Source organism: Pongo abelii, chromosome 8, assembly GCF_028885655.2.
Source record: "Pongo abelii isolate AG06213 chromosome 8, NHGRI_mPonAbe1-v2.0_pri, whole genome shotgun sequence".
Taxonomy (NCBI): Eukaryota; Metazoa; Chordata; class Mammalia; order Primates; family Hominidae; genus Pongo; species Pongo abelii.
The window spans coordinates 25787858-25932036 of NC_071993.2; the positions used below are offsets into that span (position 1 = coordinate 25787858).

General features: G+C 40.5%; 1 long non-coding RNA gene and 1 pseudogene across 1 annotated transcript; one reads left to right on the forward strand and one right to left on the reverse strand.

The window, feature by feature from the left end:
- Nucleotides 1-24157: 24157 nt before the first annotated feature.
- Nucleotides 24158-25865, reverse strand: LOC129048479 (GPN-loop GTPase 3-like; annotated as a pseudogene).
- A 2271-nt stretch (nt 25866-28136) lies between these two features.
- Nucleotides 28137-115472, forward strand: LOC129048194 (uncharacterized). Its single transcript, XR_008510347.1, has 3 exons — nt 28137-28280; nt 99372-99607; nt 114177-115472. It is a non-coding gene; the product is annotated as an uncharacterized LOC129048194 (long non-coding RNA).
- Nucleotides 115473-144179: the final 28707 nt, after the last annotated feature.

A 144179-nucleotide genomic window follows, 5' to 3' on the forward strand; every position in this document is an offset into this window, starting at 1 on the left:
CCATAAAAAGGATGAGTTCATGTCATTTGCAGGGACATGGATGAAGCTGGAAACCATCATTCTCAGCAAACACAAGAACAGAAAACCAAACACTGCATGTTCTCACTCATAAGTGGGAGTTGAACAATGAGAACACATGGACACAGGGAGGGGAACATCACACACCCGGGCCTATCAGGGGCCTGGGGGGCTAGGGGAAGGATAGCATTAGGAGAAGTAACTAATGTAGATGATGGGTTGATGGGTGCAGCAAAGCACCATGGCACGTGTATACCTATGTAACAAACCTGCACATTCTGCACATGTACCCCAGAACTTAAAGTATAAGAAAAAAGCTTATCTCAAAAAGAATTGCATGTAAGCTTATTGGCACATGGTGATGATAGACATAAAATGAATAAAGAGTTAATTTTTTTTCAAAAAATTGCAGGATAAAAGCAGAATAATTATAATTCATCAACCAAACTGGAGCATTTTTAGAGATAAAGGGGCATTATTCATTATACTGAGACTGTAGCCATAAACTAGAGCTTCTGGACAAATTAGAATATATGATTATTCTAACAAAAAGGATAAGTTGCCTTGAGATGTAAAATTGCCTTTTGGCACCTAGCTTTTGATAGGCAGTAGGAAGCCTGCCCCACCTCCAAGGAGTCATATGTTCTCCAAGGTCATATTCAGATGTGGCCAAGAAAATTATGGAAATGGAAGTACTGCCCAGACAATGGAGACAAAGACAACAAAATACATTTTACTGGGGAGCTAAATGTGAGAAATGAACAACTAGTTTCTATTCAAGAGACATCTCCTCCCAGGATAGGAAGGTGCTCTTAATATCTGCCCAATGGTAATGTTTATACTCTTAGTAGGAATGTGAATTAGTACAACCTCTCTGGAAAACAGTTCTTTGAGATTTCTCAAAGAACTAGAAATAAAACTTCCCTTTGATCTAGCAATCCCCCAACTGTGCATCTACCCAAAGGAAATAAATCATTTTATCAAAAAGGCATCTGCACTCATATGTTTGTTGCAGCACTATTCATAATAGCAAAGTCATAGAATCAACCTAAGTGTCCATCAAGGAATGATTGGAGTAAAAATGTGGTTCATATATGTACACCACAGACTACTACTCAGTCATAAAAAATAAAAGAATGGAGTCTTTATCAGCAACATGGATAGAACTGGAGGTCATTATCCTAACTGAAATGAATCAGGAACAAAAAGTAAAAAACATGTTCTCACTTATAAGTGAGAGCTAAGCAGTGGGTACACCTGGACATGAAGAGGGACTCATAGACACGGGAGACTCTAAAATGTGGGTAGGTGAGGTGGGGTGGGTGAGGAATGAGATATGACCTATTGGGTACAATGTATACTATTTGGGTGATGGGGCACCCTGAAAGTCCAGAACACTACTACTATGTAATATATCCATGTAACATGCTTATACCCCTAAATCCATAAAAAAAAAAGTTGCTCAATGAGATTTTATGACTCCCCCAACCCACCTGACATTCTTTCCACTTCAGGATAGACATACTTACCGTGGCCATCCTTTCTCCACCCCACCCTTGTTTCTGGGGTACATAGGGAGCAGGGTACATAATTTGCCTTTTAGTTCAGAGAACCCTAGATCAAGAAAAGCTTTATCTGGACCTGATAAGATGATGTCATGAGATGATGGGCTTTGAGGTTAGTTTAATACCTGAGTAAAACTCTTACAACATCTTCTTTGGAGGAGAGGTGAGTATATTTTTCTTAGTGAAGGCAGAAAGCAAGAGGCTGGACCGTTGTGGACTGCATTCTTGTTCCTGCTCATATGCAGCTTTCCCTGTGAGAGGGAGATGCAGCCGTTCTTACCCAGGGGCACATGACTTGTGGGCCCTCCTGGAGAGAATACTCCCGTCCCCATGGGTTTCAGGCTTGGACACATTCAAGCAGAGCATTCAGAATCTTCATGTGGTTCTGGCTTAGCTGTTCTCTCTCTGCCACAAGAACAGCATGTTCTAAATTGAGACTTCTCCTTTGGCCTAGATTTCAGAATAAAAAAGGCACATGGAGCACAGCCAAGCAGAGCCCAGCAAAAGCACAGCAGTTCCACAGCCAACATGTAACAGGAGCAAAATATAAGACTTGACTTTGTAAGCCAGTAAGAATATAGAGTTGTTTGTTACCACAGCGCAACCCAAGAAAAGCTGACTGATACTGAAAGTCTAGTCAATAGATTGGCGAAACTATAGCCTAAACTCCATCACTTTAGCCCTTACTTTGGGCCTGTTGGTGTGTGAGGGGGAGACATAATTATTGAGGAAATCAGTGGCTTTTGATAGAATTGGAAACCATCCTTTTCATGAAGAATCTTTCTTTCAGGGTCTATATTATAATTTCATTCTAGCTGCTGCTTGAGGGTGATAAACTGAGCAGTTTATTTTTTCATAGGTATGTATATATTTATTTTGAGACAGGGTCTTTCTCTGTCACCAAGCCTGGAATACAGTGGTGTGATCACAGCTCACTGCAGCCACAACCTCCTGGACTCAAGAGATACTCCCACCTCAGCTTCCCAAGTAGCTGGGACGACAGGCACCCTCCACCATGCCTGGCTAATAGTTGTATATTTTGTAGAGATTAGGTTTTGCCATGTTGCTCAGGCTGGTCTCAAATTCCTGGGCTCAAAACGATCCATCTGTCTCAGCCTCCTAAAGTGCTAGGATTAAAGGCATGAGCCACCACGTCTGGCCCATTTTATTTTGTTATATAGGTAAATTGAGTGCCATGGAGATTTGGTGTATGGATTACCTTGCCACCCAGGTAATAAGCAGAGTACTCAATAGCAGTATTTTGATCCTTACCCCCCTCTCCCTCCACCCTCAAGTAGCCTGGTGTCTGTTGTTCCCTTCTTTGTGTCCATGTGTTCCCAATATTTAGCTCCCACTTACAGGTAAGAACATGCAGTATTTGGTTTTCTGTTCCTGTGGTTAGTTCACTGAGGATGATGGCCTCTACCTCCATCCGTGTTGCTGCAAAGGACATGATCTTGTTTTGTTTTATGGCTGCATAATACGGTCCATCTTAAATTTAAATTTTGCACCTACTCTTGGAATGTACCAGCTGTTTCAGGCTCTATGAGGATCAGTGATACCATAGATCTTTCTGCATAAACCTAATTATGGGTTACGGATACAGAAACAATTCTAATCTTATAAGGGCACTTCAGAAACAGCAGAATTACAAACTGAAGAAACCTGCTGCTCATGGTGAAGTTTATGTTACGACGAAACCCTAATTGTTGCACTTTGAGGGACAGAATTAAATTTTCTGACTCCCTTTAACCAATGTACCCTAGTGGCCACCCTCTCTTGAAACTGAGAGTGCAGTTTGAAGTCAGGTAGTGTGATGCCTCCACCTTTGTTCTTTTGGCTTAGGATTGACTTGGCGATGCGGGCTCTTTTTTGGTTCCATATGAACTTTAAAGTAATTTTTTCCAATTCTGTGAAGAAAGTCATTGGTAACTTGATGGGGATGGCATTGAATCTGTAAATTACCTTGGGAAGGATGGCCATTTTCATGATATTGATTCTTCCTACCCATGAGCATGGAATGTTCTTCCATTTGTTTGTATCCTCTTTTATTTCCTTGAGCAGTGGTTTGTAGTTCTCCTTGAAGAGGTCCTTCACATCCCTTGTAAGTTGGATTCCTAGGTATTTTATTCTCTTTGAAGCAATTGTGAATGGGAGTTCACTCATGATTTGGCTCTCTGTTTGTCTGTTATTGATGTATAAGAATGCTTGTGATTTTTGTACATTGATTTTGTATCCTGAGACTTTGCTGAAGTTGCTTATCAGCTTAAGGAGATTTTGGGCTGAGACAATGGGGTTTTCTAGATATACTATCATGTCATCTGCAAACAGGGACAATTTGACTTCCTCTTTTCCTAATTGAATACCCTTGATTTCCTTCTCTTGCCTAATTGCCCTGGCCAGAACTTCCAACACTATGTTGAATAGAAGTGGTGAGAGAGGGCATCCCTATCTTGTGCCAGTTTTCAAAGGGAATGCTTCCAGTTTTTGCCCATTCAGTATGATATTGGCTGTGGGTTTGTCATAAATAGCTCTTATTATTTTGAGATACGTCCCATCAATACCTAATTTATTGAGAGTTTTCAGCATGAAGAGTTGTTGAATTTTGTCAAAGGCCTTTTCTGCATCTATTGAGATAATCATGTGGTTTTTGTCTTTGGTTCTGTTTATATGCTGGATTACATTTATTGATTTGTATATATTGAACCAGCCTTGCATCCCAGGGATGAAGCCCACTTGATCATGGTGGATAAGCTTTTTGATGTGCTGCTGGATTCTGTTTGCCATACTACAAGGCTACAGTAACCAAAACAGCATGGTACTGGTACCAAAACAGAGATATAGATCAATGGAACAGAACAGAGCCCTCAGAAATAATGCCACATATCTACAACTATCTGATCTTTGACAAACCTGAGAAAAACAAGAAATGGGGAAATGATTCCCTATTTAATAAATGGTGCTGGGAAAACTGGCTAACCATATGTAGAAAGCTGAAACTGGATCCCTTCCTTACATCTTATACGAAAATCAATTCAAGATGGATTAAAGACTTAAATGTTAGACCTAAAACCATAAAAACCCTAGAAGAAAACCTAGGCATTACCATTCAGGACATAGGCATGGGCAAGGACTTCATGTCTAAAACACCAAAAGCAATGGCAACAAAAGCCAAAATTGACAAATGGGATCTAATTAAACTAAAGAGCTTCTGCACAGCAAAGAAAACTACCATCAGAGTGAACAGGCAACCTACAAAATGGGAGAAAATTTTTGCAACCTACTCATCTGACAAAGGGCTAATATCCAGAATCTACAATGAACTCCAACAAATTTACAAGAAAAAAACAAACAACCCCATCAAAAAGTGGGCGAAGGACATGAACAGACACTTCTCAAAAGAAGACATTTATGCAGCCAAAAAACACATGAAAAAATGCTCACCATCACTGGCCATCAGAGAAATGCAAACCAAAACCACAATGAGATACCATCTCACACCAGTTAGAATGGCAATCATTCAAAAGTCAGGAAACAACAGGTGCTGGAGAGGATGTGGAGAAATAGGAACACTTTTACACTGTTGGTGGGACTGTAAACTAGTTCAACCCTTGTGGAAGTCAGTGTGGCAATTCCTCAGGGATCTAGAACTAGAAATACCATTTGACCCAGCCATCCCATTACTGGGTATATACCCAAAGGACTATAAATCATGCTGCTATAAAGACACATGCACACGTATGTTTATTGCGGCATTATTCACAATAGCAAAGACTTGGAACCAACCCAAATGTCCAACAATGATAGACTGGATTAAGAAAATGTGGCACATATACACCATGGAATACTATGCAGCCATAAAAAATGATGAGTTCATGTCCTTTGTAGGGACATGGATGAAATTGGAAATCATCATTCTCAGTAAACTATCGCAAGAACAAAAAACCAAACACCACATATTCTCACTCATAGGTGGGAATTGAACAGTGAGAACACATGGACACAGGAAGGGGAACATCACACTTCGGGGACTGTTGTGGGGTGGGGGGAGGGGGGAGGAATAGCATTGGGAGATATACCTAATGCTAGATGACGAGTTGGTGGGTGCAGCGCACCAGCATGGCACATGTATACATATGTAACTTACCTGCACATTGCGCACATGTACCATAGAGCCTAAAGTATAATAATAATAATAATAATAATAATAAAAAGAAAAAAAAAAGAAACAGAGTGCAGAAGATGGTGCACTGGAAAGTAACAGCACGTAAGTAATTCTGAAGCCTAGGTTTCTGTGCTTCTATATGTTTTATCCCCTAGGTCAAAGATGGTTACTGCATTTTAAAAGTGTTTTTAGGATATTAAATAGAAGGACATTATTCAGTGTCTAGTACCATTTATTCAGTGTCTAGTACCATTTAGCAACTCACACTTTCTTGATTTTTTTAAGTTCTCCTTTAAGCTTCATCTGACAGATGTTTTTATTTCATTTTCTTGATTCTTTTTAGCATTATAATATCTGCATTTTTCACATGTGGGAGCGCTAACAGTCTGAGTTCAGAAACAGCCCCAGATCTGGAAATGGATTAGGACTTGACAATGACCAGCAGTCAAAACAGCTGGGAAACACTAAAAACACTGAAAGCACAGAAGGCCTAGTGAAAAAGAAAAGGCCTGAGGTGACCAGATGATGTTGATAAGTCTAGTTCCAGTAGCAACAAACTGAGAAGGATCATTAAAGAAGCAATGAAAGGAAAAATAAGAGGCAGTGAGGAAGAAAAAAACAGTTACTAGGAACAACTGAAACTATGGCTTGCACAAATCATAGCTGAGATTAGAAGAAATAGGGTCAGCAAAGTGCATTCCGCCGACTGCAGCACCAAGTGGCCTCAATACACAAGGTACTCTGGGGTCCTAAAGTATAGAGACAAAAAGGAAATCAGAAACCTCAACAAACTCGTGAAAGTCATGATGCAATGGCACGATAACTGTACATATAATCAGATACCCAGCACGGTTTGCTGTGCCTTAAGACATACACCCGTTGTCTCCCTGGTGAAGAAAATGGGACTGTAATCACCAAATTTACATTATGATCACTGTAAAAAGTGTCGTGCTCACTGAAAGAAAATGTATTCACTTCCCTTGAGGAGTTTACAATCCAGCAAGCATGAAACCAATCCAGCAGAGACGTAGTTCATAAAAAGATGGATGCAAGGTGCTTTAGTATTTTCCCAAGTCAACTCCCACAGCCAGTGGTTCTGAGGCAGGACAATAGGGTCTGAAGGCAGGGGACCCAAGGCTAATTCACACTTCAGCTATGACAGGAAATATCCTTTCCATGACTTTGTAACTTTACTTCATCCTCCTCATTTACATAGGGTATACCCCAAGTAACCAATGGGATCCTCTAGAGGGTATTTAAACTCCCCAAAATTTTGGAGTGGGGCCTTTCAGCCCCTATGCTCAGCCTGCTCCCACACTGTGGGGAGTGTACTTCCATTTTCAATAAATCCCTTCATTCCTTCCTTGCTTGCTTTGTGCATTTTGTCCAATTCTTTGTTCAAGACGCCAGGAACCTGGACACCCTCCACTGTTAATAGTTCTAAAGGAATAATTTAAGGCAGTTGTCTAGAAAATGTCCTTTATAAGATTAAAAAAACCCAGTTCCAATCCCTAATAACTTTACATTTTTCATTTTTCATTCAGAATGTTTGGTTTGTTTGATGGGCTTGAAGGCCAAGTTTTAACAACTTTACAAACCAAAGCAGAGTTACTCTATACTTAGACACACAGAAAAAAATCTAGTTTCCAATTCTCTGACATTGTCCTAATCTTCTTTCCAGACTTCTACCCCTCTGGGAGAGAGAGAAAACTTTGATATGCCAGTTATTTGTTTTTTGGTTTTGAGGCAGGGTCTCCCTCTGTCACCCAGGCAGGAGTGCCATGGTGCAATCACAGCTCATTGCAGCCTCAACCTCCTGGGCTCAAGCAATCTTCCTGCCTCATTTTAAAATTTTTTAAATAGAGATGAGCCCAGGAGTTTGAGACCATTCTGGGAAACATGGTGAGGCCCCAAGCAATCCTCCTGCCTTGGCCAACAAAAGTGTGAGGATTACAGGGGTGAGCCACTGCATTTGGCCTACTTTTGTTTCTTCTAATTTAAGCAGTTTCCTTTCTGTTTATAAACATTCACTCCTTTCACTCTCTTTGGGATCACCTTTGGTATGATGAAATTTATGTAAATAATGTCATATTCTACCCTTTTCTTTCCCTCCTACACTTCTGGCTTGGGGTATAGGAGGAGTTTTGGGCTCTCATAGTGGTGGAAAGAAACAGAGTCCTTGGGTCTATCTGGTATATCCTGGGGCTTTAGATTCACTGCTCCAAATGATGGGATTGGTTTGCTCACTGGTCTGGTGACTGCTGCTGAGATTCTCTCTTGGGATCTGTGTTGCTGCCATCCCTAGAGCTCATACTCCCAGGAACTTGCCTCCTGTTTAGAAATTCCTAGCTCTGTAGCCTTTTGGTCCTGACCCCAGAGCTCTGCAGTCCAGGGGTGCTCTTAGCACCTCCATATCTCATAGCCAGGGCATGCAGAGTCATCTGGTTCTCTTGCATACCAAACATAGGCCATAGGGATCAACCATTTGTGGTCTGCTCCCACCTTCATGCCATCACCCCGGGCCTGTTGGAACTGTCTCTAGAGTTTCTCCCAATGGCTGGCAGCCTCCTCTGCTCCCGGTGCCAGGAGAATTACGCCATGAACCTAAATATGCTTGGTCTCTCTCATGCCTCTCTGAGTTTTCTAAAGCCACTCCTCCACACCAGATGGTCAAGCACAGAAGCTGGAATGGATAGAGGGATGAAAGCCCCTGTATCTGACCTCCTTGTTCTCCATCTCTTTCCCACAATTCTAATAGGCTAGAAAGGGCAGTTTCCCCCTCTTCTACATGAAAAGATTATCTTCTCCACCTCCAAAAAAATACACTCTCATCCAAGTCTGCAAGGCCTAAAGCCATTTAGAAACCCCTCTTCCTTTATATAAAGCCATGCATGCAACTTTTATCTTTTATATAAAAGATATAGGTTTTTTTAAGATAGAATCTCATTCTATCACTCAGGCTGGAGTACAGTGGTACAATCTTGGCTCACTGCAATATCTGCCTCCTGGGTTCAAGCAAGTCTCATGCCTCAGCCTCCCAAGGAGCTGGTATTACAGGCGCATACCACCACACCTGGCTAATTTTTGTATTTTTAGTAGAGATGAGGTTTTGCCATATTGGCCAGGCTAGTCTCAAACTTCTGGCCTCAAGTAATCTGCCCACCTCGGCCTCTCAAAGTGCTGGGATTACAGGTGTGAGCTGCTGCTCCCAGCCGCAACTTATTTTTGTTGTTGTTGCATAATCTTATTTGGTATGACAGAAATTCAGCATTAGCTTTTTCTCTTTAGATCCCAGCTGCAGTCCTTATCCAGACCCCCCATTTCATGCAGATAGCTGTATCAGACTTGCTGGGAGGATGGTAATTTTCAAAGTACAAAAAAGAAATAATATTCATTTGGGGAAAAAAAAAACTCCATGACCTAAATATTGAAAGTATGTTACAGAAATAAAAATTATAAAGAACTCTGAGTTTTGCATTCACTATTTAGAGCTAGGAATTAGCAATGCTTGTTTGGGTGTCACTGAAAAGGAAATAATTCTTGCATCAAAGTGCTTGAGAATCCTCTGGAGACCCTGTATGCTCCCTTGATTTCCAACTCTTCCCACTGCTGTGTTGTCCCAGGGCCTCTGCCCTCTTTCCCTTTCCCTGACACAATCCCTGTAACCTTTATCAGGAGGATGACTCTGACACATTCAAGACTCTGCTAATTTTTCCCTACATATTATTTTCTGGAGAAGACATTGCCGTCTCCTCACTGCTCCTCCATTACCTGGCTTTTCCTCTTCTAAATGTTAGTAATTTCTCCTTGTATCTTGGCATAAGTGAATTATGTCCACAGAAGCGAATTCTTGTATGGCTTGACATATTTCAGTATCTTAGCACGTGCACGCACGCACTTGCAAACACAGACACACACACACCCCCCTCAATTCCCAAGAATGTTTCATTTTAATTCCTTGTAGTTCAACCATGATTTGTGCATAAAATACTTCTTAAAAGAATTTCTTTTCTCTTATGAGTTAGGTTGGGTATTTAGCCATTTTGTCCTAGTTCCCCTGAGATTGTAGCCATTTTTATTAATAAAGTACAAAAAAATGCATCATAAACCTTTGGGCCAAGAGCTTTGTTCACAGAGATGTCAGTGGTTTAGTCAAGGTCAGATTTAACACCCCTAGGGATCCTTTTTCCTCCCCACCTTCTTTTTGAGACAGGATGTCTCTCTGTCGCCCAGGCTGGAGTGCAGTTGTGCAATTATGGCTCACTGTAGCCTTGATCTCCCCAGCTTAAGGGATTCTCCCTCCTCAGCCTCCCAAGTAGTTGCGACTACAGGCATGCACCAGCACACCCGGTTAATTTTTCTATTATGTGTAGAGATGGGGTTTTGCCATGTTGCCCAGACTGGTCTCAAACTCCTTGGCTCAAGCAATCCACCCCTCTTGGCCTCCCTAAGTGCTGGAGTTACAGGCATAAGCCACTGTGCCTGACCTCCTCCCCACCTTCTTAATAGCTTCTAGAAATCTGCTGAGTACAATGGAGGGCATACAAGCTTTGATATGAGAGTCTAGACCCAAGAGAAAAAACTCACAGAACTATAAAATTGACATGTTGCATCTCACATTACCTCTTCATTAACCTCATAATAAAACTGACATTTATAGTTACTGACTAGTGTGTCAGGTGCTGTACTAAGCACCTTACGTGCATTAAACACACTTAAATTCTCAATAACCCTTGAGATAGGTAAATGTGTATCTTCCTTTCCCAGAGGAGGAACCAGAAGCCCAGAGAGGTTAAGTCAATTATCCTCAGCCTTTAGCTAAGTTCCATCTCTGTTCCTCCTCTCACTCTTCTGGAGAGTAGCAATAACATATCCAATCCCAACCTTCAAACCCCCAAACACAGAACTGAATGGTATAAAGACAGTGTCCTGACCTCTCTAAGCATCGGTGCTCCCCTCTGAGATTTGCAGAAATCTCAGTCTGCAAATCCCCCACCCCATCACAATTTTCTTAGCTCTCTCAGCTTTCGTTTATTTATCTGAAAATGTGAATGCTTAAACTCCTATGTTCCTTACCCCTTCAGAAAGCAGCTGGGTGGAGTAGACAGAGTAATGAACCCCTTCCCCAAAGATGTCCACGTACTCATCCTCCAAGTCTGTGAATAAGTGAGATTCCATGGCAAAGGAGAATTAAAGTTTCTAATCAGCTGACTGTAATATAGTGAGAGAGTATCCTAGATTATCCAGGTGGAGCCAACATAATCCCAAATACACTTAAAAGTGTAAGAGGAAGGCTAAAAAGGAGATTGGAGTGACTCAAAGTAAGAAGGACTCCACCTGCCATTGCTGTCTCCGAAGATGACCAGGAGCTAAGGAATGCAGGGTTCCTCTAGAAGCTGGAGAAGGCAAGAAAACAATTCCATGCCAGAGCCCCAGACAGGAGCACAGCCCTGCCAACACTTTGGTTCCAGGCTAGTGAGACCAATGTTGGACTCTGACCTAGGGAACTGCAGGGTAATACGTTTGTATTGTTTGAAGCTATTCAGTGCGTGATAATCTGTTACAGCAGGCATAGAAGACAAATACACTGGGTGACATGGGAAACATCCCTTAATCTCTCTGCAATTCTATTTTCTCATTAGAAAATAGAGTTTGTATACATATGTAACAAACCTGCATGTTGTGTACATGTACCCTAAACCTTAAAGTATAATAAAAAAGACAAAGATTAAATCGTTATTGATATTTAAAAAAAAAGAAAATAGAGTTCGTTCTGATCCTGAGTCCCTGGCCTTAAACTGAATCTAACCGTAACTTTAACTCTATTTAAACTCTACAGCTAAGTGAGTGACAAACCAGTTAGTACAAGAAAAAATGCACTCACAGATTTCTTTGCTCATAAACTTTCTTTATATTATGGAGCCAATGTGAGATCCAATGGACTAATGAAGATAAGGAGTGTAGCACATGACTCACCCTCAAAAAACTTCAGCTCCCTTCTTCCGCTGGACGCTGCCATGCTGATTTCAAATCCCACCTTATTCACCTGCTGCAAGAACAAAAGGAGTAACAATGTTCACACCTGATGTATATCAATTATTGAAGTAGAAATGCAAGTCAACTTGAAGTCATGAACAGTTAAAAGAAATGAGTCTCATTTATCTGGAGTTTATTTGCCTATTACAAGCTTCACTTTGTGCAGGTCAGTACATGGACTTGCCCAAAGGGCCTTTCACTGTTTATTCCAGAAACAAACAAAAATAAAGAGAGGCAAAGAAAAAAATAAAAGTTACTGGGATAATTTGAAGTCACCGAGAGAGTGGTGACAGGTAAAATTAAATTTGAAAGTTGTTAAGAATGTTGTCCAGAGGGGTCATGCTGTTAAAAATAATAAGTGGGTCATAATTAAATGCTTATTCTGTGATTTCTTGGTATATTTCATTTCTCTCCTTTGCTTTCAACCCCAACTCTTAGTTTCTGGTCACTGCAGGAATTAACCTGTATATGAAAGACAGCTTGGAAAAAAAAAATGCAACTTTCTCACATCTGAACTAGCAGTTTGACATTTTATATGAATGCTAGCCAAATCATAAATCAAAAGGGAGAGAATTCTAGATCATCCATATTATCAAGAAGTCATAGGGGTTGCTGATAGAGAGGTTGGAGGGAGGAGTTTGGCCTTAGGATCCAGATAGGACAAATATAATGCTATAGGGGACCACGCTTTAAGCAAACTTGATACATGAAAGTCTAGATTTCCTTAACATAATTCAGGTATTATTCACTTTTTAGAAGAATTCAGGCAGTGATTCTTGAAAATGGGCCACTCTCCTAATGCATATTTTTTAAAAAATATATTCTTGAAAAATGTGATTAATAACATGATTCTCTAAGCTCAGAAATAAAGCTGCACGCCTATAATCATCTGATAACAAAATCATCAAAAACAAGCAATGTGGAAAACACACTTCGTTCAATTAATGGGATAACTGGCTAAACATATACAGAAACTTAAAACCGGACCCCTTCCTCATACCATATACAAAAATCAACTCAAGATGGATTAAAAACTTAAATGTAGGCTGGGCATAGTGGCTCAAGCCTGTAATCCCAGCACTTTGGGAGGCTGAGGAGGGGAGATCACAAGGTCAGGAGATCAAGACCATCCTGGCTAACATGATGAAACCCTGACTCTACTAAAAATACAAAAAATTAGCCAGGCGTGGTGGCAGGCACCCATAGTCCCAGCTACTCGGGAGGCTGAGGCAGGAGAATGGCATGAACCCAGGAGGCAGAGCTTGCAGTGAGCCCAGATCGCACCACTGCACTCCAGCCTGGGCAACAGAGCAAGACTCCGTCTCAAAAAAAAAAAAAAAAAAAAAAAAAAAAAGACTTAAATGTAAAACCTAAAACTATAGAAGCATATCTGTTGCATAAGACAGTTTGCACTTATTCCTCCCTGAAGAGACCCTTATTTGAATTATTTATTCCTAACACCCATAGTCTTTATATATTTTCTATTACCTTGATCCTTTCCTATGTTGTCTTCATGTGTAACTCGTGAAAGCTAAGAATAAAACTAAATTTTGTTATATGGCTCTAAAGATGCTCAGCACCTGAAATCCAATGACCTTCAATAAATCCATCAAAGCAAATACTCAAAGGAGCAAGGGAAATGTTCAGACCAAAGGTTTTTGGCCAGATTCTGGCCATGGCTTTGAAACAGCTCTTAACCAGATTCAATGGCTAGTTGATAATGATGAGATGCTTGTTTTGGTTTTATAGCTTGTGGTCTAAAGTTTATTATGCTATGGATTCTCACTCGTTTGAAAAGAACAGGTGGGACTCAACTCAGTTCTAATGGTGACTCCTAAAGCAAACCTCTCCTACAGCTAAGGTCTGTTCCTAGGGGAGTAGCAGTATTGTCTGTCAGGCAGGGAAGAGATTCAAGTGAAGGTCTTAAAATCTAGGGCTGTATGCCAGGCATGGTGGGCATGCCTGTAATCCCAACACTTTGGGAGGCTGTGGTACACTCCAGTCTGGGTAACAGAAGACCTGTCTTAAAAAAACAAAAAGTGGGGGTGCTCTGGAAACGACAAACCTAAGAAAAAATGGTGTCTCCACCTGTTACTGATTGGATGCATTTGAGCACATTGCTCGATCTCTGAGTTTCACTTGGCTCACAGCCTTCAATAAATGCTGATAACAATGGTAATTACCATTCTGTAATCTCACACACATGTTCTAAGGGTCTTTCAGCTGCACAGCCTCTATGCACCAAAGCAGCATCAGGATGCTTCCAAGAACCATTTCAATTGCATCCCTTCAAACAGCAGTGATGAGTCAACAAGTACTTTATACTTCTGCAGTTCATACAGCTTTGTAGACAGATCATCTTATTTGCACTTTTTGAACTTGACTCATCACTCTTCCTGGACAAGTAGGGGTGAGGGATAGAGATGGGGAAGGTAGATGCTGCTACCAAGACAATGGTCTGGCATGTAGCTATGAAACCTGCTTAAACCAATTCATGGCACCTGGGGGAATTTTAAGGCATAGTGTAATTCTTTATCAATGCCAAGGAGCAAAGTCCAAAGACAAATTAAAACAAGGTCCAAACAGAATAGTTGAAGCCAGCCTGGACCAAAGGGCAAGGATGAGCTACTCATGAAGCAGCAGCTACAAAAGCTGGGGTCCTGCCATAAAACAAACATCACAGGACTAATTTTTACTGGGACAATTTAACATCAAAGTTATTAACTACTAATGAGGGATTACCTTCTAGGAGAGATAAAGATAACTCTTAACATACAGAAATAGGCAGGGCACGGTGGCTCACTCCTCTAATCCCAGCACTTTGGGAGGCCGAGGTGGGTGGATCATCTGAGGTCAGGGGTTCGAGACCAGCCTGGCCAACATGGTGAAACCCCATCTCTACTAAAAATACAAACATTAGCTGGGCATGGTAGTGCATGCCTGTAATCCCAGCTACTCAGGAGGCTGAAGCAGGAGAATCGTTTGAACTGGGGAGGTGGACGTTGCAGTGAGCTGAAATCACACCACTGCACTCCATCCAGCCTTAGAGATAGAGTGAATGAGACTCCATCTAAAGACAAAAAAAATGAAAAACAAAAACAGAAATAGCAGCTCTAGAGTACAACCACTCCACGAAGGGGCTGAAAGAGTGCTCAAGGAAGGAACAAACTTGGAAAAAGCTCCACTCCATGGCTGAGACTTACTTTGTTGGAGACAATGGATCGATGGCCCACTGGATGGAGAAGTTTTCTGAGATGCCACAGGCCAGGACGGGCTGGCAGGAAACTGCCCATGGTGGGTGCTATTGGGGCTTACCCCCTTGGGTTGCGGTATCCCTAGCCCCATTGGCAGGAAAGCTGCCCGCTTTGTTCCCTAAATAGGGACTTGTATGAATGGCCCCACGAGGGTTCAGCTGTCTCTTACTTCTAATCAGTGAAATTCCTAAACAAGGAAGCCACCTGCTGGCAGCCGTGGCTATGCCAAAAGAGCAAGAAAAATAAAGTACCAGAAAGGGAAAGACAAGCCCTGTCCTCTTTTAATATCTCTCCCACTCTCTCACCTCTGTCAAGGACCAGTGGCACTGGCCGAGGAGACATATTTCAGGGTCCATCTCCAGTAGCACAAAGCAGGACAAAGAAGAGTGGATTTGGAGATGAGGCACTGATAACTGGCATAGATTCAAAGTAGGTAAAATGAAGGTGCAGGTTTGGAGAAATGGCCGGCGTCCACCAAGACGATTTTCAATGTCATGCTCAGAACCTCCGACAAGGGAATATTAGCACTAGCCAGTGGCATATTGTGGGCGTAATGGCTCTCACAATTAATCTGCTTCTATGAACAGAACTGCAGGTTCTCTATGCTCCCCATACCCAGCCTATTCCTTTTTTTTTTTTTTTTTTTTGAGACGGAGTCTCGCTCTTTCACCCAGGCTGGAGTGCTCGATCTCGGCTCACTGCAAGCTCCACCTCCTGGGTTCACGCCATTCTCCTGCCTCAGCCTCCCGAGTAGCTGGGACTACAGGCACCCAACACCATGCCCAGCTAATTTGTGTATTTTTAGTAGAGAAAGGGTTTCACCATATTGGTCAGGCTGGTCTCCAACTCCTAATCTCAAGTGATCCACCTGCTTCAGCCTCCCAAAGTGTTGGGATTACAAGTGTGAGCAACCACACCTGGCCCTAGTTCTTAAAAGAAGTGTAATAACCTGGGTTCCTATTTGGCTCAGCAGGTCCGTCTAAGACCTAATGAGACGTCTGCAGCATGCTCTGTTACAGCTCTGTGCCTATTACTAGAAACTTCCCAGAGCGGAATTTGGAACTGAACAAAGGGAGACTTAAAGTAAACATTGGCCATAGGAGCATATAAACCCAATTTGAGTATTTTAAAATTTAATTAACCATTATTATGGATTGCATAACTGAATTTGCCAACTGATTCAGTCAAAATAATCAAACTGGTTGCTATTGCAATTTTACTTCCTGATCATGCAATCATGTAATGAATTATTTGAGAGATGCTGGGAAATATTTTCCAGTATAATATTTAAGAATTTTATCAACCAGGGTCTCAAAGGTCTTAATTTAGGTATAATAACTTTTTTTCTCTTTCTACTGCTGAAATATGGTGAGTCTATATGTGACTAATTAAAGTTGCACACAGTGATCTATCCACATAACCAGAAGAGGCCTCTGAAGTAGGCTAAGTGCTAGAGGTGTCCCATTTAACTCCAGGAATGGGGCTATTCCTCCTCTCTATCCTGAAAGCTTATTTTCCTGAACTAAACTAGTGAATCTACTATGGACCCAGCTCTATACACAGTGAGACAGATTTTTTTTCTTCTTTTTTTGAGACAGAGTCTCACTCTGTCGCCAGGCTAGAGTGCAGTGGCACAATCCCAGCTCACTACAACTTCCACCTCCCGGGTTCAAGTTGTTCTCCTGCCTCAGACACCCGAGTAGCTTGGACTGCAGGTGCCCGCCACCACACCCAGCTAATTTTTATGTTTTTAGTAGAGACAGGGTTTCACCATGTTGGCCAGGATAGTCTCGATCTCTTGACCTCGTGATCCACCCGCCTCAGCCTCCCAAAGTGCTGGGATTATAGGTGCGAGTCACCGCAGCCAGCAGAGAAAGGTTTTTATAAAATAAATAGACATTCTGGCCAGGACATATGATTATGAGAACACTACAAAGAGCTAAGGAAGGGGCCTCAATTATGTGGCACAAACATTAGCTACAAGAGATACTCAGAGACAGGGACCATCCATGGGTCTATGTGCACTTGAACACCTGGGCAGGGCTCATGGAGAAGGTAGCACTGACTTTGCCTAATATTTTGTGGGGTTTGTCTGTGTTTGTGTTGAGGGGAATGGTGCATTGTGTACTTGTGGCAGGCCAGGTCTCACTAACCCAGGCCTCCATAACAGCTGTTTCAGCACTGACTGACTGGTTAAGTTAAATATTAAAAGCAGATAGAGCCAGTGCCCTTATACAAAGGCTAGAATGTAATAAAAACCCACCAAGTGTTTTTGCCTAGGCCTTTCCAGGGCCTTGAAGTATGAAATGATAATAAGGGAATTCTTAACAGGACTCGTTTAGAATTAAACAAGTTTTATTGGGGGTCTAAAGAAACTCCTCAGACCTCCACAAACAAGTTTATTGGGGGTCTGAAGGAACTCCCCAGACCTCCGTGATTTAGCAGGGGACAAGATAAAGGTAATCACCCCAGAACCTGGACCCATTTAGATTAAGTAATTGTACTGAGGCTCCAGAGGAAGGTCTTCAGAACTCGGATATTAGTTATAGATTAGAAGAAGTTAATCACTTACGTCTTTAGATGAATGCAAACTTACACGTAGACATATAGCTTAGAAGGTATATAAGCTCTAGAAAACTTCGTAATTTTGAGTTGGTCTGGTGATATTTTCCAGGCCTTCTCCTTGTACCCAGGTATGGAAATAAACTCCCTTCTTTCCCAGATCATCTGCATCTCATTATTGGGCCATGAGAATAAGCAGCCCCACCCTCAATTTGGTCCAGGAACATACTGGCAGTGGAAAGACATGAAGTGTAATATAAATCCTGGATAATATAAATCCTGGATTCCAGTTCTAGCTCATCTACTCCATAGTCCTGAGACTTTAAGCAAAGCACTCACTAAATCCCAATTGGGTTATTCCTAAAGTGAGAATGGTAACAGATGGTTATCGTCCACACAAAATAAGACTATGCAAAGCATAAAGTTCCATCAGCCTTTATTATTATTTGGAAGGTAGACTTAACAAGACTATGTCATTAGACAGAATATCTCTTTTCCTGGCCAAACCTGATTATGGTCACCTTGAAACGAATTGTACTCAAATGAATTTGAAAGGCAAACTGCCTTCAGCTGCATAATTCCCCCAGCATAAAGGCAACAGCAAATGAAACAACATAAACAACATTCCAGGTTCATACCTTATATGTGTTGTTCTTTGTTTTAAACTAGAGAACATGGTGATCCTTTTAAAGCTACAAGCAATCATGCCAAGTGTCCAGGTTTATTTGGCATATGACAGCTGAGAGTGCAGGATGAGTTGAAGGCTCTATTTTTAGATTTTAGTCAAGGGATAAAAATCAGACCTTTCTGTGGGAATCATCTATTCTGAGTCATGCAACACCATCAGGCCAGAATAAAATAGCTCCACAACCCAAAGCATTCATCACCTGTGAAATAAGAAACAGAGCAATTTGCAAGATTCCTCTTTCTGCAACCTTGGAGCTTTGGTGGCATTCTGTGAGATGAGCATAGTGCCCTTCCTCAATGTAAACGGGCCAACCAGCAGACTTAGCTGTTAAAGAGGCAGGAGACTTTACAAATTCAGCGTGAATCAGAAATAAAGGTTATTTAGTTCGGGTGCAGTGGCTCATGCCTATAATCCCAGGACTGTGGGAGGCTGAGTCTTGAGGATCGTTTGAGGCTGGGAATTAGAGACCAGCCTGGACAACATAGTGAGAACTCATCTCTACAAAAAAAATAAAGAAAAAATATAAGAAGATAATTTAAATTTAAGTCAAGAAGGAAAGTAACTGGCCATTCTAAATATTATTCAATAAATTGTTTGACTGATAATGGCTAAGCTTTCTGCCCAACTTAGACTGATAAGTCTATGTTTCTATGCCCAAGAATCAAACACACAACACTTAGTTATTCCAAAAATGTATAGAATGTAATCGCAGAAACAATATCCAATATAGCTAGACATTAGACTCATATTCAGAAATTTAGATATCATCTGATTTAAACTCCTTCATTTTTAAAGTGAAGTGAAGTAACTGAGACCCATGGAATTTAAACAACCTGCTCCAGAGTTAATTAACAAATTAGTGGGAGAGCAGGATCTAGAAGACACAGAGCAGAAACATTCAAAGACTATAAATGGTCAAGGTCCTGATTTTCTAATCAGGGGAAAGAGTAGGCTCCAAAAACTATAGATGAATGAAATGAAGGAATCGTAGATCCACATCTGGAAGGAGCGATGAAGATCATCTATTCTGACCCACTCATTTTTGAGGTGAAACAGGATGAGCTAGACTAAGGTGTTTGCCTAGCAGCTGGTTAATGACAGAGCACAGCTAGAACCTGGGTCTCCTGGTCTTTGCCTGGAGATCTTTTCACTTCACTAGTGTTGAGATTCTTCTCAGGAAAAATTCTAGAATAGATTATTGAACAGATGGCTTGGGAGCATTTAAAAAGAAAGCAATCATTAGCAGCAAGCATGGGTTCAGTTAGAACAAGTAAGTCATGCCAGACTAATCTCATTTTCTTTTTGATGCAGTTACAAACAAATGTACACATCATTTATAGTATGCTAAAATGAGGGATAGTCCAACAGAATTGAGGTGAGCTACATTTATGCATCTTAAGGTCATCGCCAATCTTTCTTGGTCCATATTTTTCTTCTCTTTGTTTCCCTGGCCTGTGTTCTTTTCAGAACTCTATAATCCTCTACTTCCCTACCTAGGTCTGGGGCCATCCAGTGAGAATCCACATTCCTTCTTCTATAACCTGTGTACAGCTGGGATCCTTTAGCTTTTTCCAAACTGAAGATATAGAATTTACATAATTGTAGAATTTGTTTTGATTGTGAATACTAGATTTTGAGAAGACACATAGACATAGTATCCTTAGTGGGAAGAAAATGAGAGTTTTAGATTCACCTGGTGATTTTTCTAGTGCTATTGGAGAGGTACTGTGCATCCACAAATACCAAGATTCCAAGGGAAAAAGGAATATACCATTATCAGGCGGTGTGTGCAGAGATGAACAGCTCTCAACTGGCAATAAAATCAAATTATCAGGTTCTTCCAATGGTTATCATGGTATGTATTATCATGGAAGTGAGAGGTGGATGAGCTTTAAGGAGATTTTGAAAATTATGCAATGGGAGAAGGAGTTTTAATCTATTAATATATAAATCTTTGTCAAATCTTTACCTGGAGTTGAGCTTACTTAATAACATTACCTATTATCAGGATGCCAGAGGGCAACATGAGGTTACCAAAGCTTCTTAGACAAAGGAATGTTCATGGAATACATAGCATATCTTGACCTTTGTAAGACATTGCCAAAGGCTTCCATGGTCTCTTCAATGAGCATTGTGGCCAGATTTTTAGGATACAGCATGTCTTGATTAATGGCTCTGGAGTTCTCTAGAAGTTGACCACAGTGCACTGTTCTTGGCTTTTTAGTGTTCAACTGATGACCTAAATGAAAACATATGCTATTCCCCGATCAAACTAACACCCCCAAATTTAGGCTTGACTTAAATTTGTAACAGTTAGTTCTCTGCAAAGATGGTGCAGTCCCAGGAGAGAGTCAGTTCCCATTGCTGAACATCTTAAAAGAGAGGCTGAATGAGGCTTGGCGGAGACACAGCCAAGGAGACTTGATGTATCTATGAGATTATGGGGCAAAACAATCTTTTAATTTTTTTTCTATTGTGTGATTCAATTATTCTAAAATCTAAGACCATGAAAATCTGAAATGCAAATGCATATCACTTATGAATGGTTAAGAAAAGTAATGTTTGTTTCTTTGTTTATTATCCTTCCTTGGTTTTGCCGGTCCAAGGTGACACATGCCATATGTGTTCAATATGCTCAAAACCTGGATGAATAACTCAGAGGAGACAAGCTGACATTGGGGCGAGTCTCTAGGTTAAAAAGGTGAGAATGAGTCACAAATAGATGCCAAAATCGTATTTGCATGACAATGCTTGGATTAATAGTCCAGAGGAAAAATGACCTGTTTATTCTGATAGTTTAGATAAAATATGACTTATAAGGGCAGAAACTGGGCCTAAAATATACTTCCATTTTATTTTAAAGAACTCATAATGAGATGTTTTCTGGTATTTTTTTAAATGGAAATATCCATGTCCTTTCAGACAAATAGAGAGCAAGGAGAGCTGTCTCTCTACAGACTTTAAAAAGGGACTCATGTGCGCATGTCTCTGTGGAAGCTGGTAAGCACACATCTGTGTGGGTTCTCAGATGGTCAAAATCCTTCCTGCCAGAATCAGTCTCAACCACTCAGAAATTATTTAACATCTGCAATACTCTCCCCATTTTCCCTGCAAAATAATGCAAGCAAACAAACATAAACGACGTTGTCCGTATAATTTATCATCTCCCTAGTTCATGACAGAAGAAATGCATCTAAATCACAGGTTGGCATACATCATGGCAGGTATCATGGATGAGGAGTTGGAAGAACTAGGTTCTGTCCAGGCTGCATGCTTTCATAGTTGTGCATCCTTATCTGAGTCCCACATTCTTCCTGAAGTCCCATTTGTAGAGGAAGGATTCTTGAAGGCTGAGATACTTGAGCTAAAGCCTGAAGGATGAGAAGGATTTAGCCATACGAAGAGGTTTTCAGGCAGACACATCAGCAGGTGCAAGGATCTTCAAGGAAGACAGTTTTGGGTTACACTCAAGGAACTTAGAAAAGGCCGATGTGGCCATGGGTGAGACAAAGAGAAGGATGGGCTGGATAAGTCAGAAGGAGCCAGATCAGGCAGGGCCTTCGTGCCACATTAAGGAGGTTGGATTTTTCCCAAGCCATTTAGAAAGCAACAAAGGATTTAAGCAAGCAGAAATATGTCATGAGGTACAATTTTTAAAGCTTTCTCAAGCTGTTATATGGAGAAGAGGTTGTCATAGCATCAGGCAGTATAATAAGTAGGACAAACAGTTCAGTGGCAATTGAAGCTGTACAAGCAAGTATACAGATTTCAGCTAGAAGGATAGAAGGGAGAAGATGAAGATTGAGGTACATAGAGGTGGAGCTGAGAAGACTTGCAGCTAATGGCTGAGATGTTATTGTATGGATAATCCTAGGAAATATAAATGGGTTTGAGAAACTCAGAAAATCTATATAAATGTGAGGCATTGCTATTAATATAGCAAAATGCGTGGTTCAGGATATAAAACGCTACTCTTTGTAGACACATGTGCTAAACTTACTCCTGAACATAAGGTAGGAAGCGTCACATATATACATGTACCTTCAGGCAGCTGAGGGGCTCTGATGGGTCCTGTCTGAGGGCAAGCAAGGAAATCATCAGCAATACTGACAACTCCAATTACTTCTCACTGTAGCTCGTCCACCATGGCCAGGCTAGAGTTTCTCCTTTTGAGACAGAGCTGTCCTTGTATTCCTGGGCAGCATCTTGAACTCACTAGTGCCATGCTGATTCCATGACTAGTTGCCAGGAAAAGCATTCCCATCCCCTACCCAGTAGGCTACCTAGGACACTCTTTTTGTTTTTTGTTTTTTGAGATAAGAACTTGCTCTGTCACCGAGGCTGGATAGCTCACTGCAGCCTTGAAGTCCTTGGCTCAAGTGATCCTCCCACCTCAGTCTCCTGAGTAGTTGGGACTACAGGTGTGCACCACCACACACGGTTAATTTTTTTTGTTTTTATTTTTAGAGGTGAAGTCTCACTATGTTGCCCGGGCTGGTCTCAAACTCCTGGACTCCAGTGATCCTCCCACCCTTGCCTCTCAAAGTGCTGAGATTACAAGCATGAGCCACCACACCCGGCCTACTTAAAGATATTTCTGACAGCCTTCCCACTTTTACAGGGCATTGAGACTTGCAAAAGATGCATCCATAAAGCCAAAATAGCCATGCAGTTTTGGAAGCCCCAAATCAAACTGTTTATGTGACATTATACAGAAAAAATTAAATGGTTCATTATCTGGATTTTTTTTTATCTTTCAGCTGTAAGGATGGGTCTTATTTAGACACAGCCAACATTACTGCTCTATAAAGAGCTTAGGGCTACCCTGACTCGGAAAGATCTATATAAAACTCAGTTCTATTTCCAAGGCTGCTATAGATCCAAAATAAATCATCAGCAATCTGTACATTCATTTATATATACATACTGTACCTTCTCTAACTGAAAATATTTCACACAACAGATTGAATTCAATATGCTTTCCCTGAAGATGCTATTATGAAGAGCAAAAGTGCTATTACCTAAAATTTAAAAAGATAAGATATTAATTGCAGTGTTTTTATAGCCTCCACATTGTCTCCCCTGATGATTCTCTTAACCTTTCCAATTACACAAATGATCCAAATAAGTATCCTAGTTTAATCAGAAAATATGCGGTCAAATCCTTATATTTTTGGCAGATTGCATTCACAACTCAGAAATTAATGTCCAGGGAAAGTGTCTTTCCAATATTTCAGGTGTACTCTGGATCAGTAAAGATATTGATATTTTCTAGATATTGTAAAGCAGAAAATAGATACTAGCATAAAATGAGCAATGTAGAATGCCTTTCAAATTGAATAGGTACTTTTTTCTGTTAAATCAGGAAAGACCTTAAAATTATATTCCCTTTTAAATTTTTTAATTATATAAATAATACATTTTCAATGTAGGGAAATGGTAAGATACAGATGGGCAGTGATCTTACCTATATCCTTCCAGATATTTCCCTCTGAATAGACATGTATATTTTGTTACAATAATTCCTGCACCTCAAAAACAATACAAACAGTAAAAATGAGATTGTATTAGCCTTATTAACTGTTGCAGAGGTGCTAATTTATATACAAATCTATGTGCATTCATTTCAATTTTGACTTTTAAATTTAAATTGATACTATCAAAATAATACTACAAGTTTCCACGTTAAGCAGCAGCAGTTTCAGAATAATTCAAAACTTGATTCAGGCATGCTGCTGATAAAAAAAATGTACTTTTTTTTTCATTAGAATATGCAGCTTTCTACTACTGCATCCTTCGAAGAGAAGAATATTCTGCCAGTTTGGCCACAAGCTCTTCACATATAGACAGTTACTCCTTAGTAAACTCTTCATTCATCCTGGTGTTCTTGAAAATATTCATCAAACATAGAAGAAGACTCATTTTCGTATTCCTTTGGTTATTTAAATTTTGAATCTTCTCCACATTGAATGGCAAAATCAATATGCTATAATACAATGTTCATACTTTCTTCATCTGACTGATCATAAGGTAAGAAGAGAACTATGCTGCAGTCATCAGTCCACATAAAACTTTAGTTACTTTTTTGAATTTTTTGCTTCCTAAGCCACTTGTAGAATCATCAAATAAGGAATCCACGTCTAGATCTAGAAACTTTCAGTTTGCTTTTTAGCTTTTTTACTCTGCAGCTACATTTTGATCACGATGTTAACTTGTGGAATTTCTAGAGAGAGCATGGCACTCAGGACTGCCAAGATGCCAGAAATACACTTGAATGACTCCACCATGAACTGAGAATCAACAAGAAAAACTCTATAGACTCGGAAACTCCACTGCTCGAGTTGCAGGACCAGCTGCTTCATCACAGTCAGGTGAATGTACAACTCAGTCCAAGCTGGACAATCAAAGCTAGCAAGGATATTACCAATTACTAACAGGATTGTAATTGTCCTAGTCCTTTTGAAAGCAATTAAACAATATGAATCAAAAGCAATACAAATGCTAATACCTTTTACATACCTTTATCCTCAACTTATGAAATTATAGACTAACCAAATATTCCAAAAATATGGAAAAATTATATGCATGAAGCAGCACCTCAGATCATTATTCATAACAGTAAAGTATTGGGAAAAACCTACAGCGCCAACAATAGAAAAGTGAAAAATGAAATTACAGAGCATCCACTCAAATATTGTCAAGCCTTTTTAAAATTATGGTTATAAAGACTGTGCAAGGGCATGAATAATGCTCATGACATATTAAATAGTGACTCAAGCTTTATAATTATTTGTCTAATGACTTCAATAAAATATAAAAAGAGAATGCTCACTATTACTAAGACCGACTGTCTAAACTAGATTGCAATTTTTAATCAAGAGAGTGGCAGACAGAGTATATGTGTGATATGGTCTGTGTCTGTGTCCCCACCAAATCTCATGTCCCTATAATCCCCAATGTTGGAGGTGGGGCCTGGTGGAAGGTTATTGGATCATGGGGGTGGATCCTTCATGAATGGTTTAGCACCATCCCTTGGGTGCTATTCTCATGATAGAGTTCTCACGAGATCTAGTTGTTTAAAAGTCTGTATCACCTGCCTAGGCTGCCCCTCCACCTCTTCTTGCTCCTGCTCTGGCCATGTAAGACGTGCCCGCTTCCCCTTCACCTTCTGACATAATTGTAAGTTTCCTAAGGCCTCCCAAGAAGCAGATGCTGCCATACTTCCTGTATAACCTACAGAACTGTGAGCCAATTAAACATATTTTCTTTATAAATTACTCAGTCTCAGGTATTTCTTTATGGCAGTGCAAGAACAGATGAATGCAATGTGCATAGACTTTTCCAAGACCTTGGAATGTATTATGTAAAGGCATATTATTAGTCAAAGAAGTAGAACCACTAGAAGTAATATAGATTAAAGGATTTGTTATGGGGGTTAGATTTTTATGAAACTACATTGCTGGTGGAGAAGTCTGTGCAAGGCTGTTGTCTCTGTGTCTGATGTCGAACCTGAAGTCACTATAGAACAGCCAGCCAGCAATTGGTAGGAAAGCCTGAGTAGATGAGGGCAAGGACATACTAGAAGCTGAAAGGACAAGCGAGTTCTTGAGGACAAACTTGACCCAAGTCCCTTGGCTTGGGCTTTCTGTCACTTGCAATATAAGGAGTTCTAACTGATAAAAGTAGATCAGTCTTGGCCTTGGAATAATAAGTCTGATTACATTATAGAAACTTCACTATGACTCCACCTAGCATTAAAACCCATGGAGCTGAGTGACTGACAACCCCTTCCAGAGACCAAATGGGCAGAATCTGGGAAAAACTGGGAAGACCAAAGGAATTAAAGACTGCGGCATGGAGGAGAAAGCAAGAATAGGAACCTTGAAAAGTGGCAGTTTAGTAACCTTGAGGCTCTAGAGCGAAGACTCTTCATGGCCATTGAGAAACTTGGAATCTGCTGAATGGAGTGTAGAAGTCACTCTCTAATCTCCACCTTCTATGCATTCTCTGTGGGTTAGCAAGTAGAATGGAAACTGAACCCTTGGTGAAAAGCTGCTTTGTGCATTCTTCTAGACTCTATCTGTGTTTTTGGCCCACGAGGATAGGCATGGTACTGGGGTAAAACACTGTGATGACAACTAAGGCTAAGTGTTGACTGATACAGCCATTACCTACTGCAGTGTACATGCCTCAACTTTACATTTGTTTGAAAATTCCTATATAAAGAAACTAAGTAAACAAAGCACAAATTCACAGTTGTGTGTCTATACTGCCTTCATATCCAGTTGAAAAATGGTCAACATACCATAAATGATTTCATGCTGGACACAGTAGCTCATGTCCATAATCCCAGCACTTAGGGAGGCTGAGGTGGGAGGATTGCTTGAAGCCAGGTGTTTAAGATCAGCCTGGGCAATAGAGGCTGATCCCTGTCTGTACAAAAAATAAAAAATTAGCTGGGCGTGGTGGTACACACCTACAGTCCCAGCTCTTGGGAGGCTGAAGCAGGAGGATCTCTAGAGCCCAGGAGTCAAAGGCTGCAGTGAGCTATGATTGTGCTACTACACTGCAGCCTGGGCAACAGAGCTAGACTCTGTCTCTAAAAATAAAAAAATGAAATAAAATAAATTTAAAAAGAAAGGAAGAAGAAGAAAAAGAAAAAATGATGTAGGAGAATTTTCCCTGCCAAATCCACCAGTTAATAACCTATTGTTATATCTTGAAAGTTATGTTAGGATTATTTCTTTCCGAAATGGACTTCCTTCCATTCCACCTTCTATCCCTGTGTATTTTTGTTCACCAAGACTCTTATGAGAAAATTCTACTACAAATATGCCATTGTTGGGGAGAGAAAAGCTTTCACCTCAGACTGTCTCTGAAACATTGGCTTATGTCTGCCCACCCCTCTGAGAAGCAAACATGATTTGTAAATAAAAGCCACCCTGGGGCTCACATGAGATCAAAATGTATCTCCACAGTTTTCATGTTATGTCATTATCCTAATGTTGCCTTAAGACTCTCAAAAATAACACTTAAAAAGATCCACATTTCTCATATCTAAAGGAAGTTTGTTATTCCTTTGTTTGCACCCTACCTTGTTAGAAAAAGGATTGGAGGAAGCTTTCTGTGATACAAAAGAGAAGAGAGAAAGAAAGAAAGAAAGAAAGAAAGAAAGAAAGAAAGAAAGAAAGAAAGAAAGAAAGAAAGAAAGAGAAAAAGAAAGAGAAAGAGAGAGAGGGAGAGAGAGAAAGAGAAAAAGAAAGGAAGAAATGAAGGAAGAGAGAGAGAAAGAAAGAAAAAGAAGGAAGGAAAAAGAAAGAAAGAAAGAAAGAGAGAAAGAAAGAAAGGAAGGAAGGAAGGATCAGGTCAGAGAAAAAACAATGGTTAAAAAAAATAAGTTGTCACTGGGGTAAGAATAACATGCATAATGCATTTTTTAATGTCCTCAGAAACTGAGCTGCATATTTGTTTCATAGTTCCCCAGCTTCCACAGCAAAAATGGAGAACTGATAATTATCACTATTTTTATTCTTTATGGTTGCTCAGGGGGAAAATTTTTAAAGGGGACATTAGTGGAATAAGGTTACTCTTCTGTCACTCACATTTGATTACTGATAGACTTTTCTATTTGAAGATGCATTAAGGAAAATTTTCCTCGCAAACAAATGTGGTCAAATGAATTGACCAACATGCATACCTGCCAGGTGCCCAGCATCCTCAAGTGCCTATAGGACATTAACTCCAGTAGCCTGTGTGACCAAGTAGAATAAAAATAAAGTTACTGGGAGTTCAGGATTGATAATATCTCTGATTTGTGTATTTCTGCAGCAGTCAGTTTCTTTCAAAATATGGGAACGGCAAGTTAAAATAAACTGTCTTATTGGCATAGCAGAGTGTGATCATGAGATACCATTCAGCTTTTATGCTGATTCATCAGCTCACAGTGAAACGAGCTTGCATGAGATCATCCCAGGACCACTGAACATTCAGAGGTATGTCCTCGCATCCTAATTTTTTTTAAGATAAAATGAGATTTTCATAGAATAAGGATACAGCTGATAAATAGCAAGGCTAAAATTACATATACACTAGCCTACATTTAAGAATAGCTTGGCTAATTACTCCTAAGTCATTGGTGTTTTTGTTTGTCTTTGTTTCTTACTATTTCTTTGCTTTGCTTTACAGCTTTATTGAGGCATAATTGATGTAAATAAACCATCCATATTTAAAGTGTATTATTGATGAGTTTTGACATAATATACTTCCATGAAACCATCTTCAGTCAATGTAATGAAACTTTATATCACTCTCAGAACTTTCTTTTACCTCTTTCACACTCTAATTATTGTTTTTAACCTGCCTGTTTCTATTATATAGCAAATAATTTGCTTTTTAGAATCAAGTTCATTGTGATGCAATGAATATTTATCATTTGCTCTTTTGAACTGTGGTTGATGATTCTGTGACTTTTGTAGGTATCACAAAAGGGATTTACTTTCATGCAGAAAACTTAGGCTCAGCAAATGAATCCATATTTACGAATTTATGATGGGCTGAAATGGTAGGAAGAAGTGGCCAGTCTCTCTCGGACAAGAGTAGAACATTTAAAATGAAGTGGAGGTGATGGTGATGGGGGCGGGGTGGTACAACTTCAGTATAAGGAAACTGCAAAGAAAAAAAAAACCCACCTGATTACTACGGCAGAGGTCGGTTCCTGATTACATCATGAAAGGGGCAAATATGCTAGGGGCTGGTGAAGAATTAAAGAAAAAAAGAGGGAAGAATGAAACGGGATAAGGGAAGAAGGGGAAAAGGGAAGGAACAAATAAAGAAGATATTAAGAGTAAAGGGAAAAAGACAAACAGAGAATACTGCAGTAGGGCTTTGAGCTAAAAGACACAGAGTGACTTTTGTGATAAAGAAACCAAAGAAAGTCGTGAAATGGGTATCCAAAAAAAAAAAAAAAAAAAAAAAAAAAAAAAAAAAAAACGGGTAGCCTGTGGATAAAGAGCATCAGGGACAGGGAGGCTGTAATAAGATTCCACCACCTCTGCCCATCACTAGGGCCGGAGGCAGAGGAAAAACTTCCCCTACTCAAGAAAAAGAAGCTATTTTTGTCAAGTTAAATGAGCCTGAACCTGCAGAGCTGAATTGGCAGATGAATATTGCTAATTGGTGCAGTTTCTTCAGTGCAGGAAAGGGTTTCCAATCAGACCGGCGATTCATTGGCCACATTAAGGCAATTTATTAATAAAAAATGAACTGAAGTTTCAGAATCCTTGATAATGATGAGCTCATGGTCCTTCGCCTCCCTTCCCTTCCCTAGAAAGGACCCCCTACAACAATGATGCCTCAGTGATATCTTCTCCAGCCCATTCCATATGTGGCAACATTTCAAGTGGTTTTTTTTTTTCATTAGGAATTTCTACATTTAGTTGTCATATCAAGCTGCTCTAAATGCCTAACTGTGATTCTCCCTTCATCAACAGACTTTTTGAGGAGTTCCTGATTCAAAGTAACCAGGAAAGTCTGCTAAGTGCAGCTTAATTCTGAAAAGTGAAGGGGAAAACAAAACAGGAAAAACAGTCTCCCTTTAAAAAAAACTAACTTTATTTTACAGTTTAATAAATTTGACAAATGTATCCTCCTATGTAACCATAACCACATTAAGACATGGAGAATTGACATCACCCCAAAGAATTCTGGTTTCCTTTGCAGTAACCACTCTCCCCAGCCCTGGTCATAGACAGCCACTGGTCTCCTTTCTGTCATTGTAGATTAGTATTGCCTTTTCTAGAATTCCATATAAATGAAGTTATCTGATGGCTTTTTAAAAAGTCAGTTGAACGTTTTTTGAGATTCAATCTGTGTTGCTGTATGTACATCATTAGTCCATGCTTTTCATGGCTGAGTAGTATTCTATTATATAAACGTACTCCAATATGTGTATCCATGGGCATTTGGGTTGTTTCTGTTTTAGCCCATTAAAAATCAGACGGCTATGGGTATTAGTGTCCATGTATTTGTGTGGACATATGTTCTCATTTCTCTTGGGTAAATGCCTGGGGGTGGGATTGCTGTATCATATAGTAAGTGTATTTTTAACTTTATAAGAAACCATCAGCCGTTTTCCAAACTGACTGTACCACTTTACATTTCCATCAGTAATGCCCGAGATTTCTAGTTGCTCCAAACCAGAGCCACTGAAATGCGTATAAAGTGGTATCTCATTGTTTTAATCACATTTTCCTAATGACTAGTAATGTTAAGTGTTTTTTCATGTGTTTATTGGACATTTGTGAAGTTCTTTTTGTGAAATGTTTGCAAAATCTTATGCCCATTTTTAAAAATAGGGCCACTTTGTAACTGTCCAATGGCTTCTCCTTGCCTGCTGCCCAAGTAAAGGTGATTTATCAAGGAGTTTGTCCTTTGCATGCCCAGGTAAAGGAATTGCAGTAGAGAGGGCTGAATTCACTCAGAGCCACCTGAATGGGAGACTGGAGTTTTATTGCTCAAATCAATCTCCCTGAAAATTTTGAGACCGGGGTTTTTAAAGGATAATTTGGCAGACAGGAGGCCAGGGACTGGAGAGTGCTGATTGGTTAGGTCAGAGATGAAATCACAAGGGATGGAAGTGGGTTTTTCTTGTTGTCTTCTGTTCCTGGGTGGGATTGCAGAACTGGTAGAGCCAGATTACTGGTCTGGGTGCTAGCTGGTGGATCAGAATGCAGGGTCTAGAAAGTATCTCGAGCACCAGTCTTAGGTTTTATAATAGTGATGTTATCCCTAGGAGCAACTGGGGAGGTTCAGCATCTTGTGGCCTCTGGCTGTATGACTCCAGAACATAATTTCTAATCTTGTGGCTAATATATTACTCCTATAAGGGCAGTCTGGTCCCCAGGCAAGATGGGAGTTGATTTTGGGAAAGGGCTGTTATCTTTGTTTCAAAGTTAAACTATAAACTAAGTTCCTTCCAAAGTTAGTTCAGCCTATGATCAGGAATGAACAAGGGCAGCTTGGAGTTTAGAAGCTAGATGGAATCAGGTTAGATTTCTCTCAGCATCATAATTTTCTCACTGTTATAATTTTTGCAAAGGTAGTTTCAATTGGTCTTATTATTGAGTTGTGAGAGTTCTTTATATATATTATTTCTTTTTTTTTTTTTTTTGAGTCAGGGTCTTGCTCTCTCACCCAGGCTAGAGTACAGTGGTGCAATCATGGCTCACTGCAGCCTCAAACTCCGGAGATCAAGGGTTCCTCCCACCTCAGCCTCCTGAAATCTTAGAGTTACAGGCATGAACCATGGTGCTTGGACAATATATTCTTTGGTCTCTTTCATGTAACTGAATTTAAAATTTTGATGAAGTTGTGTCTTTGTTCTCGCTGGTTTCAAAGAACATCTTTATTTCTGCCTTCATTTCGTTACGTACCCAGTAGTCATTCAGGAGCAGGCTGTTCAGTTTCCATGTAGTTGAGCGGTTTTGAGTGAGATTCTTAATCCTGAGTTCTAGTTTGATTGCACTGTGGTCTGAGAGGCAGTTTGTTATAATTTCTGTCCTTTTACATTTGCTGAGGAGAGCTCTACTTCCAACTTTGTGGTCAATTTTGGAATAGGTGTGGTGTGCTACTGAAAAAAATGTATATTCTGTTGATTTGGGGTGGAGAGTTCTGTAGATGTCTATTAGGTCCACTTGGTGCAGAGCTGAGTTCAATTCCTGGGTATCCTTGTTGACTTTCTGTCTCATTGATCTGTCTAATGTTGACAGTGGGGTGTTAAAGTCTCCCATTATTATTGTGTGGGAGTCTAAGTCTCTTTGTAGGTCACTCAGGACTTGCTTTATGAATCTGGGTGCTCCTGTTTTGGGTGCATATATATTTAGGATAGTTAGCTCTTCTTGTTGAATTGATCCCTTTACCATTATGTAATGGCCTTCTTTGTCTCTTTTGATCTTTGTTGGTTTAAAGTCTGTTTTATCAGAGACTAGGATTGCAACCCCTGCCTTTTTTTGTTTTCCATTTGCTTGGTAGATCTTCCTCCATCCTTTTATTTTGAGCCTATGTGTGTCTCTGCACGTGAGATGAGTTTCCTGAATACAGCACACTGATGGGTCTTGACTCTATCCAATTTGCCAGTCTGTGTCTTTTAATTGGAGCATTTAGCCCATTTACATTTAAGGTTAATATTGTTATGTGTGAATTTGATCCTGTCATTATGATGTTAGCTGGTTATTTTGCTCGTTAGTTGATGCAGTTTCTTCCTAGTCTCGATGGTCTTTACATTTTAGCATGATTTTGCAGCAGCTGGTACCAGTTGTGTCTTTCCATGTTTAGTGCTTCCTTCAGGAGCTCTTTTAGGGCAGGCCTGGTGGTGACAAAATCTCTCAGCATTTGCTTGTCTGTAAAGTATTTTATTTCTCCCTCACTTATGAAGCTTAGTTTGGCTGGATATGAAATTCTGGTTTGAAAATTCTTTTCTTTAAGAATGTTGAATATCGGCCCCCACTCTCTTCTGGCTTGTAGAGTTTCTGCCGAGAGATCCGCTGTCAGTCTTATGGGCTTCCCTTTGTGGGTAACCCGACCTTTCTCTCTGGCTGCCCTTAACATTTTTTCCTTCATTTCAACTTTGGTGAAACTAACAATTATGTGTCTTGGAGTTGCTCTTCTCGAGGAGTATCTTTGTGGTGTTCTCTGTATTTCCTGAATCTGAATGTTGGCCTGCCTTGCTAGATTGGGGAAGTTCTCCTGGATAATATCCTGCAGAGTGTTTTCCAACTTGGTTCCATTCTCCCCGTCATTTTCAGGTACACCAATCAGACGTAGATTTGGTCTTTTCACATAGTCCCATATTTCTTGGAGGCTTTGTTTGTTTCTTTTTATTCCTTTTTCTCTAAATTTCCCTTCTCACTTCATTTCATTCATTTCATCTTCCATCACTGATACCCTTTCTTCCAGTTGGTTGCATCGGCTCCTGAGGCTTCTGCATTCTTCACGTAGTTCTCGAGCCTTGGCTTTCAGCTCCATCAGCTCCTTTAAGCACTTCTCTGTATTGGTTATTCTAGTTATACATTCGTCTAAGGTTTTTTCAAAGTTTTCAACTTCTTTGCCTTTGGTTTGAATTTCCTCCTGTAGCTCAGAGTGGTTTGATCCTCTGAAGCCTTCTTCTCTCAACCCGTCAAAGTCATCCTCCGTCCAGCTTTGTTCCGTTGCTGGTGAGGAACTGCGTTCCTTTGGAGGAGGAGAGGCGCTCTGCTTTTTAGAGTTTCCAGTTTTTCTGTTCTGTTTTTTCCCCATCTTTGTGATTTTAACTACTTTTGGTCTTTGATGATGGTGTTGTACAGATGGGTTTTTGGTGTGGATGTCCTTTCTGCTTGTTAGTTTTCCTTCTAACAGACAGAACCTCAGCTGCAGGTCTGTAGGAGTTTGCTAGAGGTCCACTCCAGACCCTGTTTGCCTGGGTATCAGCAGCGGTGTCTGCAGAACCGCGGGTTTTCTTGATCTGCGAATGCTGCTATCTGATCGTTCCTCTGGAAGTTTTGTCTCAGAGGAGTACCCGGCCGTGTGAGGTGTCAGTCTGCCCCTACTGGGGGGTGCCTCCCAGTTAGGCTGCTCGGGGGTCAGGGGTCAGGGACCCATTTGAGGAGGCAGTCTGCCCGTTCTCAGATCTCCAGCTGCGTGCTGGGAGAACCACTGCTCTCCTCAAAGCTGTCAGACAGGGACATCTAAGTCTGAAGAGGTTACTGCTGTCTTTTTGTTTGTCTGTGCCCTGCCCCCAGAGGTGGAGCCTACAGAGGCAGGCAGGCCTCCTTGAGCTGTGGTGGGCTCCACCCAGTTCGAGCTTCCCGGCTGCTTTGTTTACCTAAGGGAGCCTGGGCAATGGCGGGCGCCCCTCCCCCAGCCTCGCTGCCACCTTGCAGTTTGATCTCAGACTTCTATGCTAGCAATCAGCAAGGCTCCCTGGGCATAGGACCCTCTGAGCCAGGTGCGGGCTATAATCTCCTGGTGCGCCGTTTCCTAAGCCCATCGGAAAAGCGCAGTATTGGGGTGGGAGTGGCCCGATTTTCCAGATGCCATCTGTCACCCCTTTCCTTGACCAGGAAAGGGAACTCCCTGACACCTTGCGCTTCCCAACTGAACAAAGACACAACATACCAGAATCTCTGGGACATATTCAAAGCAGTGTGTAGAGGGAAATTTATAGCACTAAATGCTCACAAGAGAAAGCAGGAAAGATCCAAAATTGACACCCTAACATCACAACTATAAGAACTAGAAAAGCAAGAGCAAACACATTCAAAAGCTAGCAGAAGGCAAGAAATAACTAAAATCAGAGCAGAACTGAAGGAAATAGAGACACAAAAAAACCCTTCAAAAAATTAACGAATCCAGGAGCTGGTTTTTTTTTGAAAGGATCAACAAAATTGATAGACCACTAGCAAGACTAATAAAGAAAAAAAGAGAGAAGAATAAAATAGATGCAATAAAAAATGATAAAGGGGATATCACCACCGATCCCACAGAAATACAAACTACCAACAGAGAATACTACAAACACCTCTACTCAAATAAACTAGAAAATCTAGAAGAAATTGATAAATTCCTCGACACATACACTCTCCCAAGAAAAAACCAGGAAGAAGTTGAATCTCTGAAAAGACCAATAACAGGATCTGAAATTGTGGCAATAATCAATAGCTTACCAACCACAAAGAGTCCAGGACCAGATGGGTTCACAGCCGAATTCTACCAGAGGTACAAGGAGGAACTGGTACCATTCCTTCTGAAACTATTCCAATCAATAGAAAAAGAGGGAATCCTCCCTAACTCATTTTATGAGGCCAGCATCATCCTGATACCAAAGCCAGGCAGAGACACAACCAAAAAAGAGAATTTTAGACCAATACCCTTGATGAACATTGATGCAAAAATCCTCAATAAAGTACTGGCAAACCGAATCCAGCAGCACATCAAAAAGCTTATCCACCATGATCAAGTGGGCTTCATCCCTGGGATGCAAGGCTGGTTCAATATACACAAATCAATAAATGTAATCCAGCATATAAACAGAACCAAAGACAAAAACCACATGATTATCTCAATAGATGCAGAAAAGGCCTTTGACAAAATTGAACAACACTTCATGCTAAAAATTCTCAAGAAATTAGGTGTTGATGGGACATATCTCAAAATAATAAGAGCTATCGATGACAAACCCACAGCCAATATCATATTGAATGGGCAAAAACTGGAAGCATTCCCTTTGAAAACTGGCACAAGGCAGGGATGCCCTCTCTCACCACTCCTATTCAACATAGTGTTGGAAGTTCTGGCCAGGGCAATTAGGCAGGAGAAGGAAATAAAGGGTATTCAATTAGGAAAAGAGGAAATCAAATTGTCCCTGTTTGCAGACGACATGATTGTATATCTAGAAAACCCCATTGTCTCAGCCCAAAATCTCCTTAAGCTGATAAGCAACTTCAGCAAAGTCTCAAGATACAAAATCAATGTACAAAAATCACAAGCATTCTTATATACCAATAAGAGACAAACAGAGAGCCAAATCATGAGTGAACTCCCATTCACAATTGCTTCAAAGAGAATAAAATACTTAGGAATCCAACTTACAAGGGAAGTGAAGGACCTCTTCAAGGAGAACTATAAATCACTGCTCAGTGAAATAAAAGAGGATACAAACAAATGGAAGAACATTCCATGCTCATGGGTAGAAAGAATCAATATCATGAAAATGGCCATACTGCCCAAGGTAATTTATAGATTCAATGCCATCCCCATCAAGCTACCAATGACTTTCTTCACAGAATTGGAAAAAACTACTTTAAAGTTCATATGGAACCAAAAAAGAGCCCGCATCGCCAAGTCAATCCTAAGCCAAAAGAACAAAGCTGGAGGCATCACGCTACCTGACTTCAAACTATACTACAAGGCTGCAGTAACCAAAACAGCATGGTACTGGTACCAAAACAGAGATATAGATCAATGGAACAGAACAGAGCCCTCAGAAATAATGCCACATATCTACAACTATCTGATCTTTGACAAACCTGAGAAAAACAAGCAATGGGGAAAGGATTCCCTATTTAATAAATGGTGCTGGGAAAACTGGCCAGCCATATGTAGAAAGCTGAAACTGGATCCCTTCCTTACACCTTATACAAAAATTAATTCAAGATGGATTAGAGACTTAAATGTTAGACCTAAAACCATAAAAACCCTAGAAGAAAACCTAGGCATTACCATTCAGGACATAGGCATGGGCAAGGACTTCATGTCTAAAACACCAAAAGCAATGGCAACAAAAGCCAAAATTGACAAATGGGATCTAATTAAACTGAAGAGCTTTTGCACAGCAAAAGAAACTACCATCAGAGTGAACAGGCAACCTACACAATGGGAGAAAATTTTCGCAAGCTACTCATCTGACAAAGGGCTAATATCCAGAATCTACAATGAACTCAAACAAATTTACAAGAAAAAACCAACAGCCCCATCAAAAAGTGGGCAAAGGATATGAACAGACACTTCTCAAAAGAAGACATTTATGCAGCCAAAAGACACATGAAAAAATGCTCATCATCACTGGCCATCAGAGAAATGCAAATCAAAACCACCATGAGATACCATCTCACACCAATTAGAATGGCAATCATTCAAAAATCAGGAAACAACAGGTGCTGGAGAGGATGTGGAGAAATAGGAACACTTTTACACTGTTGGTGGGACAGTAAACTAGTTCAACCATTGTGGAAGTCGGTATGGCAATTCCTCAGGGATCTAGAACTAGAAATACCATTTGACCCAGCCATCCCATTACTGGGTATATACCCAAAGGACTATAAATCATGCTGCTGTAAAGACACATGCACACGTATGTTTATTGCGGCACTATTCACAATAGCAAAGACTTGGAACCAACCCAAATGTCCAACAATGATAGACTGGATTAAGAAAATGTGGCACATATACACCATGGAATACTATGCAGCCATAAAAAATGATGAGTTCATGTCCTTTGTAGGGACATGGATGAAATTGGAAATCATCATTCTCAGTAAACTATCGCAAGGACAAAAAACCAAACATCGCATGTTCTCACTCATAGATGGGAATTGAACAATGAGAACACATGGACACAGGAAGGGGAACAGTACACTCTGGGAACTGTTGTGGGGTGGGGGGAGGGGGGAGGGATAGCATTAGGAGATATACCTAATGCTAAATGACAAGTTAATGGGTGTAGCACACCAGCATGGCACGTGTATACATATGTAACTAACCTGCACATTGTGCACATGTACCCTAAAACTTAAAGTATAGTAATAAAAAAATAAAATAAAATAAAATTTTGATGAAGTTCAGTTTCTCCAATTTTTGTAGTTTGTCCTTTGTGTGGCCTGAAAAGCTTTGCCTACCCCATAATTGTGAAGATCATTGTCTATAATTTCTTTTAGAAGTTTTATGGTTTCAGCTTTTAAACTTAGACCTATACTCCATTCTGAGTAAATTTTTGCATGTGACATGAGGAACTCATTGAGGTTCTTTTTTATTTAATCAATGTCTCTTCAGTGATTTGGGCACTGTTTATTGGAAAGACCATCCTAACTGAATTACCTTGCTGCCTTTATAAACAATGAGTTGACCTGTGGTCTACAGGTCTATCTGAATGCAAATACTGCATTATCTTGATTACTGTTTGCATTAGTCAGTTCTAATTAGTCAGTTGGCTGCCAAAAGAAATACTTGAGACTGGCTATTTATAAAGAAAAGAGCTTTAATTGGCTCATGACTCTTCAGGCTGTACAAGAAGCATAGCAGCTTCTGCTACTGGAGAGGCCTCAAGAAACTGAAAATCATCATGGAAGGCCAAAGGGAAGCAGGCTCATCTTACATGGCCAGAGCAGGAGCAAGAAGGGAGGAGGGGAGGTGCTACCCACTTTTAAACAACCAGATCTTGTGAGAACTCACTCACTATACAGTACCAAGTGGGGATGGTGCTAAACCATTCATGGGACCTTCTCCCCAAGATCCAGTCACCTCACACTAGGCCCCATCTCCAACACTGGGGATTACAATTCAACGTGAGATTTGGTGGGGACACATGTCCAAACCATATCACTGTTACCATACAGGAAGTCTTGAAATCAGATGGTTGTATCTTGAATTTTTATTCTTTTTTTACCTCAAAATTATTTTGACTATTCTATGTTCTATGTTCTTAGCATTTCTGTATAAATTTTAGGGTCAATTTGCCAATTTCTACATCAGAAGACTTGGGATTTTGATTAGCATATCATTCAATCTACAGACCAATTTGAGTAGAATTGACATCTTAACATATTGAGTTTCTTGTTCCATGAACATAGTATATATCTACACTTGTTTATGTTATCTTTAATTTCTTTCAACATGTTTTGAAGTTTTTAAAGTACAGATCTTGCAAATATTTTATTCTTAAATAGCTCATATTTTCAGATAATATGCTAAATAGTGTAGTTGATCAAATTTTATTTTCCAATTATTATTACCAGTATATAGAAGCACAACGTAGTTCTTATATTAAATTGAACCCTATGACTTTGCCAAGGTCATTCGTTCTAGTAGATTTTTGAAGTTTTCTTATGATTTTCTATATACATGATCATGATGTATACAAAGATACACATTTTTATTTCTTTCTACAACTGTATGCATTTTATTAATTTTTAAATTTTAAACATTTAATTTTTGTGGATACACAGTAGGCGTACATATTTCTGGACTATATGGGATATGTTGATACAGGCAAACAGTGTGTAATAATCACATCAAGGCAAACGGCGTAACCATCACCTCAAGCATTTATCCTTTGTGTTACAAACAATCCAATTATACTCTTTTAGATATTTTAAATGTACAATTAAACTATTTTGACTATAGTCACCCTTTTGTGCTGCAAATACAAGATCTTATTCATTGTTTCTAACTATTTCTTTGTATCCATTATTCATTCCCACATCCCCCTCCCAATCCCCCAACTACTCTTCCCAGCCTCAGGCAACCATCCTTTTACTCTATCTCCATGAGTTTGATTGTTTTAATTTTTAACACCTACAAAGAAGTGAGAACACGCAAAGTTTGTCTTTCTGTGCCTGGCTTATTTTACTTAACATAATGACCTCCAGTTTTATCTATGTTGTTGCAAATGACTGGCTCTCATTCTTTTCTATGGCTGAATAGTACTCTATTGTATGTGTGTACCACATTTTCTTTATCCATTCTTCTGTTGATGAACATTTAGGTTGCTTCCAAATCTTGGCTATTGTGCATAGTGCTGCAATAACCGTGGGAGTGCAGATATCTCTTGGATATACTGATTTTCTTTCTTTTGGATATATATCTAGCAGTGAGATTGCTGGATCATATGCTGGTAGCTCTATTTATAGTTTTGTGAGGAACCACCAAACAGTTCTCCATAGTGGTTGTTCTAATTTACATTACCACAAACACTGTACTGGGGTTTCCTTTTCTCCACAATTTTGTCAGCATTTGTTATTGTCCATCATTTGGATAAAAGTCATTTTAACTGGAGTGAGATAATATCTTATTGTAGTTTTGATTTGCATTTCTCTGATTCTTAATGATATTGAGCACCAATTCATATACTTGTTTGCTATTTGTATATCTTCTTTTGAGAAATGTCAATTCAAATCTTTCACCCATTTTTTAATTGGATTATTAGATTTTTTTTTTCCTATAGAATCGTTTGAGCTCCTTATATGTTCTGCTTATTAATCCCTTGTCAGGTGGGTAGTTTGCAAATATTTTCTCCCATTCTGTGTGTTATCTCTTCATTTTGTCTATTGTTTCCCTGCTGTGCAGAAGCTTTTTAAATTGATGTGATCCCATTTGTCCATTTTTGCTTTAGTTGCCTGTGCTTGTGGGGTATTACTCAAGAAATCTTTGCCCACTCCAATGTCACGTAGAATTTTCCCAATGTTGTCTTGTAGTCGTTTCATAGTTTTAGGCCTTAGATTTAAGTCTTAAATCCATTTTGATTTCATTTTTGTATATGGTGAGAGATAGGGATCTAGTTTCATTCTTCTGCATATGGATATTCAATTTTTCCAGCTCCATTGATTGAAGAGACTGTTTTTCCCCCATGTATATTTTTGGCACCTTTATTGTCAATAAGTTCACTGTAGAAGTCTGGATTTGTTTCTGAGTCCTCCATTCTGTTCCACTGGCCTCTATATCTGTTTTTTTGCGAGTGCCATGCTGTTTTGGATACTATAGCTCCACAGTATCATTCGAATCAGGTAATGTAATTCCTCAGTTTTGTTCTTTTTGCTCAGGACAGCTTTGGCTATTCTGGGTCTTTTGTGGTTTTATATAGATTTTAAGATTGATTTTTCCATTTCTGTGAGAATGTCATTGATATTTTGATACAGATTGCAATGAATCTGCAGATTGCTTTGGGTAGTATGGATATTTTAACAATTTTGATTCTTCCAATCCATGAACATGAAATATCTTTCCATTTTTTGTGTGTGTGTCCTCTTCAATTTTTTGCATCAATGTTTTGCAGTTTTCATTGCAGAGATCTTTCACTTCTTTTGTTAGTTAATTCCAGGGTATTTTATTTGTAGCTATTGTAAATGGGACTACTTTCTTGATTTTTTTTCAGATTATTTGCTGTTGGTATATAGAAATGCTACTGTTTGTTGTATGTTGACTTTATATCTTATGATCTTACATTTGGAAAAACCTAGAGACACCACCAAAAAGTATTAGAACTGATAAACAAATTCAGTATTATAAGATATAAAGTATGATCTTACATTTGGAAAAACCTAGAGACTCCACCAAAAAGTATTAGAACTGATAAACAAATTCAGTATTATATCTTCTGCAAACAAGGAAAGAAAGATCCTTTGAATTTCTGTGGTATTGGTTTAGTGTCTCTGGTCGTAATGTCTTCTTTTTCATTTTTGATTTTATTTATTTGGGTCTTCATTCTTTTTTTCTTAGTTTGGCTAAAGCTTTTTCAATTTTGTTTATCTTTTCAAAAAAACAAACTTTTTGTTTTATTGATCTTTGTATTGTATTTTTCATATCAATTTCATTTGTTTCTGTTCTAATCTTTATTATTTCTGCTCTTCTACCAATTTTGACTTTGGTTTGCTCTTGCTTTTCTAGTTCTTTAAGATGCATCATTAGGTTGTTTATTTGAAGTTTTTCTTATTTTTTCACATAAGCACTAATAGCTACAAACTTCCCTCTTAGTACTGCTTTCACTGCATATCATAGGTTTTAGTGTGTTGTGTTTCCATTATCCTTTGTTTCAAGAAATTTTTCAGTTTATTTCTTAATCTCTTCATTGACCCAGTGATCATTCAGGAACATATTGTTTAATTCCCATGTGCTTGTATAGATTCCAAAATTCCTCTTATTAATTTATAGTTTTATTCCATTGTGATCAGAGAAGATGCTTGATATTATTTCAATTTTTTTTTATGTGTTAAGACTTGTTTTGTGACCTAACATATGGTCTATCCTTGAAAATGATCCATGTGCTGAAAAGTGTGATTCTGCAGTTGTTGGATTAAGTGTTCTGTAAATAATCTTCTAGGTCCATTTTGTTTATAGTGCAGATTAAGTCTGATATTTCATTTTTCATTTTCTGTCTGGATGATCTGTCTAATGCAAAAGTGGGGTGCTGACTTTACTAGCTATTATTGTACTGGGGTCTATCTCTTTCTTTAACTCTAATAATAATTGCTTTATATATCTGAGTGCTACAGTGTTGGGTGAATATATATATTTAAAATTGTTATATTCCCTACTGAACGGACATTTTTATCATTATATAATGACCTTCTTTGTCTCTTCTTATCATATTAGTCTTTAAACCTATTTTCTCTATTTTATCTGATACATGTATAGCTACTCCTGCTCTTTTTTGGTTTCCAATGGCATGAAATATATTTTTCCTGTAAGCAACACACCATTGTCTTATATTTTAAATCCATTCAGCCACTTTATGTCTTTTGATTGGAGAGATTTGTCTGTTTACATTCCGTTTTATTGTTGACAAGTAAGGATTTACTCCTGCCATTTTATTATTTGTTTTCTGTTGTTTTGTGGCCTTTTTTTCCTTCTTTTCTTTCTTCCTGTATTCCTTTAAATATAGCTGTTTTTCTCTGCTGATATGTATTAATTTCCTCTTTAAGGCCAATAATTCTTAGTTTTGCCCCTTTTAGGCTATTTTCTAGATCTTGTAGGCATGCTTCATTCTTTCATATTTTTTGTCTCCTCTGTGTACTTTTAAATAGCCTGTCTTCAAGTTTACTAATTATTTCTTCTGCCTGATCAGTTCTGCTGTTAAGACTGATGCATTCTTCAGTATGTGAATTGCATTTTCAACTCCAGAATTTCTGCTTCATTTTTTAAAATTATTTCAATGTCTATGTTAACTTTAATAGAATTCTGAATTCCTTCTCTGTTATCTTGAATTTCCTTGAGTTTCTTCAAAACTGCTATTTTGAATTCTCTGTCTGAAAGGTCACATATCTCTGTCTCTCTGGCATTGGTCCCTGGTGCCTTATTTAGTTCATTTGGTGAGGTCATGTTTCCCTGGATAGTCTTAAAGTTTGTGGATGTTTCTCTATGTGTGGGCATTGAAAAGTTAAGTATTTATTGTAGTCTTCACAGTCTGGGCTTGTTTGTGCCTGTACTTCTTGGGAAGGCTTTCCAGGTATTTGAAGGGACTTGGGTGTTGTGATCCAAGTTTTTAGTCACTGCAGCTGTATGTGCATTAGGGAGCACTCCAAGCTCAGTAATGCTGTGATTCTTACAGACTCCTAGAGGTACGGACTTGGTAATTTTGGATAAGATCCAGAAAAATTATCTGGATTGCCAGGCAAAGTCTCTTGTATTCTTCTCTTACTTTCTCCCAAACAAACTCTGTCTCTCTCTCTCTCTCTGGTGAGCTGCTCTCTGGTGAGCTGGGGGCGGGGTAACACAAGCACCCTTGTGGCTACCACCACTGAGACTGTGAGACTGTGCTGGGTCAGACCTGAAACTAGCAGAGCACTGGGTCTTTCCCAAAGCCTGCTGTAACCACTACTTGGTGGTGAAGCCAGGCAGTTTTGTGTCCTTCCCTTCAGGGTGCCAAGCTCCCCCCAGGCCTCAGGCAGGTCCAGAGATGCCATCCAGGAGCCACTGAAACTTCAGAAATCTACTTGGTGCTCTATTTTACTGTGACTAGGCTGGCACCAAAATCACAGGATAAAGTCCTTCCCACTCTTCCCTCCCCTTTCCCCAGACAGAGGCATCTCTCCCCATGTCTACCACCACAGGTTCATGGGGATTTCTGCCAGGGTACCACTAATGTTCACTTAAGGTCCAAGGGCTCTTCAGTCAGCTTGTGGCGAATGCTGCCAGGCCTGAGACTCACCTTTCAGGGAAGTGGGCTCTCTTCTGGCCCAGAGTAGGTCCGGAAATGCCATCCAAGAGTCAAGGCCTGGAATTGGGAACCCCAAGAGTCTACTTGGTGTTCTTTTTCACTGTGTCCAAGCTGGTACCTAAGCTGCAAGGCAAAGTCCCCTTTATTCTTCTCTCTGCTTTTTCTCAAGCAGAAGGAGTTTCTCTTCATAGCCACCACAACTGTGAATATGCTGAGTCACACCTGAAACCAGCACATCTCAGAGTCTCACTCAAGGCCCATGGCATGTACTACCTGGTTACCACTGCTGATTTTTCAGGGCCCAAGGGCTCTTTAGCCAGCAGAGGATGAATCCTTCCAGAACTGGATCCTTCCCTTCAAGGCAGCAGTTTACCTTCTGGCTGAGTGTGTGTCTAGAAATATTGTCCAGGAGGTAGGACCTGGGTGGGAGGCTTTACAACTCTGTCCAGTGACGTATCCTACTGTGGCTGAGCTGTTATCTAAGATGCAAGACAAAGTCTTCTTTACTCTTCCTTGTCCTCTCTTCAAGTGGAAGAAAGGGAACTCTTTTGGAGCTGTCAGCTGTGCTGGCTGGGGTTGGGGGATGGGCAGTGTAAGCACTCCCTGGCTGCCCTGGCTGGTGTCTTGCTAAATCACGTGCCCCCAACGTCCACTGGCTACAAGCCCAGCTCAGCACTAAGACTTGCCTAGGAGTTGCAGTCCTTGTGGCCTAGCCTGCCTTTCAAGTTTATTTAGAACCCCAGAGCGCTTAAACCCAGGGTGACAAGGCTTGTGGTATCTCAAGTTACAACTGCTGGAATGGGCAATTCCCCTCTGGCTAGGGCTGGTCTAAATGTTCCTTCCATGTTAATTGGCTGAGTTCTGCCTGGTGTTGGCAGCACTAAGTTCTAGTGCCAGCTCCCACAGTCGCACTCTCCTTCCCAAAGCACAGAGTTTTGCCTCTATGCCATGTGGCTGCTGCCAGGAGATGAGGGAGGGTTGGTGTTGGCAATACAAGACTGTCTTTCCTACCCTGTTTAGTGCCTCTTTCAGTAATATGAAGTTAAAATCAGGTACTGTGATTGCTTGCCTGATTTTTGGTTCTTATGAGGGTGTTTTTTTGTGTAGATTGTTGTTAAATTTGGTATTTCTCCAGGGAGGACAATCAGTGAAAGTTTCTATTTAGCCATCTTGCTCTACTTCCTCTCACATTTTATTTAGTTTGATCCTATTGCATTGACTATGATTTTTGTAAAGTGTTGAAATGGTGACAATGGTATCTTTGTTTTTCTTCCTCATCTTGGTTTTTCACCATTAAGTATGATAATGACTATGAGATTTTATTATTATCCTTTATCATATTGTGAAAGTCACCTTCTCTTCTTAGTTTTCTGAAAGTTCTTAGAGAATTAGTGTTAAATTTTGTCAGATAATTTTCTGCATATATTAAGATAATCGTGTGTAATTTTTTCTCCTTTGTTTTGTTACTATGGTAATTACATTGGTTTCTAAGCACTAAATTGACCTCTCATTCCTGGAATAAAACCCACTTGGTTATAACATGTTATTTTTCTATATACTACTGGATTCAATTTGCTAAATATTTTGTTAAGAAATCTTACATGTATGTTAATGAGGGATATTGTCTGTAATTTCGTTTTCTTGCACAATGTTTGCCTATTTTTGGAAATGTTGACCTTGTGAATCAAGCTGGGATAATTCTTTTCCTCTATTTTACAAAACGTCTTGTAAAATATTGGTATTATTATTTTCTTAAATATTTGATAGAATCTACCAATGATCCCACCCGGGTCTGACATTTTCTTTGTGGGAACATTTTCAATTCAAATTTACTTTCTTTAATATGTAAGGGCTATTAAGTTTTTCTATTTCTTTTTATGTAAATTTTGATAATTTTTTAAGGCATTTTTTATTTAATCGAAGATGTCAACCTTCAATTGACATCTTCATTTAATTGAAGATGTCAAAAATGAAATATCAGGCATAAAATCATTAATAATTAATGTAACATAAAGAAGATCTGTAGTGATGTCTTCTCTGTCATTTATTATATTGCTAATTCATATAATTTCACTTTTTAATTTTCTGGCTAGAAATGTATTTATTAATATTTTACAGATTTTTCTTTTTCTTTCATTTATTTTCTCTGTTCATGTTTTGTTTCATTGATTTTTCTGTTCTTATTTTTATTTTTTCTTTCCTTGTATATACTTTGGGTTTACTTTGCTCTTTTATTCTATATTCCTGAGATACGAGGTTAAATCATGAGACTGCTCTTTATTTCTAACTTAGCATTTAAAAGTTACAAACTTCCTTCTATATACTGCTTTATCTGCATCCTACAAATTTTGATGCATTAAGTTTTCTATTATTTTTCAATTTAAAATTTATTTTCTGATTTTCCCTTGTTATTTCTTCTTTGACCCATGGACTATTTAAATGTGTGTTGTTTAATTTCAAAATTTAAGAGATCTGAAAGATATGTTTCTGCTTCCAATTTATAGTTAATTGATTGCATTGTGATCAAAGAATATTTTCTATAAGACTTCAATCCTTTTATATATGCTAAGATTTATTTTACAGCTCAACAGATAGTTTATCCTAGCCAATATTCTATATTAACTTTGAGAAATATACATTCTACTTTTGTTAGGTTGATTGACAATTTTGCTCTAGACTTTTAAGCATTTATTGATTTTCTTTGTCTGCCTGCTCAATGAATAACATAAAGAGATTTGTTGCAATTTACAATTACCTATGTGTATTTATTTCTCCTTTTAGTTCTGTTTAGTTATTTCCATGTATTTTGAAGCTCTATTTTTAGGCAAGGTGCATACACATTTAGAAATATGATATTTTATTCAAGCATGAACTCCTTTATCAGTATAAAATGTCTCTTTTATGTCGGGCAGTATTTATTGACCCAAAGTCTACTTTAACTGATATTAATACAGCCACCCCACTTTCTTATCACTCATATTAGCATGGTAAATATTTTCCATCCTTTTACTTTTAGCCTGTCTATGTCTTCTTAATTTAAAGTATGTTTTTTGTAGATAGTTTATAGTTGGGTCTTGCCTTTTTATCCAGACCGACAATCTGTGCTTTTAACAGAAATATTTACACTATGTATATTTAGTGAGGATCTCAATATGGTGAATGTATCATCTTACCATTTGTTTTCTATTTGTAGCATCTGTATTTCCTTCCTTCTTTTCTCATGTGCTGCCTTCTTTTGGATTAATTATATTTCTTTAGTATTCCATTTTATCCATGTATTAGTTTATTAGGTTTACTCTTTTGATATTTTTTAAATGGCTGCCTTAGGGTTTCTCATATGCATCTTTAACTTATTAGAGTCTACTTTTAATGATAATTCAATTCTCCCTGGCCATTATGTTGTTATACATGTTATTTCTACATATGTTATAAACCTAATAATAAATACAGTGTTAATATTTTTGCCTTAAATATTTGATATTTTTGCCTTAAATATTTGATATTTTTAAAAATATAAAAAGAAATAAAAATGTACTACATATTTATTATTTCTTACACTCTTCACTTTTCAATATTTTCATCTGGTATCATTTTCCTCTGCCTGAAGAAACTCTTAGAGGGCGGATATTCTGCTAATGAATTATCTGAGCATCTTATTTATCTGAAAAATCCTTTATTTTGTCTTCAGTTTTGAAGGATATTTTTGCTGCATATGAAATTCTTGGTTGATGGTTTTTGTTTGTTTTAACATTTAAAGATATGTTCCACTGTCTTCTAGCTTGCTTGGAAATATCCACAGTCTTTTTATCTTTGTCCCCCTGTACACAATGCCTGTACCCCAGCAACTGGCTGCTCTTCAGGTTTCTCTTATTCAGTGTTTTTAAACAATTTGTGGCATGCCATGGTTTAGTTTTCTATGGGTGTTTATTCTGCTGGGAATTTGTTGAGCTTCTTAGATCTGTGGCTTTGTAGTTTTAATCAAATTTATACTTTTTTGGCTGTAACTTAAAAAGATGTTTTCTGTACACCTCAATTTTATGGGGCTGAAGTTGCACGTGTTTCACTGCTTGATGCTATCCCACGAGTAACTGAGATAGTTGTTATGTTTCTTTTTATCCTTTCTTATTTCCATTTGAATAGTTTCTAAAGCTATGTATTCAACTTCACTGCTTTTTTATTATTTATATTATTATTATTATTTATTATTATTTTGAGATGGAGTCTCACTCTGTTGCCAGGCTGGAGTGCAATGGCACAATCTCAGCTCACTACAACCTCCGCCTCCTGGGTTCAAGCAATTCCCCTGCCTCAGTCTCCCTAGTAGCTGGGACTACAGGTGCATGCCACCACACCCAGCTAATTTTTTTTTTTTTTGTATTTTAGTAGAGACGGAGTTTCACCATATTGACTGGGATGGTCTCAATCTCCTGACCTGATGATCTGCCCGCCTTGGCCTCCCAAAGTGCTGGGATTACAGGCATGAGCCACCATGCCCAGCCTGCTTTTTTTTAGTGCTCAATCTGCTGTTTATCACATCCAGTAAAAATTTCATTCGAAATATTGTGTTTTTCAGCTCTATTATTAGTTTCTTTAAAAATATATTTCCCATACATTACCTCATGATGTTTATATTTTCCTTTAAGTCTTTTAACGTATTTACAATAAATATTTTAAAGTCCTCATCTGTTAATATCATCATTGTCTTTTCTGGATCATTGACATATTTTCTGCAAATTATGAATACATTTTATTGCTCCTTCATGTGCCTAGTAAACTTTTATTGGAAGCTAAGCTTAGTGATTAGTATGACGTTGAGTGCTAGATTTTGTTGTCTTTAAAGAGTGTTGGACTTTTTCTCAAATGCACTAAAATTACGTGGGGATATGCTGAATTATTTTGAGGCTTGTTTTAAAACTATATTGGGGCAGATATAATGTTGCCTTTACCCTAGGCATCATTTCACTCTGCTACTAAACCATGACCTCTCAGGGGACTCTACGGAATGTTCCAGTTGTTCACTTCATTCTGACTGGTTGAAAGCTGAACATCTCCTCCCACCCTATGTGAACTGTGGGAATTATTTAGCACACATGTCCCACCCCATTCTTTTCTCAGTCTCATGGAATGTTACCCTTTGTATGTGTCATTTAGTACTCCACAATACTAAGGTGACCTCCATACATATATATGGAACTCTTTCTCTGCATACCCTTTTCCTGTCTGGTTCTTCACACTGCAAATTCCAGTCACCTCAACCCCTGCAGACTCTGATCCCTATTTTCTCAACTCAAAAAGACCATGTTCTCCTTAAGTTTCTCCTGCCTGGATGGCTGCCCAGACAAAGCCTCCAGACAGAAAGCAGGGTGATGGTCAGGTTCATTTTCTTGTTTCTCTTCTTTCAAGGATATCCATCTTATACTGCTTTTGGTCCAATGTCTGAAAACAGCTTTCTAGTTGTTTATGGTAGGATATTAAATCTGGTACCAGTTACTCCATCATGACTTGAGTGAAACATTTGTTTTCAAAAAGATAAAATGTAGAGAGTAACATAATTAAGGATATGGCAAGTATAGTCAAATAGTAATTGCTTGTGCTTTTTTCAACTGTACAATAGAACTAAAGTAGGTTTTATCCTACAATTTTATATAATCCCCAATAGAACTCCATTACTTTCACTAAAAATTCCCCATAATGTACAGGGAACCAGGTCTAGACACCTTTTAGTAAGAGTTAAAGATGTGTACTTCTATTGTATATTTGCATTTAGAGTATCTTTTTTTACTTTGTTAAGCAATTTTATTTTGTCATAAAGTGAGACTCCTGCCAAGGACAGATTTTATTGTTCTACTTTATAATGGACAAGGGAATGTCTAATTCCTACTCGACATATAAAGAAGAGTTTTTCTTCTCTGTCTTTCCCTTTTTGCTTTCCATTGGATTAATCTTCAATGAATATTTCAAGGTCCAACTCAAGTCTCTTTCTCTAGGGAGTCTTACCCAACTATTTTATCCCTGTTTTAGTTATGATAAAGCTAAACAGTTGCCAAAAAAAAAAGAGAGAGAGAGAGAGACCATAAAACACAGCACCTTGAAGTATATGGAAATTTCTCTCTCAGCTATCAGTTTAAAGGTTAGCAGTGCATGGTAAGCAGAGCAGCTCTTTCCAAGGCTCCTCTCAAGCCATCATGTCATAACCCTTTAAATACAACCCCTACATGGTCAAAGTTGGATTGCTGCCACCTTTTTTTAGTAGTAATTGTGTAGTTTCTTTTTCTCTTTTTTTATTATTTTAAGTTCCATGGTACAAATGTAGGATGTGCAGGTTTGTTACATAGGTAAACATGTGCCATGGTGGTTTGCTGCACCTATCAACCTATCACCTAGGTATTAAGCCCAGCATGCATTTGCTATTTTTCCTAACGCTCTCGTCCCCCTCATCCCTGACAGGCCCCACCGTGTGTTATTCCCCTCCCTGCGTCCATGTGTCCTCATGGTTCACTTCCCACATAGAAATGAGAACATGCGGTATTTGGTTTTCTGTTCTTGTGTTAGTTTGTTGAGGATAATGGCTTCCAGCTCCATCCATGTCCCTGCAAAGGACATGATTTCATTCCTTTTTTATGACTGCATAGAATTCCATGGTATATATGTACCACATTTTCTTTATCCAGACTATCATTGATGGGCATTTGGGTTGATTCCACATCTTTGCTATTGTGAATAGTGCTGCAATGAACACACCTGTGCATGTATCTTTATAATAGAATGATTTATATTCCTTTGTGTATATACCCAGTAATGGGGTTGCCAGGTCAAATGGTATTTCTGGTCCTAAATCTTTGGGGAATGGCCACACTGTCTTCCACAATGATTGAACTAATTTATACTCCCACCAGCAGTATAAAAGCATTCCTATTTCTCTGCAACCTCGTCAGCATCTGTTGTTTCTTGACTTTTTAATAATTGCCATTCTGACTTGTGTGAGATGGTATCTCATTGTGATTTTGATTTGCATTTCTCTAATCCATGAAGTTGAGCCTTTTTTCATGTGTTTGTTGTTCTGCCACTTTTTCTTTCTCTTCCAGAACAGCCAGTTGTAAGGGGTAAAATAAATTGGAGAAGAGAACATCCACATGGATTAAGTCTCAAGCTCACCCTTTGTTAGTGAGAATGTAGTCACATGGCCATACCTACTACAAGGTAGGCTAGAACACATAATCTCATTGGATAGCCATGATATTGCTACATTAACATATAAGAAGGTGAGATGAATTTTGATGGACAACTAGCATTCTCCTCATTTAATTCTCCCTTCTCAGAACTCAACTTTGTGTTCAGATCTAGCACAGCAGTCAGCTCTGCTAATCAGACAAGTAAGAGGGGATGCTCAAAGGGGGAGGATCCATTAATAAACTTTTTGTCCAAATAGACACATTATTTAAATAAAAATAAATAAGTTATTGTTATTTGTCTTTGTTTAAATAAGTTATTATGTGTACAAATAGTCAGTAAATCTGATTCTTGCTTGGTGGTTTTCATTATTCCTTTATGTAAAGTTGCATGTTCAACAGGCCTATTAATGAGACTTTCCCCAGTCCAATTTCCATTTAGTACTCATTTCAGATAGGCAATAGAGGAATGCAATGTAATTCATTCATTATTACTATAAGTTTGGGGCACAAACAGACCAGATTTAAGTCTTGGTTTTGTCATTTTCAAGCTTTGTGGCTTTGGTGAATTACTTAACTTCTCTGAGCCTCAGGTTTTTGTAACCATACAGTATCTATCTTTCAGAGTATGGTAAAGATTAAATGAGATAACATTTGTAAATACTTAGTAGAGTGTCTAAGCACAGAGTTGGAGCCCAAGAAATTGGGGAAATACAATCTCACACATACTCACCCACACTCATCTTGCTCTCTCGTTCTCTCACTGTTCTCCTTTCTTTGGAATATTGAGTAGTTCACAATGTACACCTATAAGGTACTAGTACACCTTTTATTCTGTTCTTTTATTCTGTTCTGCCACAAAAGTGTAGCTTTTCTTCTGAAGTAGATTTTCTCAAAGCACATGTCCAAGAATAATAATCATCAATTGAGCTTAGAAAAAAATTTCAGATAGCATGAAAGTCAGAAGAGAGATTACTTTTTCCTTTTTTTTTTTTTTTTTTGAGAAATGAAAGAATCTTTTTGGGGATCCAAAAACTAATATTATGTAGTGGTAATAGCTCCTGTCTGAGAATCTTCATATGATTCTGAATTCCACAACTAGCTGTGTGGCTTGAAAAAAATCACTTAATTTGCCTGGGCCCTAAAAAGAATAGTAATAATGTCCATTTATGAGAATGACTGTACCTAGTAATGTAATTTTATTTTTTTTATTTAGTTGTACAGTCAAGGCTAAAAGAACTTAATTAACTTGTCTAAGATTTCTGAGCAATGAACCAGTGGTTCTCATCCAAATCTACTTTATCCAAAAGTTTTGCTCTTAACCAAATGGGGATATCAGACTTCAGGTTGAATAAAGCTCTAAAATTCAATGACTATAAATTTGGGTCAAGGAAAGATCAAAACAGAACACAGTTGCCCAGAAAACACCACAGTGAAAGCTATATTTTTTGACTAAGGCAAATACATTTGGAGCTCAGCTGTGCCCGTTAACATGTTAAGATATACAAGGTGTAAAACAACATACTCAGAAGGCTATTCTCTTTTTCTTATACTCATGCGTCAACACAGTTGAAAGGAAGAAAGAATTCCATGAAAGGTCCATGATTTTGAAATTCCCCTAATCAAACTTACCCATTAATTACCTCCCCACCTTCTAGTGTGGAACCTCTTACATTTATTCTTTATTGCATCCAAGTTTTTGTTTGCCCATCATCTGTCTTCTCTTATTAGACTACTTCCTCCTTGGAGAAAGGTCTATGCTTTAAAAAATTTTCTCCAAGCCCAGAGCTGCTGATTTTCCTTGCAGGCTTGTGTTTTTAAGCATTCTTCTACACTATGGTCCACTTCAGACATCCTTGCTGTCCATTGACTATCTGGCATTGTCAGTGATTTCCAAGTTGCAGCCTTTAGCTTTAATGTGCAATTAATTTAGTAAATATTTCACCATAGAAATTTCCAGTAGAACTCAACAGTGGTACCTACGCTCGAAATCCACTTGTTTCACAAATAACAAACTGAATATCAGTTTTTGCTCAGCTAAGACAGCCTACTATGCTATCATTTATTTCACCTTCATATTGTTATGTACCAGAAAGTGTTCTATGTACTTTGTACTATTTATTTTATTTAATCCTCATAAAAACTATACATAGTGAACATTATCTGATCTTTGGGGTATTTTGCCTCCTTCATCTCCATTATGGATCTACTTGCTGTTTTTAAATACCTATTTCTAAGCTACCAAGGTTTAAAACTTCATTTGGCTTGTAAACTTGATTTATTAGAGTGTTGTAAACTGTATTGGTATAAACCTCAATTAGTTTAAATCTCATAGTAGCAGCCTAAGGGAAAACAACATAAAAAAGGCAACATACTGAAGTTGTCATCCAGTCAAAATCCAAAAAAGAATAAAATAAAATAAAGAGGGTTTAACATGGGGCTCCGGCTCTAAAGCAATTCATTTGTTTATTTAATCATGCAATATATCTAATCCAGCCCTAGAGACATGACAACAGACGGGGCGTGTGTTGGGATGAGTACCCAAGTGAATATGTTCTGTTTGAGAGCTGTCATGCAGGAGTTAGTGGAGAGGATTTTAAAAATCTTGAAATTAATATGTCTCTCTTTACACCCCCCCAAACTTAGTATGTATCCTTTGTGACATTACCAATAGATAAACTCTAAGGAAAAGGGGCAGTGAGTGCACTCTGAAAGCCGTTATTTTGAGGGCATCCTCCCCAGAGAAACTTCAGTTCAAAGTTGAGTCTCAGGAAGATGTATGCCAAGGTCATGAAACATTATGCACAGACAGGGAACAGCTCTGCTATTGCTCGTAACACCAGGCTTGAAATTTGAGTTCAACCACGGTTGAGCAGTGCTGCAAATTCCCCTGGCGAAAAAAATGTGCACAATGCCTTCTCATTTGTGAAATATTTTCACCTCTTTTACCTAAGAATGGGAGCTCTTGCTCATGGTCATCACTAAACCCAAGATTAAAACAATGGAGCAGTCATTTAATGCGAACAGTAAAAAAAATACACATGTAAATAAAGTTAACAGGCAGAGAAATACTGCAATGAAGAACAGTGTAGCATTATAGGTGTCTAAATATGCACAGCTTGCAGGAAAAAAATAAACAGAACAAATGCTAAGGGGAAGTAATCCATCTTCCTTAATTAAAAAAAATTACTGTCTCCATCTATCTACCTATCTACCTAATTTCACAAAAGATTTGAGGCAATATTACACAATATTCATAGTTATATACATAAAAAAACAAATTAGAGTTAGAGAAACTATCAACAAAGAGAAAGATAGGGTCAGGTTAATGATTGGGACAAGGACAGCCTCATGCCAATAATTCCAACACCTTGGGAGGCTGAAGTGGGAGGATAGCTTTAGCCCAGAGGTTCAAGACATCCTGGGTAACAAAGCAAGACTCTGTCTCTACAAAAAAAAAATTAAAAATTAGCCAAGTGTGGTGGCACATGCCTGTAGTCCCAGCTACTAGGGAGGCTGAGGTAGGAGGATAGCTTGAGCCCAGGAGTTCAAGGCTGCAGTCAGCTGTGTTCACAACATTGTACTCCAGCCTGGGTGACAGAGCAAGACCCTGTCTCTAAAAATAAACAAATAAATAATCAATAATCAATAAATAAATATAAAGAAAGATTGGAACAGATCTCCAGATGTCTTAGCGCATCTGTAGAAAAGTTATGCCAGTTTATCAACAAAAGGAACATCTTTTCCTTACACTTAAGCTTGAAATAAATTTCTTACATGAAGTTTAAAATAGAGAGAGCACTGAGTGACACAGTAGATGCCATTCTTAACCATTTATTTCCACAAGCATAGCAACAAAGTGTGTAGAGCTTTTTCCTTCTAGTATCCCTGAAAGTCAGCTGAGACCTGTTGCCAAACTACAAGTGTGTAGGATGGTAAAACAATGTTGTTTCACTCTGCAGGTCTCTTAGCTCCAGTTTTATCCAGGGGTAAATTCTAGTATTTCTGGCTGAATTATATTTTTCAATTTTACATGAATGTCAGATCTTTCTTTGGAGACTTTTGATGAAAATCTGAGCTGCTGACAGGCCAAGATTACTTTCCTTGGGAATGTAGCTGTGGGTGAGAAATGTGTGAAAGTATAGCCTTTAAAGTTGATGACATCTGATAATAGGACATTTTGTAAAAATGGAGGCACCTAACCAGGACTTTGAACAGAAAGGACCAGCATCCTATCTCTCTCCCAAGCCTTGCTCGTAGAACATGAACAAATAGGCAGCTGGCCTCTGGTGAAAGGCCTGAAACAAATTTGATGTGTTCCCCTGACATCTGAAAGTGAAAAGGCCTCTAATGGCCTAACTGCAAGTTCCTCTCTCTACTCTGCCCCGCTAAATAAGGTCCTCCATCCAAACAACACTCCTTACAGAGAGGACCAGGACCAGGGATAAGTTCTTGCTTATCCCTGAGTAGCAGGTTTCCCTTCTCTGCCAGTTAATGGAATTATTTGCAGGCTGATCACATCCTCATGAAAGAACCAAGGGCACCCCACCCTCTTACTACTACAAAGTCAGCCTCCCAAGACCCCTGGTTGTTCCCACTGTTTCCAAGTGCAACCTCCATGTGGCCCTGCATGGTGATCAAGACATGGCCCTAAAGTGACACCCTCAAGGATACTGAAATAGCCTGGCCACTTTCTTTAGCCATCAAAAGGCATCCACACTACCAGGGGTAATATCAAATGTCTGTCCTCATTCACTTCTGTGATTCCAACTGAAGAAAAGAGGCAGAAAATAAGAACCTTATTCCTCTCCCTGCAGTTACTGTTTTCCTCAGTCTTTGTTTTCTTCTCTTTCCCTCTTTTTTTTTTTTTCAGAGACAGAATCTTGCTCTGTTGCCCAGGCTGGAGTGCAGTGGTGCAGTCATAGCTTGCTGTTGCGGGAAGTCAGGGACCCCAAACGGAGGGATCAGCTGAAGCTATGGCAGAAGAATGTGGATTGTGAAGAATTTATGGACATTTATTAGTTCCCCAAATTAATTCTTTTATAATTTCTTATGCCTGTCTTCACTGCACTCTCTAAACATAAATTATGAAGATTTCGTGGACACTTATCACTTCCCCAATCAATACCCTTGTGATTTCCTATGCCTGTCTTTACTTTAATCTCTTAATCCTGTCAGCTGAGGAAGATGTATGTCGCCTTAGGACCATGTGATAATTGAGTTAACTGCACAAATTGTAGAGCATGTGTGTTTGAACAAATATGAAATCTGGGCACCCTGAAAAAAGAACAGAATAACAGCAATTGTTCAGGGAATAAGAGAGATAACCTTAAACTCTGACCGCCAGTGAGCCGGGTGGAACAGAGCCATATTTCTCTTCTTTCAAAAGCAAATGGGAGAAATATCACTGAATTCTTTTTCTCAGCAAGGAACATCCCTAGGAAAGAGAATACGTGCCTGGGGGTATAGTTCTATAAATGCCCCCCCTGAGTGTGGTCGTTTTTTATGGTCTGTAGACTGTAGGGGTGAAATAGACCCCAGTCTCCCATAGCGCTCCCAGGCTTATTAGGAAGGGGAAATTCCCACCTAATAAATTTTGGTCAGACTGGTTGCTCTCAAAACCCTGTCTCCTGATAAGATGTTATCAATGACAATGGTGCCTGAAACTTCATTAGCAATTTTAATTTCGCCCCGGTCCTGTGGTCCTGTGATCTCACCCTGCCTCCATTTGCCTTGTGATATTCTATTACCTTGTGAAACACTTGATGTCTGTGACCTACACCTTATTCATATACTCCCTCCCCTTTTGAAACTCCCTAATAAAAACTTGCTGGTTTTACAGCTTGTGGGGCATCACGGAACCTACCAACATGTGATGTCTCCCCCAGACGCTCAGCTTTAAAATTTCTCTCTTTTGTACTCTGTCCCTCTATTTCTCAAACCGGCCGACGCTTAGGGAAAATAGAAAATAACCTACGTGACTATCGGGGCAGGCTCCCCAATAGCTCACTGCAGCCTCAAATTCCTGATCTCAAGGGATCCTCCCACCTCAGCCTCCCAAATACCTAGGACGACTATACTGTCACCATGCCCAGTTATTTATTTCCTCCAATTTTTGTACTCCATCTCTGTGCTGTTCTAGGTAACTGATATTGTCCATGATTAAAAATTATATCTGGCCAGGTGCAGTGGTTCACGTCTGTAACCCCAGCACTTTGGGAGGCTGAGATGGGTGGATCACTTGAGGTCAGTAGTTCAAGACCAGCCTGGCCAACATGGTGAAATCACATCTCTACGAAAAATACAAAAATTAGCCGAGTGTAGTGGTGTGCACCTGTAATCCCAGCACATTGGAAGGCCGAAGCAGGAGGATCACTTGAGGTCAGGAGTTTGAGACTAGCCTGGCCAACATGTGAAACCCCAACTCTACTAAAAATACGAAAATTAGCTGGGCGTGGTGGTGTGTACCTGTAATCCCAGCTACTTGGAAGGCTGAGACACGAGAATCGCTTGAACCCAGAAGGCAGAGGTTGCAGTGAGCTGAGATCATGCCACTGCACTCCAGCCTGGGTGACAGAGTGAGACTGTTTCAAAAATAAAAGTAAAAAAATAAAATAAAAATTATATCTTCTGTTCAAATTGTATCCATTCTAGTGATAAACAACCCTTTTCTCTACCGGTGTTTCTCAACAAGTAGTTATCATTCCACCTGCACTGGGATCACCTGGAATCCTTGCTAAAATGCTGATTCCATTGAACAGAATTTCTGAAAGTGGGTCCTAAGGGTTTGTATTCTTAACATGCTTCTCTGCTAATGCTGTGGCACTTTAGAGCTACTGACCGAGATGTTTGGTGACATGGGAGCAGCTACATCAGTGACTGTATCTCACCCATGCACCCAGCCCTGACATACCTTCAGGTGAGACCCAAACAGAGAGCCTGGCTGAGTTGGGAGCCTTGGGACAACAGCTTTGTTCTTTAATTGCTGCCCCGGTTTTAATGGGGCACTTTGCCTTTATGCACTACTAAGCGATTCTACTGCATTATACACTCCCACCTGACACATATAGCTGGAGAGACTAAAAATAGACCCCACCTGCACGGAACATCCCAAAACGGGGTTGCTTCCTTCCTTCTGTTTCTGCGATACAGGGGCGTTGCTCAGGAAGCATTTGTTCTCAATTAGTCTTGCTAATAAATGACACGTGGGTTCAGACAGCAGCGTGACCTCTTTTATGTTAAAGAACTTATATGGGAAAAAAACCCAAAACTGCAATTATGATCATACCTATTGACATTATGTGTATATTAACTAAATGAATATATCAAACACTGAATGTACTTTTGGCATATTTGTTTTTCTTTTTCATGGAACATAGGGGCTAATCTGTATTCAGTTTAATAATTATATATTATTGTGGTCTTACAAATAATTTGACCCAGAAACAAGAAATCAAGAATGTTCTTTATATATATTCAATTTTATTTTATTTTATTTTCAATTTTTATTTATTTTTATTTTATTTATTTATTTTTGAGAGACAATCTCGCTCTGTCACCCAGGCTGGAGTGCAGTGGTGCAACCTCGTCTCACTGCAACCTCCACTTTCTGGGTTCAAGCTATTCTCCCGCCTTAGCCTCCTGAGTAGCTGGGATTACAGATGCATACCACCATGCCAGGCTAATTTTTATATTTTTGTAGTAACGGGGTCTCTCCATGTTGCCCAGGCTGGTCTCAAACTCTTGAACTCAAGCAATCCACCCGCCTTGGCCTCCCAAAGTTCTAGGATTATAGGTGTGAGCCACTGCACCTGGCCTATATATCAGTTTTAAGGCATTCAGAACACAGTGTAAATCAGTGGTTTTAAACCTAATGTGCATATAAGAATCATCTAAAGAACTCATTTATCTAAGAGTGTTTTGAACCCGTTCTGCTAGTGTATTAGTCGGAGTTTTCTAAAAGAACAGAACCAACAGGCCTTACCCACACATCTATTTATCTATGTGTGCATGCATGTGTGTATATTAGGTTGGTACAAAAGTAATTGCGATTTTTGCCTTTACTTTTAAGGACAAAAACTGTAATTCAGTTTAATAGAGAGAGAGATTTATGAGGAGAAATCCTGCATGATTATGGAGCCCTAGAATCCCATGATCTGCTGTCTGCAAGCTGGAGATCCAGGAGAGTCAGTGGTGTAATTAAGTCCCAGTTCAAAGCGCCAGGGGAGCCACTGGTGCTAAGCCCAGTCTAAGGGCAGGAAAGGTGGAATGAGATGTCTCAGCTCAAATAGTGAGGCAGAAATAAAAGGGAGCAAGTTATTCCTCCCTCTGCCTTTTGTGCTCTTTGGGTCCTCAGTGGACTGGATGGTGCCCACCTGCCTTGGGCAGAGCCATCTGCTTTACTGAGTCCACTGATGCTGCTGCTAATCTCATCTGGAGCACCCCCACAGACACACCCAGAAATAAGGCTTAATCTGGGCACTGCATGACCTGATTAAGTTAATACTAAAATTAACTTCACAGCCAGTTCATAGCATGTAGGCTTGGACAAGTTACTTAACCTCTCTGTGCCTCAATTTCTCCATTTGTGAAACTGGCATAATAACAGTATGTATCTCATAATGTTGATCTAAACATTAAATTAGTTAATACAAGGCTGGGCATGGTGGCTTACACCTGTAATTCCAACACTTTGGGAGGCCAAGGGGAGCAAATCACTTGAGCCCAGGACTTCAAGATCAGCCTAGGCAACATGGTGAAACCCCATCTCCACAACAACAACAAAAATACAAAAATTAGCCGGGTATGGTGGCATGCGCCTTTAGTTCCAGCTACTCAGAAGGCTGGGGCTGGAGAATTACCTGAGCCCTGCAGGTTGAGGCTACAGTAAGCCCTGATGGCACCACTACATTCCAGCCTGGGCAACCGTGTCCCCAAAAAAGAAAAAAAATTAGTTAATACACATAAAGCTTTAGAAAAGTGTCTGTCAAACAATATATGATCGGTATGTATTATTATTAAATGACGATTACTCGTTGGATTGCTCATTAAAAGACTTGAAAAAAAATGCATCCAGAGTAGATCCTGGAAATCTACATTTAAAATAATTATTGTTAATAATTCTGATGACAGTGGCTCATGGTATCATCGTTTGAGAACTGGTCATCTAATAGGACCGTTCATTTGAGTTTAGGAAGAAATGTTGGTATTCTACTTCCATTAGCTTTCTTTATCAGAAAATAGAAAATTTATTTTAATAATATTTAAAATAGTAGCTGATGCTGAGGTCTTCATTAGTCTATGATTTAGATATCTTCTAGGGGTTTCCAGGAATTTCCTATAAAGTAGGAAAGGGAATCTCACAAGATAGGAGCTGATGGTGGTCCCTGCCCCAGTGATCTTTCAGTGCATGGTGATGCATTGCAATTTGCATTCATGCTGAATGAAATGAATTTATAGATTATATTTATCTAATTATAGATCATTACAAAAGAAACAATTGACTTGAAAAGAGTTTTGCCAAAAATGTATACATCCATCACAATGCTAACAATTTCAGCAAAAGTGAAGAAGAAAATGACATTACCATTTGTCTTGGTTTTTGCACGATCCCTCTGCCAACCACATCTTCAATAAAAGCAATCTTCATATAATCAATCTGACCAAAAAAAGAGGCCCCCAAAAGTGCATTTATCAAGAATACTGTTTGAAATGTTAATGGTCTCACTGATAATTATTTCATCCCAAGTATACATTATGCTGTGATCTGTTAATTTATCCAGTGCATTAAGAAAGTTTGGTGAGTGGCTGGCACAGTGGTTCACACCTATAATCCAGCACTTTGGGAGGCTGAGACAGGAGAACTGCTTGAGCCCAGGAGTTCAAGACCAGCCTGGGCAACATAGAGAGACCCCATCTCTATTAAAAATAAAAATAAAAATAAAAACCTAGCCAGGCATGGTGGTGCATGACTTTGGTCTTAGCTACTTGGGAGGCTTATGTGGGAGGATACCTTGAGCCCAGGAGTTCAAGGCTACAGAGAGCTATGATCATGTCACTGCACAAAAGCCTGTCTCAAATACATAAATAAATAAGTGTTTGGAAAGCATTAGAGTAAATTTTGAGACTCAAAATTCTCTTTGTTAACCAGTCAATTCACATGTACAGAGGTCAATAACAAAAGTAAAAAGTTGTCTTTTTAATTTGGGAAAAAATGATCATCTCACTAGAAATAAATTAAAGTATACTACACAATCTAAAAGATCTCATGTTTTTTAAATGAAGCTGTTTCCTTGGAGCATAAAATAAAATTAAAACCAATTACTCAATCTGAGCCCAGTTGCAATTGACTTCTCCTTTCTGTTTGTCCTTAAGATGCTTGTATAACAAAGCAAATTCATGAGATATCTGAGTATATTTTCTCTGGGTGGTAGTTGATTTCCACTCAGCCTTGGGAGATGACTCAACAAAAGACAATCTGTGGGGTGAAGAAGACTTAAATAAACAACAGATAAAAATTGATGGAATTGATGTCTCACTGTAAGCCGAACAGAATTTCTGCAGACCAAATGGTTTTGAAAGGCATTTACCGTGTTGTGTGTAACTCTCTGTAATTATATCTGAGAGTCATCATTTCACTTTCACTCTCATTGTCAAATGAACATCAGCCTCCAGTTTTAACACTGTGTGGAGGAGGGGTCAGAGAGAATAACTCTTGGGTTTTTTATTGTAGGGAAATTATCATGTATCCACATTGCTCAGACCTTTACAGAACATGTAGGTTACTTTGGACCTGAGCTTTGGTATTTGTACTTTATGACATTTACTAATGACTCAAAAACATGCTGTGTACTCCTGAACTTTTAAATCACAGATATGTCTTCTGTTCTGTAGTACTACACTGACTACAGTAACCTGCCTACAAAAATTAAATATTGGTTCGTGGTTATAATTACAGGCACAAGCCTAAGGCAGCGAAGCTTAAAATTAAGTTGAATCATATGAAATGCCATTTTTTGGAAGCCGGAAATGGTAAAAATCATCAACTTTGGAGACAAGCAGTCCTGAACTCTGGTTGGTCTTGCCAATGCTGGTGAATGGCTCCACTCCAATCTAGTGGTGCCCAGCTCCAAAGATAGCTCCTAAACTCTGAATGTTGTACATGCATTTAACAGCCTCATAAAAGTATTATCTCTAACACTCTAGTTTTAGCTACTGTAGTTAGTGTAGAGGGCTAAAACCCTCATGTGCTGCATTTAATTACATGAGAAACTTTCCTGCAAAGAGAAGTTGAACTCTAACTTATAAAGTCTTTCAAATGCAATATGTAGTATTCATTTCCCCAAAGATATCTATGCTCATCAAGGTCCAGAAATTTGTAAATTTAGAGAAAAAAAATTCACATATGAGTATACAGACCACAACTTAACCAAACAAATGAATTTTTCCTTCAAGATAGACTCTGTGGGAGCCTGTACATTTATTCTCAAGATGAGGTTATTATTCAAAATATAGTTGGTGTCCCTGTTGGCATCACTCTAAGAGAGAGTTTATTAAAAGCGTCCTCATTATCTTATAGTCACAGCTCATAAATCTGTTCACCTTGGGGTGATCAAATGAGAGGCTGGCAGGATATCAATCTATGTTTTCAATACTGTACATTTGAATAGCGATGAAAACACCAAGGGGAATGACCACTTTGTCAGAATTGAAAGGAAGGCTTCCTAGAGCTAAAAACCCTGGGCTGAATCCCAGGAAGGCTTATGGATTGGTTTAGTAGGATAATTATGTGGCTATTCACTGGTAAGTGAAAAGAGGAGAGAAATAAGCACGAAAAAGTCATAATAAATGTGATCAGATTTTGGAGTTTGGTGTCTATCCCATCTATTTTCTAAGAAATTCTTAAATTCTGCTATATGATTTTATAAAAATTCTCTAATGTTTGAACATGAAACAGCATAAGTGTCTTTGACTCTGTCGGATTAGTCCCCTCCAAGCTTTCTGTGTTTGAGGGACTTTTCCTGCCTGCGATCCCCAGGAGGTACCCTTCCACAGGGACTCACACAGCAGCATATCTGTGTACTCTATTCAGCTGTTCCTGTTAATAAGAGATAAAATTGAGACATAGAAGGTGAACCCTTTTTATTTCCTTTCCCTTCTGGAAATTGCAGCACCCAGTGTGCCCTGAGTGTCAGTGTTCTATGCTTAGCGAGTCACTAAAAGCACAATTCACAGCTTCCCATCAACAGCAGCTCTCGTCCCGGCTTCTCGGATGATTCCCATGAACTTGGCATTCAACCTAAGGGCACAGAGTCATAAACCGGAGTTGGCTCTTTTTTTGGAGTGTTTCTTTTGTTTGATTTTTGTTTGAGAGAGAGAGTCTCACCCTGTCACCCAGGCTGGAGTGCAGTGGTGCGATCAGGGCTCACTGCAGCCTCAATCTCTTGGGCTCAAGTTCCCATGTAGCTGGGATTCCCAAGTAGCTGGGACCACAGGCACACGCTACCATGCCCAGGTAATTTTTTTTTTTTTTTAATTTTTAGTAGAGATGAGGTCTCCTTATGTTGTCCAAGCTGGTCTTGAACTCCTGGGCCGAAACCACCTGCCGGCCTTGGCCTTCCAAAGTGCTGGGATTATAGGCACGAACCACTGCGCCAGGCCTGGGGGTGTTTCTTTTGTACCATCATCTATTTGAGCGAATCTCCATGCAAATGAGAAGACCCATGATTCTGTCTCACAGAGACCTTCAGATTAAGCCCAACCCAATTAGATTTTAATGACAGTTTTTATTGATCTGTAGTAGAGAGGCTGATAAATTTTCCCAATAAAACCTTGTTCCTAAAGCCTCTTTCATATTCCTGATCTTCTACACCAGATGTTCTTAAATGTTTCTCTCTCCACACCACAGGGTAACCTGACAAGAAAGATGGAATTAGAGCAGCTCAGGAAATGTGCCTAGACTCTCACCTCTTTTAGTTGTGTAACTGCCAACACTGTGGCCACATTACTGATGAAGGTGCCTTGCATGGAAGTGTCATCTGTTAGGTGTGTTAAAGAGAAAACAGGCTAGTAATAATTGACACCAAAACCCACTGAGTTTAAAGGATGTGAGATGACACTCAGATGCCTGAGAGGGGTGATAAACACAGGCACTATATTCTAAGAGTTCCAGAGCTGGCAGTCCTGGATTGCAGGAGGGCCACTCACCACTACTGGCAGGTCCAACTTATCTTCAGGATTGCTTGACTCCAGAGCTGGTTTTTGACCAATTCTGGCCAACCAAACCGGGAATTTCACAAGGTACAGCTTAATGTAGCTCTGTTGCCTGAAGTTTGTCTTTTGTGCCCCTTGGTGCTCCAGGTATTTTCTGGTCTTACACTAAACTTCTCCAAATATTGCCAGTTGTTGAGTGGCCTCTTGCTGGATCCTCTAGTTCACATTGTCCTTGAACTCTCTTCCTTTTACTGCGTTAAAATCCACAGCTCTCCAGTTAGGGATCATGCTTAGGTGTTGCTGCAGCTTCATGCATTATTCAGCTTCCCCTCTTAGAGCACAATGGAACCCAAAGGAATCCAGTAAGAGAACTTTTTTAGAGTAAGGAAAGCAGAGAGGATAGCTTTGCATAGATCTGGAGTGATAGGACACCTTTCTTGGCCCTCAGTTCTAATCTAGCCAAGTGGCTGCCTACCTTAACTAGACATACGACTATCTTTTCATAAGGCCTTCTTGTGGTGATTAGGAAACTGGAGAAGATATTACGTTGTTCTCCAGGCCACACTAAAGATGTGTCATTTTTGTTACTCGTGTTGCAACGGCTTTAAATAGCATACCTTGGGAGGCATTTTGAGATCAAGGAGTTTACCTTTGAGATAATGTCTCTTCTTTATCAGCAGTGGGGCCACTTTCTGGCACAAGATATGTGCTGTTATGATATTGCAATCCACTGGGATAAAAATAATTCATGATGTCAGACCCTCATCCCAGGAGTGCTGCCCTCTTGAGGTCATCTTCCAGGAGGGGAGGTAGGGTGGGCCAGGACCGGAGCCTCCTCAGAGACAGAAATAGAGCGCTAATGGCCTTCAGCGACACGGACAAGAGTGGGAAGTGCACAGATATATTTATCAAGAGAAACGGCTCCAAGCATCTGCTAAGTCCCCATTCTCCTCTTTTTTCCAGGTCTATTTCTGGCATCTCTTTCCACAGCACAGGCAGCTCCGCAGAATGGAAAGCATTTCTCCCACCTGCCCTGGCCCCTGCCCTGGCTCTGAAAGAGGCAAGCTGTGAATGATGGTTGTCAGCGTCTGGAGTTTTCACTGAAAAACAGTCCCCTGAAACGGAAAGACACACAGAGGGGAGTGATCTCATCGCCATTGATTTTTCCCAACTTTCAGTTTTGTATCTCCATGGTGGAATTCAATACAGCAGCATCCCTCAGTGGTTCCAGCCCAGAAGTGCAAGGGGAAGCCGGCTGCCTGTTCATGAATTCTGTACCTCAAAAAGCAGAGGCCGAGAAAGCAAAATTTCAACCTTTGTCAGAAAGGGTGAGACCTTGCTCAGCACAATAGCTGACAACAGCTTCCTCCTTTAGTGCTGGTCTCTCTATACTGATAGTTGACAGCTGATGATCCCACATTCTCAGTCATGCGAATGACCTCACCTGAGCACCAGTTTGTAACGGATGTTTAAGAGGAAAGCAAAGGAATTAAATGCTGCACAGGAATTTGGCACTTCTGTACAGAAATAGAAAAACTAAATGAAACTTATAGTACCTTCCACTCAACTAAGATTCTTGTGAAGCAAAGTATATCTGGGAAAAATATAGTAATATGGTTATTTTGTGTTCATAGTGTGTGACTCTACTTATAAACACTTTTTAATCATTATAATCAATCACTTTAAAGATCTTAGAGGGAACTTATTAATCAAAATTTAAGCCTTCTTTAAAAACAAAAACTTCCCATATACTAATTTTGCACAGAAGCAAAAGATTAGATTGGGATTCTGCCTGTTGTGGAGAGACAAAGACAAGAGTTCTCCAGATTTCTGTATTTGTGTTTTTACTTCGTACTTTCAATGCATCCGCAAGAATAGACTTGTGTTTCTCTTCCTAATACACAACGGTTAGAGCTCACAGAATGTAAGTAAGAGATTCTATGAATTGCACAATAAGCCAAGGAACCTGCCCAGCTACTGGGAGGCTGAGGTGGAAGGATTGCTTGACCCCAGTGCGTGGAGATTGCAATGAGCAGAGAACACATCACTGTCACTCTAGCCTTAGTGACAGAGCAGGACCTTGTCTCAAAAAGCAAACAAAGAGCCAGGTGCAGCAGCTCATGCCTGTAATCCCAGCGCTTTGGGAGGCTGATGCGGGAGGATCACTTGAGACCAGAAGTTCAAGGCCAGCCTGGCCAACATGGTGAAACCCTGTCTCTACCGAAAATACAAAAAATTAGCCAGGTGTAGAGTGGCACATGTCTGTGATCCCAGCTACTCAGGAGGCTGAGGCACCAGGATCACTTGAACTGAGAAGGCAAAGGGTGCAAAGAAACAAACAAACAAAACACACAAGCCAAGAAACTTGACCCCAGTGTTTGGTCTATCTCTAAAAATTCTGACTGAATAAGTTGCCCACTTTTCAGAATAGGTGCCCAAGCTCATTTTGTGCTGCTCTAACAGAATGCTGAGACTGGGTAATTTATTACGAAGAGAAATGTATTGGCTCACAGTTCTGGAGGCTGGGAAGTTCAAGACCAAAGTGCCAGCATCTGGTACAAGTGCAAGCGTCTGTGCTGCATCCTCCCATGGCAGATGGCAAGAAGGCAAAATGGGGTGGAACTTGCCCTTTTATAAGGCACCAGTTCCACCCGTGAAGGTAGAGCCCTATGGCCTAACCACCTGTTAAGGGCCTTACCTCTTTATACTCCTACAATAAGAATTAAATTTCAACATGAGTTGTGAAAGGGACAAACATTAAAATGATAGCAATAAGGGAGAGGACCCCTCTCAAGGAGATGAGGGAAACTTACTATTCACGTTTTCAACTCTACCTGGCCAGGAGATTCAAACACTGCAGCTTCTGGTGACTAAAGAGCAATCTAATAGAGAAACTACCAAGGAAAGCTAAGTGGTTTCCAAACAAGTTCTCTCAAGGTGACACCTGATGTGGTTCTAAAACATCTCAGCTTTTGCAGGTTTTAAAATATGACTTGTCAATTTCCCAGGCATGGTCTGACTCTTGGGGCAAGTGTTGCATTGATGGCACTTTAGAGACTAATATATAATCCAGAGCTCCAAATGTACACTGTGAAATAAAACTGCCAAAGTGAGCTAGAAATGTTCTTTCTGCCTTCTCTCTTTGTAGAAAAGCTACATGAAAAGAGGGTTTATAGTTGGAAGCTGTTTGGTGATCATGGAATGAAAGCATGGGTGTGGAGGAGAAAGAATGAACTGCAAGGCTAATATCACTGAGCTATAGTAATCTGGCTCACCTGTCTTGACTGGGACATGCCTGCCAAGCATTCTGGTTGGGTTCCCTAGAAGCACATGGACTCTGAGACAAGGATTCATATGAAAGTGATTTTTCAGAATGTATTACCAGGAAAAACTGGTTAAGTGAGTGGGGAAGTGGAACAGGAATGGGAAGTGAGGTAAGCAAGGCTGAATTACCAGGTGAAGTCCCCAGGAAGGTGAGTTTGGCTCAACCTCACAGGAGAGCTTTGGAGGTAGAGCAGTTCCCACATCAAACTGTCCCATTAGGGGTAAGAGAACTGGAGTACTTATACTCCAGCACACAGAGCCACTGGATAAGAGTCACCCATGTGTGCAGAAAGCAGACTCTGGCAACCTTCACAGAAGTCGGCACTGGCCTAGGCACAGGACTCAAAGAGGTGCAGGTGCTGGCTGTAGGAAGTGAAAGCATACTGGAAAACCAAGTGCACACAATGGCATGAATCCGCGGGATGCGCACTGACCTGTGGGGGATGTACCTTGATGTGGTTGGCTGCCTCCCTGCTGGAAGGCCCCTGCATCCTCCCCCAGACTGTTGTCGATGCCCTGTCACAAGCCTTGTCTAAACCAACCTCCCATCTTGAGCACCCCCTAAAGGCCATTCCCTTCCTTAGCTTTGTCCTGGTCTCTGAACTTGGGCATTCATAGTCTAGATCCACCCTTTTATCAAATATAACTTAGGATGACTTTTTTTACATATGGTTGAGCTTGGCTTTTGCATGTCCACATACCCTTATTTTGTACTCCCAGTAAAACCTTAATTTTACCCCCAGGTACTTATAGCTTACCATTGCATAAAGAAAGAAGAAAGTAGGAAGAAAGGAAATCAGGAATTACATAGTTAACAAAGGCTGTGTAGTCAGCCACCCCCTCCCCATGTGGGGCCTGAATTACGTGATTGAGGGTGATCAGTCATTTAAATTAAGAAGCTACAATGTTTCATGTAGCTTTCTTGTAGAACAGCTACAGACTCTAAATATTTCATGTTTGACATTGATAGACTAGGAGAGGAAATTATCTCCAGGAAAAATGCCATGCATGACCAGGTTAATGATATGGGACACACCCCACAAAGATGCTTTGCCTTTGGGTACCAGGACTTCAAATCCTACACAATGAAGGTAGGCAAATTTCTTCTTCCATCAGCCCCAGATGGAGAGCCCAACTTTATGGATAATATTTTATCCCCCCTCCTTTCTCTCTCCTAATATACACATTTCCACCCTGTAGCCCACCCCACCCTACCCTGTCTCACTCTTTAATCCTATTTCTACGTAGGATTCTGTTATTTGCATTCCAGAGAAACTTTTTTCCTAACAAGTATAAAGTGAAGAAGCTGTTCTTTATGATGAAAGGATACAAATCTTTCTCAACCTAGATGTTTCTAATACTCTTCAGTGAGGGTCTAAAGTGGGAAATGATTTAAATTAGTCTTCAGTGAATTTCTCCCCACCTTTCTCAACCCAAAGGACAGAGCAACAACTTAGCTGGTTCTCACAAGATCCAATGTTTGTTTGTTTCAGATCAAAAATGAAACCAAGAGAGAAAAACAGTGCAGTTAGCAAAAAAAAAAAAAAAAAAAAAAAAAAGCAGGGATTCTTAATCTTGAGGGTGTGTGAAAATACTGTCGGAAGAGGAGGCATTTCAATCTGCAGCCCTGCCGCACTGGGTTTCTGAGCTCTGCTGCTCTCTTTCTCCAGGTAACAGGAGACTTGAAGACATCGCCCAGAAGGTAGAGCTTCAAATTTTGTTCTAGGGCCCAGGAGCGGAGGTATGGACCCCACTCCTGAGTTCATTTGCTGTATAACATATGGTATTTAAAAACTTTTACTAAAATCTTGTTCCTATGCTTTGTGGTCAATGTCCAGGCTAATTTGGGAATAGGGACCAACCAGTTGATCCCATTGGTGAACAGAGAAACTCAAGAGTTCAAGGCAAGGCCTCAAGTCCAGCAAAGTGTAATACCCTTGAAACCCCAAATCCTGGTGGGCACTGGTGCTTCCCACTCGAGGGTCCAGATGCTCATTTTTGCAATCCAGTGTTGAGGATTGTTCTGCCTGGAATGCCTTCCCCCTCCTCCTCACAGCCCATTTTTTTCTCCACACATCATTTCTGAGTCTATAATTCATATAAAATTTTAATATCCAGCTTAAATGTTCATCTCTCCGTAATTCCCCTGTCTGAACCCTTTTTGTCCTTGGTCCCAAAATAACTTGAAATGATTTTCTTCTACAGAAATTGTGGGTTTTTTCCCATTATGTAAGTGCCTTGACTCAATGTGATTTATTACTTCAGCATCTATGTAGTAGTTTTCTATGCTGTGTGTTCTTCTTCTATAAATGGGGGATGATAACAACAGTACCTGCTTCAGTGAGTTGCAGTGATGTTTAAATGAGTTAACAACATAAATGGCAACAGAACCAGATACATAGTAAATGTCCAAAAAAGTTAGCAATGATGATGATAATGTATATTGTTATAATAACCCCATATACCCTTGGTAAATATTTTGGAATGAAAGAATAGGTAAAAATAATTATCAATTACCCTGAAGCATGGGTGACTTGAACACCCAGGCCCAAGTTCCAGACTCCCCTGAGGATTGCTTTGTCATCACTGGGCTCACCTAGAGTCTGGGTGTCTCTGTTGTTAGGTTCATGCAAGATCTCCAGGTCTTTCATGCTTGTTAGATAAAACCCCACATAGGGTTAAACAGAAGACCCAAAGACAGGGAACTCTTCTCAGAAGGAAAGAAAATGGCCATTAGTTTTATTGCTGTGGTTTCTGCTCTTGTGGATGTTTTTAAAATTATCTAATTTTGAGAGCCTGGGAAATGACAAAGAGCCCGGCTGTCCAATTATAACACTGGTTGTGTAAACCCAGGAGACTTGGAGTCTCTTAAAATTTGTGTAAAGAAGGGCTGATCATAATCACAATACATCACCACTGATGTATTTTGTTTGCATGGTATCATTTGGTTCTACTGATTTTTTCCTGCATTATTCTAGGTGACATGCTATCTCTCCATCAAAACAGGGAAGTGAAGTCTTGGAGGGAATATAGTAATCTGCATTTCTCTTGTATCCATTCTTTCATAGGACTTCACGGACCACTGGATCTCACGCTTTGGTGAGAGCATCTCATGAGGACTTTGCTATCAAAGCAGATTTTTAGAACCCATCCGCAGGCGTTCAGACTCAGTGTCTCTGCCCCGAAATAGGCATTTTAAACAAGATCCTTAGGTTTTTCTAAGGCAGGCATCTTCTGGTCCTCGTATTTCAAAACATTGCTTTTTATGGACACATAGGAATACACAGATGCATACATGCAGTTTAACTGGAAAAATATTAAGCTTTACTGTCATTTATACATTCATTACAACATATTTCATTCACCAAATATTACCAAAACTTAGGATGTGCAATAAAGATTCAGAGTAAAAAAAAGTCCCTCCCATTATGGAGCTTAAATTCTTACTGGTTAGAAACAATTCATCAACAAATAAATGCACATCCACTTATACATGTGCGTGTATGTTTGTTTATTATATATGTAATATGACATCATATACAGTAAAGGTTATATATGTGTAGTATGGCATTCTATATAGTATATACTATATAGACAATATATACATACACATATACTATATACTATATTTACCATATACTATGTATATATATGCTATATATATAGTGTATATATATACACTATATAGTATATATATACTATATAGTATATGCTATATATACTCTATATTACATGTAGTGTATATACTATATTAATACTATAACATAACAAATATAATACTGTTTTATAGTATTATATTTATATATTATATATAGTATATTATAGGTACTAGTATAGTACATTATTATATTAGTATGATATATAGTATATTATGTTAATATAGTAAATTATATATAATATAGTATAGAATACTATAATACTATATATAGAATACTATATATACTACATAGAATACTATAAGATAATACTATATATTATAATGTAGTATGCTATATATACTATACTATATATATTATATATACTACTATATATAGTATATACAGTATATATGTTGTATGCATACTATATATACAGCATATATAACATAGTATATGTTATATAGAGTGTATATATACAGCATATATAATATGTATATATGTATAGTATATATGTTGTTTATACTATAGTTATTTTTCTTGTATTAATACATTATACTAGACTTTATATAATGTCTATATTTGTGTCTATATACATGTATAAGTCCATATATAGGCATTATATAAATATAGTATGACATTATATATTCCATATACGAAGGATGACAGTTGATGATAATTTCTTTAAAGGAAAAAAAAGCAAGTCATAGGAGATAGAGTGATCATTTAGGTAGGGTGACAAGGAGACCTTTCTGAAAAGAGGCATTTGAGCAGATTTCTAAAAGAATGAGTGAACAGACCCCAGAGCTGTTGAGAACAGAGCCCTGCAGGCAGTGGTAAAGCAGGTGTCATGCCCTGAGGGGCCACTTTCTTCAAGTGATGATAGAAATCAAGGAGGCCAGCCTGGTTGTGGTGACAGAAGCAGGTGGGAAAGGAATGGAGGTGAGTCAGAGAGAGGACGGGGACCAGCTCATGATGGGCCTTGCAGATGACAGAAAGGACTTTGGCATTACTCAGAGCAAGGCGGGAAGCCACAGATTGCCCTGAGCAAGGAAAACTGTGACAAGACATGTTGGAAAGGATCACTCAGGCTGCTGTGAGGACAACACAGACGAATGCCAAGAAGCTGATGGCAAGGCCCCAGCGCTCAGGAAAAGCCAAGCAAAAGCTGAAAGGCATTCTGGTCTCATCAGAAATAAGTCAAGGAGAGAAAATGCAATCCCCGCAAAATGAGCTTCAGAAACACACATCAGAGGCTATTGAGAATTCATGATAGCAAAAGCAATTTTTAAAATTCAGCGTAGTTTTTTTAATCCAAAAAATATATATCGACACTCCCCCATGCCAACACTCCCTTTGAGTGAGGCAGATTCCTCAGGATCCATGTGGCAGCCACACATGAGCACATGAAGGGACAGAGAAGCCACCAGCTGGCTCTGCCTGACATTCAGCTTCTTCTGCATGAGGCTAGTTTTGTTTTGGCCAAGAAGTGTCCAATGGGACATAAAATCTGAGCAGAAATGTGTCCCAGAATCTTCTGTATTTCCTTCTCCTCTGCCTTTGCCTTGCTTTCTTCTTTTTCCTCTCCTTATGCCTCTCTTTCTCCTCCTTCTCCTCAGAAAATCATTGTTTTGAAAAAAAAAAAAAAAGTGCACACTTTTTTGAGGAATCTAAGCAATGCAAAAGTACAAAAAAAGAAAGTTTTCTTTTCTTTTGTTTTTTTAGAAAGCTTCCTCGTAGAAACAATCATCAATAGCATTGAGCAAACTGATAGGAGATTGTAAAAAGTTTGTGGCTGAAAACAAAACAAATGCATTACCTTGTGGTTCTGTAGGCCACAAGTCTTATGTGGGTCTCATTGGGTTTAGTAAAATCTACGTGTCTGCAGGGCTATCTTCCTTTCTGGAGACTCTAGGGGTAAATAGGTTTCCTTGCATTTTCTAGCTTCTAGAAGCCTCCTTTATTCCCTGGGTTGTAGCCTCTTCTCAAAGCCAGGAACGGAGCATCTCTCTGACCTACTTCCACAGATCTATCTGTTTCTCTGAGCATACCCAAGGAAAGGTTCCCCCCTTAAGAGAACACCTTTGATTACATCGGGCACACACATGTAATCCAGGATCATCTTCCCATCCCAAGGTCCTTAACTTTAATCACCTCCACAAAGTCCCATTTGCCACGTAAAATAACATATGCACAGGTTCTGGGGATTAGCATATGGACATTTTGGGGGAGGTCATTATTCTGCCTACCAGATTGATAGACCAAATGCTTTCATAAAAATGTAATATACTATTCTTGTTATTTTAAAAAAGTGTTCAGTTTTACCTAAATCAACAGATTTCAGAATTAATTATTGCAGAGACATCCTTCAGTCCTGCTGTGTGTGTTAAATGGCAGATGTAATTACAGAAAGCTAAGAGGCTTAGACCAAAGGTGAAAAATCTGCATAGCAATGAAACAAGATATTATGCAAAACTTATGTAGTGTTAAAATAAGCGTAATGGGATGTCCTTTTGTGAAATGTCAACTAATTTCTTTAAACGGATACTTCCTTTTTCTCTGGGCCTCATCATCTCCCCAATCACCACCACCAAAAAAAAAAAATGGTGTAAGCTAATCTAGTTTTAGCTTTTAGCTTTTGAGTTTCCAAAGTTTAGGCCCAATGGGAATAGAAAGGAGTCAAGACATATACAACATTGAGCAACAGCCAACTCCTCCTGCCCTTTAAGCTTCTCACTCCTTGCTGCCATGATGACAGGAAGCCCTATCAGCCATGTGGCAAGATCCACTAGAAGAGAATCGAAGGCCTTATCAGCCAAGCCCCAGTTGAGCTCCCAACCAGCATTTAGCCAGGCTAGTGAGGATACCTGGAAACTTTCAGACATCCCAATGCTCCAGCCAACATTACATAAAACAGAAGAGCTATGTGGTGGACCTACAAAATCGTAAGAAGAGATATATCACTAATGATTCATGCCAGTGGGTTTGGGTGTAGTTTTTTAATGCAGCAAAAAAATAAATAAAACTGTGTAAAGATGCTGGTGAAAACCAAGCCTTTGATGAATGCAAGGAACAGCCTAGGAGCTCAGGTCCAGCTTGGTAGATGATGGAGACCGCCTCACATCTGCTCACACCATGATAACTGTACAGGTCATCCAGGGGGGTTACTAGAAAACCAACATGGATCTTGTGGGGACACAAAAGACAGTAACTGTGAAATTCAGCCTACAAACATGTCTTCAAAAGGAAGCAGTAGATTGGGGGCACCATTGCCTCCAAGGCTGTGTGCATTGGCACCAAAGACAGTTCCCTCTCTGACTGGCTGACCTTTTAAAACGACCTCTGATTGTTATGCATACGCTTTTTGGTAATGCTATCATGGATAGTACCTGGAACCTGATGGACGTGACATTTTGGCCTTCTCTCCTGATGGTTCTGTAGCCTTTCTTAGACTTCTCCAGGGATGAGCTTGAAGATCCCCCAGAGTGATGAGAAAGTCGCATTTTTAAGTTCACATATATTAACAGTTCAGCCACAGTTAGCTACTGAAGTTCAAATTCCTGTGACCACTTTGGAAAAAAACAAGATCCTAAGAGAGTGGCAGAGAGAAGATCCAACGCCTCTATCAAAGTAGCAAGGATGGCCAACCGGGCAAGTACAGAGGACATCACAAAGAATCTTGGAACAACAGGTTGTCTCACAAATGGCAGAAGATGAAGGAAGAATTAAACCCATCTGCACTGCCCAGATGGTCTCTGAGTTCTCCACACATCTGTACCAGCCCGTCCCGCCGCGTGGAGTCCTGGCAGTCTGTGAGCTCTCCTCTCACACAATTGGCTCTAACATCCTGCAGTGAAGTGGCACCAACTCCCTCAGGCCCCCAGCCTCTCGCAGGGCCTCCAGCACTGCCTGTCCCTGTGAGTCCCTTAATCTCTTGTTGCAGAATGTGGTCTTTCAGCCCATGATACAAATTCTTGACAAGAGCAATACTTGAGGTGGCTTTGAATTTTCCTCACTCAGGAATTTAACTCTTTTTTGAATGTAATCTTAGACAAAGTCATTTACTGCTGAGAGCCACAGGACACAATGGGACCAGGTGTAGGAATGGTGACTTTCCACAGGGCTCCTTGAGGAAGCACCTGCCAGCTCAGATGATCAGAGGCAGCTTCTGCTTTATCTCTGAAGGACGACGGGGTTAAGGCTCTCAGCATTAACCTTCAACAGAGCCACATTGTGCCTGATAGGTGTGGATCTATCTTCAAAGGAGAGAACCCAAAGGGCCACTGTGGTTTTCAGGGGAGAAAGCTACAAGATTTGTGGCTTGCCATGCTACCATGCAGAATCTGGCTTCCCAGAGCATCCTTGTCTCATCTCAGCCTTAACATCCTTGGACTCTTTCCACTACAACCCTAGACTAGATCCTGGGAATAGTCCCAGGATGATGGTGCTCCGTATTGGATCACAGTCTACTTCCAGAGACTTCTGGGGGCTGAGGGGGTTGTGGAGTGAGTAAGGTCAGATCCCCTCGGCACTTTGCTCACCAGCACAGCTCAGCTTTCAGGAAGAGACATGGTCCTGTCCCTGAACAAGGCAAAGCTGTAACCATTAGGTGAATGACCACATGTAGATGAAAACTATTAAGGTTGTATGCAGCTAAAACTCTGACCCAGGACCTGTGTAAAAAGGAAAAACTGTTTCAACGCTGGCTTTTTTTCTTTCTGCTAGAGTTTACTGCCTTGTAAAATGGCATTTTCCCTGGGTAACAGTTGAATTGGAATCACTTGTAGGAAATTTAAATTCTAATTGTGATAACTAGGTTGTAAAATAAGCATAGCAACATTAACTTATCTATTATATTTTGTTGTCAATTTTTAAATGGTTACAAAATTAGCCTTAAAAAACTGTTATTTTCCATTCTGGGGGTACATGTGCCGGTTTGTTATCTGGGTATATTGCATGTTGCTGAGGTTTGGGGTGTGTGTGATCCTGTCACCTAGGAAGTGAGCATAATATTCAATAGTTTTCTTTCTTTGTTTGTTTTTTGTTTTTGTTTTGTTTTGTTTTTTGACGGAGTCTTGTTCTAGTTGCCCAGGCTGGAGTGCAGTGGCCACGATCTCAGCTCACTGCAACCTCTGCCTCTTGGGTTCAAGCTATTCTCCTGCCTCAGCCTCCCGAGTAGCTTGGATTACAGGAGACTGCCACCATGCCCAGCTAATTTTTAATTTTTTAGTAGAGACAGGGTTTCATTGTGTTGGCCAGGCTGGTCTTGAAGTCCTGACTTCAGGTGATCCACTCACCTTGGCCTCCCAAAGTTCTGGGATTACAGGCATGAGACACCACACCTGGCCAATAGTTTTTCAATGCTTGCCTCTGTCCTCCCTTCCCCCATTTTGGAGTCCCCAGTGTCTATTGTTGCCATCTTTATGTTCATGTGTATCCAATGGTTAGCTCCCACTTAAAAATGAGAACATGCAGTATTTGGGTTTCTGTTCCTGCATTAATTCACTTAGGATAATGGCCGCCACTGCATCCACATTGTAGCAAAGGACATGATTTTGTTCTTTTTTATGGCTGTGTAGTATTCCATGGTGTATTTGAACCACACTTTCTTCATCCAGTTCACTGCTGATGGCCACCTGGGTTGATTCCATGTCTTTGTAAAAATAGACTTTTTTTTTTTTTTTCTAAAGAGGCAAAATTGGTGGGCAATTCTCAGTGAAATTGTGAAATAAATGGATACTGTATTGACACTGACCAAAAGTAAAATCTAGTGATGGGATGTGCTAGTGAGGGAGTCCTGGGGGGAAGACACAAGGGCCCAAGGATATGAGGAGAGTGGAGTGGTATGCAGCGAATTCTCTTGTGCTGCAGGACAGGGAGCAACCCTCTTGCCGACCTGACCTGGAAGTCTCGGGAATTTTCTATCCCCAGGTCCCCAGGCAATACTGGGAGGCCTGTGAAAACTTCCAGGTTGGAGCAGAGGGCAGGGCCAGCCACACCTGGGGTGGGTTACGAGAGTACGAGAGGAGAAAGGGGAAAAGGTGAGTACAGCCATCGTAATGATGCGGGTGCCTCCAGCCAGATCCCGGTTCTCGCGGGCAGCCGGTCTCAGCTTAGCTGATGTCGACCCAGAATCCCACGCTCTCGGCTTCCACCCAGCCACTGTTAGGCACGAACAGGGCACCCCAAAGCTCTGCATGTCTCTGAAAAGAACCCCGTTCCCTGCCCCCAGCCCTGAAGCTTCGCAAGCACTGACCGTGTTGAGGCCATCGGAGGCATCTCCTCGTGCCCTTTCTCCCGTGTGATTCCGTATCCACAGGAAGGCCTAGATTCCATGTCACCCCAACATGTGAAGCCCGTCTGCTACCCTGACCCCACCTCCCATCACCCTCAACTTTTGAAACGCTGCCAACACACCCTTTGGGATCACGGTCAGTTTTAGGTAAAATCCTTGTATCCTCAGCCACCTCTCTGATGGGTCCCTTTACTGTTTTGCTGCTCTGAGGCCTCTGCCTCTTATGGCCCCTCGAAGGGGCAGCTGTTTCCTCTCCACATCCCACATTGGTTTTGGGTGTGCCCCTCATAGTGACTAAAGACTACCACCCACCCCCTCCTTGCTACGTCCCTTTATGCATCACTGAGTCGAGCTCCTCTCATCTCTCAATAAGGTTAGCACCTCTTCCTTGACACAGTCTGTTCAATGCCATCCTCATGGGGCTCCTTGGTGAGTCAGTGACCACAAATGCCCCCTCCAATCCCCTGGCCTCCCTTCCCTACCTTCCTCTCCTCCAGTAACCAATTCTTCACCTCCTGCAGCCTTTCCTTCCAGGGCCACCGCCCCTCCACCATACCGCTTGCAAACTCTCTACCCTCTCACCATCTCTTCCTTTGTTCCAACGCTCTTAGTTGACTATCCCAGATTCAAGACTTCTTTGATGCTTTTTTGACTTTTTGTTTTCCACTTGGCTTCAAGGGCCCTGCACTCTTGGGTAGAATTTGGACAGATCTAGATACCTGGGGAAAGTTTTAAAATTGTGTATGTGGAAAGATCAGTGGGGAAGTGGGGGGTGATTGGAGAGAGTGAAGATGGAGCAAAGAGCTCACAGAAAGGGTCAGAGAAACGTGTGCTCAGTTTGCCATGAGACTAAGGTCCACCTGCCTGAAATTAAGAGAAAACAATCTGATAAGCTTGAAAAAGTCCAATGTAATCAGATTAAACGTAGGGACCTGTGCAAGATCCAATTCAACAATAAAGCATTCCCTGACTATTCTAGTATCTGGGGCATTTTTTAATCCACCCAACCTCTTTCATTTATTAATCATCTAATGTGTTTCAGATGCTGTGCTGGGGCCTGGGCAAAGCCACGTAAGATGTGGTTCCTGCTATCAAGCTGACTAACATCTATCAGAAAGAACAGATCACGGTACTTTACATGATCATAGAGTTATATGTGGGGTCGTGAAATAAAAGTGATCATCTAAATCAGACAGGGAAGTCAGGAATGTGTCCTGAAAAGATGCTCTGGCTGAGTTCTGGGGGGAAATAGGAAATATAGTGGACAGGCCAGACTCAGAATGCTGGCCATTGTCACCCCTCCCTCTAAGGCAAGCTTCCTCTCACCCATGGCCCTGCTGGCATGAAGATTGCATTGCAGCACCCAAGCCCCCAGCCCATCTCCAATTTGCAGCAGCCACAGGAGGGCAGCACCCATCACTAAAGCCTGGTTCTGAAAACAGACAAGCCGACTGCATGGTGGTTCCAAGGAGTTTAAATAAATCAGCAGAGAGAGATTGAGCTCCCCTCACTAAAGCCTGGTTCAGAAAACGAACAAGACTACTGTATGGTGGTTCCAAAGAGTTTAAATAAAGCAACAGAGAGAGATTGAGTCAATGGAGGGGTCAGAAGCTCGGAAGTGCTATGAGATAGAGGCTGGGCAGTAGTGAGCCGTGACTCTGAAGAGCTACCGTGGTGATGAAACAGAAATGCAACAGCAGACGGAGCCAGTAGGAAGAGAGAAGGGAATGGAGAGGCCATACAGAGAGAATCACGGATGCCACCAGGGAGGTCCTGGGCCCAGGGGAGACATGGAAGGGAGGAGGACCTGGTGTGGTCACTACACCTTTTAATGCCAGCTTCAGTCCCCAAGTGTCATCTCTCTCTCTCTCTCTCACACACACACAGACACACACACACTCACACACATTTTTCTAAGTCATAAAATGACCCAGAAAATATACTTCCAAGTATATAACCAAAGAAAAATTTCACATATGTGTACAAGGAAACAAGTACAATGATGTTCATTGGAAAAAATGTAAATATTCAGCAGAGAAATCAATAATTAATTGTGATATATGTATGTGTTGGGCTACAATTTAGAAGTAGGGTGAACCAGTATTCTAGATAGATGGATAGACAGACATATAAATGTGTGACATATATACACACACAGACACATCATATACTTTGTATACACATATACATGGACAAGGATAAATCTTAAATTAAAATGACAAAATTTAAAATGACATTTAATATATACATAATACCATTTATATACATTGAAAACAATAGTATGTGTTGCTTGTTCTGGATACAAAAAATACAGACATGTAACTGTTACAAAAATTAATTTAAAGTTTACAATATAGTAGTTGCTTCAAAAGATAATGGAATAACTTTGGTGAGACAAATTAGTTGTTCACTTCAAAAAGTTTAATTTATGTTTTGTTTAATAAGAATTCAATCAAATGTGACCAACAAAATTGTGAATTCTTGTATATTTAATGTTTTTCTTTTTCGTTTTTATTGTTTTATAGACTTGGTATCCTGCTATGTTGACGAGGCTGGTCTCAAACTCCTGGACTCAAGAGACTCCCCTGGGCCTCCCAAAGTGTTGGAATTACAGAGGTGAGCCACTGTGCCTGGCCAATGTGTTTTAAATATCAAGAACAAATGAATAGAGGGAAGGTGAGCAGAAAGGAGGCAAAAAGAAAGTGCAGTTGTCTGGACAACAAAATCAGAAACAAAAGCACGAATATGGAGAGGGAGGGATGAAATACAACTGATAACAAAAGGAATTAATATGTGTTGGTGAGTGTCTGAGGGTGGGACTCAGTGAGAAGGAGACGTGCACTTTGGCTCTAGGCTTTCTGGCTGGTACTGATGTTGATAACATGGAATAGAGAACAGGGAGCGGGTTAGGGGAGGAAGATGATGAATCTGACTTTGAAAGTGCTGAGTGTGAAGGTCCCATGTTTCATCCAAGTGAGTGACATGTCATGGGTACATCAATGCTAGGGACAGAAATAGGAACCATTTGCATCAAAGTTGCACTTGAAGCCATGTAACATGGGGCACCCAGGGAAAGTACACAGAGTGACAAGAACAGATAGTAAAGGATGGAGCCTTGTGCTATGAATGGACTGAAGATTGCCAGAAAACGAGCTTGTGAGGTGGGTGGTAAGAAATAGTGTCGGTACTATAAAAGAATGGAAGTACAGAGGCCCAGGAAAGCAAGTACCTTAAGGCATAAAACTTATAACAAAAGTCAGAAAGAAATATGAATACATATTTATTGGATTTGGAGGTGCTGAGGATGAGCCACAGGATCCCCACCTCTGGTCACCCTTAGCCATTGGCCTCTGTGCCCCCGTTCTTTGTGTGACTCCATGAAAGCATGCAGTTCAAAGCCCCAGGAATGAAGGGGTTAAGCGGATGACTTCTTTCTATGTGTCCGGTCTTTCCTTTCTTCATTCCGGGACATTTTTCATGAGCGTTCCTTCCCTTACTTGTTGATGTTATTTTAAACATCTTCTTTAAGTAGTGATATAGTCTGGATCTGTGTCCCCATCGAATCTCATGTCAAATCCCTAATGTTGGAGGTGGGGCCTGGTGGGTGGTGATTGGATCACAGCGGCAGTTTTTCCTGAATAGTTTAACACCATCCCCTTTGGTACTGTCGTGGCAATAGTGAATGTGTTCTCATGAGATCTGGTTGTTAAAAGTGTATAGCGTCTCCCCCTGGCCCCCCTGTCTTTCTCCTGCTCCCGCCGTTTTTGACACTTCTCTCCTCCTTTACCTTCTGCCATGATTATAAGTTCCCTGAGATCTCTCCAGAAGCTGATGCCGCTTCCTGTACAGACTGCAGAACCACGAGACCATTAAAACTCTTTTCTTTATAGATTACCCAATCTCAGGTATTTCTTTCTAGCAATATGAGAATGGCCTAACACAAGTAGGAAAGTATTATGGGATGGATTCTTCTCCCTTTAAAATGCTTATCTGGAAGTCCTAATCTCCAGAACCTCAGAATGTGACTGTATTTGGAGAGAGGGTGTTTAAAGAGGTCATTATGCTCAAATGAGGCCTTTAGAGTGGGCCCTAATCCAGTACAACTGGTGTCCTCTTAAGAGAAAGAGACACCAGGCTTGTGCGTGTGCAGAGGAAAGGCTGTGAGAGGACACAGGGAGAAGGCAGCCATCTTGCAAGCCAAGGAGAGAGGCCTCAGGAGAAATCAAACCTGCCAACACCTTGATCTTGAACTTCTAGCCTCTGGAGCTGTGAGAAAATACATTTCTGTTGTTTAAACCACCCAGTCTGTGGTGTCTTGTAATGGGACCCCTAGCAAACCAATGTAGGAAGGATGTGGAAGTTCTGCTAGTAGCCATGTCTGCCTGGCTGTGTCTGTTATGAATGTGCTTGTGTGTCCTGGAGGGAGCGATGTGTGCACAAACTAAGGTTGCAGATCCGGTCACACTCTCAAAACCAAAGGGGACAGAAGTAGGAGATGAAGTCAGGAAGATTAAACTCAGGGATCAGATCATGTAGATCATTTTAAGGATATCTCTGTTGAAACGTTTTTAAAAGTTACAGTGTCTTGGCTTGATAAGGCCACTGGAAAAACAGGAAACATGAAAAAAAAACTGAGTTCATTTTAAACAGCATCCATCCTCTTGCCCCTGCAGAAAGGTGAACAAAAGGCAAATGACACAAACCTGAAGTACTAGGCAGAGGAGTTTTGATGATGTGATACAAGAGACAGTCCAGGTGTCTGAGCGTGAATAACTGAAGAGTGGGTGTTATTTGAGGAGGATCAAGACAGGTTGGGAAGGAGGTGGGGGAAGAGAACATTCCCAATCTCAGCTTACTGTCATGCCTTCCTGCCTCCTACCTCCTGTCACATCAGTCCTTCCTGTAAATGCTGGCAGAGGAGCCCCTGGCCCTAGTGCCACGTTCTAGAAGATGTTCTCTGCCCTTCTCCAGCCAGGCTGGTCACCACTAGGTGATGATTCCAAGGGGCCAAAGGGTCACGTCCCCCGGAATCCATGCACCTCCTTCTAGACCACACCCTCCAGTACCTGGGACCCTGGAATGATCTACTCCTATAGTCCCAAGCCCACTTCCAGCATCCCTGCCTGCCTCTTTCCAGGGTCCACCTTCTGGAGGGCCAAGCGGGCTTCTGGGGTGTACTCTGCAAGCTGAGGGGCTGGAGGGCTGCAGTAGAACTTGAATGTGAAGCTGGGATGTCCACCCATCATTAGTCACCTCTCCAAGCAGGAGGGAGCCAGGAGTGAGAAGAGAAGGGGCAGGGTCACAGGCTGGGGGAGTGGAGGCTGGCTCTCCTTGTGAGGTGATATTCTGCTACTTCACACAGAGGAACCCAAGTTCTGAATTCAAACTTTGTATTCCATGTCCTTAGGAAGCACTGTTTGCCAAGGTAGGAGGACAAAACATATTCTATGTAACACTGTGGAGCTCAATTTATAACTTTATATGTTGGACATATGGTATGTGGCTTCCATTTATTTGTGCTTTTTTTTTTTTTTTTTTTTTTTTTTAGATGAAGTCTCGCTCTTATTGCCCAGGCTAGAGTGCAGTGGTATGATCTCAGCTCACCACGATCTCCACCTCGAGGGTTCAAGCGATTCTCTTGCCTCAGCCTCCCAAGTAGCTGGGATTACAGGTGTGTGCCATCATGCCAAGCTAATTTTTGCATTTTTAGTCGAGACAGGTTTCACTGTGTTGGCCAGGCTGGTCTCGAACTCCTGATCTCAGGTGATCCACCTGCTTCGGCCTCCCAAAGTGCTGGGGTTACAGGCCTGAGCCACCGCGCCCGGCCCATTTGTGCAATGTTGAGGGCAGCATGCTCTCCGTCCGGGCTTCTCTCCTCAGCCACTGACTCCAAAACCAAGACCCTGTTAGGGTCAATCTTAATGATTCATTTTCCCTTGATTTTATTTCATGGTGTCTAAATTTGTCATTTCCTCCTTAAAGCATTAAATGGTAATATTTTCATTTAAATGTTTCAGAATAAACATTGGTATTTGTGACATGTGCCTTTTGTTCACATGTCTGAGAAGGAAAAATGATGGATGTGTTTTTGGTATTAACTCAATGATTTGTCATTTGTGTTCTGCTTTTCTATTTTTCCAATATTCTATGAAGCTATACTGTAACATCATTTTTCTTCTGATCTTAATACCACAATGATCGTATTTAAATAGAGACATCTATCTAAGTTTCAATTAATTCAGAGACATTAGGACAGGCAATACACAGTATTCTCTTCTTATTCTCAGGTTTGCAGTTGTATGTGCAGTAGCTGAGTTTGGTCAGCAGATGGCAGTGAACATCTTGTCAGAAAGAAAAATAATTATTTAGGTTGCATTAAAAATAAAGAGCCAGAGACAGAAAACACAGGACCTGTGGAGAAGCAGACGTGCTACAAAACACTGCCTTTCTTGCAGGAAAGGGCAATGCCGCTTTTTTCTTTTTCTTTCTTTCTTTGCCACATCTCATTCTATCGCCCAGGCTGGAGTGCAGTAGAGGATCTTGGCTCACTGCAGCCTCTGACCCCTGGGTTCAAGCAAGTCTCGTGCCTCAGCTACCCGTGTAGCTGGGATTACAGGTACCCGCCACCACGCCAGGCTAATTTTTTGTATTTTTAGTAGAGACAGGGTTTCGCCAGTGTTGGCCAGGCTGGTCTTGAACTCCTGACCTCAGGTGATCCACCCGCCCCGGCCTCCCAAAGTGCTTGGACTACAGGCGTGAGCCACGGCGCCCAGCCCAGTGCACATTTTTTATGGGATCCATACATAGCAAGTCCTTGCTTCATGCACCCCTTTCTACCCAACCTGCTTACTTATTCAAGAGAAATTGTGTGCATGAGATGTTAAATTAATGGCACACTCATATTGGGGAATTCTGAGACAGGGAGGTTGAAGCTGGGGTGACCTGGAGTGCAGAAGGCTGGCCCTGCCTCACAGTCCCCAGGGAGGGCCGGGCTGCTGAGTGGCACAATCTGCCCCTCCAGATGCCCGGCTCTGACCCGCTTCCTGCCGCAGCATCTCGGCTAGGCCTCCCTGCTGCCCTGCATGCTTGGGGCATCCCAGGCTGGCTCCAGGCTCCAGAACCCCACCGGGGCCTCCCACCCGAGCAGCCCCGCGTGGCCTGCGAGGAAGACAGCTTGTTTAACCCGGGCAGCCTCATCTCCCGGCTGATCTGGTGGTTACCATGGCAACCCCCAAGGCTCCTCAGGCATTGTCACTGACTGACCAGGCTTGGAAAAACCATTCTGGAATGGACGGAGGTATATTTGGGGGGACATTTTAATGAAAGAGCAGCTTGACCTAGTTTTAATGCAACACCATGAAATGGCAGGGACTTGAGGTGTGGCCGAATAGAAAGGGATAGCTGCTGCCAGCAAACGGGAAGCTCTCCCAGGCTGAAGAGAGGCAGAGTAAAGGAGGGCCTCGACCTTTGCTATTTCCTCATCTTCCAACAAGAAGAGCTCAATCCCCAGCCTGGCCAACATGATGAAACTCTGTCTCTACTAAAAATAAAAAAAATTAGCCAGGTGTGGTGGCAGGCACCTATAATCCTAGCTACTCAGGGGGCTGAGGCATGAGAATTGCTTGAACCCAGGAGGGGGGAAGCTGCAGAGAGCTGAGATTGTGCCAGAGTGAGACTCTGTCAAAAAAAAAAAAAAAAAAAAAGAAAGAAGAGCTCAACCCTCAAATTAGTGGGGCAATTCTCCAACGTGGGAAACTATGGGCTCCATAGAGTGCAAAGGCCTTGCTTTATGCACCCCTTTCTACTCAACACAGCTTACTTGGGGAAATGTCAAACAAATGCAGAAATAGAGAATAATTCTGTGTGTTGTTTTTTTTTTTAAGAGACAAGGTCTCACTATGTTGTCCAGGCTGGTCTCGAATTCCTGGCCTCAACCATCCTGTCTCAGCCTCTTGAGTTTATGTTTTAATAAAGATATAAATATAAGATTATTGTAATTCTGTAAAAAAAGGAAAACAAAACAAAAAAATGCCTTCTTATTGGAAAATATGGGGGAAACATTTCTGACAATTTAGAGCTAACATTTAGCTGTACTGTTCATATTAGGTTTTCCAATTTCCAAAGGCTACCATAGCAGGCAATCTCTAAAAGACCCCCCAGAGACACCACCTCCGAGGATCCCTGCCCTTGTTATCCTTCCCCTTCAGTATGGCCTGGACTTAACGATTTGCTTCTGATGATTGGAATACACAGGAAATGATGCTGTATCATCCCATGTCACAAAGGGGTTCTGTCTTGGGTGCTAACTTTTTGTCACTGCAATCTCAAACTGCCATTTCAGGACAGGCAGACAGCCTTGGGGGAGGCCCACGTGGTAAGGAACTGAGACCTGCCAGCAACCAGGAGAGAGGGCTGGGAAGTGGCCATTCCAGCCCCACTAGAGCCTGGAGATGACCACAGCCTCAGCTGTCAGCCTCACTGTAACCTCATGAGGGACCCAGAGCCAGAGGACCCAGTTGGGCTGGGCCTGAGTTCCATTCCACAGAAGCTATCAGAAAACAAGTGTTTGGGTTTGTTTGTTTGTTTTAGACGGCATCTCACTCTGTCGCCCAGGCTGGAGTGCAGTGGTGTGATCTTGGCTCACTGCAACCTCCACCTCCTGGGTTCAAGCGATTCTCCTGCCTCAGCCTCCCGAGTAGCTGGGACTACAGGCGCCTGCCACCACGCCCAGCTAATTTTTATACTTTTAATAGAGATGGGGTTTCACCATGTTGGCCAGCATGGTCTCGATCCCTTGACCTTGTGATCCGCCTGCCTCGGCCTCCCAAAGTGCTGGGATTACAGGCATGAGCCACCGCGCCCATGTTTGTTTTTTTAAGCCATTGTGTTTTGGGGAATTTTACTACACAGCAGTAGTTAATGCATAGAGCCATTTGTTTTTTCTCTTGCTTCCATAGTTCAAACTGTTGTTACGAGTGCATAGTTCAAACTGTTGTTACGAGTGTGTCATAACCATCTGGTTACATTTGATTCCAGGCTTCATCATTTACAGCTGTAAGTGATGTAAGGTAAGTTACCTGGCCTCTTTGAGCCTCAGTTTTCTCATCAGTAGAACAAATGTATATTTTTTAAGGATTAGATGAGGCCCGTGCAGTGGCTCACACCTGTAATCCCAGCACTTTGGGAGGCTGAGGTGGGCGGATCACTTGAGCTCAGGAGTTCGAGGTGAGCCAGGACAACATGGTGAAATCCCATCTCTACCAAAAAATACAAAAATTAGCCAGGCCTGGTGGTCCCAGCTACTTGGGAGGCTGAGGTGGGAGAATCGCTTGAACCCGAGAGGCAGAGGCTGCAGTGAGCTGAGATCCTGCCACTGCACTCCGGTTTGGGCGACAGAGTGAGACCCTGTCTCAAAAAAACAAAACAAAACAAAAAAAGATTAGATGTGTAGATACTTGCAAAGGTCTTAGGACAAACTTAGCTCATAGAAAAATGCTTAGTAAATTAGCTATTCTCATTATTATTGAATGCAAATAATTCACATTTCTATACAACTATTTTCTCTATATCTATAATTTATCTTTAGTGACTGGTTTCTCCCTCCAGATTAACAAAAACTAGCAATGAAATGGGAGATGTCGTCTGAATTAAAACTGTGCAAATGTAACCTAAGTGGCTTGCAGAGGTACTGCAATCCCCACCTTCCAAAGATGTGCTAGTTGGTCAATCCTTACAGCCTATGGCTCCCACTTTCTTTCACTCCATATCCATTCCAAACATATTTGCCTTGTCTATTCTTAAAAATTATGGGCTGTCCATGAAACATCTACCTGATACCCATACATCCTCCTTGACATCCAGGTTTGCTCTCCTCTGGACACAGGCTGTGGGGGCTCAAATCTAACTGAAGGTTTAAGACAGAATTCACAGCGTTAGAGAAGATGCATGGGGCCTCTTCCCAGATGCCAGTCTTACACTGTCAAGATTGACTTTTAGAAATAAACACGACGTCTGTATCTGTTCTCTCGTGGTGTCATCACAAAGTGCGTCCATGATAGAGAAAATCCATGGACTTAATGAAGTGTGTTCCCTCCTGATACAGCTTGGCTGTGCTCTCCAAATCTCAAGTTGAATTGTAATCCCCAGTGTTGGAGGTGGGGCCTGGCAGGAGGTGATTGGATCACAGGGCCAGATCCCTCATGGCTTGTTGCTGCCCTCACGATAGTGTGTTCTTGGGAGATCTGGTTGTTTAAAAGTCTGGGACCTCCCCCTTCTCTCTTTCTTGTTCCTGCTTTCACCATGTGACATTCCTACTACGCCTTTGCCTTCCACCTTGATTGTAAACTTCCTGACGCCTCTTCAGAAACTGATGCTGGTGCTATGCTTCCTGTACACACAGTAGAAGTGTGAGCCAATTAAAGATTAAACCCCCTTTCTTATAAATTACTCAGTCTCAGGTTTTTTTTGTTTGTTTGTTTTGTTTTGTTTTTTTGAGATGGAGTCTCTCTCTGTCGCCAGCAGGCTGAAGTACAGTGGTGCAATTTCGGCTCACTGCAACATCTGCCTCCTGGTTCAAGCGATTCTCCTGCCTCAGGCTCCTGAATAGCTGGGACCACAGGCACACACCACCACACCAAGCTAATTTTTGTATTTTTAGTAAAGACAGGGTTTCCCCATGTTGGCCAGGATGGTCTGAATCTCTTGACCTCGTGATCCACCCACCTCAGCCTCCCAAAGTGCTGGGATTACAGGTGTGAGCCACTGTGCCCGGCCTCAGGTATTTCTTTATAGCAATGCAAGAATGGCCTAACACACCTCCCTCACAAGTTAATAAATCCTAACATATTATGTGTCGATGGCAGGTCTCAAACTCAGGTTTTTGCTGCTATTGGCAGTGGCTTGTTGCCAATATTTATTGAAGGTTTGAAGTGTAGTAACTGAAAAACCCTATAAGGTAGGTACTATTAGACTCACTTTCTGAATTAAAACAATGAAGGCACAAGGATTTCAAGTCACTTGCTCAACAACACACAGGTAAAGAGGCAGAGCTGAGATACTAAATTTGGTAGTCTGTGAACAGAATCTGCATTCTTATTCACTAGAGGAGACAGGTTCTCTGGGATGTTTTTCTAAAATGCCATCTCATTGAATTGCAAGCCCGTAATCCACTAGATTGCAGAAACTTAATCTCAGTCAAAAGCCATGGTGTCCGGCGTGACCCATGTTTCCTAGGGTCATGTCTGAGTTAGTTGGGAATATAAACAGTGCTTTGGGATCCGGATGAGGAATCTGGTCCTCAGCCATCAAACCATGGAAGTTGTTGTCACATTGTTCCTACAGATGGCACTCCTGCCTGACTTCACCCAAAATCTTTTGGGTGCTTGAGAAACACTAGGCAACCCCAAGGGCTGGTGTTTGGGAGACTCTGCAAGACCATCTCCTCCTAACTCCACCTATGCACAGATCCACTCATGTTTAGTCTAGCTCTGCATCCTCAGCTCTCCACGGGAAAAAGACCCCAGGGAACAGGACTTCCAAGACCTTATGTCACCATCCTCACTTGACCTGATGGAAGAGGTTGGATGGGATCAAGGGGGCACTCATGTAGCAGCCAGGATCATAGCCCTACATGTTTTTATTGCTGCTGCCCACACCCCTGCAACCCAGATATGCTGAGAGAGGCCCTGTCTTTTCCTGGATTCCCATTTACACACCTATAACAAACAGGGCTGCACCAAGAAGCCCCTCCCTAAGGTTTTATGTTAGACAAATACAGGCTTGTGTATGGTTCAAAGATGTTTTTGCTGTAAGATTTGTCAGTCTGGATTTTAGCCTGAAGTTGGTGGGTACTCTGGAGATAGTTAAACCTGAAAGGCTTGGGAAGGCAATGGTTTGCTTGAAAAGAGACAAGAAAATGAAGAAAGAATGAGCCAAAGAAGAGGGAGCAGAAGTTAGGTGTGGTGGCTCATGCCTGAATTCCAGCACTTCGCGAGGCCAAAGAAGGACTGTCCCTTAAGCCTAGGAGTTTGAGACCAGCCTGGACAACACAGCAAGACCCCATCTCTAACCAAAAAAAAAAAAAAATTAGATCCCATCTCTAACAAAAAAAAATTAAAATATTAACCAGGTGTGGTGACACTCTCCTGTAGACCTAGCTACTTGGGAGGCTGAGGCCGGAAAATCCTTTGAGCCCAAGAGTTTAAGTTACAGTGAGCTAGGGTGTTGCCTCTGCACTCTAGCCTGGGAGACAGAGCAAGACCCTGTCTCTAAATTAAAAATTTAAAAAAAGAGGGGGAAGAAAAGAATTTAAAAATGGGAGGGGAACCACTTAACATCTGTTCAGGGATGTGGCTGTCTCACTAGCACCAGTGAGATTAATATCATCACCATCACCTTCATCAATACCATTTTGCATGTGTCATCTCTAATCACATGCCCAGAGGTCAAACACTGGTGGCCCGAGGGTGGAGTAAGCATCCCAGGGCAGGCAGTGACTACCTCACAGTAGTTCCCACCAACCTCACGTCCCTCATGTAGGTACCAGCCAGGCCCATTGGCATTGAAATGTATAGACTCAGATGTGTTGGGCGGGCCTAGGTAGAAATCTCACTTGAAGGCCACAGTATATTTATCATATACATGGAGTTATGATGCATCTCTGCCCAGGAATAGAACTCAAACAAGAGTCTTAGAAATGCACTGAAGTGAATGAGATCCAGAACCTTGGGGCTGGTCACCCTGAGTCTCAGCATTATGTCTTCTTCCACCACCTGTTTCCTCTATTGTAGTCTTACAAGTGAGTCGGGGCCAGTGGTCGCTTAATCTTCCCCTCTCCTCTTGATGCTGCCTCCACATCCTCACCCCTCCTCAACAGCAAAAACGAAATGACCACACAGCTCCCCAGCTGGTTTTGTGTCTAACATTTTATCCTAAAGTTTTGAAAAGAAAAAGAAAAGAACCTGATAATTTCTAAATAAGGTAATTCATTTAGGCACTGACAGCCATTCATGCATCACTGTGAATTCATTTACCAAATTAATCAATCAATTTAGTCCAATAATCAGATCAAGCAGGCAGCAGACCAGTTTGCTCTGGTTTGATTTATTAGATGACTAGAAAGATCAGACGATTAGATCAGATTAATCAAATGCTTTTTACAAGCATCCACAGAACAGAAAATGTCTTCCCAGGGCATCATGAGCTAAACCAAGTGTGCTGGGGGACTGGGCTCTGGAGAGGAGCTGCTTGGGGTTCTAGGCTCCCAGTTTGCTCAGGTTTTAGAAGTCCCGCATTGCAGAGGCACGGCTGAGCAACCCAGTTACCGGACATCTGTGTTAGTTTCCTGTAGCTTCAGTAACAAACTACCATAACCTTAGTGGTTTAAAACAACACAAATTTATTATCTCACGGTTCCAGAGGTCGGAAGTCAAAAATGGGTTTTACGGGCTTAAATCAAGGTGTGGACAGAACTGCATTCCTTCTAGATTCCAGGGGAAAACCCATTCCTTCCCTTTTCCAGCTTCCAGAGGCCACCTGCATTCTTCGGCTCATCACTCTGATCTTTGCTCTGCCATCAGTCACATCTCTCGCTCCCCACCTCCTGCCTCCCTCCTTCGCTTATAGGGATGCTTGGGTTCACACTGGGTCCATCCAGATAATTCAAAGTCATCTGTCATCTCAAGAACCTTAGCTTAACCCCCCCTGCAAAGTTCCTTTTGCCATGTAAAGTAACATATCCACAGGTTCCAGATCAGGATGCAGACATCTTTGGAGGACCGTTATTCCACTTCTTACAACAATCCAAGGCCATCACCAGGTTTTCAGAAGCCAAGATGGCCTGCCTGGTCCTTTCAATACACCCCTGTGCTTGGAGACACTGAAAGGCCTCATGGGATAAAACCACACACTGCTGGTTCTACCACAGCTCTTAAAATTAAAGTAGTCTGTCTGCATTAAAACCCAGCTTCCAGAAAACTTCTGCTATCATGGAAATATATAACCTCGGTGGATAAATAGCATGCTTCTAAAAACGCTTATCGCCTATCATTAGGCGATAATGATCATTTATCATTTCCTGTGATGAAGAGGTGCCATAATTAATTACCTGTTGGGAAGGGACCAGGTGATGATGCTTTGAACTTGGGACTGGAGGCCCAGCTCCAGACTCCAGAAAAGATGAAAAGCATTGAACTTAAAATGGTTACTTCTTCCATGAAACATGTTAGCTGGAGACAGAATCCAATAACAAACTCAGCTATATTGAAGTGTGTGTGTGTATGTGTGTGTGTGTGTGTGTGTAAATCTTGTGTTTTTCTTATGATTTACCTCTACCAACAACAGTGCACTTCGAAGATCCAAGGCTTGGAACTGGGGATAAAGTCTATAAGGGTAAAAATAAAAATCGTCAATATATGCTATGTCCTGAGTGAGTGGGAAATAATGTGGCTGTTAAAAGCTGACTGGGTCTTCAAGGAAGTTGTATTAGTGCATTTGGGGGGGTCATAACAAAGTGCCAGAAATTGAGTGGCATAAAACAACAGAAATTAATGTTCTCACAGTCCTGGAGAGTAGAAGCCTAATCAAGGTGCGGGAGGGGAAATTCCTTCGGAGGTGTCTTGCGGGGGCTTGCGGACAGCCGTCCTCTCCCTGTGTCATCACGTGGGCCTCCCTCTGAGTGTGTGTGTCTTATTATAAAGACACCAGTCATATGGGATCAGGGCCGACCCTAGTGGTCTCCTTTTACCTTGATTACCTCTTTGAATAACTTATCCAAATACAGTCACATTCTGAGGGACTGGGGTTAGGACTTCAACGTATGAATTTTGGAGGGCACAATTCAATTGGTAACAGAAATGTAGGACTGAGAAAAGCAAAGAGGAGGAGGCAGCAGAGGTGGAGTAGAGTGGAATGCACATATATATGGCAGAGAAGGCTTGAGAGGGGCTGGAATTTGGGCAAAGAGATTTTGTTTTTGGTTTTGTGTGTGTGTGTGTGTGTTTTCTTTTCTTTTTTTTTTTTTTTTTCTTGAGATGGAGTCTTGCTCTGTTACCCAAGCTGGAGTGCAGTGGTACAATCTCGGCTCACGGCAATCTCTGCCTCCCGGGTTCAAGCAATTCTCCTGCCTCAGTCCCCCGAGTAGCTGGGACTACAGGCGCCAGCCACCACTCCCAGCTAATTTTTCTATTTTTAGTAGACACGGGGTTTCACCATGTTGGCCAGGATGGTCTTGATCTCTTGACCTTGTGATCCACCAACATCAGCCTCCCAAAGTGCTGAGATTACAGGCATAAGCCACCGTGCCCAGCCCAAATATCGTTCAATCTACTCTTAGGTAAGGGAAAGACACCAAACACAGACAGACTGGATGACAATAAGGAGGCTCTGTGCTGCCTCTAGATAAGTCACTGATAAAAGCTTGGTTTCAGGGTTTCTAGGTCTTCTTTCATCTACACTCTGCTTGTCATAGCACTCATAGTGCACTCACTGTATCAGTCTGGTCTCACACTGCTAATAAAGACACACCCAAGACCGGGTGATTTACAAAGAAAAGAAGTTTAATTGACTCACAGTTCCACATGGCTGGGGAGGCCTCACAATCATGGTGGAAGAGCTAGGGACGTCTTACATGGCAGCAGGAAAGAGAGAGCTTATGCAGGGGAACTCCCCTTTATAAAATCATCAGATCTCGTGAGATTTACTCACTATCACAAGAGCAGCATGAGAAAAGCCTGTCCCAGTAATTCAATTACCTCCCACCTGGTCTCTCCCACAACACGTGGGGATTACTACAATTCAAGGTGAGATTTGAGTGGGGATGTAGAGCAAAACCGTATCACTCACATTTCAATAGTACCCAGACTATGTCTGTTTCCCTCCATGACTAAAAACTCTAACCTTCCATTGTGAGGCAAACAGTCAAAATGAAGGAGATATGCAAAGTTTCCCACTTTACTTCGTTGGGGACAGAAAACTGACGTAGATAAGCGTTGTCCTAAAACCTCTCCACCTTAATTTCCTCATCTATAAAAAGAGTGGATATCCTGGATGATTCTAAAATTATATTAATTAGTAGGATTGGAAACTGAAATCTACTTATGACTCTAGAGAAAATTATTTAACATATGCTTCCCAGGGAAATATTAAATTAAAATCATGGCTACATAATGACTAAATACCAAATGAGGATATCTATCAATAAAAAGAAAGGCAGTTAGCAACATAATCAATCGATATACCGTTTATGTTTTATTATGAACATGAACCAGTTCCTTAAGTCAATTACTGCCTGCATTACTTTGCTAGGGCTGCCATAACAAAGCACTGCAAACTGTATGCTGAACAGCAGAAATACATTGTCTCATAGTCCTGGAGATCAAGGCATTGGCAGGGTTGGTTCCTTCTGAAGATGTTAGGAAAGAATCTGTTTTCGACCTCTCTCCTAGCTTCTCGTAGTTCCCTGGCTTGCGGCTGAATAACATGTCATTCTCCCTGGGTGCATTTATGTGTCCAAATTTCCCCTTTTTATAAGAACACCAGTCATATTGGATTAAGAGCCCACCCTACTCCAGTATGACCTCATCTAACTAATTACATCTGCAATGACCCTATTTCCAAATAAGGTCACCATTTGAGGTACTGGAAGTCAGGACCTCAACATATGAATTTAGCAGGGGACACATATAAACCTATAACACCACCTGTCAGTGGATTAAAAAAAATAATGAGAACATTTAAGTCTCTCACTGTATCAGTCTGTTCTCACATTGTTCTAAAGAAATACCTGAAACTGGGTAATTTATAAAGAAAAGAGGTTTCATTGGCTCCCGGTTCCACAGGCTGTACAGGAAGCATGGTGCTGGCATCTGCTTAGCTTCTGAGGAGGCCTCAGGAAACTTATGATCACAGCAGAAGGTGAAAGGGAAGCAGTCACGTCTTACATGGCAGGAGCAGGGCAAGAGAGAGTGGGGGGAAGGTGTTGCACACATTTCAACAACAAGGTATCGTGAGAACTCACCATCATGAGAATAGCACCAAGGGGACGGTACTAAAGTATTCATGAGAAATTCACCCCCCTGATCCAATCACCTCCCACCAGGACCCACGTCCAACACTGGGGATTACAATTGGACATGAGATTTGGTGGGGTCACAGATCCAAACCATATCACTCATCCTGTCCATTTCAAAATAGAGACTCAGTCAACATGTACCTACACAGTAGCCTCCTCCTCTGTCCACAGTTTCACTGTTCATGGTTTCTGTTACCCACAGTCAACTGCGGTCCAAAAATAGATAAGTACAGTACGATATGATATTTTGAGAGAGACAACACATTCATATACATGTTATTACAGTATATTGTTATAATCGTTCTATTTTACTATTAGCTATGGTTGTTAATTTCTTATTGTGCCTAATTTATAAATTAAACTTTATCATAAGTATGCATGTATAAGAGAAAAACATACAGTAGTATATATAGTATACTATAGTCGTGTATATGGCGTTCAGCACTGTCCGTGGTTTCAGGCTTCCACTAGTGGGCTTGGCACATATCTCCATCAGATAAGAGGGGATTACTATATTTTCTGTAACATTCCTCTTAATCAGTAATTAAATCAAAAGCATTTTTTTAAAAAGAAAACTTTCTAAGTCAACTAAAGAAAAACTCTTGTTCTCCTGTATGTCTTCTTCTATATGTCATCATAAAACTTTGCCTCTAGAAGCTTTCCAGTCCTTCTAGCCTATCTGTTTTTACCCCTCCAACTCAAGTATAGTGATGTTTAGAGGTTATTTCCAGAATGTTTTCCACTTAAGGGATCCTTGAAGCAACAAGTTAGACTGCCTTTAATGATTTGGGTGTCTGCAGTGTACCCACAGGGAAGAGAACCAGTCCTTGTCGGTAGCTCAGAGTAACCCCAATTTCAATGTGTTTGGTAAATGTGATGGAAGTCTCCAAAATTGCAGTCTAGACTCACTCAGCAGTCTCCAGAGCACATGTTTATAACAAAACAAATAGAATGTTTTTATATTCCTCTTTTATCTTGCAGTAAACATTGACAGGACATACTTTTCTTTCACCCTTCTTCACTTTTAATTAGCTTTTACAGACCGTAATAGAGCTGTAAACACCATGTGAAGCAGTAGCATTTTCCGCTCACTTAAGAATTCAAGGCCAGGCGTGGTGGCTCACGCCTGTAATCCCAGCACTTTGGGAGGCCAAGGCGGGTGGATCACCTGAGGTCAGGAGTTCTAGACCAGCCTGGACAACATGGTGAAACCCCATCTCTACTAAAAATACAAAAATTAGCTGGGCATGGTGGCACGTGCCTGAAATCCAGCTACTGGGGAGGCTGAGGCAGGAGAATCGCTTGAACCCGGGAGGCAGAGTTTGCAGTAAGTCAAGATCGCGCCATTGCATTGCACTCCAGCCAGTGCAACAAGAGCGAGATACTGTCTCAAAAAAAAAAAAAAAAGAAAAAAGAAAAAGAAAAAAAGAATTCAAGGTGGCCTCAAAGAATCCCCGCAATTTAGGAAAACCATAGTTTAATATGAACCTTTAAAGGATAAATGTACATTTAGCATTTGGGACTATTACTTGAAGTCTAGTTTGAAGATGTCTACTACTCTGAACGTTTAATAACTGATTTCTTACGGGCATACAATCAAATGAAATATGAAAAGGCCTGTCTAGATGGAAAAAGTATCTTTTAAAGCTGTGGGGACATCTTGTGGCCAATTTTATTAAATTTTTTTATTATTTTATTTATTTATTTATTTATTTATTGAGATGGAGTCTAACTCTTGTTGCCCAGGCTGGAGTGCAGTGGCACAATCTTGGCTCACTGCAACCTCCGCCTCCCAGGTTCAAGCAATTCTCCTGCTTCAGCCTCCTGAGTAGCTGGGATTACAGGCACATGCCACCATGCCAGGCTGATTTTGTATTTTTAGTAGAGATGGGATTTCATCATGTTGTCCAGGCTGTTCTTGAACTCCTGACCTCCAGTAATCCACCCACCTTGGCCTCCCAAAGTGCTGTGATTATAGGCGTGAGTCACTGTGTCTAGCCAAGATTCTTTTTAATGAGATAACAGTTGATCCTCCTCCATGTGGGTGCATCCTGCCTCCATGGATTCAACCAAACATGGGTCAAAAATATTAGAAAAAATAATTCGTCTGTACTGTTTACATATAGACTTTTTCTTCTTGTCATTATTCCCTAAACAATACAGTATAACCATTATTTACATAGCATTTACATAGTGTTAGGTATTATAAGTAATCTAGAGATGACTTAGAGGATATGGGAGGATATGCGTAGGTTATGTGCAACACTACATATTTGCAAACATTACTATTTTCCCTTTTGTCTGCACACCCACAAATAAACACTTAAAAAGACATCATTTTACAATGGTGTAGAATTTGCATTTAAGGGACTTGAGCATCTGTGGATTTGGGTAGTCGTGGGAGGTCCTAGAACCCCCCACAGACACCAAAGGATGACTGTATTTTGACTGAACAAATATAGGGAATGCTTACAGTAGGTTAGTATAATTGTGCTGTATGCAAGGAGAATAAAGATAAAACACAAGCTGTTTTTTGAGGAAGCGATCAGAATAGAAAGAGCCTGAGCTATTTAATATGGCCAAACCTCATTTTATTTACTTATACAGAAGAAATCCAGGTATCTTGTTTCAAAACAAACAAAAAAAAAACAATTAAAAGTACAGATGTCATGAACACCTGTGGCTTTCACCTGTTTTCCATACAGCCTGCATTCCTTAGTACCAGCGCCTCAGTTTTACTTTAGAGACCAACTGGCGCACACTCTGTCCATGTGTTAAGGTGGGACTGCTGGTCAACTCCTTTGGCTCCAGGTCTATCTAATCCATGTATTCCTTTTTTTTTTTTGACAGAGTCTCGCTCTGTTGGCCAGGCTGGAATGCAATGGCGCAATCTTGGCTCACTACAACCTTCACTCCCCGGGTTCAAGTAATTCTCCTGCCTCAGCCTCATGAGTAGCTGGGATTACAGGCATGCACCACTGCACCTGGCTAAGTTTTGTATTTTAGTAGAGATGGGGTTTCACCATGTTGTCCAGGCTGGTCTCAAACCCCCAACCTCAGGTGATCTGCCCACCTTGGCCTCTGAAAGTGTGGGGATTACAGGCATGAGCCACTGCACCCGGCCAATTTCTTTTATTTAAGCCACCTAGTCTATTGTATTTTTATGGCAGCCTGAACTAATACACAAGTTCAGAATATAAATACTTTTAGCTGTACATTGACCATATATCAGACTTTAAAAGTCTTAATACATTTTAAAAGATTACAATTTTACAGACTATATTCTCCAATAATGGCCCTAAATCAGAAACCAATAAGAAAAGAACACCTAGAAAATGTCCACGTTTCATTTTTTAAAAAGCCAATTGATGTTAATAAAATTACAGGTGAAATTAGAAAATATTTTGAACTGAATGAGAATAGAAAATACAACATAGCAAAATCTATGAGGCACAATGCTTAGAGGGAAGTTTATCACTTTAAATATTTAGAAAAGAAAAAAATTATACCAGTTATATTTCTTCTCAGGATGCTGAAAAATTCAAATTGAACCAAATTAAGTAGTAGAAAGAAAATAACGAAGATAAAAGCAGAAAGCAATGAAACAAGAAATAAAGAAAAAATAATAAAGCCAAAAATTATTCCTTTGAAAAGAGTAATTGCATTAATAAACTCATAAAAAACCAGTCACACACATACAAAATATCTAGAATTAGGAATCAAAGAGGAAATATAACTGCTTATCCCACAAACATTAAAAGGATAATAAAAATATTATGGACAATTATATGCTAATACATATGTCAATTTAAATTAAATGACATATTTCAAAATTGTTCCAGGAAGTAATATTGAATCAGAATACCCTGTATCTACTAAAGAAATTTAATTTACAATAACGAACATTTCCATAAAGGATACAGTCCTAGGCAGTTTCAGATGGTGAATTCTATCAAACACTGAAATAAGAAAAGAATCAATCTTACCAAAACCCTCACAAAATAGAAAAAGGAACACTTCCCAACTCATTTTATGAGGCCAGCATCACTCTGATACCAAAATCTGACAAATCAGAAAAGAAAATTTCAGAAAATGTCTCTCATGAACATAGATGCAAAAGTTCTTAACAATATTAGAAAATCAAATCCAGCAGTATATAAAAATAATATTACATCACGACCAAGGAGCGTTTATCCACGGAATGCAAAGCTGATTTAACAATAGAAAACCACTCAGATAATTCACTACATTGACAGATGAGGGAGGAAAAACAACACAATTATCTTAATATATGAACAAAAACACTTGACTAAATTAACGTCATTCATGACAAAAACTCATAGCAAACTAGGAATAGAAGTGAACTTCCTCAGCGTCATAATGGTCAGTACGAAAACCACTACTGTTAACATACATGATGAAATATTGAACTATTTCCTTCTTAATTTGGAGAAAAAAATCATGAATATCTGCTCTCACCACTTCAATTCAACATTATACAAGAGGTTAGAGCTACTAAAATAAGGTAAACTTAAATAAATAAACAATTTTAAAAGAGACAGAAGGAAGAAAGGGAGGGAGGAAGAAAGTTTGGAAAGAAGGAAGTAAAACTGTGTTTGTTTGCAGATGATGTGATATTTATGTAGAGAACTGTCAGGCCTCTGAGCCAAAGCTAAGCCATCATATCCTTTGTGACCTGCATGTACACATCCAGATGGCCGGTTCCTGCCTTAACTGATGACATTATCTTGTGAAATTCCTTCTCCTGGCTCATCCTGGCTCAAAAGCTCCCCTACTGAGCACCTTGTGACCCCCACCCCTGCCCGCCAGAGAACCCCCTTTTGACTGTAATTTTCCTTTACCTACCCAAATCCTATAAAACGGCCCCACCCCTGTCTCCCTTCACTGAGTCTCTTTTCAGACTCAGCCCACCTGCACCCAGGTGAAATAAACAGCATTGTTGCTCACACATAGCCTGTTTGGTGGTCTCTTCACATGGACGCGCATGAAATTTGGTGCTGTGACTCGGATCCGGAGACCTCCCTTGGGAGATAAATCCCCTGTCCTCCTGCTCTTTGCTCTGTGCAAAAGATCCACCTATGACCTTGAGTCCTCAGACCCACCAGCCCAAGGAACATCTCACCAATTTTAAATCAGGTAAGCGGCCTCTTCTTACTCTCTTCTCCAACCTCTCTCACTATCCTTCAACTGCTTTCTCCTTTCAATCTTGGCACCACCTTTCAATCTCTCCCTTCTCTTAATTTCAATTCCTTTCATTTTCTGGTAGAGACAAAGGAGACACGTTTTATCCGTGGACCCAAAACTCCGGCGCCGGTCACAGACTCAGGAAGGCAGCCTTCCCTTGGTGTTTAATGATTGCAGGGATGCCTCTCTGATTATTCACCCACATTTCAGAGGTGTCTGACCACGCGGGGACGCCTGCCTTGGTCCTTCACCCTTAGTGGCAAGTACCGCTTTTCTAGGGGGCAAGAACTCCCCAACCCCTTCTTTCCATGTCTCTACCACTTTCCCCCTTTTCTAGAGGGCAAGAACCCCCCAACCCCTTCTCTCTGTGTCTGTACCCCTTCTCTGCTTTTCTGGGGGCAAGAACCCTGATCCCTTATTTCCACACCCCAACCTCTTACCTCTGTGCCCTGATCCCTTATTTCCGCGCCCTGACCTCTTATCTCTGCGCCCCGATCCCTTATTTCCACACCCCGACCTCTTATCTCTGTGCCCCAACCCCTTATTTCCATGCCCTGACCCCTTTCCCACTTTTCTGGGGGGTAAGAACCCCCGAACTCCTTCCCTCCGTGTCTCTACTCTCTCTTTTCTCTAGGCTTGCTTCCTTCACTATAGGCAACCGTCCACCCTCCATTCTTCCGTCTCCCTTAGCCTGTGCTCTCAAGAACTTAAAACCTCTTCAACTCACACCTGACCTAAAACCTAAATGCCTCATTTTCTTCTGCAATGCCGCTTGACCCCAATACAAACTCAACAGTAGTTCCAAATAGCCAGAAAACGGCACTTTCAATTTTTCCATCCTGCAAGATCTAAATAATTCTTGCTGTAAAATAGGCAAACGGTCTATGATGCCTGACACCCAGGTATTCTTTTACACGTGGGTCCCTCCCTAGTCTCTGTGCCCAGTGCAACTTGTCCCAAATCTTCCTTCTTTCCCCCCTGCCTGTCCCCTCAATCCCAACCCCAAGCATCACTGAGTCTTGCTAATCTTCCTTTTCTACAGACCCATCTGACCTCTCCCCTCCTCCCCAGGCTGCTCCTCGCCAGGCTGAGCTAAGTCCCGATTCTTGCTCAGCCTCTGCTCCTCCACCCTATAATCTTTTTGTCACCTACCCTCCTCACACCCGGTCCACTTTACAGTTTCATTCTGTGAGTAGCCCTCCCCCACCTGCCCAGCAATTTTCTCTTAAAAAGGTGGCTGAAGCTAAAGGCATAGTCAAGGTTAATGCTCCTTTTTCTTTATCCAACCTCTCCCAAATCAGTGAGCATTTAGGCTGTTTCATCAAATATGAAAAACCCAGCCCAGTTCACGGCTCATTCGGCAGCAACCCTGAGACGCTTTACAGCCCTAGACCCTAAAAAGTCAAAAGGCCATCTTAATCTCAATATACATTTTATTACCCAATCCGCTCGTGACATTAAATAAAACTCCAAAAATTAAATTCCAGCCCTCAAACCCCACGACAGGACTTAATTAACCTCACCTTCAAGGTGTACAATCATAGAGTTAGAGTAGAGGCAGCCAAGTAGCAGAGTATTTCTGAATTGCAATTCCTTGCCTCCACTGTAAGACAAACCCCAGCCACATCTCCAGCACACAAGAACTCCAAACCCCTGAACCGCAGCTGCCAGGGGTTCCTCCAGAACCTCCTCCCCCAGGAGCTTACTACAAGTGCTGGAAATCTGGCCACTGGGCCAAGGAATACCCACAGCCCAGGATTCCTCCCAAGCCATATCCTATCTGTGTGGGACCCCACTGAAAATCAGACTGTTCAACTCACCTGGAAGCCACTCCCAGAGCCCCTGGAACTGTGGCCCAAGGCTCTCTGACTGACTCCTTCCCAGATCTTCTCGGCTTAGCGGCTGAAGACTGACACTGCCCCATTGCCTCGGAAGCCCCCTAGACCATCACAGATGCCAAGCTTTAAGTAACTCTCACAGTGGAAAGTAAGTCCGTCCCCTTCTTAATCAATACGGAGGCTACCCACTCCACATTACCTTCTTTTCAAGGGCCTGTTTCCCTTGCCTCCATAACTGTTGTGGGTATTGACGGCAAGGCTTCTAAACCTCTTAAAACTCCCCAACTCTGGTGCCAACTTAGACAACACTCTTTTAAGCACTCTTTTTTAGTTATCCCCACCTGCCCAGTTCCCTTATTAGGCCGAGACACTTTAACTAAATTATCTGCTTCCCTGACTATTCCTAGGCTACAGCCACACCTCATTGCCATCTTTTCCCCCAGTTCAAAGCCTCCTTCACATCCTCCCCTTGTATCTCCCCACCTTAACCCACAAGTATAAGACACCTCTACTCCCTCCTTAGTGACCGATCATGCACCCCTTACCATCCTATTAAAACCTAATCACTCTTACCCCACTCAATGCCAATACCCCATCCCACAGCGTGCTTTAAAAGGATTAAAGCCTGTTATCACTCGCCTGTTACAGCATGGCCTTTTAAAGCCTATAAACTCTCATTACAATTCCCCCATTTTACCTGTCCTAAAACCAGACAGGGTTTACAGGTTAGTTCAGGGTTTGTGCCTTATCAACCAAATTGTTTTGCCTATCCACCCCATGGTGCCAAACCCATATACTCTCCTATCCTCAATACCTCCCTCTACAACCCATTATTCTGTTCTGGATCTCAAACATGCTTTCTTTACTATTCCTTTGCACCCTTCATCCCAGCCTCTCTTCACTTTCACTTGGACTGACCCTGACACCCATTAGGCTCAGCAAATTACCTGGGCTGTACTGCTGCAAGGCTTCACAGACTGCCCCCATTACTTCAGTCAAGCCCAAAGTTCTTCCTCATCTGTTACCTATCTCAGCATAATTCTCATAAAAACACACATGCTCTCCCTGCTGATTGTGTTCCACTGATCTCTCAAACCCCAACACCTTCTACAAAACAACAACTCCTTTCCTTCCTAGGCATGGTTAGATACTTTCGTTTAGATACCTGGTTTTGCCATCCTAACAAAACCATTATATAAACTAACAAAAGGAAAACTAGCTGACCCCATAGATCCTAAATCCTTTCCTCACTCCTCTTTCCGTTCCTTGAAGACAGCTTTAGAGACTGCCCCCACCCTAGCTCTCCCTGACTCATCCCAAACTCTTTTCATTACCCACAGCCAAAGTGCAGGGCTGTGCAGTCAGAATTCTTACATAAGAACCGGGACCGCGCCCTGTAGACTTTTTATCCAAACAACTTGACCTTACTGTTTTGCCTAGCCCTCAAGTCTGCATGCGGCAGCCGCTGCCACCCTAATACTTTTAGAGGCCCTAAAAATCACAGACTATGCTCAACTCACTCTCTACAGTTCTCATAACTTCCAAAATCTGTTTTCTTCCTCACACCTGACGCATATACTTTCTGCTCCCCGGCTCCTTCAGCTGTACTCACTCTTTGTTAAGTCTCCCACAATTACCATTGTTCCTGGCACGGACTTCAATCTGGCCTCCCACATTATTCTGGATACCACACCTGACCCTCATGACTGTATCTCTCTGAGCCACCTGACATTCACCCCATTTCCCCATATTTCCTTCTTTCCTGTTCCTCACCCTGATCACATTTAGTTTATTGATGGCAGTTCCACCAGGCCTAATTGCCACTCACCAGCAAAGGCAGGCTATGCTATAGTATCTTCCACATCTACCATTGAGGCTACCGCTCTGCCCCCCTCCACTACCTCTCAGCAAGCCGAATTAGTTGCCTTAACTCAAGCCCTCACTCTTGCAAAAAGAATACGTGTCAATATTTATACTGACTCTAAATATGCCTTTCATATTCTGCACCATCATGCTGTTATATAGGCTGAAAGAGGTTTCCTCACTATGCAAAGGTCCTCCATCATTAATGCCTCTTTAATAAAAACTCTGCTCAAGGCCGCTTTACTTCCAAAGGAAGTTGGAGTCATTCACTGCAAAGGCCATCAAAAGGCATCAGATCCCATTGCTCTAGGCAACGCTTATGCTGATAAGATGGCTAGACAAACAGCTAGCTTTCCAACTTCTGTCCCTCAAGGCCAGTTTTTCTCCTTCACAACAGTCACTCCCACCTACTTCCCCACTGAAACTTCCACCTATCAATCTCTTCCCACACAAGGCAAATAGTTCTTAGACCAAGGAAAATATCTCCTTCCAGAATCACAGGCCCATTCTATTCTGTCATCATTTCATAACCTCTTCCATGTAAGTTACAAGCCACTAGCCCATCTCTTAGAACCTCTCATTTCCTTTCCATCATGGAAATCTATCCTCAAGAAGATCACTTCTCAGTGTTCCATCTGCTATTCTGCTACCCCTCAGGGATTGTTCAGGCCCCCTCCCTTTCCTACACATCAAGCGCAAGGATTTGTCCCTGCCCAGGACTGGCAAATTGACTTTACTCACATGCCCTGAGTCAGAAAACTAAAATATCTCTTAGTCTAGGTGGACACTTTCACTAGATAGGTAGAGGCCTTTCCCACAAAGTCTGAGAAGGCCACCGCAGTCATTTCTTCCCTTCTGTCAGACATAATTCCTCGGTTTGGCCTTCCCACTTCTATACAGTCTGATAACGGACCAGCCTTTATTAGTCAAATCAGCCAAGCATTTTTACAGGCTCTTGGTATTCAGTGAAACCTTTATATCCCTTACAGTCCTCAGTCTTCAGGAAAGGTAGAATGGACTAATAGTCTTTTAAAAACACACCTCACCAAGCTCAGCCACCAACTTAAAAAGAACTGACAATACTTTTACCACTTTCCCTTCTCAGAATTCAGGCCTGTCCTCGGAATGCTACAAGGTACAGCCCATTTAAGCTCCTGTATAGATGCTCCTTTTTATTAAGCCCCAGTCTCATTCCAGACACCAGACCAACTTGGACTGCGCCCCCAAAAACTTGTCATCCCTACTATCTTCTGTCTAGTCATACTCCTATTCACCGTTCTCAACTACTCATACATGCCCTGATCTTGTTTACACTGCCAGTTTACACTGTTTCTCCAAGCCATCACAGCTGATATCTCCTGGTGCTATCCCCAAACTGCCACTCTTAACTCTTGAAGTAAATAAATAATCTTTGCTGGCAGGACTATGCTGAATCTCCTTAGGCACTTTCTAATTAGATGTCCTAGGTCCTCCCAATTCTTAGACCTTTAATACCTGTTTTTCTCCTTCTCTTATTCCATTTAGTTTTTCAATTCATACAAAACCATATCCATGCCATCACCAATAATTCTAAATGACAAATGTTTCTTCTAACAGTCCCACAATATCACCGCTTACCATAAAATCTTCCTTCAGCTTAATCTCTCCCACTCTAGGTTCCCACACCACCCCTAATCCTGCTCGAAGCAGCCCTGAGAAACTTCACCCATTATCTCTCCATACCATCCCCCCAAATTTTCGCCGTCCCAACACTTTACCACTATTTCATTTTATTTTTCTTATTAATATAAGAAGACCGGAATGTCAGGCCTCTGAGCCCAAGCTAAGCGATCATATCCCCTGTGACCTGCAGGTACACATCCAGATGGCCGGTTCCTGCCTTAACTGATGACATTCCACCACAAAAGAAATGAAAATGGCCCATTCTTGCCTTAACTGATGACATTATCTTGTGAAATTCCTTCTCCTGGCTCATCCTGGCTCAAAAGCTCCCCTACTGAGCACCTTGTGACCCCCACTCCTGCCCGCCAGAGAACAACCCCCCTTTGACTATAATTTTCCTTTACCTACCCAAATCCTATAAAACGGCCCCACCCCATCTCCCTTCACTGACTCTCTTTTCAGACTCAGCCCGCCTGCACCCAGGTGAAATAAACAGCCTTGTTGCTCACACATAGCCTGTTTGGTGGTCTCTTCACATGGACATGCATGAAAAGAATCCTAAGGAATCTACAAGTAACTTACCAGAAGTTAGTGAATTTAGCAAGATCACAAAGTACATGGTCAAAATACAACAATCAATTGTTTTTCTATAGGCTAGCATTAGACAACTCAAAAAATAAGATCTAAGATTATGCTATTTACTATAGAGAGAAGTATATAAAATACTTAGAAAAATGTTTAAAGTCTTGAAATATCTTTATACTAGACAATTACAAAGATTCCCCAGAGAAATCAAAGCAGACATCAATAAATGGAGAGCCATGTGCATGAATTAGAAAACTAAATATTCCTAAAATGTGAAATTCTTCCCTAATTAATCTGTGTCTTCAGTGCAGTCTCAACATGTTCCTAGAAGACTTTTCCTTACATAGAAATTAACAAGCTGTTTCTAAAATCTATATAGCAATGCAAAGGACCTAAAATTATTAAAGCAACCTTTAAAAAAAAGAACAAATTGAAAAGACTCTGCACCAAATTTCAAGACTTAAAGCCAAAGTAATCAAGATGAGGTGGTATTTTCATAGAAAAAGAGAGACAGATCAGTGACTCAGAGTCCAGAAATAGACCCACACATATGCATTCTATTAATTTTTGATTAATAAATACACTGACTACTCTTGGTTTGGTGATATACATATGAAAAATGCAAATACAAGCAGATTCATGTTTTTCTAACATATTAAAGTAGCTGACAACATTCTTCAGGAAAAGGAAGAGATCAAGGGCAAAAGAAGTTTGTGGTCTAGCTCGGAGGTCTAGCACAAGCAAATGGAAAAGTAGAGATGATATAGATTATACTACATCTTAGAAGCAACACTATTATAGGCAAAGTGTACAAAAACTCATTTTAAATATAATACAGGAAGGGGACAAGAATAGCTGGGACTCTTGTAATGCATCCCACAGTCTAGCTCCATAAGGATGACCTCATGATGTTTGGTTATTCATTCATTTTCAAGAGTGAGGTCCTTAAGCCTATTTGAGAAAGAGAGGAGAAGGCATGGGGAATGAGGATAAAAGGAAACAAAGGAGCAAGGAGCTTTAAGTGGGTGTGATCACGCAGGAGCTCAGGAAAGGATACTCCAGAATCCAGGCCTCAGAAACAAAAGTTTCTCTCTGACTTTCTGCTGCCTCCTGACTCTGACGTCTCATTCTCCCTGAGGCTACTAATAGGAACGAAACTATCTCTGGCCAGGCGCGGTGGCTCACGCCTGCAATCCCAACACTTTGGGAGGCCAGGGTGGGCAGATCTCCTGAGGTCAGATGTTTGAGACCAGCCTGGCTAACACAGCGAAACCCCCTATCTACTAAGAATGCAAAAGTTAGTCCAGCATGATAGAGAGAGAGAGAGGGAGGGAGGGAGGGGGAGAGAGAGAGAGAGAAAGAAAGAAAGAAAAGAAAGAAAGAAAGAAAGAAAGAAAGAAAGAAAGAAAGAAAGAAAGAAAGAAAGGAAAAGAAAGAGAGAGAAAGGGAAGGAAGGAAGAGGAAGGAGGGAAGGAAGGAAGGAGGGAAGGAAGGAAGGAGAGAAAGAGAGAGAAAGGAAGGATGGAAAGAGAGAGAAAGGAGGGAAGGAAGGAAGGAGGGAGGGAAGGAAGGAAAGAAAAAAAGAAAGAAAGAAAGGAAGAGAAAGGAAGCAAAGGGAAAGAAAGAAAGAAAAGAAAGGGAAAGAAAGAAAGATTATCTCTTTCCCAGAGTGGGTCATAGAAACCAGAACCTCTTTTCCTTGACAACAACAATAAAACCGAAAATTATTACTCTGCCTCCCCCCACATCTTTCTTTTTTTTTTTTAAATTTTTTCTTTAAATAAAAAGAGAAAGAGACAGGGTCTCACTATGTTGCCCAGGCTGGCCTTGAATTCCTGGGCTCAACGGATTCTCCTGCCTCAGCCTCCCAAAGTGGTAGGATTACAGGCGTGAGCCACCACTCCCCAGGCTCAATGACTTTCTATGTAAAAGCTGGCCATAAATAAATTGTCTGACCTACCTTGTTTGATTGTAGGTCATAATAGCCCCATTCCAGAGAGGGTCCTGCCCCACACCCAGAAGGAAGAAAGGTGGCATAGACAGGCCAAGAAGGATCTAGGCAGACTGGCCTTGCTGGGTTTCCTCACTCAGTCTGTCAGCATTAGACCAGAACCTATGACCCAATCCTGTTTCTACAGGGCTGTCCATATTGTGTTGGACCTAAGCATAAAAATGAACAATTTCCTCTATGTCTTTGGATCTTCATTCTGAAGGCTCCCATGTCACATAAAACCATGATCTAATAAATTTGTATGCCTTTTCTCTCATTAATCTGCCTTTTGCCAGTTGACTTTCAGTAAACCATCAGACAGTGAAGGGGAAGTTTCCTGTGGCCCTGTGATAACAATATGCCATCGAATGAAGAGCGTGAGGGCATCAATGCTCTATATCTGAATGACTGTCTGTCTATTTGTGCTCCACCTTTCAGAAATTTGTTGGCATCTGTGGCCCACTGAAGTTAGGGACAAAAAAGTCCCTAACTTCATTGATGATACTCTCTGTATATATTTTAATTTTTATTTATTTATTTTGAGACAGAATCTTGCTCTGTCGCACAGGCTGGAGTGCGGTGGCATGATCTCGGCTCACTACAATCTCTGCCTCCCGGTTCAAGCAATTCTCGTGCCTCAGCCTCCCAAGTAGCTGGGATTACAGGCGCGTACCACCACACCCAGTTAATTTTTGTATTTTTAGTAGAGATGGGGTTTCACCATGTTGGCCAGGCAGGTCTTGAACTCCTGACCTCAAGTGATCTGCCTGCCTTGGCCTCCCAAAGTGGGAGTTACAGGAGTGAGCCACTGTGCCTGACCTCTATATATATATTTAAATTGTTACTTTCCTTCTAACATATATGTGATCTGTGATAGAAAATAATGTCATTAATCATAATTTCTAAATGTGGCATTTAAGAAAACAAAATTTTGCATTTTGAATGATAAATTTCCAACTACAGTTACAAAAATATATCCGAGAAAATGAACCAAGAGAGACTGAGATGGAAATTGCCAAGGCCTCTCTGTTGGATACTTCTTGTCCCGCTGTTTTTTATCTTCCACTCCCGTGTGATAGCTTTTGACATGTAAATGTATCCATTCGTGGCCACTAGATGGCAGTCTACTCAAAAACACAGCTTGACTCCTTTTTCCACAAGGCTAAGGAATTTTGTTAGCATTTGACCTGTTCTCTCCCTCCAAAACCTAGCAAACCCAAGTTTTCATGAGTTTGCTAAGAACAAAAGTAGTTATCCTGAGTACCTAATAACTGAACAAAAAGTTTTTGCTATTTTCAACAAAGGGAACATTTGTCACAACAGGAATTCACTGGAGTTAAAGTGTCCCAGCCATGAGTTCAGTAAAAGGTACAACATCCCTCCGTCTCTCTCCCTTTAACTCTCCTTCTTTCTCTCTTTCTTTCTTCCCCTCTTCCTCTCTCCCTTTGTTTTCCCCCTCCCTCCCTCCTTTCTTTCCTTTCTTTCTTTCCTCTCTCTCTCTCTTCCTTCCTTCTTTCCTCTCTCCCCACTTCCCTAATATGGTTTGGCTGTGTCCCCACCCAAATCTCATCTTGAATTGTAGCTCCCATAATTCTCACATGTTGTGGGAGGGACCCAGTGGGAGGTAATTGAATGATAGGGGTGGGTCTTCCCATGCTGTTCCTGTGATAGTGAATACGTCTTATGAAATCTGATGGTTTTATAAATGGCAGTTTCTCTGCACGTGCCCTCTTGCCTGCTGCCATGTAAGAAGTGCCTTTGCTCCTCCTTCACATTCTGTCATGATTGTGAGGCCTCCTCAGCCATGTGGATCTGTGAGTCCATTAAAGCTCTTTCTGTTATAAATTACACAGTCTCAGATATGTATTAGCACCATGAAAATGGAATAATACACACCTCCTCCCACTCTCTTCTCTTCCTCCCTCCCTTTCTGTCTTCCTCTTTCACTCTCTCTCTTTCTCTTTCTTCCCTCTCACCCTCCCTCCCTTCCTTCCTTCACTTTGTTTATTTTTTGTTTCCTCACTTCTCTGGCATCTTCGGTGCTGGTTTCAGCCCCTGGAGTGTTGTAGAGGTGTAGAGGTGAAGAGGGAAAGCTTCCCCCTTCTCTCTCTGAAGGTCCACTGAAAATGAACTGACAAGAGGCCGATTAATAGGAGAAAACAGCATACAAATTTATTTTAACATGCATAGCACTGGGGAATCCCAGGAGAATGAATTCCCAATAACCCAATGAGGTCCAGATTCTTATATACTCTTCTTCAGAGGGGAAGAGGAGGTGAGAGTCTGTAGGAGAAAATGATTTTTAGGGAAGTCTGAAGGGATCCAGGAGGCAGATATTTATCTTGTAAATGATGCTCTTTGGAACTGAGAGGTCACAGAGAACAGATAAGAGTTTGAGACAAAGTTCATTTGCATTCCAGGTATGGTGTTTAACTTCCAATCTCTTCCTCTGTGATGAGTTTTAATCTTCTCTGGTTAATGAAATTTCAGGGGACAGATGCAAGGGATCCAACTGTGTTCCCTTTTGAAGCCTAGTTTCTAGGTTAACAAGGGGACTTCAGAGAACAGCCTCATCTTGTGTTTGGGAGAGAGAGAAGATTGAACGGATTGGAGGGGAGGTTAGAGAGATCTTGACACTGCTTCTTTGGTTCCATTTCTAGCATATTTCCTAAGCCCCCAACAGTATACACAAATACATGAAACCAGAGGCTGGCACTCTGGGAGAAACGACGCTGCCATGCAGTTTCTGGCCTGGCACCTCTAGTAATCTTCTTCACCTGGCTAAGTTTTTGTTTTGTTTTGTTTTGTTTGAGATGAAGTCTCCTTCTGTCACCCAGGCTGGAGTGCAGTGGCATGATCTCGGCTCACTGCAACCTCCGCCTCCCGGATTCAAGCAATTCTCATGCCTCAGCCTCCCAAGTGGCTGGGATTACAAGCACGTGCCACCGTATCTGGCTAATTTTTAATAGAAATGGGGTTTCACCATGTTGGCCAGGCTGGTCTCGAACTCCTGTCCTCAGGTGATCTGCCCACCTCGGCCTCCCAAAGTGCTAGGATTACAGGCATGAGCCACTGCGCCCAGCCTTCACCTGGCTTAGTTTTGCATTGCCTACAGAACAGGAGGCTGCTTCTTCCTTGGTCCCTGACCTCTTGCTCCTTGATGTTGTCCAGGGGTGAAAGGATCGTTTCCCCAGTCATTTGCACACGGGAAGAGAGCAAAATCAGGGGCCAGCTGTAGTTAAGACAAAGGGAATCCAGGACTGAGTGCCCCCACCCTCTGGGTGGTAATCTATCACCCAACAAGTACGTTACCTAACAAACTCTAGGTCTCAGTTTATCTATAAAAGAGGATAATAATTTTACCTACCTCATTTTTTTAAATATAAAATGGACAAAGTACTTAAAACAATACCTGAGACATGGTATGTGGTTAATGAATGTTAGTGCTAATAACACTGATGATTATTACTATTATAAACACAGCAAACATAAAGTTAAAAGAGAGTTAAGATTACCAAGGAGCAGATGAAATGACTGATAGTTGCTTATTGTTGTGGTGGTGGTTTTGTTTTGTTTTTCAGACAAGATTTTGCTCTGTTGCTCAGGCTGGAGTGCAGTGGCACAATCAGAGCTCACTGCAGCCTCAACCTCCTGGGCTAAAGTGATACTCCCACCTCAGCCTCCTGAGTAGCTGCGACTACAAGCGCATGCTGCTATGCCTGTTAATTTTTGTGTTTTTTGTAGAGATGGGGCTTCACTCTGTTTCCCAGGCTGGTCTCTAACTCCTGAGCTCAAGGGATCCACCCATCTTGGCCCCACAAAGTGCTGGAGCCACAGGCATGAGCCACCGCACCTGGCTAGTTGTTTTTTTATTTTGAAGCTTTACCTTAAAAATCTCTTTGGACTGAGAAGTAGGGCTTTTCCATGGTTGAAAGTTCAAATGTTTGGTAGCAGAGTAGGATGGCTATAGTTAGCAACAGTGTATTGTATATTTCAAAGTAGCTAGAGGAGAGAACTTGAAATGTCCCCCCACACATATGAATGATAAATACTCAAGGTGATGGGTACCCCAAATACCATGACCTCATCATTTCACATTCTATGCATGAAGCAAATATCACATGTACCCCGTACATACGTAAAAATATTATGTATCAATTGTTGCCCTGCCTTTACCAGGTCAAAACACAGACCGAAAGCAGCACCCAGGCATTCTTAATGACTGCTAGCAATCTTCCTTGGGCTGTGGATGAGGAAAGGGGACCCAGAAAGATACATACAATAAATATTTACAGGATTCTTAGAGACTAGTAAATAAATTCAGGATTGTTACTTAGAGAGAGATGCATTTAGAGTTTGAGGCTTTAATCTCATAAAAATAACAGACTGAGGCATCCAAAAATTAAACCCGTGCCATGGAGGAACAGGGCTGTGCCATAGAGGGTGTTTACAGACCAGCAGAGTAGTCTACCCTTTGTTTTATTTCAGAATGTCACAATCTAAAATAGTAAAGATCCTGCTGTCTTGCTCCCAGATGATATGTAATTGTTTGAAAATAAGAATAATTTTTCATCACGGAAAGATATCCTACTCAGGTGGGAGGAAATGGCTCTTCTTTCTGGAAGGAGTTACAGCAAATAAAGAAATCATGTGGTACATATACACCATGGAATACTATGCAGCCATAGAAAGGAATGAGATCATGTCCTTTGCAGGGACATGGATGAAACGGGAAGCCATTATCCTCCGCAAACTAACACAGGAACAGAAAACCAACACTACATGTTCTCACTCATAAACGGGAGCTGAAAAATGAGAACACATGGACAAAGGGAGAGGAACAACACACACCAGGGGCTGGTGGTGAGGTGGGAGGATGGAGAGCATCAGGATAAACAGCTAATGCATGCTGGGCTTAGTACTTAGGTGATGGGTTGATAGGTACAGCAAACCACCATGACACACATTTACCTATGAAACAAACCTGGACATCCTGCACATGTGTCCTGGAACTTTAAATAAAATAAAATGTTTTCAAAAAGGAAGTCATGGCCTTGTTACCTTCCAGATTAAGAAGAGAGGTAAATTTAAAATATTTTAACCATGTGACACCTTACTTTGTCATCAGCTGTGGTTATACATAGAGCTTCTTAAGTAGCATTCCCGATTATTATGACAGATTTTTTTGTAAGATGTAGGAGTACGGGCACAGAAAGGGAGACAGCTTGGGTTGTTTTTATCACATAAGAAACCTGTTCAGAAATCAGAACTAATATTCCAGGCAGCCACACTATATTATTTCTGAAAATTACTTTCCTTACTTAAGGCTTTCTTGTCAGACTTTCAGAAATCACAGACTTCAGTTTCTCTAAGATGTCCTGCTATGCTCCTAAAGCCTGAGGACTTCATTAATGGCTCTCCCAGGTTAGCAACAACTTCCTTCTTGTTAAATCTCCTGGAGAGTGCACGCTCCTGAACGTACACAACGTGTCCAAAGATTTTGACACTACGAGTCACCTTTTTTAAAGAAAAACAAAACAAAACAAACAACAACAAAAACAAGCAACAAAAAAGAAAGCTTGTTTTGACTTTTTTGAGACCACATTCTTCTAGTTTTCTTACAACTTCTTTTAAGGTACTGCTGAAGCGGCTTCCTTGTCTGGGGTGATACCCGAGATTCGTTGTCTCAAGGCCACGGAAAACTAGTACGTGAACACAAAAAGAGTGAGGTTCAGAGTAGACATTTAATAAGCAAAAAAAAAGAGAAGAGCTCTCTGCTGCAGAGAGGGGTCCCGAGAAAATGGGTTGCCAGTTCCAAAGTGAAAAGGGTTTTATAGATGAGCTTGTAGAGGCGATGTCTGATTTACATAGGGCACAAAAGATTGGTTGGACCAGGTATGCCATTTGCATAGGGTGAGAAAAACTGGTTAGGGCTGGGTGTGTCATTAGCAGAGGGCATGAAAAGCTGTATGCCCTCACCCTAATCTTTTACTATGCAGATGGGTTCTCTGCCTGGCCAGCGCCATGTTGCCCGTCTCTTTATTGCACACGTGGTAACAAAAAAGGGAAGATGGAACCTCCATGTTGGATATGCCTGGCCGCCAGGTAGCCCTTTTCTATTGGCACAGCTGCCGGCATTCTCCCGTGCAAGCTTCCAGCTTGCTTATCTATGTTTGCAGTTTGATTTTTCAGGCTGCTCTTTGTTAGAAAAAAATAATTTCTTGGGCTGCTTTTTGTTAGCAGGGAAGCCTTGCCGAGGACTCTTTTATCCTCACTATCTGCCTAAATAATTTTTTTCCATCTCCTGCATCACTGTTTCTCAGTTTGCTATATGAACCATTGTTTCCAGTCAGGTTGCAGAATTTGGGGTAAGGAAGATTCTGTTATCAGCTCTTTATTTACACCATGCAATCACCAGTCCAGCCCTGCCCCTACTGTCCGGGCAATCAGTGTTCTGATATTTTCCTACGGTAGATTGGTTTGGGCTATTGTAGAATGCCATGGAAATAGAAATGTGTAGTGTGTACTTTTTCAGTAATAACCTTCAGATAACAAATACTCTATTTCTATCATTTTATCCAAGCAAAATGACATGAATGACTAAAAAAGCACGTGGAGCACAAGACTGAAGAAGAATTAAGTGAAAGGGCTCACACTTCCTGATTTCAAGTAAAGCTACAGCAATCAAGACATGTGGTATTGATGTAAGAATAGACACATCAATGAATGAAACAGAATACATCTTCCAGAAATAAATTCACACAGATATAGTCAAGAGGTTTTTTGTGTGCTAAAATGTATATAACATTTACCATTTTAACAATTTTTAAGTGCACAGTTCAGAGGCATTAAGAATCAACAACGTTGTATAACCATCACCACTATCCAGTTCCAGAATTTTTCATCACCTCAAACAGAAACTCTGTGCCTATTATCAACAATAAATTTTCATTCCCCCCTTGCCCCCAGACTCTGGTAACCACTATTGAACTTTCTGTTTCTATGAATTTGCCCCTTCTCAGTGCCTAATATGAGTGGAATAATACAATATGGGTCCTTTGTGCCTAGTTTATGTAATGTTTTCAAGGTTCATCCATGTTATAACATGGATCAGAATTTTATTTCTTTTCAAGCATGAATAATAGTCCATAGTATGTCTATATGACAGTTTATCCATTCATCAGCTGATGGATATTTGGGGGTTGTTTCTATCTTTTGGCTATTGTAAATGACGGTGTTATGAACATTGGTGTATAATGTCTATTTGAGCACTGCTTTGAATTGTTTGGGATATATACTTAGGAGCAGAATTACTGGATCATATGTCAATTCTATGTTTAACTTTTTGAGGAACTGTTGAGCTGTCTTTCACAGCAGCTGCATCATTTTACATTCCCACCACAATGCATAAAAGCTTCAATTTCTCAAAATCTTTACCAACATTTATTTTTCTTTTTAAAAATATATAGTAGCCATACTAATGGTATAAAGTAATATTTCATTGTACATTTGAATTGCATTTCCCTAATGATAACGGATGTTGACCATCTTTTCTTGTGCTTATTGACCATTTGTATATCTTCTTTTGAGATATGTCTAATCAAGTCCTTCGTCCATTTTTTAATTGGGCTGGGTATTATTTTTCTGTTATTGTTGAGTTGCAGGACTTCTTTATATATTCTGCATAAAAGTTCCTTATCATATATTGATTTTCAAAATCCCTCTCCTATTCTATGGGTTGTTTTTTTTTGCTTTCTCAACAGTGTCGTTTAATGTGTAAAATCTTTTAATTTTGATGAAGTCCAGTGTATCTATTTTTTTCTTTTGTTGCCTGTGATTTTGTTGCCATTTTCAATAAATCATTGCCAGATCTAATGTTATGAAGCTTTTGCTCTGTGTTTTCTTCTAGGTGTTTTATAATTTCAACGTTTCTACTTAGGTTTCTGATCCATTTTGAGTCAATTATTATATGCAATATAAGATAAAGATCCAAGTTCATGGTTTTGCATGTGAATATGTGTTTTTCCCAGCATCAATTATGAAGATAGTCAACTGATTTTTAATAAAGATACTGAAGAAATTCAATGCAGAAAGGGTAGTCTTTTCAAGATCAAGTCCTGGAACAGTTGGACATCCATAAGCAATTCTGTAGGAAAATGTTAGTGTTACCCTATGCTGCTGTTCTCATGATAGTAAGTTCTCATGAGATCTGATGGTTTTATAAGGGGCATTTCTCCCTTCTTCTTGGCACCTCTCCTTCATGACATCATGTGAAGAAGGACGCATTTGCTTTTCCTTCTGCCATGATTGTAAGTTTCCTGAGGCTTCCCCAGCCCTGAGGAACTGCGAGTCAATTAAAACTCTTTCCTGGCCAGGCGTAGTGGCTCATGCTTGTAATCCCAGCACTTTGGGAGGCCGAGGCCGGGCAGATCACTTGAGGCCAGGAGTTCGAGACCAGCCTGGCCAACATGGTGAGACCCCGTTTCTACTAAAAAAAAAAAAATAAACAAATAAATAAACTCTTTCCTTTATAAATTACCCAGTCTCGGATATGTCTATATTAGCAACATGAGAATGGACTAATAGAGAGGTTTTAGAGATAATATCAAAAGGAAAATCCATGAAAGAAAAATTGGTAAGGGGCTGGGCGCAGTGGCTCACGCCTGTAATCCCAACACTTTGGGAGGCCGAGGTGGTTGGATCACCTGAGGTCAGGAGTTGAAGACCAGCCGAGCCAACATGATGAAACCCTGTCTCTACTAAAAATACAAAAATTTGCTGGATGTGGTGATGCACGGCTATAATCCCAGCTACTCAGGAGGCTGAGGCAGGAGAATCACTTGAACCCGGGAGATAGAGGCTGCAGTGAGCCGAGATTGTACCACTGCACTCCAGCCTTTCCAACAGAGTAAGACTCCATCTCAAAAAAAAAAAAAAAAGAAAGAAAGAAAATAGGTAAGTTGAACTTTTCAAAATTAAGAACATAATTTTATTTACAGTAGAATCCAAAAGAATGAAATACCTAGGAGTAAATGTAACCAAGGAGGTGAAAGACTCATACACCTAAAACTACAAAACATTGAAAAAAAAGAAGACCTAAATAAGACATTATTCATCCATAATTAAAAGACAATATTAAGATAACAGTTTTAGCAGCATTAGTGATCTACAGATCAAATGTAATTCCTATAAAAATTCCAACAACCTTTTATTCAGAAATGGGACAGACAGTCCTCAAACTTCTATGGAATTGAAGAGGATCTCAAATAGCTACAACAATATTAAAAAAAGCAAAACAAAGTTGAAGGACTAAAACTTCTCAATTTTAACACTTACTTCAACTCTATGGTAATATAAAATTCTACACACACAACAATGGAATAAAATTGAGACTCTAGAAATAAACCCAACTATCTATGGACAACTGACTTTCAACAAGTGTGCAAAGATCATTTAATGGGGAAAGAAAAGTATTTTCAACAAGTGATGTTGGGACAACTGGACAGCCACATGCTAAAGAATAAATTTGGACTCCTACTTTACTTCATATATAAAAATTAACACAGAATAGATTAATTACATAAATATAACTGCTAAAACAATAAAACTCTTAGAAGAAAACAGTAGATTTCTATATCTGACACCAAAAACATGGTAATAAAAGAAAAAATTGATAAATTAGACTTTATCAAAATTAAAAACTATTGTGCATTAAATCACACTATCAAAAGAGTAAAAACACTGCCTACTGAATAAAAGAACATATCTGCAAATCTTATATCTGATAATGGTGTCATATGTGGATTATATAAAGAATTCTCACAACTTAGCAACAGAAAGACAAACAATCCAATTTAAAAGTGGGTAAAGGACTTGAATAAACATTTCTCAAAAGAAGATATGAAAATAGCCAACGACCACATAAAAATATGTTCGACATCATTGGTCATTAAGGTAATGTAAATCAAGATCACAAGATCCCACTTTACATGCATGACGACAACAATGTTTAAGAAAAAACAACTGAACATAACAAGTGTTGGTAAGGTTATGGAGAAATAGAAACCCTCATACATTGGGAATCTAAAATGGTGCAGCTACTTTGAAAAACAGTTTGATAGATCCTCAAAAAGTGAAACATAAAATTACCATATGACCCCACAATTTTACTCAGATTTATACCCAAGAGAAACGAAAATATAAATCATCACAGAAACTTGTACATGAATGTTTATGGCAGCATTAAGCATAGTAACAACAGGTGGAGACAACCCAAATATCCATCAATTAATGAAGGGATAAATGAATTGTGGTATATACATGCAATGGCATATTACTCAGACATGAAAAGGAAATAAATATCAATACATACTAGAACTAGGATGAATCTCAAAAACAGTATGCTAAGTAAGAAGCTGTACACAAAAGGTCATAAATTGTATAATTTTTTATATGAAATATCCACAATAGGCAAATACATAGAGACAGAAAGTAGATTAATGGTTGCCAGGTGATAGTGAGAGAATAGAATAAGTAATTACTTAAGAGGTTTGGGGTTTCTTCTTACGTGAGGAGAAAGTTTCAAAACTAGAGAGAGATGGTGGCTGCACAACATTCTGAATGCACTAAATATCAATGAATTGTACACTTTAAAATGGTTAATTGCATGTTATATAAATTTCACCTCAACAAAATAAAGTCCCTTGCTTTGTGAAAAAAACTGTTAAGAGAATGAAAATACAAGACACAGGTGCAGACCAAAAATTGCAAAACAGATCTATGATAAATGACTTGTTTTTAAAATACACAAAGAATGCTTAAAACCCAATAGAAGAAAACAAATGACCAAATTAAAAATGGGACAACATCCAGAATGGCTGAGAACCTCCAGAAATCTGCTCTTCCACAAAAATAATTAGTACCCTGACCCCAAAAGTTGTCCAAATCAACATTTTCAGAACTCTACAAATTGAATAAGACTTGCAAAAACTCTAGGAGCTTTTATTCAAGAAAACCAACCGAATCTTGAAAAGAAGAATGAACTTTGGGGCATTATGACTTGCCCTAATCCCATCCTCCTCTGTCCAGCTTCACAGTAGCCATGGAAAACAACAGCCTCACAACTACAGTGGTTGTGAAAAACACTGACAGCCTAGCAGCCACCGGAAGGCACAGAAGAGATTTGGAGCTCCCAAAAATCCCTTCTTTAGAGATTATTATTACAGGCATACCACATTTTATTGTGCTTAACTCTATTGCATTTCCTCGATACTGCATTTTTTACAAATGTAAGATTTGTGGCAACCCTGCAATGAACAAGTCTATGGACATCACTTTCCAACAGTATGTGCTCAATTAGTGTCTCTATGTAACATTTTGGTAATTATCATGATATTTCAAACTTTTTCATTATTATGTCTGTTACGGTGATCTGTGATTGGTGATCTTTGATGTTAGTATTTTAATTGTTTTGGGGTGCGATGAACTGTACCCATATTAGATGGCAAGCTTAATCAATAAATGTTGTGTGTGTTCTGACTGCTGCACCAATAAGCCATTACTCCATCTCTTTCCCTCTCCATGGGCCTCCCTATTCCCTGGTATACCATAATATTGTAATGAGGCCAATTAATAATCCTACAATGGCCTCCAGATGTTCAAGTGAAAGGAAGAGTCACATGTCTTTCACTTAAAATCAAAAACTAGAAGTGATTAACCTTAGTGAGGAAGACCTATCAAAAGTTGAGACAGGCCAAACGCTATGCCCCTGTGCCAAACAGTCAAGTTGTGAATGCAAAGGAAAACTTATTGATGGAAATTAAAAGTGCTACTCCGGTGAACATACAAATGATAAGAAAGCAAAACAGCCTTATTACTGACACGGAGAAAGCTTGAGTGGTCTGGATAGAAGATCAACCAGCCACAACATTCACTTAAGCCAAAGCCTAACCCAGAGCAAGACCCTAACTCTCTTCAATTCTATGAACCCTGAGAGAGGTGAGGAAGCTGCAGAAGAAGAGTTGGAAGCTAGCAGAAGTTGGTTCATGAAGTTTAAAAAAAGAAGCCATGTCTATAACATAAAAGTGCAAGGTTAAGCAGCAAGTGCTGATGTAGAAGCTACAGCAAATTATCCAGAAGATCTAGCTAAGGTAATTAATGAAAGTGGCCACACTAAATAAAAGATTTTCAGTGTTGATGAAACAGCCTTCCATTGGAAGAAGATGCCATACAGGATTTTCACAGCTAGAGAAGAAAAGCCAGTACCTGGCTTCAAAGCTTCAAAGGACAGGCTGACTCTCATGTTAGGGGCTAATGCAGCTGGTAACTTTAAGTTGAAGCCGATGCTCACTTACCATTCTGAAAATCCCAGGGCCCTTAAGAATTATGCTAAATGAACTGCCTGTGCTTTATAAATGAAAGAACAAAGCCTGGATGACAGCACATCTCTTTATGGCATGGTTTACTGAATATATTAAGCTCATTGTTGAGTCCTACTTCTCAGATGGAAAGGTTTCCTTCAAAATATTAGTGCTCATTGACATAGCACCTGGTCATCCAACAGCTCTGATGGAGATGTACAAGGAGATTAATGTTGTTTTCATGACTGCTAACACAGCATCCATTCTGCAGCCCATGGACCAAGGTAATTTCAACTTTCAGTCTTATTTAAGAAATACATTTCCTAAAGCTATAGCTGCCATAGAAAATGATTCCTCTGATGGATCTGGGCAAAATAAATTGAAAAGCTTCTGAAAAGGATTCACCATTCTAGATGCCATTAAGAACATTCATGACTCATTGTGGAAAGTCAAAATATCAACATTCACAGGAGTTTGGAAGAAGCTGGTTCCAACTTTATGGAAGACTTCAAAGGGCTTAGGACTTCAGTGTAGAAACTGTAGATGTGGTAGATATAGGAAGAGAACTAGAATTAGAAGTGGAGCCTGAAGATGATACTGAATTGCTGCAATCTCAGGATAAAGCTTGAATGAGTAAGGAGTTGCTTCTCATGGATGAGTAAAGACTACGGTTTTTTAATATGGAAACTACTTCTGATAAAGATGCTGTGAACATTGTTAAAATGACAACAAAAGATTTAGAATATTGCATAAACTAGTTGGCAAAGCAGCAGCAGGGTTTGAGACGATTGACTCCAATTTGGAAAGATGTTCTACTGTGAGTAAACAGCATCATATGCTACAGAGAAATTTTTAGTGAAAGGAAAAGTCAATTGATGTGGCAAACTTCACTGTTGTCTTATTTTAAGAAAGTGCCACAGCCACCCCAAGCTTCAGCAGCCACCACCTTCATCAGCCATTAACATCGAGGCAAGACCTTTCACCAGCAAAAAGATTACAACTCACTGAAGGCTCGGATGATTGTTAGCATTTTTCAGCAATGAAGTTTTTTTATTATGGTATGCAGATTGTGTTTTTAGACATAATGATACTGCACATTTAATAGACTACAATGTATTAGAAACAACTTTTATTTTTATTTTTTGAGACAGGCTCTCACTCTGTCACCCAGGCTGGAGTGAAGTGGCATGATTACAGCTCACTGCAGCCTCCAATTCCTGGGCTGAAGTGATCCTCCCACCTCACCCCCCCGATTAGGTGGGACCACAGGCGTGTGCCACCACACTGGGCTAACTTTTTTATTTTTTATAGAGATGAGGTCTCACAATATTGCTCAGGCTGGTCTTGAACTCCTGGGCTCAAGTGATCCTTCTGCCTTGGCCTCCCAAAGTGCTGGAATTATAGGCATGAACCATCTGTGGCCTCCAAAGTGCTGGAATTATAGGCATGATTGTTATGTTACACTCAGCCTGTAAACATAACTTTTATATGCCTTGGGAAACAACAATATTTATGTGATATTCACTTCATTACAATGATCTGAAACCAAACCCACAATATCTCTGAGGCATGCTTATAGTTAGACTGTCTGGAAGCTCAATGAAAAAATCAATTATCAGAGTTTTTCTCTATTTGATACGACTTAGGCTTGCTCTGTCTGAGCAGCCTTATCTCCAGGGCATTCATCAAAAACAACCAGTGGTGGCTGGGCGCGGTGGCTCATGCCTGTAATCCCAGCACTTTGGGAGGCCAAGGCGGGAGAATCAGGAGGTCAGGAGATCAAGACCATCCTGGCCAACGTGGTGAAACCTCGTCTCTACTAAAAATACAAAAAATTAGCTGGGCTTGGTGGTACACGCCTGTAGAACCAGCTACTCAGGAGGCTGAGGCAGGAGAATTGCTTGACCCCAGGAGGCGGAGGTTGCAGTGAGCCGAGATCGCACCACTGCACTCCAGCCTAGGCGACAGAGTGAGACTCTGTCTCAAAAAAAAAAAACAGTGGTAACTGTTTAACGTTGCAGCTCCCTGAATCAGTGTTGGCACTTGAAACTAACAAAAAGCTGACCAAAAAAAAAAAAAAAAAAAAAATTAAAAGGAATTGAGATGTCCTTAGGGAACTTCAAAAAGCTTTATCATATTCCTGAGAATCTAGAAGATGACCCGCATTTGCAGGGCTGTATAGATGCCCAAGAAAGGTTCAATTTTCACCTCTGATTGACTTTGAGGCCCTGAGCAAGAAGAAGAGAGGTTTTCTGCAAGAAGAAAGTGAAAGCATAACAGGGAATTGAAGATATGCCACATACAGAGTACCCTGGCAAAAGTTGAGGGACATATTGATTCAAGGCATTTTAAGCAATTTCTGCCTGATTATTAGCTGACCCTTAATCTAACCTAGCAGTTACTTCAGTGCCACACATGATAAAGAATACAAACTTTCCAGAATTGTTTCAGGAAACAGCAGCAACAACTACTGCAACAAAAGCAATAAACCCTGAGTTAGGGGAGGGGGATCTAATTTCCAGATCTGCCACATTATATTACTTTAAATACCCAATTTTTAACAAGAGATTAACACACATAAAAAAACATGAAAAAATGGTTCATGCACAAGAAAACATACAATGAAAAAGATAAAAAAGAAAAAGGAAAAAATTGAAGAAATAATAGTACAAAATGTCTTAAATTTGGTTAAAAAAAATTAATCTGCACATGCAAGTAGGATAAACTCAAAGAGATCCACACCTAGACACATTGTAGTCAAAATGTCAAAAGCCAAAAAAATAAAAAATGAGAGTATCTTGGAAGTTGCAAGAGAAAAGCAGTTTATTACATACAAGGAGTCCTAAATAATATGAATAGCTTACTTGTCATCAGAAACCATGAAAGCCAGAAGACTGTGGGATAACATATTCAATTTGATGAACAACAAAAAAAACCTGTTAGCCAGAACTTTATATCCAACGATACTATGCTTCAAAAACAAGGGAAAAATTTAAAAATTCCCAGATAATCAAAAGCTGAGAGAATTTCTTATTATGAGACCTACCCTAGAAGAAATACTAAAAGAAGTACTTAGGGTTGAAATGAAAGGACATTAAGCAGTAACTTGAATCCACAAAACCAAATAAAAAGCACTGGTAAAAGTAACTACATAGGTTAATATAAAAGATAATATAAATATATTTTTGTTTGTAACTCTTTTATTCTTCTATCTGATATAAAAGACAACTGCATAAAGTAATAATTATAAAACAATGTTGATCAGCTAATAAAGCACAAAGATATAATTTGTACAGCAATAGTACAAAGGAGAGTAGAGGAAACTCAGTTGTATTGAAGCAAAGATTTTACTATTGAAATTAAGTTGGTTTTAATCTGAATTAGGTTGTTGTATTTTAAATTAAGATGTAAATTATAATCACCAAAGGAATCATTAAGGAAATCTCAAAAATTAGCAAAAGGAGGTAAAAAGTAATTAAAATGGTATACTACAAAATATGTATTTAACACAGAAAAGGCAGCTAAGGCAGAATAGAGAAAAAAAGCACATGAGTGTATTAGGGTTCTCTAGAGGGACAGAACTAATATTATATATATTTTATATATATATAAAAAAACTATATATATAACTTATATATTATATATAAACTTTTAGCCAGAACTTTATATCCAACTTTATACAATATATAATGTATATAATATATAATATTACTAATATAATATATATTAGTAATATATAATATTACTAATATAATATAATATATATTAGTAATATATATTACTAATATAATATAATATTATATTAGTAATATATATTACTAATATAATATAATATATTAGTAATATATATTACTAATATAATATAATATATAAGTAATATATATTACTAATATAATATATATTATTATATATAATATATAACTTATATATATAACTTATATATTACTAATATATATTACTAATATACATTAGTAATATATATTATATATAATATATAATAATATATATTACTTATATGTTATATTTTATATATATATATATATATAAAGGGGTGTTTATTAAGTATTGATTTACATGGTCCCAAGGTCCCACAATAGGCTGTCTGCAAGCTGAGGAGCAAGGACAGCCAGCCCAAGTCCCAAACTAAAGAACTTGGAGTTCGACGTTCGAGGGCAGGAATCACCCAGCACGGGAGAAAGATGTAGGCTGGGATGCTAGGCCAGTCTCTCTTTTTCAAGTTGTCCTGCCTGCTTTATATTTGCTGGCAGCTGATTAGATTGTGCCCACTAGATTAAGGGTGGATCTGCCTTCCCCAGCCCACTGACTCAAATGTTAATCTCCTTTGCAACAACCTCACAGACACACCCAGCATCAACACTTTGTATCTTTCCATCCAATCAAGTTGACACTCAGTATTAACCATCACAATGAGATACACAGTAAACAAATAGAAAAATAGATGGAAATAGTATCTTATCAGTAAATTCATCAAATGCAAATGAACTAAGCACTTGAATCAAAAGGGAGAGATTGGCAGAATAGATTTTTTTTAAATGATCCAACTGTATGTTCTCTCTCTTAAAAAAAAAAAAAAAAGTTCAAATTAAGACACAATTGACTTGAAAATAAAAGAATGAAAAAAAAGTATACCGTGCACATAGCAACCAAACGACACCTTAAGTGGCTATACTAACCTCAGAAAATGTAGACATTAAGACAAAAATTATTACTAAAGACACTGAGGACATTTTATAATAATAGGGGAAACCCATCAGGAAGACATACCAATTATAAACAGATATATGTACCATGCAACAGAACCCCAAAATACATGACGCTGAAACTAACAGAATTAAGGAGAAAAATTGAAAGTTTAACAATAACAGAGACTTTAAACCCTAATTTAAAAAATGTACAGAACTACACCAAAGATGAACAAAGAAATAGAAAACTTGAACAACACTAAACCAACTACACCTTACAGATACCTGTAGACCATTTGAGAAAACAGCAAAATATGCATTCTTCCTAACGTACATATGAACATTCTCCAGGAAAGACTACATGTCAGCCACTAAAACAAACTTCAATACATTTAAATTAAATAAAATTATACAGAGTATGTTCTCAGAACAAAATGGAATATAAACAGAAATCAATGACAAGAGGAATTTTGGAAAATTCACAAATATGTGGAAATTAAACACAACACTAATAAATGACCAATGGGCCAAAGATGAAATCCCCAAGGGAAATTAGAAAATAATTTAAGATGAAGGGAAACAAAAATACAGCATACCAAAACATATGGGAAGCAGCTAAGCCAATGTTTAAATGGATACTTCTAGCTATAAACACCTACCTAAAATGAAGAAAGATTTCAAATTAAAAATTTATTCTTCTACCTTAAGAAACTAGAAAAGAAGAGCAAATTTAAGGCAAAACAGCAGGAAAAAAAAAGGAAATTATTAAGATCAGAGTGTAAATAAATGAGACTGAGAATAGAAAAATACAGAAAATCAACAAAGCCAAAATTTTTTTATTTGGAAGTATTGATAACATTCTCAAAAGTTTCACTAGACTGAATAAGAAAAAAAGAGAGAAAACTCAAATTACTAAATCTGGAATGAAAAGAGGACATTACTACTGACATTACTGAAACAAAAAGAATTATAAGAGATTGCTATGGACAATTGTACTTCAACATATTAATATAGGTGAAACAGGTAGATTTCTACAAAGATAAAAACCACCCGAACTGACTCAGGAAGACTTACAACCTCTGAATAGATGTATAAAAAGCAAAGTGATTAGATTGTTAATAACAAAACTTCTTACCAACAAAGTCCAGTCCCAGATAGCATCACTGATGAATTCCACCAAATATTTAAAGATGAATTAACATGAATCCTTCACAAACTTTTTGAAAAAATGTATACATATAGGTACATATAGGAGCACAGGGAGCATTTTCCCAACTCATTCTACAAGACCAGTATCATCCAAAGATATCACCTGTTTAATTATAAGAGTAACATCAGATATACTCCAATAAAAGAACAGTAAGCAAAGTATCTGGCCATTAAGTGCTCCTCAAAACTGTCCAAGTCATTGAAAACAAAGAAAGTCCAGGAAACGGTCAGTCCAGAAAAGTTGAAGGAAATATGATGACTAAATGTAACATGGTATCCTGGTTGGGACCTTGGAACAGACAAAGGACATTAGGTAAAAACTGGAAATCTGAGGCCGGGCGCAGTGGCTCACGCCTGTAATCCCAGCACTTTGGGAGGCCGAGGCGGGTGGATCATGAGGTCAGGAGATTGATACCATCCTGGCCAAGATGGTGAAACCTCGTCTCCACTAAAAATACAAAAAATTAGCCGGGCGTTGTGGTGAGCACCTGTAGTCCCAGCTACTCGGGAGGCTGAGGCAGGACAATGGCGTGAACCTGGGAGGCGGAGCTTGCGTGAGCCGAGATTGCGCCACTGCACTCCAGCCTGAGCGACAGAGTGAGACTCTGTCTCAAAAAAAAAAAACTGGAAATCTGAATAAGGTACAGACTTGAGATAATAATAATGTATCAATATTGGTTAATTGTGGCAAATGTTCCATAGTAATATAAGATGTTAATTATAACGTATGGGGTACATGGGAACTGTGCACTATCTTCATAATTTTTCTGTAAATCTAAAGCCTTTCTAAAATGAAAAGTTTTTTTTCTTTTTAAAAGCATATGGAACATGGCAACAATATCCTTTAGTAATGTTGCCAGATTAACTGATTTTCTACATAACTGACTTGATTGAACGTGAAATTGCGGGGAAGCTCTACTCAAGATTCCATGGCTCAGCTGGAGATCATAAAAGATGAATTTACAACATGGAGCTAACTCTTCACAATTGAGATGCACTTGTTACCAAGAGATGAAAATGGCTATATATAACATCACGTATGGAGTTGGTAAGTTGGAGAGTTTATAAGACAGCATCATCTCAAACCTTTCACTCTAGAAAAATACTTGGACAAGACTGGACATGGCAGCTCATGCCTGTAATTCCAGCACTATAGGAGGCTGAGGTGGGAGGATCACTTTAAGCCCAGGAGTTCAAGACAAGCCTGGGAGCCTGGGCAACATAGGAAGACCCTGTCTACACAAAATAATAATAGCCAGTCTTGGTGGCGTGCACCTGTAGTCCCAGCTACTCAAAGAGGCTGAGGTGGGAGGATTGTTTGAGCCCAGGAGGTGGAGACTGCAGTGAACCATGATTGTGCCATTGCACTCTAGCCTGGATAAGAGAACAAAACCTTGAGAAAGAAAGAAAAAGAAAGAAAGAGAGAAAGAGAGAAAGGGAGAGAAAGGAAGGAAGGAGGGAGGGAGGGAAGGAAGGAAGGAAGGAAGGAAGGAAGGAAGGAAGGAAGGAGGGAAGGAAAAACAAGAAAAAGATAAAAATATGTGGACAATTTTCACAAATCATGAACCTCATTTTGAGGAATAAGAAATCTGTAAAAATACAGTGATACGTGACGTCCCCTTTACCTCCCTGACAGTAATGTACAACCATTTCTAGAGTTGAAATTTGCTATTCAGTATAGTTGTAAGCACATGCAGTAGAAATTTCATTGCTCTGCCAGGAGAAAAGATCAAAGGCAGGAGAAAATTTTTCAAAGATGAGAGATTTTCAATATGTATGTATAAAAAGCATAAAAAGCCACTGGCTTGTGTAGTTTGTGTCTCTGTGAATTTCACTATTTTCACAGGTTATTTTCCAGCCTTTAATCCTCAAGCTAAATCCAGATGACACTTTCTTTCAATATATTTCTCCTTAGGAAAAACTTAAATTCTTCCTCTTTTCCATTTAAATGCTAATAACTTTGGCACTGTTAAAAATGGAGTGATAACGGGATTTAATTATTTTTTCACCATCATGATTAATAATTATTCAAAGTTTGTCCATTATACAAGGCACCATATTAAGCATGAATGTCTAATTTCTTCACTCCCCTCCACCTATGCATACATAATGGGTTGATATTTTCTTGTTTTATAGGTAGCCTTCAGCATAGAGTTTTTCTGTGTCTCAATTAATTCTGATGCAGAATTGAGACAATGGTGTTAAAGTCAGTTTGACAAAGAAGCAATGAAAACTCAAACATGTTGTTATTGATACGGATGAGCATGATATTGAATTATAAGCAGTGATATAATTTCAAATCACTCCTGGCACTTCAGATCTTATTGGATCTATATTCCATGAACATTCGCATTAGGATTTTTCAAAAAGACGTGGTGGTACTATAAGCCTATTTCAGAACTATGAGTACATTCTTTCCATCTAAATTTCATTAGTCTGAATAGCTAACTGCTAGTTAGGTGTCTGTAAGAAATCTATCAATATCAGAAATTTGGTGACTTGCCTTCCTATTAATGTTTAAACAAATACAACTTCTTTTTAACTAAGAGACCTTTATTCGGAGCCTAGAAATTTAAGATATATCTTCAAAGTAAAACTGTAATTGGCACAAATTATAATTGAATTTTAATATAAAATTGCCATTCCAACTCTGCTGAAGATCATGGATAAATATATGTTCTCTAATGAACAGTTGGTAGCAGAGTCACCAAAGATACGTGATTTGGGGGAGCCTACCTGAATTATTATCTTTTTAGTTACATTTTTATTTCCACAAAGAGTATAAAATGTCAATCATATCCTTCTATAGTAATACGCAAAGTGATTTGGGTACTTTTAGGCCCTAGAGATATTTATGGAAATTAGCTTGTCACAGGTACTAGGGAATTATCCCAAATAAGTTAGAATTTTCTGGGTTATTATTATCAGTGACTGAGGTCCAGGGAAACCAATTTGCTTCCTGACACATTGTTTGATTTAGGGATTGAATGACTCACACCAAATTGGAGACCTAAAAGTAATGCGCGTGCTTCATTCCAAAGATAAGCTAAGCTCTTAGTTCAAAGACAGCCTGTAGAAGTGGCTGGCAAATGAAGAAGACTGTTAGTGAAGTTTAAATTGTGAAGTCTGAGTTGAGAGCTGTGATTCAGTATGGACCAGCCAGTCCCAATTAATCACTAAGTAAGCTAGTTTTCCTCTGTGTTTCCTTCACGCATTCTGACAGTAGCTGTCTAATGAAGCTGTGAGAAGGATGTGAAGAGAAACCTAAACAATCAGCATTTCGGGTTGGAATCCTTAGTCAGCACATGAAGGCTGCTCCCACCTCCTGTCCCACCTTCACCCCCTGCTGCTGAATTGGAAAGATGACTGAAAATTTTATAGATTTCAGAAGTGAAGGAAAGAATGAAACTACAACAGGCAGAAATAGCATAGGCAAAACAGACCGTCTAAAATTTCCCTTTTCACTTTACTTTAAGAGACTCTGATATTCTACTACTTTAGAAATGCATTCAGAAAAAAAATTCATCCTCTTAAAAAAATTGAGCTATTTCTGGGATGTTGAAGAGCTATTACTGTGCTCTTCAACACATTAAATAAAAGCCAGGCATTAATGTGCATGGCTTCTATTGCCTAATGGAAATCAAAATGTGCCAAAGGAATGAGCATTTTGATAAGAGGCAGTGTGGGAAATGATTTTGGAGTCTGGGTCCCTTTGGAAAAAGGATCAAGGACAGCATGAGGAAGGGTTCAGAAAACAAGGTGAGAAAGACCAATACCAAATACCAAATATTTTAATTTAGACTCGTCCTGTATTCAAGAAAAAATGATGAAATATTCTTTGCAATATTCTTTGATATCAACTCAACCAATACTCTTATAGAGGAAATAAATGGTTGTTCCCTTACCTGAGACCATAAACAACAAACCTGGTGGAAAAACTGTGTTTGAGTTCCAAGCAACCAATTTGTATGTAAACTTAAGCCCACATTTCATGAGTAATGTGAGGGCTGGGTTGCCCACTCATCTTTCACAGGAAACTCCTTAACCAAATAATTGTTTCTCCTGTTTTTATGTTTATTTTGTTCTCAGTGACTAATGGTGCCAAAGAAAGTTAGTTATTCTGCATGATTGCCACTGTCTGAGCTGGCATTTTGTGATTACAGATAACCAGCTGACTCAAATAACAAGAGCCCATTTCTGTCATTCATTGAACCCGTTTCTGGGAAAGGAGAAAGAGGAGGCCAAGGGAAGAAGATGCCCTGTTCAGGTTTCAGAGGCAAAAGCTAAGGGAAATATTAGCAAACCCCGGGGGAGATTGCTTCTTTCCCAGGCCCAGAATTGGATGTTTCTGTAACTGAGAATGGCTCACAAATGGTCTATTCTTATGGAATTTTTGCTTCAGTTGTCAGTTTCAGATCACATTAGAGATCTTGATATTTGATTGTTTTCTCTCAAATGTACTGAGACTTCATTTAAATTTTCTTATTTAAAATTATTTTTAGTTAATTAAATAAAGTCAAAGTTAATGGTAATAAGGAGAATAATCCATAAAACAGTTAATAATTTCGTAAGGTTAAAAATAAAGACAAATATTTTAGAATAATAGATTCTCTAGAAGGATTCCCACATGTCTCCTAAAATAAGAAAAAGTGAGTTTTTCTCTTCAAACAAGATGATCACTTGCATAATATAAGACCATTAATTCTATTAGAAAATAATGCTTATTGACTAGAATACTTTTTTTTTTTTGAGACAGAGCCTTGCTCTGTCACCCAGGCTGGCAGCTCACTACAACCTCCACCTCCCAGGTTCAAGCAACTCTCCTGCCTCAGCATCCTGAGTAGCTGGGATTACAGGCACGTATCACTATGTCCAGCTAATTTTTGTACTTTAGTAGAGACAGGGTTTCACCACATTTGCCAGGCTGGTCTCAAACTCTTGACCTCAAGTGATCCACTCGCCTCAGCCTCCCAAAGCACTGGGATTACAGGAGTGAACCACCACGTCTGGCCTAGAATACTCTTAAACCCAATTCCTCAACCTGTAAGTTTAAGGTGACCTTGAAATAGACAGACAAGCAGCTGAATATGTGGGTCAGTAGATGAAAACTATCTTCGAAACCATCAAAGGATGTCATAAATAAAATAATTACTACTAATTAAGTGTGTATTGAATACATATGAGTAGAAGAAGCTTTGCATTGATAGGGTGAGAGAATATACCCTAAACAGTAGCCAGTTCATTTATCAGTAGAGATTTGTTGCATCCCTATGTTTGCACATTGTGCTCACATTAATAGTCATCAGAATATTTATTTATTAAGTGTAAGGAATTGGCTCATGAAATTACAGAGGCTGAGAAGTCCCAAGATCTGCAGTCAGCAATGCAGCAATGTGAAGACCCTAGAGAGATGATGGTCTAGTTCCAGTCCAAGCTCAAAGTCCTGAGAACCGGGAGAGCCGGTGATGTAAGTTCCAGCCTGAGTTCAAGTCCAAAGGCAGAAGAGGGGTGATTTCCCAGCTCAGTGACAGTCAGACAGAGAGAGCAAATTCTTCCTTACTCAGCTTACTCAATTCAAATTGCCCTCCCCAGTATAGATAGGACTGGATGGTTAGTCCTATCCAGAAACACACTCACAGACACACCCAGAATAATGTTTCACCGAATAGCTGGCCCAGTCAGTTTGACAAAAAAAATTAACCACCACAGTCACTATACATTGGCCATGTTCTACTTGTCAGAATAGAATCCCTTCAATACCTGTGGTAAGTCTACTTCTGAGTTCTGATTCTCAATACTTCAAAGGCTGCTTGTTCCTACTCCTGGTCACCAAATCTCACCAGACCACTTCCTGTGATTTAACATTTTTGGTTAGCTACATTGAAAGGAGTCTTTCTGTTACTGTTTAAATAAAAAAAATTTGTACATGCAGAATTATGAAAAGTTTGAATTAGTTGAAAATGGACCAATAAGATAAACTTATTGATTTTAACCAGAATGGTGTCTGGAAGTCATGAGCCCATGATTTGTTAATTAATGTCCTTAAGGAAGGCACATTAACTCCAGGTGTCAAGGGGGCACCACTGAGCACAGTGCACCTGCAGTATTCCAGGTGGTCGACCTCTGGGCTATGATCATGCAACTGAAAAACTGCTTGTAGGTACAAATACAATAATTGTAGCATGTCTTCTATACCATCTACTGTCCTCCCCAGCAACAGAGACCCTTTGAGCTGAATTCAAAAGATAATAGGTAAAATGTCATTCCCAACCTAGTATCTCCTCATTCAACAAACAGCTCTTGGAACTTTTTACTTTATTTTATTTTATTTATTATTATTATTTTTTTTTTTTTGAGACAGAGTTTCACTCTTGGTGACCAGGCTGGAGTGCACTGGCGCAATTGTGGCTCACTGCAACCTTCACCTCCCAGGTTCAAGCAATTCTCCTGCCTCAGCCTCCCAAGTAGCTGGGACTACAGGCGTGTGCCACCGCACCTGGCTAATTTTTTGTATTTTTAGTAGATATGGGGTTTCACCATGTTGGCCAGGCTGGTCTCAAACTCCTGACCTCGGGTGATCCACCCACCTTGGCCTCCCAAAGTGCTGGGATAACAGGCGTAAGCCACCACAACCAGCCAAGGAACTTTTTTGAGATACATCAGTGAACAAACTGGGCAAAGATGGGATTCACATTTGAGTGGAGAGAGGGGAACACACTGACAATAAACAAAAATCTATTTAAAAAAATAAGGACATGATATAATATGTTACAAGGGGGACAGACTATATAAAAAAGAGATAGTGAAGTAGGTAAAGAGGGGTCAGGAGTATTAGGGGAAAAGCTGAAGTTTTGAATAAGGGTGAGGCAGGCTTACTTGAGAAGGTAATGGGGTTAAGAAAGACTTGAAGGAGGTGTGGGAAGATGCCTTGAAAATATCTTGGGAAGAACTTTCCAAGGATAGAGAAAGCCAGTGCAAAGGCTGTAACTTGGAGATTGCTTTTCATTCATATTCATGATGATTTCCACTCATTTATTGACTGAACAACTATTAAATACTTACTGAATAGTTACCATGTGCTTAGGACCATTTTAGGCACCTAGGACAAAGTTCCTACCCTCACAAAGCCTATATTATGGAAAACAATTGATACGATTTGGCTATGTCCCCACTCAAATCTTATCTTGAATTGTAGCTCCCATAATTCCCACAGGTTATGGGAGGGACCTGGTGGGAGATAATTGAATCATGGGGGCAGTTTCCCCCATACTATTCTCATGGGGGAATAAGCGAATAAGCCTCATGAGATCTGATGGTTTGATAAGGGGTTCCCCCTTTCATTTGGCTCACATTCTCTCTTGTCTGCCACCATGTAAGACGTGCCTTTGCCTTCCACCATGATTGTGAGGCCTCCCCAGCCACATGGAACTGTGAGTCCATTAAACCTCTTTTTCTTTATAAATTACCTAGTCTCAGATATGTCTTTATCAGCAGCATGAAAATGGACTAATACAATACATGAGTTGATAAGCATATAACATGATGTCAGATGGTGAGAAGTATGATAAAGAAAATTAAGTGGGGTAAGGAGACAGAGTGACAAAGGTGCTACCTCAGGTAGGGTGGTCAGGGCAGACCTCCTAATGGAGTCATTTTGACTGACATCTGAATAAAGTGACAGTGCAAGCCATGTGAATGTTTAAGAGGGAGTGTGTGCCTGGAAGAAGGAATAGCAGGTGTACATGCCCTGAGAAAATGACTGGGGTACAATTAAAGAAGACAACCAACAGAGCTAATGTGGCACAGCCAGAGCGAGAAAAAACAGCCAGTGATATGAAGATGTAGCACCTCTAGACAATGGTAAGGACTTGGGCTTTCACTCTGAAGGAGACAGACAGCATGGAAGCTGGGAATTTGAGAGCAAAGGTGTGACATGATCTGACTGGTGTTTGAAGAATCACTGTATGGGCAATATTGAGACTTGTCACTATAGGGTGGCAAGTTCGGAAGAAGAGAGGCCAATTTGGAGGCTGTTGGGAATACTCCACATGAGAGATGTTAATGACACAGACTAGGATAGTAGCAGGAGAGACACTGAGAGGTGCTATTTTTTCCATATATGTTGAAGGTGGTGTCAACAGGATTTATTGATAGGGTGAATGTAGGAGTTGGAGGAAATAAAGAGAATTCAAAAGCTAACTCCAAAATGAATCTGATTCACTGGGTGGTTGGTGGTGAAATAGACGAGTGGCACTCAAGGGAATGGAACAGATTGGGGTGGGGAAGGATCGTGATTCTGGTTTCGAACAGGTTTGGTTGGAGATGCCTTTTAGATGCCTCAGAGAAGAGAGTGATCAGACGGGAGGATCCGTGACACTGGGGTTAGGAGAGGGTCTGAGCTGGGATTTAAATTTGAGAATCACCAACATATAGATGTGATTTATAGTAACAGGAAGAGAATGTCTGTGGAATGAATGTAGATAGAGATGAGAAGAAATGTGAGGCCTGAGCCCTGGAGCACTCCAGTGTTTTATAATTTGGGAAAAGTAGGAGAATCTAGCAAAAAATATTTTAAAAAAGATGGAGAAGAAACAACTATGGAGGTAGCAGATAAACAAGACAGTGCTCTGCTTCAGAAGGAAAGGCAGACTCTGCCAAATGGACCTGAGACACCAAAGAAGGAGAGGGCAGAGAATTAAGTATTGGCTTTGTACTGCGGATGTCCCTGTATCCTTCATAAGAGTGATTACTTGGCAAGAGGTGGATGAAGACCATTGGCATGTATTCAAGAGAGCATTGGAAGTGAGAAAGTGTTAAGGGCAGGTAAAGACAAATCTTTTAGAAAATTTTACTATATAAGTAAAGAAAGAAATGAAACAGTCGCTTTAAAAGGAGATGAGAAGAAGGAAGCCTTTGTTTAACTTCTTGGCAGGAACATCATCTTTGAGGAGGTGAGAAGACCTGGGATTCAGTGCATGGTGGAGAGATTAACCTTAGATTAAGCTACGGACAATTTATCCATTGTCATAGGAAGGAAGGCAGGGTTATGGGCCGAGATGCAGATGTATTTGCCAATTTAAAGGTAGCAAGAATTGAAAGTTCTTTTCTAATCACTTCCATCATCTTAGAAAACTGATAAACAGGAACCAGCTGGGAGTAAGGAGGGGTGATATGGTTTGGCTGTGTCCCCACCCACATCTCATCTTGAATTGTAGCTCCCATAATTCCCACGTGTTGTGGGAGGGACCCAGTGGGAGATAATTGAATAATGGGGGTGGTTTCCCCCATACTGTTCTCATGGTAGTGAGTAAGTCTCAAGAGATATATGTTTTTATAAGGGGTTTCCTCTTTTGCTTGGTTATTCTCTTGTCTGCCACCATGTAAGACATCCCTTTGCTCTTCCTTCATCTCTGCCATGATTGTGAGGCCTCCCTAGCCATGTGGAACTGTGAGTCAATTAAACCTCCTTCCTTTATAAATTACCCAGCCCTAGATATGTTTAATAATTTGGGAAAATGGACTAATACAAGGGGGAAGGAAGAGTCTTGGGAGAGAGGAGAGAATGGTCTTCTGGGAGTGACGTGATCAAGGTCAACAGAAAATGCTGAGGTCCCTTTGCAGTTTGAGTTCATAAATTCACAACCATACAGCAAGGAGGATCATGTTTTTCTCCAACTGTTTTCAGTTCTTTGGATACAAAAGTGGACTGGGCAGAGAAGTGGGATGAATCCACAGAGGTTTTGTCACATGTGCCAGCACAGAGGGAGAGAAGTACAAGACACTGTGTCATAATGCAAGGGAATCATAATGATGGGCCATGGACTCTAATCTGAGGAAGAAGAGAAACGAACACTGAAGGGAGATTAAAAACATTGGAAGGGTAGCATGAGTGGGTTGGAAATCTTCTATTGGGGCCAGGCACGGTGGCTCAAGCCTGTAATCCCAGCACTTTGGGAGGCCTAGGTGGCAGATCACTTGAGGTTAGGACTTTGAGACCAGCCTGGCTGACATGGTGAAACCACGTCTCTACTAAAAATTCAAGAATTACCTGCTCATGGTGTCGCGCGCCTGTAGTCCAGCTACTCAGGAGGCTGGGGCGCAAGAATCGTTTGAATCTGGGAGGTGGAGGTTGCGGTGAGCCGAGATCGTGCCACTGCACTCCAGCCTGGACAACAGAGTGAGACTCCATCTCAAAAAAAAAAAAAAAGAAAGAAAAGAAAGAAAGACAAAAAGAAAAAAGAAAAAGAAATCTTCTATTGGAATTTCACAAATTACTCAAGGAATTCTTAATGCAATAGAAAGCATCAAAATTGCTTATTTTGGGGAGATGAGAGCATGACATCGGAAAAATTTTTTTCTCCTACACTTCTTCCTCTTTTTCCACCTCCTTCTTTTCTTTTAGCAATTCACATATGCCAAAAAGTGAAATCGACTATTCACTGATGAAAAGGTATAAATCCTGTGAACTGACTGCCTCTAGTAAAGGGACCTAAACACCCACTGTTTCATCTAGAACATGAAGACCTGTTAACTGGGTTATCTCTCAAAAAATGTATACTAAAAGAGAAAATTAAAAATCATGTAAATTCAAGAAAATCGCACTGGAATGATGCAATGATGCAATGATGCAATCCTATTGGTTGCTGCAATTTTCAGCACAGGGAAAGTTTCACTCAGGCAGAAAGAGCCCCATGAAGTCAAGAGCAGATGACCACATTGCTCAAGTTCATTTCCATCTCCCCATACAGGCACAGCCTGAGTCGCAGCTCAGACCTGAGTTAAGTACTTAGAAAGGCAAATTAACCATTTCAGGTCAGCAAGGTACCATTGCACACATAGCAACAATGATTTTAAAAGTGCTAAAATCGACTTGCATTGACAATAGGCTTTCCAAGCCAGAAGGAATCTGCTATGATGCAGAAGAGGGCTCAGAGGCTCATGGCACCCCATGAAGTCAACAGCATCTTAGAAAATATTTGAACCAGGCAGAACAAAGTGATCATTTGAGTTCCCCCAAGATGACCTAATTTTATACATGCTGAGGAGGGGCTTAGAGATCATAACTATAAGCTACAAATCTGATCTAGAAAGACCTCGGTAATTTTTTAAAATCTCTTTTATTTATGCTTCTCTGAGCTACATTCCCTGGAGTATAAGGATTAGATCAGAGATATTTATGGAAGGAAACTTATATATTCTAGGCTGGTATTTCAAAGTTTAAATTGTAATTCTCCTGCCTCAGCCTCCCAAGTAGCTGGGATTACAAGCATGCGCCACCAAACCTAGCTAATTTTTTTTTTTTTTTTTGAGATGAAGTCTCACTCTGTTGCCAAGACTGGAGTGCAGTGGCACGATCTCAGCTTACTGCAACCTCCGCCTCCCAGGTTCAAGCGATTCTCCTGCCTCAGCCTCCCTAGTAGCTGGGACTACAGGCGAATGCCACCACGCCCAACTAATTTTTGTATTTTTTTCAGTAGAGATGGGGTTTCACCACATTGGCCAGGCTGGTCTTAAACTCCTGACCTCATGATCCGCCTGCCTTGGCCTCCCAAAGTGCTGGGATTACAGGCGTGAGACACCGCACCTGGCCTAATTTTGTATTTTTAGTAGAGACTGGGTTTCATCATGTTAGTCAGGCTGGTCTCGAACTCCTGACTTCAGGTGATCCACCCGCCTTGGCCTCCCAAAGTGCTGGGATTACAGGCATGAGCCACCGCTTGAACTCGGGAGGCAGAGGTTGCAGTGAGCTGAGATTGCACCATTGCACTCCAGCTTGGACAACAACAGCAAAACTCCGTCTCAAAAAAAAAAAAAGTATAAATTGCATAAGCTATAAAATTGTGCCATCCCCAGTAGCCTGTATGAGTCTTAAAAACTCTCTCCTTAGAAAGTTTCTGTGTTCTGAAATCACACTTTCGTCTGTCCCTCAAGGCCGTGAACATTGGGTCCAAGACTCCCAACCTTTCTACTCCTCCCTTCCATGAAGAAGAAGGGAGCTGTGACATGAGTCACCCCACCATGGACAAGATACTTCTCATATATGTCTGATACACAGCAGAGGTATGTGTTATTCTGTCTTCATTTGACAGGACAGGAAACTGGGTGTAAGATGTTTGCCCAAGTCACTGATCAACCAAGTGCCTGAGTTGGGATTCAAACTCAGGCTTATAAATCTGACTGACTAAAAAAATCTCTTGCAGCCAGGCGCCGTGACTCATGCCTGTAATCCCAGCACTTTGGGAGGCCGAGGTGGGTGGATTGCCTGAGCTCAGGAGTTTGAGACCATTCTGGGCAACATGGAGAAATCCCCTCTCCACCAAAAATACAAAAAAAAAAAAAAAATAGCCAGGCATGATGGTGGACACCTGTAGTCCCAGCTACTAGGGAGGCTGAAGCACGAGGCAGAGGTTGCAGTGAGCCGAGATGGTGCCACTGCACTCCAGCCTGAGTGACAGAGCGACACTCTGCCTCAAAAAAGAAAAGAAAAGAAAAGAAAAAATCTTGCTCCTCTTACCAAACCAAGTGAGAGGTGACAGCGTGCTGGCAGTCCTCACAGCCCTCCCTTGCTCTCGGCGCCTCCTCTACCTGGGCTCTCACTTTGGTGGCACTTGAGGAGCTCTTCAGCCCACCGCTGCACTGTGGGAGCCCCTTTCTGGGCTGGCCAAGACCGGAGCCAGCTCCTTCAGCTTTCAGGGAGGTGTGGAGGGAGAGGCGCAAGCAAGTGGGAACCAGGGCCGTGCGGCGCTTGCGGGCCAGCTGGCGTTTCCGGGTGGGCGTGGGTTTGGCGGGCCCCACACTCGGAGCAGCCGGCCGGCCCTGCCGGCCCCGGGCAATGAGGGGCTTAGCACCCGGGCCAGTGGCTGCGGAAGGTGTACTAGGTCCCCCAGCAGTGCGGGCCCACCGGTGCTACACTGGATTTGTCCCCGGGCCTTAGCTGTCTTCCCGCCCGGCAGGGCTCGGGACCTGCAGCCCGCCATGCCTGAGCCTCCCCCAACTCCCTGGGCTCCTGTGCGGCCCCAGCCTCCCCCACGAGCGCCACCCCCTGCTCCAGGGCGCCCAGTCCCGTCGACCACCCAAGGGCTGAGGAGTGCGGGCTCACGGAGCGGGACCGGCAGGCAGCTCCACCTGCAGCCCCGGTGCAGGATCCACTGGGTGAAGCCAGCTGGGCTCCTGAGTCTGGTGGGGACATGGAGGACCTTTATGTCTAGCTCAGGGATTGTAAATACACCAATGGGCACTCTGTATCTAGCTCAAGGTTTGTAAACACACCAATCAGCACCCTGTGTCTAGCTCAGGGTTTGTGAATGCACCAATTGACACTCTGTATCTAGCTACTCTTGTGGGGCCTTGGAGAACCTTTGTGTCCACACTCTGTCTAGCTAATCTGGTGGGGAATTCTAGCTCAGGGATTGTAAGGCACCAATCAGCGCCTTGTCAAAACAGACCACCGGGCTCTACCAATTAGCGGGATGTGGGTGGGGCCAGATAAGAGAATAAAAGCAGGCTGCCCGAGCCAGCAGTGGCAACCCACTCAGGTCCCCTTCCGCAGTGTGGAAGTTTTGTTCTTTTGCTCTTTGCAATAAATCTTGCTGCTGCTCACTCTTTGGGTCCAGACTGCCTTTATGAGCTGTAACACTCACCGCGAAGGTCTGCAGCTTCACTCCTGAAGCCAGCGAGACCACGAACCCACCAGGAGGAAGGAACAACTCCAGACCTGCGGCCTTAAGAGCTGTAACACTCACGGGAAGGTCTGCAGCTTCACTCCTGAGCCAGCTAGACCAGGAACCCACCAGAAGGAAGAAACTCTGAACACATCTGAACATCAAAAGTAACAAACTCCAGACACGCCACCTTAAGAGCTGTAACACTCACCGCGAGGGTCCGCGGCTTCATTCTTGAAGTCAGTGAGACCAAGAACCCACCAATTCCGGACACACAAGCAATGCTGATTGCTTCATTTTGAAAGCTTTTCGGCCGGGTGAGGTGGCTCACACCTATAAACCCAGTACTTTTGGAGTCCGAGGCGGGCTGATCACTTCAGGTCAGTAGTTCGAGACCAGCCTGGCCAACATGATAAAACCCTGTCTCTACTAAAAATACAAAATTAGCCAGGCGTGGTGATAGGCACCTGTAATCCCAGTTACTCGGGAGGCTGAGGCAGGAGAATTGCTTGAGCCTGGGAGGCAGAGGTTGCAGTGAGCTGATATCGAGCCACTGCACTCCAGCCTGGGTGACACAGCAAGACTCCTTCTCAAAAACAAAACAAAACAAAAAAACTTTCTAACTTTTTTGTAAGTATGAACATCCTCAAACCACACATCCTTGGAAAACCCCATGGGATCACCTCTACTCTCGTGATGGTTGTCTTCTCTAGCATCTTGTGGTTACAAAGCATTTCAGGTAAGAGCACAGGCCTTCTGGCCAGGAAGACTTGAGGTGAGTCCCAGCTCTGTCATGTCATAGGTAGGTGACCTAGCTCTTAGCTATTAGGTTGGTGCCATTACTTTTAATGGCAAGAACTGCAATTACTTTTGCACCAGACTGAAAGCCTCTGTTTCATTCAAGAAAAAAGGAGACATTACACTGTTTCTTTCTTCATAGGGTTATTGTGCAGATTGAATGAGATAATGAATACAAAGAATTTAGCACATGCCTTAAAAATGTGTATTAGGTTATATTTTTAAAATGTCAGCTGTACAAATTAGATTACCATTATTTTAACAGTTCATCTAATTCATTCTTGTGACATCTATTAGTTGTTTTTTATTTAGCCTTTCAACCACTCTTGTCTCTTTGACTTGTTTAAAAGCCTTTAAAGCTTGGATCGTGTTTTGTTCCTTTGTATCCTCTTACACATAGCATAGGTTTTCCAAAAATATTTGTTGAGTTGATTTCATTTCATAATGTGTTCTCTTTAAATAGCAACCAGAAGCACAATTCAAAATAAACTGTAGATTTTGATAATGAATTTCTTTTCTTGTGATTAGTGGCTCTTTGTCTTGCTTTTGTCCTGAGCCTATGTTTTGAGATAACACTTGGGGGCAGCATTGAGTCAGTCTGCACTTCCCCTGTTGTGAACTAGAAGGAAATATGAAATCCAAAGGTAGGGGCTGACAGATAGGAAATGAATGTCTCCAAATACGTCAGTAGCTTTAAAATGACTGTGCACTTTGCTACAGAAAGCTATTTAAAAGCAGCACACCCTTCCGCAGGTCTCAGGGGAGCTCTTGAGGATAAATGACTTGTTTTCTCTCTAACCCTGAGGGGCAATACAAACTGTAAGATGTTTAACCATTTACTCACACAGCAAAATGGAGCAAACCTACAAGCTACATTATAAAGGAAGATAAATTTAGCATGCATTTATGATGTGAAAAAGCACAGCTACTGCTCTGGTTGTTTAAATACTACCTCAGTAATTGCAATCAATTAAGTCAGTTCAACCAAACAGTGAATTAAAATTTTCTATTAGCCAGATTTTTTGCCCTACAACACTAAAGAGAAGAAAGGTAAATGTAGTAGCACAGCAAGTTGATAGCAGAGGTTCATTTGGTTAAGCAACTTTTTAAAACGTCCTATGCCCTGCATAGATGTTATCCAGTCTCCTATAGCTACAATTACATCACTACAAATATATGCTTAGATAATCTATCAATGTTCAGAATCTTTGCCTCTAGGTACTGCAAGATTCTTACCAGTTATAATAAAACTAGTGTGCCAATTATCTGATAAAACAAAGTACACTTAGGTATTTCCAAAAAAATTTTTTGTAATGGTACAAAAAAAACTCATAGAAGACACTTTTTTTTTTTTTTTTTTTTAGCGACTTGGCCCTGTCTCTACCTCTCACCAGAATCTGAAGAAATTGCATATATTTTTGTACCAACAGGGTTCCTATGAAAACCAAATGGAAAAGTACAATAGGGTACACCAGTTTCTTCACAGGTCCACAACCTAATTTGTGTTATACCTATTCCCTGATTAATTATAGAGGTATTTATTCTTTATTTGTTCATTCAACATTTACTGAACATCCAATATGTGTCCAGTACTGGGAATATAAGGATGAATAACACATTATCTATGTTTTTAAAAAATTCAGTCTAGGAGAAATGAACATACAGACATACACACATCTGCAAATAACTGCAATCACATTGATTTCTTTTGGACCTGGAATCTCTTATTCTTTTCATAGCTAAACAAAATAACATCTCAGAGTGTAATCTCAAAGAACATAAATCTCTACTTTATGGAAGAGGAAAGTGAAGTCCACAGACAGTAAAGGACATGACCAACCAGCCAGTTAGTGCAAAGCCAATAAAGGAACTCGTTGACTCCCAACTGATGTGTTTCCACCACATAATATTATTACCCTTTTATATGGTTTGGCTGTGTCTACCCAAATCTCATCTTGAATTGTAGATCCCATAATTCCCATGTTGAGGGAGGGACCTAGTGGGAGGTAATTGAATAATGGGGGAGAGTCTCGTGATAGTGAATAAGTCTCACAAGATCTGATGTTTTTATAAAGAGGAGTTCCTCTACACACATTCTTTTGCCTGCCGCCATGTAAAGATATGCCTTTGCTCCTCCTTTGCTTTCCGCCATGATTGCGAGGCCTCCCCAGCCACATGGAACTCTGAGTCAATTAAAACTCATTCCTTTATAAATTACCCAGTCTCAGGTATGTCTTTATTAGCAGTATGAGAACAGACTAATATACCCCTGCATGTGAGATTGTTGAGAAAAGGCATTATAGCTTGTATGTCCTTGTATTTTCGAAGTCTCTAGTAGAAATCTTTAATAAACATTTATTTATTGACTTTAATATCTCTCCTGCTGTCATCTGTCCAGATATAAATCTCACCATTATGAAAGCTTTCATAAGGCAGCTAACTTTTAAATTGTTTAGTCTTTGAGATTATTCTCAGTTGACCAAAGCAGACATTTTCCTTTCACTAATGCTCAATTTCCCAAGGCTTGGCCTTGGGAATTGATTGAGGACAGGCTAATAATGGGCATTCACATATGAGTGCATCTGAATTCGACCTTGCATTACCTTTCATACTTTTCCACCTACATCCAACCAATAAGATCTCCCTATTTATATTCTGGGGAGTTAACATTTAAGGCTGAATCACAAAAAGCCTGTTGGGTAGTTTGTGCTTCTGCACATCTAGTGGTATGCTGGAAAATATTTAATAATAGATCTAGGAGAGGAAAAAAAAGGCCTGATAAATAGCATTTGCCAATTTCCATGCTGTTAATACTTTCACCATGGTAAATTTCATCCTACCGATGTATCAGTGCACACTGAACTCAGCACAGGGAAGAAATATACACATTCTGCTCTCACTAATCAGTGCAAGCCACCTCCAGCTAACAACTGCCCCACTGCTCTCAACATGAAGACTCAGCAGTGATCTGTCCTCACTTCTGCTGCCTGACGCTCTTGTCATTGCTTAGCTATATGAGAGACTGCGAGGTTCGGCTTGTAGGGTTGGCAAGTGCAATCAACAATAGGCCTGATTGTAAAACAGATTTTGAACTTGGTAGGAATATAGGGGGAAAATCAGTTATTAAACTAAATTAACCCTTTTCCTCTTTGCTCTGGGAATACTTGCCGGTGGGCTTTCAGCTGCAGTGTTTACCCCAAGATAACTTTGCCACAAAATATCTCACTTTTATTATTATTTTTGCATCACTCCGGTATATCGACTTGAGAAACAAAAGACATCATTCTATTTATAGCATCTGTTTTTAGTAGTAGTATTTCCATTTACAAAACATAGTAATTCTCAACCACTGAAAATGTCAAATCCTAGAAAATGTAGCGTTCCTACACATGATGTTAACATCATTCTCTAACAGTTGGCTGAAGATTCATTTGATGAATCCGATTTTTCCAAAATAGATGATTCTAATGATTCAGATGATTCTGATGTTAGTTCTGTTTAGAAATAACTCCAAGAACAGTTTTTATATTTCATTTTCACATTGAAAATCAGTCAGATTTGCTTCAGCCTCAAAGAGCGCGTTTATGTAAAATTAAATGAATGCTGAGAGCAAGCTGCATTTTTTTTTATGGGAAAAGATTTAACTTATGAAATTAATGAAGATATAAGAGAAAGGAGGCAACTAACTACACTCACCTGATAATTCTTATTGTTTTGACATACAGGTATCGCTAATACCCTTTGTGTGAAAACAATCAAGAAAGTGCTGGCTGAAATTACAGATGGAGGCTTGACTATAAAAACCAACAGATGCCTCAAGGGTTTGAATCTGCAGCTTTAGCTAATCAGACCGGGC